Source organism: Chelon labrosus (genome assembly GCF_963514085.1).
Source record: "Chelon labrosus genome assembly, chromosome: 15".
NCBI lineage: Eukaryota > Metazoa > Chordata > Actinopteri > Mugiliformes > Mugilidae > Chelon > Chelon labrosus.
The window spans coordinates 5418894-5563072 of NC_140348.1; positions in this window are offsets into that span (position 1 = coordinate 5418894).

The window sequence follows — 144179 nt, forward strand, 5'->3', positions numbered from 1 at the left end:
TGTGTGTGCGTGCCCGTTCACTTCGGTTCTAGTCTGAGAAAAAGCAGCCATTTTGTTGACCTGGGCTGATAAATTATTTAATTCTATTACTACCATCTGTACAGATGAAGTCAGAGGACAGTGCTCGCTAAGAAAGCATTTGAGGTGTACCACCCCAGTGGAGTGCACAGTGACCTTTGACCAAGGCAGAGCAATGTGACATGACTTAATGCACTTTTTTTCCCCTGGCAATAGCTGAAATATGTGTGTGTGTGTTTATCTGTGTGTGCTGCTTGTCTAAGCCACCAGAGTACAAAAATTGTACTGGGAATTGAAGGTGGGAAGTGGGAAGGTGATGGCTGCTGTTGTAAGGGCACCAGTTTGTTTTCCACCAATGTCAGTGTTACCAGCAACACTCATGAACCCTGACAAAGTCACTGAGCGGGGCACTAGGATTAGGAAGGCCTGGAGCATAGAAAATATTCCACACAATAACCACATGTACAGTGTTCGGATATAGGAGCCCTCTCATTGATGCATAGCTACTGCCTGCTCTATTAATAATATTAGAATCCAACCCTTTTGCATTAAGTTGCTCATTTTAGGGGCAGAGAGAACCTCAGCTCCATCAATAAGTCTTTGTGCTGCAGTGGCGCCCTTGGCTCTGTGTGCCACGGAGCTATTATTTCTGGGACAGAGGTTCCTGGAGCCACAAAGAAGCCACTGAAAATGACTGTCTGCCTCTTTGAATGCACTCTAACACACAGAAAGCAGCCTCTCAAGCATTTTCACATACATTCACAGGCATTCAACGAAAGAATGAACTGAAATATCATGCAAAAAAAAAGAAGCCATTCTCATTTTATACTATACTAATAGTGACCTGCTGAGGTCATTTTTTTCTTTTCGAAAATATGAACGTGAATATACAACTTTTAAAATAACAGACTTTTTTTCAGACTGGCGACCTGTCCAGCGTTTACCCCGCCTCTTGCCCAATGACAGCTGGGATAGGCTCCAGCAAAGAGAAGATCACATGGTTTGAAGATCTATCTGAAATTCAGCATCCTGGCAAACCAATTCACTTTCACAGCAAAACATATAATTTGCTGCACCCTGACTGACTGAATAGGCCATAGACTGTAGAAAAAAATGGACGATGCATCTCCACTTCCTTCTATTGGTCAACCTGACACTAGTACCCCCGGGGACACGGGTGGTGCCATGTTGCGAGCTTGAAGCCAGAGTCTGCACAGGACCGTGCAAGAGTGGAGACACGTTATTGATGACCCACCCGGACTTCTGCTAGTCTCAAGCGCATTTGCGTTTGATTAATACTGCACTCTGCTCTACCTCCTTTAGTTACAAAGAAATGCTGGACTATATACTGTACCTATTTTTTTTTTCCTACTCTTACCTTACGGTGGGACCACTTCACTGAGCGGTTGTCATTGCAACCATTAATCATCCTGATGTCACATTCTGTTTTTATACTGTACAATACCTAACTAAAATGAAACTTCTCAGAAAAATGGACACTTGAACATGAATCAGCATTATGACTACCTGAAATGACAGAAACCAACCTTGGAAAAAATAGATTTGAGTGTAATAAATTTGGCCAAACTCCCATCCACTAACATGGAGGGGGTGGAGCTTATACTGCAGCCAGACACCAGGGGGAGCGCTACTTCCTTTGGCTTCACTTTTAGGGTCAGCGCTGGTGGATTCATTTTCAACACACCAAGTTTGTTGACCAAAGCTTTATAAAATTTTTTAACATGATGTAAAATTTGCAAACAAATTCCAAAATAGTTCTTGGTGTACTTAATGTTACGTTTAACAACTTCCACAACCACAGTCGTTTGTGGTGAAAAGTTGGTCTGGATACTCTCCATTGAGAACTGTTAATGGTCCTACAAAGATCTGGCAGGCCAATCAAATCATTTGGTAGGGCTTATACGAGGTGATGGACAGCGACATAGTCATACACGTCATCTGAGCACCATGGAGTCAGATAATTTTTCAATAAAATGGCTCTGACTGGTTGTAGGAATATCCATTTGTGGATTCCAGCAGTGGAACGCTGATGAAGTGACTAATCTCATGTGAAGATGCAGAGTGAGGACAGTAAGGACTGTCTGGCTATCAACATGGAAATCTGCAAATTAAGTCTGCTTATAAGTAGGTATGAACTTAGCAAAATCTCCATGGCGCAGCTTTTCTCAGGTCACTTTAGTGATTTGCAAGCAATGAAACACAGCTAAAACATGGCGAAGCCTGCAGAATTTTACATCTCAACTCCAATTATGCTGCTCCAATTAGCAGCATATTAAAAAAAGAGCTGTGTTCACGGTAGTCACACCCTGCACGAACAAGAAAACTGCTAAATGAGCACAGCTACAGTGGCGTGTTTTATCCTTGCAGGTGGCTCACTTGGTACATACAACATCTCTAGAAATTCATCTCCATTTGTTGAACTAAGGACCTATAAGTAATAAAAGATTCTGTGAGAACAACAGAAGCAGCTTTTTGTCTGTGCATAAGGCAGACAGAGTTCAGTTATATTTCCATACCAATAGCTTTAATGTTTTGGTGGTGAGGACCCAAACGCGGGACACGACGGGAGGAATGAGCAGGAAATAAAACAACTTCAGGAACAAAAGGTGCCGCAAGGTAGGCAGGGTAATCCAAAAAACGATACAAAAACTCTGGGAAGCAGAAATCACAAGGGGTAGTATGGAAACACGAGGATTCTTCAACGAGCAGGTAACAAAACAGAAAACACTCAACAGGATGACTTCACAGATGACCTGACAAAGGGACAGGCAAGACTATATAGGAAAACCAAACAGGACGACAACAACTGAAACTGAAAACATAAGCTCGTGACAATAACTAAATCTGAATATAACGACATCAGATCAGTTACATAAAGATTTAATACAATAGAGAGAATTTTATTCTAGGAACTCAGAGTACGAAAACCAGTGTGCACCCAGTAATATAGTTAAAGTCAATGTAATATGCATAAACGCAAATGAATCAACCATTATATGTTTCTTTTAGCTCTGACTTGGTTTCCATTAACTCCTCTTTAGCTGCTAGATGTTCCACTTTCATCTTTGTGCTGTCATGGTTCTGGCCACGCTGTCTACGGGGGGTTTATCACAGCCTGTCTGATAAAAATAGCTGCCTGCTGTTGATGCTGTCTGTTAAAGCAGAGACGCTACATGTGCTGTAAAAGCCAAATGTTCAGCCAAAAGAGGATGCAGAACTAGAAATTTTATCATATTAATTCTTCATTACTTGTGATCCCAATGATTCATTTCAAATTAATCATCTGAAAGATTGATAAGACTTAACTGTTTGTATAATTTCCTGCCGCCAGTAGCGGCGAGCGTTGGAAAGGCACACACGTTTCGTCATTTCATTCAGTTAAAGGGGAAGTACTGTTTTTTACAACCTGGACCTTGTTTCTGGCATAAAATATGGCCGTTTACTCACCTATATAACTTTTGTGTAATTCGTATTCCTTCGGGACATAATTAGATCAGCGTATATCCATGTAGTGGGAGTGACTGGGGCACCAAAACGCAGCCTCTAAATAACACATTATCTGCGGCGAAACTCATTAATTTCACCAATATTTTGTTATGATATGCTACTGCTATTCCACATTGAGTCTGGAGTTACCTGTTATCATCATCCAGGGTCTGCAGATTGACCTACAGACCCCAGATGATGTCTTCTGACCTGGATGATGTCGTCTCTGAGCTTGGTGCACACCCGCGACGGTCGGCTCGTTTACCTGTAATTTGTTAACGCTATGGTTCGTCCACAACCTAAGAATCGGAAAAATATTCAGCCATGTTGCAAAAAAACTAGCAGTAACTAGCTAACTCCGGACTCAACGGGGAATAGCACTAGTGTACGTTAACAAAATATTGGTGAAATGAACAACTTTCGCCGCAGATAAGAGGCTGCGTTTCAGTGCCCCAGTCACTCCCATCACATGGATATACGCAGATCTAAATATCTCCCGAAGGAATACGAATTACACAAAAGTTATATGGGTGAGTAAACGACCCTAATTTATGCCAGAACTAAGGTCCAGGTTATAAAAAACAGCAGTTCCCCTTTAAAGGTAGATAGCGCATGGCTCAGGTAGCAGAGGAGTGATGGGATGTCAGTCTGAAATGGACCAAAATGACCACGTCGCAGTTTAGTGAAAGCACAGCTGCTCCCTCCCCAGTGCTTTCCATCTTGTCTGGAGGGCATTTCTTATTAACAAGGGAGGGCAGCGACCTAATTTGATTTCATGCATTCGAATAAATAAATAAATTTAGTCATCAGTAAACTCTTTGACTGAGGGCTCTGGAGAAAAGAGAAAAGCTGAACAGTTACTTCAGTCATTCAACAGAAAACCAACCGTTAACACGCAGAGCTTTCGTCTGGGGCTTTTCAGATCAGATTCACTCTGTGATATGTGTGATTTTTTTTTGATTTATTTATTTGGATCAAAGACAGTAAAAACAGTAATCCAAAGGATGACATGCAAAAGTAACATACTTATTTCCAGCATGGTCCTAGGTGTTACACACAGACGTTACAGACAGGAAACAAATACACAAGACGCAGACAAACCGTAAACATCACATAAAACCAAATAAAAAGAAACATAAAAGCATGAATAATCTGTCCAATAAATCAGTGAATATTTACCTTATTCCATAAAAACTGCTTGACCTGTCTTTTAAAAATCCCTCGTGATGATAGAAGTTTGGTAGCAGTAGACAAACTATTCCATGCCTTGATACCAGTGTAAAAGAAAGAATTTTTAACTGCATTGTTAGCTCTAGGAACAATGCAGGAGCGGATGCTGACTCTGGTGTTGTGACTATGCTGCGTGTGGACCATGGTTACATTAGAGCACAAATAGTTGGGGGCATGACCATTAACAATGTTAAACATATGGTTTAGCTTAAGTTGTTCTACTCTGAGATGTACAGGTAGTAGACCAGCTCTAGTAAACTCCTCTCTACCAATATGAGTACGGGGTGGTGCATTTAACAGGTACCGAATGACATTATTTTGTAGCACTTGGAATTTGTTTTTAAGTTTCACAGTCAACCCAGAAAACCATGCAGAGCAAGCAAAATCCACATGACATTGGATCAGAGTTAGTACCAATAATTTCTTTACAGAAAAATCTAAAAACTTTGTCTTGTGATATAAAAACTACATATTGATTTCTTTGTTAAGATGATTTTTCAATAACATTTCTATTTTTTTTTCATTGAAGGCTATAGGCTAAATATTACAGACTATGAATAACTTCATTACATATATTGTAATACTTTGTATTTTAAATGTAAGGGATCCAACTGTTTATGCATTTCTTTTCACGTGATGTACACACACTCTCACCTTAGTACTACAGTTTCTTTGATTTGTGGAGCTTGGCCGACTCTTTTCCTTCCCTCAAAAACCACTGATGAAAAGCTCTCAATCAAAGCATTTATGACATTTTCGCTCCATGAAAGAGAAGAGGGCCAGACTTCCAGACGGGCTAGCACGCGTGGAAGCTGAAGATAAGACTGGTTACATTTCTTGGCAGATGATGCGGTTCAAAGGGGTCAAGAGGATGTATGAAAGAGGTGAAAAAGGGAAGGGATGAGAGGGGTGGAAAGCGGAGATGGATGATTGTCTTCAGACGAGGAGGAACACAAGAAGTGAGGCTCAGTGTGGGGTCTCAGGAAGCTGCGGCTCCCTGTCCCCCCCGGTTCCTGTAATGAAAGAGGGCAGTGTTACCAGATACAGCTGATTGTTTCCAGCCCAAAACGCACACAAAACTGGCCAAAATATTAGATCAGCATTTTGATTCAGAAATGTGACCACGCAGATTGCTGACACTAAAGTAGTCTATCGTAAAAAAAAAAATAGCAATCATCCAGCAACAAACTGCAGCAACCGACCACCACAACTACTCACAACTGGCTACTTCGAAGCCATTTGATGTCGTGTAGTACACTGATAGGCCTGTGGAGCATCTCTACTAGCAGGGCACATTCAGTGCGTTCACACATCGTCTTGGTAAGAGTAAATGCACATTTATTTTGTTTTCAAAAAGCAATTAGAGAAAGCGCTAAAATCATCCCAAACCAACCCAGATTTTTTCACCCGCCTAACTTTACTTTTAGCCACAAAACTGAGCATGACTCCACCCAATCTGGCAACACTGAAAAGAAGGATAAGGAAGCGAAGAAAATAGAGGGAGGGTGGGGTTGAGAACTGGGACAAGCAGACCCCTCATAGGTAAGAGAAGGAAATAGAATGACATAAGGTGTTGTCTTGTTCCTGAACCCTGAGTTATAAAAGCAATATTTAAATAAGAAAAATATTAGGGCTGTCAATCGATTAAAAAAAATTAATTAATCGCACAAATCTGTAATTCTGTAATTCATTTTCTACTTAAGACTGAAGCTTATAATGAATATTTATTATGTAAAATCATCAAATTAATGTAGAATAAACAAAAAAAAGCATTTTTGATATTTTTAAAATATCAAAAATGCTTTTTTTCCCTGAACTTATGTCACTCTTATGTGATCAGAAAAAAAAAAATCATCCTGACAAGTGGCCGCTTTCCAAAAAGTGCTTTTATTTTCTGAGCCCCTTGTTGCACGGTTCAAGCTCTTGTCATTCATGGCTGCATACAAGCCCACCTCAGCAGTACCTATCACCTAAACCAGCGCCTCCCACTTGTACTTATCCACAGAACAAGTGCTCCTGAGTGGTGCCTGTCAACACACCAACCACCCCACTGTACAGAGGTTACAGGCGACTAGTGCCTCGGGGGTGGCTGCTGAAAAATCCAGCCCCGCTCTGATGTATCTTTATCAAAGGGGCCGACCCCCACACAGCAGATAGCGGATAAATAAATAATAATAAAAAGTGTCCCTCAGTGGGGTGTGGACATAAATCAGTGGTCCCTAACCAGTGATTGTGACCAACAATCACTTCTCAGCTGTCCCTGTCTAAAAATTAAGTACCTCTCGGAGGAAAATAAGAGCACTTCTGGTTTTCTCTGCACAGCAAGTGGCCTTTTTTTTTGACTGATTCTATACGTCAAGTATTCCCTCAGTCATACCTGTCCAGAGATCATGGCAATATTTCACTTTAATAGAGCAGTTTCTTTTGTTTTCTCTTCTTTGTTATGGGACTCACGCCTCAGCAGGAATTCAGACACGTGACTCCTGGGATCTAACATCACATGAAACGCAAGATTTTCCTCCACGCAATGAAATACTACCAGCTTCTATTTTTTTCTGTACAGATTACGTCTCCAAGTACAAAAAGAGGACAGCTGCCACGTTTGTCAGTCTATCAGACGTGATGGAAAATAGTCACTCGAAGATATATATGTATATACAGCTCTGGAAAAAATTAAGAGACCACTCCCACAAATGTTTCTTAAATCAGCATCTCCACATCTATGGCAGCCAGTCCATTCCAGTGTTTGTTCGATTCCAACACAAGCCTCCTCATTCTACTTTAGAATTTAGAATTACCAATTAACCTAATGAGCATGTCTTTGGACGGTGGGAGGAAGCTGGAGTACCCGGAGAGAACCCACGCAGACACAGGGAGAACATGCAAACATCCACACAGAAAGGCCCAGTCGGCCCATGGATTCGAACCCGGGACCTTCTTGCTGTGAGGCATCAATGCTGAAAATACTTCTAAACAAGTAGTAAACTTAGAATGAGGTTATTTTACTTTTACCTAATCCGTTCAGGTGATCATTCTGGCACATTCTGGATGTGGTGTAATTAAGTGACAGATGTTTTCCACAGCTGTTAATCACTCTTTTAACAGCTCGTCATACTGAAAGGCTGGTGCAACTGTCCCCGCAGTGGTTGTTCAACAAGGGAGAACAAATGGTATTCAGGTGTTCCCGGCATGTAAGAAAACAAGCGCCCCTCGCCGAGTGCTTTGTAAAACAAGCGCTCAACAGTAATGCTTGTCAACAAAACAAGCACCCCTCTGCTGTTGAGGTTATAGATGACAAGTGCCCCTCAGGTGTGGCTGTCTGAAAATCAAGCGCTCCTCAGTGGTGTGCCGAGGACTGTCTGTGTCTGTAATTGCTTTGAGCCGTCAACTCAGTGGTAAACTGAAAGGACCCAATTAAATCCCACAGACTGGTGTCTGTGAGCGGCCGAGAGAGCAAGCCAGTGTGTGTGTGTGTGCAAAGAGAGAGAGAGATAGGTTGACATGGTGGAGCGTTCATATTGCTCCCAGCGGACAGTAAGCAGATTTGTAGCGGTGTCTTGTCACCATCTGAGGCCCCTGGTGTTTGTATATAAGTGTGTGTGCGTGCACTTGCGCGAGTAATAATCAGTGTTCACATGTTTTTTTACCCCGTACCTTGGCAGCAGCGGGACAGCGGCACTATTTTTCTCTCTACCTCTGTTTCTCTCATTCCCCATCACCCGCTTCTTTTCCCTTTGTGCTTTTTCATTTTTTTTTTTTTTTGTTTACCCTTCTCTAATGCAAAACAGTTTGGATTCAATGTCACACAATTTGCATCTGGATCACTTATCTGAAAAAGGGAAGATATTGATCAGGTGTAAATGCACAGAGAGTTCTGTGTAACTAAAATGTTTAAGTGCTCAGTTCTGTTCTCAGTCTGAACAGTATGGCCACAGTGTGAAGAAAAAACATCTCACCAAATAGGTGCAAGGTCACCGTGTCCTAACTCATAATGCTAAGCAAAAAAGCAACAGATGACCCCATTGTCTGCTAAGTCTGTACAGCAGCAGCACTTCCATTAACCAGGAGGTCCAGCAGTTCTTCCAAACTGAAGAAAAGTGAAGCCAAAGCAAGTCGAGCTCCCCCTGGTGTCTGTCTGCAGTATAGGTCATAAGCTCCACCCCCTCCATGTTAGTGGATGGGACTTGGACCAAACCAAAACACTAAAATACACGTCAAATAAATTTTTTGAAGGATGGTTTCAGTCATTTTAGGTAGTAAATATAATGCTGATGCATGTTCAAGTGTCCATTTCTCTGATGAGTTTCGTTTTAGTTAGTTATTTGATGCTATTGAAACAAGATGTGATATCATGATGACTACCAGTTGCCATGCCAACCACTACATAAAGCAGTCCTGCAGACCATGAGAGTTGGAATGAATAAATAAATAAATAAATAAATGAGAACAGTGTAAAATCCAACATCTTTGTAACTGGTAGAGGTAGAGCAGAGCGCAGTATTAATTAAATGAAAACACAAGTGAGTCTGGCGGAAGTGTGGGCGGGTCATCAATAACGATAGGACCGTACTGCGCAGATTCTGGCTCCAAACTCGCAAGATGGTGCCGCCCTTATCTCCGGGAAAATAGCGCCAGTTTGGCCAATGCGAGGAAGTGGGGACGCATTGTCCATATTTATATACAGTCTATGCTTGTAACATGTACATGACAAACACTATCATCCCAGAAATTGGCATCCATACAGTCAGTCATGTAGGAATGTTTCCAAGATGGCTGACCAAAATGGTACAAAGAAAGGCTGGACAACTCCAAGACATACTGTACATGCTTGCATAATGCAAATTAATGAATTAAACTACAGTACAGTTCATATACAGTAGATATGAACACAGAATACATTATATGTGTATATTACTGTGGAACCGTTGCTGCTGCAAGTAGTGGCTTGCTGATTCTATTTTTCTAATGGTGCCAAATGGAGTCGCTTACATTTAGATTCACTTTAATGAGACTTAAATTAAAATCTGTTCAGAGAAATGTGTTTATTCAACTCCCTGTTCTACAAGTCGGTTTTTTTTTCAAGAGGCAGTAAATGCATGTAAATGTACTCATATATCCTCCATCTTTCTTTGGTTCTCTCTCCCTCAGTCCCCACCATAACCATAAATTAATGTCCTGTTCCTGGATTTTAGTGAAGGTTAGCAACAATATTACAACTCACAAGAAAAACTGAATCACAAATGCAGGTTGTACTCAAGAGTTCAAATTAAAGAACGGGTTTAAAAGTCAGGCTGCAGTCTGCCTCATTTCTCAGTTTGACCTGTCGCCCTTCTCCCCTCCCATTAAACAGACAATAACAGCAGGAAAGTGACTGGGTTTGAGAGGTCACTCTAGCTTGGGGTTAATAGGGGTCAAACCTGGCTATGGCACGGAAAGAAAAGGTGGAACAGGCAGGTTAACACTGTCATAAATACAACACCTTTAAATGCCTCGAGACACACAGAGAAGACGGACAGGGCAAAAATGACAGGAAAACATATTTCTAAAGAAAGAAAGGAAGACATCAAATGTATACTAAAGGCCTCAAATAAGTCGAAGAGTGAACAACAAAGAAATTGCCAAGCAAATGAACTGAACAAGACGCAAACCCGAGTCGTAAGGGCACGCGAAACAAAAGAAACCCAAGGACAGCATCACCGCCTCGCTCGGAGAAGTAGTTTTCTGTTCCCTCCATCTTTCCACAACCTTGTTTCAGCTCAGTAAATAAACTATCCATCATCGTTAGCCATCTGGCACCTCGGCCTATCAGAAGCCTGGGAAAGCCGTTACCGGGTGGCATAGGATGTGGCGGCTTGCCGGATGGGGCCAATTGCCTCTGAAAGATTACTCCTTAAAACAAGGCCATACATGTGTATCACGTTAGCCGAGCGCGCGGTGATGGAGCAGCTGTGACACTGACGCCCGAAAGAGGGGAGGAAGGAAAAAAAAAAAAAACAACAAAAACAAACATCAGAAGCCCCCCGCCAGGAATTAAACCATGAAATCTCGTATTCAAGCCTGGATTGATATTTCATCTCCAGAGCGGCGGAAGGGTGATGTTCGGCTACAGTGTTAGTGAGGCTGTCTTGAGAGTGTTTATGTGTGTGTTTGTGTCTTAATTCTCCAGTCCCACGCCTGCTGCAAACAACAAAGATGTATTAGTTTGTTTGCGAGCGAGAGAGATATAGATCCTCATTGTGGCCGTCTTGTGTTGCATGTTGTGCTTGGACACACATACTGTATTTACGCGCATGAACTACACATAAAAATACACTGGCAACTAAATACAAATGTTACGGAACCATTATGTTACATTCTCACTGCATAACTGGGGTTCTGAAATTCTGATTATGTCATCAATACAGCCATATAAAAAGTCTGTTTTCCAGATACCATAACATCTCTCTGAGTCCGCTTTGTATTCCGTATTGATTTTAGCTGCCGTGCAAATATCCTCCCCCAGCCAAAATCCATCTTATGCTCTGTTTACATATCGCAGTGTGACTGACTTAATTCTCCAAGCTGCGGGCGCTGTGGAGGGAAAGCAAGATTGATAACTTTTGTTTGTCAGTGAGAGTGAGAGAGAGAGAGAGAGAGACGCAGGCTTCATCGAGGGCGTCACATGCTGCGCGCAATATGTGTTACATTACAGAGACTGTATGCTGATCTCCTGGCTGGGTCTAACTCGCAGAGAGAATGAGCGCCGCGACTGGAAAGAGGGCTTTCTTTTAAGACAATTCCTCTCTGCTTTTTTTAAAAAAATGCTTCTGTCAGTAGACGGTCTGCTTTCATATTTGGTCCTTTGAATCCCAGTTTTATTCAAATGATTCAGACAAGACAGAATCCGGCTGACGCAGAAAGTGCGCAAGCTGAAGGTTCAACCCCAGAAATGACTATTCTCTGGTGAATTTTTAATTGGGAGCCAGAGCGAGATGACGCTGGCATTGTTCATCAAGAGCAGCAGCAGCATGTGGCGGGGAGAAATATCAAGATGGGAGCAGCAGACAGACGTGGAGTCGTGCAAAGATGTGGCCCGCACGTCTATGCTGCAACCAGTTAAATGGTTAAAACAGCATGGAGGCTCTCACAACAGCTTGGCTAAGAAAAGACTGAGATGAACGACAGGCTTAGCGGCTAGTACATATCCGAATCATTTTGTTGAAATGTCCGCAGGATTCCTGACTCCTGGTTTGACTCGGAGTCTGTCAAATTCAATGCAAAGCAGAACCGAGGTGCTACGACTTCCAAGTAAAGTCGATAAAAACACAAATGGAAACATGCAGATTGCGCCGTGGTTGTTAGAAAAAGGAATAAAACGTCACACTGACACGTTCAGGCATCTGCGACCCTAGTTTTTGAGGCACCATTGGCACTACTTAGACCCCATATTGGTGGCTTTTTTCTCCAGCTGAGCCTCTTGAATCTGTCTTGAAACCACAGTAACAAAGTCTAGAGGACACACACAGAGAGAGGCTCTTCTCATGTGTCATCTCGTCGGAACATTTTAATATTCAAATAATTCTTGCAACGACATGACATCTGGAACATAGTCACATCCTATCAATTCGCAAAAAGGAAAACAACAAACGTGTGACTCCAGTCTTGACAAGCCCGTAGCCTACACGCTAAACTGATATCTAAGAATCAACAAAGGAAACAAAATCCAGCTGTGATGCTGCCTGTGTCTGAGCCAAAAAGTTGCACTTGAGTGCACCAGTGTCCAGCTAGCTCCTATTGCGCTGGTATGTACCTCTTTGTACCAGCAGGGGGCAGCAGTTATCTCATATTCGTCATTCAGGAAGAACTCGGGTTAGGAAGGGAAAAGACAAATTAAATAGTATAACAGGACCAAGATGAATTCTATATGTGACTTCTTGATGCGACATGAATGTGCATTATTCAGATTGTCAGGTCACAAACACCCAAAATATGGATGGACAGAGGACAGAGATATCCGTCCATCTCTACCAGCCCTTACAAACTTCATTCATCTCTGTCATATGGTATGTCCCTCATACCCTCACCTTTAACGCTGAAACATTTTGAATAATATTCAACAAGTTCCCAAACAAGACAGTGAGCGATAGTGCCAAGTCAATCTAAATTCATCCTGGGGCCTGCCGGAGCCAGCCAGCTCAATATGACGGGATGCAGCAGGGTGCTATAAAAAGGAGAGATGACTTTCATCATCTGGACATCACAACATCCTCATTGCAGCTTTCTGTCACCACAGCCGCGATAAATTCAAGCCAGAACGAGAAGGGCGCGAAGTCTAATGTATGTAATCGCACCGTGGCGACACCGGCTGAATCAAAATGACAGAATCTTGAGGCTTAATGAGCCTCATATTTTGCATTGTGGGGGACTCGTTTGCTCTGGTGGGCTCATAAACAATGAAACTTATTTTATATTCTCCTTCTCTGGAAGCGATCACAGACATCTGCAAACCAGCCTCCGCCTTTCCTCACCACCTACCACACGCACAAGAGATTAAACTGAGATTAAGTTGTTTGGAGAAGCTTTGTGCATGCTCCCACTACGTGCACTGAGACCAACTGGAAGCCCAAGGATTTCTGCTACACTACCTCTCATTAGCAAAAGAGCAGATTTGTTTTCTATGTTTATGTGAAATTGAAATTGAGTCCTCTGGTAAGCGCGATGCTAAGTGGTTTTGCTTCTGTCACATTTGGTTCTCCTGGGAGACTGTATGATTTACAAGAGCACTGACAAGTCAGCCCTCTGGGTTTCATTCGTGCATGACACTGCAGCTGCACAGCGATGGTAAATCTCAGCTGGAATCCGTGCAGACAAAGAAATAAGATATGTTTGGCAATTATTGGTCTTATCCAAGTGAGAACTGACAATAAAAACGCTCTGTACAGAATTAATCCCTGTCTGTGGCCGTTGTTTTTGTGGTGTGACCCGTAGCGTTGGCACTGGTCGGACCATTGCTGACAGCTTCTCAGCAGATTGAGGAAAGGAATCGACAGTGGAGAACATCAGTGGGAGAGATTCCACGGACTAGCTGTTCAGCTTAGAGAACCAGTGGTTGAGAAGAGAAAACGGATTTGACAAAAGTAAACAAAAGAAGGATAAACTGTACCAACTGATTTAGCATTTCTCCTGCTGGCACCACCCACATGTATGCAGTCTGGTTCCATGGTCTGGTTTTACAAGCATAAAGCCTTCATGGATTTATAATTAACTACACAAAGCGTCATAATTGACCTAATTTTATGCTTTGATGTGTCCTTATAGCTTGAAATTCTTCCTTATAATGGTGGTCTACGGCCAGACTCTTATCAGATCTTATCAGAATATGAGTCTGGATTTTATTATGGGGCGTCTTTTAACCAAGACAGAGAAAAAGATACCATTGCATTAACTGGATAGTCTTACAACCAGTCGTTTTGTTGGACTCTGTGGACACATCCATGGCCCTGTTTACACTCAGTATTATAATGTGTCTTGGGTGCTCTGAGTTTCCAGCAATGAATTAATAACAGAGACACAGGCCATTATTGAGAAAATATGCAGCACATGCCAGTACACTGTTCATTCATTCATTCATTCATTCATTCATCCATTCATTCATTCATTCATTCATCTTCTATACCCGCTCATTCCTGTTAAGGGTCACAGGACAAACTCCACACAGAAAGGCCCCAGTCGGCCTGGACTGGGGGACATGGGCCTTCTGAGGGTGTCCTGTGGTGTCTGGAAACAGAATGTTGTTAGTGGGGGCCTTTGGGTCCTATGGGTTGAGGGGAGGGGCCTCTGTGGATCATCCCACAGATACTTGATCAGTTTAGGTCTAGTGAATTTGGAGGCCAGGTCAACACCTTGTACTGTTCTTCATGTTTTTTAGTTGTTCCTAAAGCGTGTGTGTGTGTGTGTGTGTGTGTGTGTGTGTGTGTCAGGCTGCATCCTGCTGGGGATGGCTGCTGCCATCAAGGAGTGTCATTGCTGTGGGGTGGGGGTGCCTGGTCTGGTCTAGGTGGGTGCTCCAAAAGTTTCCCAGCAGAACACTGAATTGCCACAAGATGGTCAATGTTATTCACTTCTCGTCAGTGGTCATAATGTTATGCCTGATCGGTGTATATTCTTTATTTACATAGCCTTTATTTAATTCCTTGACCCTGTGCATCCGTATAGCAGTTTGTTTAGTAATGTAATGTATGCAGTAACAAGAACTGAAGTGATTTAAAATTTAAAAAGTAGGGCTTTGTCCCAACAGTTTTACAGAGTAAAAGTGTATGAGAGAGGGATCAAGAATGTTCGAAATTTCACTCTTAAAGGAGGAAAGGGAGGCTAAAGACGATCTGATTATCTTTGCCAAGTTCTAATAAGGTTCTAATCTTCAGAAAAATAGAGTTTTATTTCCATAGTTCTGAGTTCCCTCCTCAGAACTATTCTGAGTTCTCTCCTCTTCAAATTCTGTTCAGAAACTTTACACATTTCACTCGCAGCATGGGCTCCCCAAAGTGGCGACAATTTTGTTCTCAGCTTCTACAAAATTCAAGGACAAGAGAAGAAGCAACGACAAGACACAAGACTTGCTTCACTTTTTCTTTTTTTTTTTTCTTCAGTGCTTGTGGCGGATATCATCAAACAATTCACAGCTTGGCCCATTTCAGAAACGTGTAGTCTAGAAATGATTGCAAGAAAGAAGCCATTTACTCTCTAAATGTCTAAATGTGTTAAAGTGTTACTGCGTGACTTTCGGCGTCTGCTGCATTTTAACAAGGACAGATAAAAGCGAACATTGGAGAAAGGCTTGTTCTTGTGGATTTTGCAGCTCTGGTACCGTGGTACTCTGGTACTCTCAATTCGTTTAGTGTTATGCTGCAAATGTGAGTGATGCACATGTTTGCACGCCTCATTACAATGATTCACCTTCAACATTAGACTGTATAATGGCATGGGTGGTTACTAGGATGGATTATACATTGAGTGACAACAAAAACAGAAATATTAGTACAGTACAAGTGAGAGTCTTTGTCTTGTGTTTTTCATGTCAAAACAACAAGCATAAACTGAGGTAGATGAGATCATCAGATTCAGTTTCTCATTCAGCGAGAGGTGAAATAAACCTGTACGATATTCAGGTTTTGACAGCAGCGCCTCTATCCTCCGTCTCTCCTGCATATTAGAAGTCCAAATATAGAAATATGTGAGTGTTAATCAGGTTTTAGGCCCCGTTCCTTTTGTCTTAGCAGCCTTAAAAACAATATACAACTCCACCTCAGGCAACGAGTGTGAGAAGCTAATGAATCAATAAGCTCTAATGTAATAATATGGTGAGGAAGGCCAGACATGGGAGGAACAAAAACTGTCACATGTGCTAACATGTGTTTCCTGTGGATCTTTCTTTCTTTCTTTCTTTCTTTTGTTCCCTGTGTCTCCTGGCTGCTTGTTCCTTGTTCCCATTCTTTTTAGATTCATTACTAATTTGGATTATGTGCTCATCTCTGCAGCGTTTTTAGTTATCATAAGTAAGTTTTCATTAAAGTTTCTTGTTTCTCCATCCTGCCTCATTCAGTGGTTCCAGTGTATTGCATTTGAGATGCCCCTTTCACGTTCCATGAGACACCTCTGGATCCAAGTTAAATTTAGCATATTTATAAAGGCGAATGTGCACAAAATAAAACAAAACTAGTAAAAAGCGCTGTCTGGATAGCAACAAATATAGGAGCCAAATACATATTCCTTACTTAGCTTGTGGCCCCCGCGACCCAACCTCAGATAAACGGACGGAAAATGAACGAATGAATCAATATCCCGGTTATCTGAACTAAACATATGGAAAAAAATGCCACCAAATTCAAAAGGATCACAGTGCAGTTAATGCCACAGAGAGCCAGAAATGCATGAATCTAAGCTGTGGTGCAAAAGGTTCAAATAGAGCTCATACTATTTTCTCTTTGTCTTCTCTGACAGAGCAGAAAAACCAATGAAACAGCTCATCAAGAGAAATAAATGATGTACTTGGAAACACAGTTATGAAGTGATAAACATGTCAAGAGACGGTTCGCGGGTGTAACCTGAACCTCTGCTGGGGACGTCGCCTTGCAGCTTCCTGTTTTGATTCTCTCAACTACTGATATATCTGGGACTCAAAATAGATTACCAAGAGTTATGTGGAAACTCAACTGTCAAGTTTTCCCATGATGCCATTTAAAGTTTTGTTTATCTACCAAGATGAATGCATTGCTGATAATGTTTCTCTCCCTCCCTCTGTCCTTCTCCCCCCCCCCTTTTTTCCTTTTAGCTCCATAAACTCATGGTGACATTTGTTCACTAAATCATATATTCCGTCGTGTAGCGCTCGCTCACTCCTCATTTCCTTCCGTCTCTTCCTCTCTCTAATCTGAGATTAATTCACACACAGACACTTGTCTTCTCTTTCCTGTTTCCATCACTCTTTCATCCTTTGCTCCTGTCTGCCACCCTTACTTCCCCATTATTAAACTTCTGTTCACTCGTCTGTCACTTTTCCTCTCTTTACTCCCTACTAATAAAATGTTTTATCCCAATATTAACTTCATTTTTCTTTTCTCTACAGATAAGACACACCTGCTACAGTACAATGACCACTAACAAGAAAAATGCTGTTGCTTTCGCCTTCCTTTTGGCCTATAGACCCACCAAAAGTTTCCGTTTGGCTCAGTGACCTGATGCTATTACTGAAATTAGAGAAAATTAAGCATTTCACCAGAGGATCAATTAAAACATTGCACAAAATATGGAACACGCTGATTACTTATTTTGACAGGCTCAACACTCCCTGATGATTTTATCAAACCTGCATAACTTAAGTGAAACGTGAAGCACCCCATCCCAGCCTTCTTTCTTTCTCCCCCTAATTGTTTTCCTCTAATTTTTGTTTGTTTGTTTGTATATGTTCATGTATTAATAAAAATGAGAAAGAACCATTCAAGAAATGGTTCTTAAATACATCCTGTAATGTTCTTGTAATGTTCTACCTTTGTTGAAGAAAAAATAAAGAGCTACAAACCATTGTACAATGCTGGCCTCAGCTGAATCATGTTGATCAGTCGGTTTAGAGTTTATTCATTGTAAATGATCATGTTGTTGAGAAAATAGTTCAATGTTCAGAGTGAATAAAGATGAAAACAAGAAGAGCCTTCGAAGTGGGCCCCTCTGAACTATGTGTGTTTACAGATGCTCACCGATGACCTTCTTGTCATGTTTCTTGTCTGCTTGTTGTCTCATGGCCTGAATAGTGAAGGTCAGACAATCCTGTCATGTTTATTGTGGTTACTACTTATTTAAATTAAACAGCAATGATCATAGTTAAACTAAACTAACATTCACTGATCCATCCGTCAACCCCAAACTCCTCCTTACATTGATTTTGGCTCCATAACAACAGCTCCCTACAACTTTTCTCCTGATTAACAAGAATCGTGAATCCTACAGTGACTACGGAAGGCTTTGCCACTTGCACTTCAACACAAGTACTTTTTAGAAACACAACCTCTGCGCAAAACCAATTATTTTCTTTATTTGTCATCCAGAGAGACAAATGTGCGTTTTCTATGTCAACCCAACCTCCACGTGTGTCGTGACACCAATTTATTATTCATGTATATGTTTCCTAATAAGAGATTAGTTCTCCCAGCAGAAGTCCCATTACCGCTGGGTTTCAGTGATAAGATTTAAATGCATAATGCAGAGAGAGATCAGGAAAACAGGAGTGATGAGGCATTAAGACAGCAGGCAGGCACAAATCACAAGCAAACAAGAGACAAAGGGGGTAGGCTACTGTCTGGCAGGGAATCAAAAACAGCCCACAAAATCAAGAACAAAGGCTGGAAAATGGCAGCAGGCCCAAGGGAAACGGGTGAGAATGGGAAGAATATATATCATTATCAGCATTATCTGCTACGAAACTCGTTCATTTCACCAATATTTTGTTATGATACGCTAGTGCTATTCCCTGTTGAGTCTGGAGTAGCATATCATAACAAAATATTGGTGAAATGAACGAGTTTCGCGGCAGACAATGCTTTATTTAGAGGCTGCATTTCGGTGCCCCAATCACTCCCACTATATGGATACACGCAACGCTCCGCTGGATCTAAATATCTTCCGAAGGACTAAAAATGACACCAGAGTTATATGGGTGAGTAAACGATCGTATTTTATGCCAGAAATAAGGTCCAGGTTGTAAAAAACAGTAGTTCCCATTTAATGCTGCACAAATGCTTGAACCAATGAATAAATGAATGAGATAATTGCTACCTGGAGTCCTTGACAACCTTGTCAAAAAAAACAAAAAAAAAAAAACATCTATCCATCTTATACAAGGTTGGCTCACATTGGCAATTGGCTTAGCAGGAAATTTCAGTTCTTCTCGGGAGATCCTTCTGCGTTCCAGGGTCAGTCAAGATGTAATCACAACAAATGGCCCCAAAACATAAAATCAAATTAATGAATATACAGTATCTCATAACCGCCTTAATCCAAAAAAAATAGAAGGACTTTTGAAACTGATTGAGAAGGGTGGTGTAAACCTTTGATAATCATTTCAAAAGGAAAATATTAGCGCCTTTTAACCGTATAAACACTGGCTCCATTTTGGTCATTTTCTTCTACTTAATGAATACAATGTTGTCAATAAAGGTGGAATAAAAAGAACCATGTTTATCTGTTACATTTTCGGCATTCAAAGCTCAGTGCTTTGGGGCGTGTAAACACATATCTAATCAGATCATTTAAATCCATGTGAACAGTTGAGTTGATATCCCTGATCAGAATGAATTCATACCGGCTCTGTGTTGTCCATGCAAATGGAAAAAAAGAGAGAGAGATTTGTTAAGTTTTGCCTTCATTAGATATATTTTTGCATTCACATCTTGTTCTATTTAATCACCCCATAGCACTTCCATTTATATGAAATGTGCATATTGTAGCAGACTCTAGGGACATAATTCATCATAATTGGAGGTTCAGGCTACGTTTAAGGCTTTGAGGTTTTTATGTTGTACGCTGGCAGGGTGAGCAGCTGGCTGTTGGCGAGCAATTACGAAAAGTGAGAAATTGTCCGTCTCTGCTCTGGCAAACTCTACAATACATCCACAATGCAGATAACATTTTATTAGTAGTATCATTGTGTATATCCTTTGTCTGTGCGTCTCGCTGTGTTTCTTTCTGTTCTGCCGTGTATTAAAATTCAAGCCGCAGCCAAAATCAACAGCCCGGGAGTCTTATTTAACCATAATCATTACTTCTACTAATCCATCACTCTGTCTCTCCTCCTCTTGCCAACTCTTCCCTCTCGTTGCATTCCTGAACTCCAATTAAAAATCAAGTCATGATTTAGCCTCAAACAAGTGAGAAACCTTTGAGTCTTAAATTATCCTTCCATCCATTATTATCTCGACTAATGGGAAACAAACTCAGTGTTATCCCTCAGCATGATCTGTGGACATTAATTAACTTTCCCGTCTCCCCTCTCCTCCTCCTCCTCGTCCTCCTCCTCCTCATCCTCCTCTCTTAAATTAAATATCAGGTTGTGATCTTGTCGAGTTTAGTTTACTCACTTTCTATTTTTGCTTTCTCTCTTTAAATTCAGGTCAAATTCTGACCCAGACCCAAACACTTTCAGTCAGCTATGACTCTTCTCTCTTAAGAATTCACTGTCTTTCCTTTTTTATTATTTCAAAACTGTTTCCAGAGCACATATTAGATTTTGAAAAGTGCTTATCTTGACACAAAACTGCTGTCCATGTCAAAGGGGAAAAAAACACAACGACGCTGTGACACTGTGACGCTGCACAGAAATAAATGTCAGAACAAGGGCCAAATAGAGTTAAGCATAGCAAATTGATTTGAAATTTCAAATAGTTTCAGCATTAATACATACATGTCTGTAACATCTAGTTTTGAATATGTCAAATAGTATGTCAAGTATTTAGGCATAAGCGTGAATGACTCATCTAAAAACATCAAATTATGTTATCATGCATTTGTAAAAATATGATACAAATATTGCAGAAAAAAAACATGACATTTGTAAAAAAAAAAACTCATTATAAAAGAAATAAATTATAAAATAATTCATTATAAAGTCCACTTATTTGCTTTTCCCAAAGCTTCAGTCTCCAGCTCACAGCCTCCATCACCTGAGCACAATACGTTTACTTGCAAATACTGTAAACCACTCTGTACACAGTGCTTCAATTTGAAACCAAAAACACACAAAAATAAAATTTAAACGACAAATATTGACCATTTTTCCTTTAAACTGCAAAGTTCCTGTACACTTAGAAACCATACAAAGCGAGGGAAGTATAAAAGAGGGTGATTAAGCACTGAAAAGCAAGAATAGCAAAAACTAAAATATGACTCATTTCCTTCTCGGATCTATGTCCTTCACTCCCATTCATCTCCCGCTCTGTAATTTCTCATGAAACAGATGCAGTTGGAACTTGTTGTACAATCCGATAAGGCCGTCTTCCACTTCTTCTATTTCACAAGAGCAAAAACTGGATAGTTTTAACTTTAATCGCCTCTCTGTCTTCAAATGCTGTCTTCTACTCTGTCTTCTGGCGCTTTTTTTTTTTTTTTTTTAAATCAATATGCTGTAATATCTCCCGGGTGGTCGCTCCGTTATCCCTCCACATCATTATCAGACATTAACTGACTCATCCTATCTTCTTCCGCGTTCCGGGTCTTCTATCACAACTTTGATTAATTCATGCCTGCAGTGTATATGTGCTGAATCTTGGGAGAAATTTAAAACAATCCCACTGTTCAAATTTCTCCCTCGTCCTCTCTTTAGTCTTGTCACCCTCTTTGGAAGTGAGGAGAAGTTTTGGCTCGACGTGTCTGATCAATTGTGCTGGAAATATAATAAGAGATATAAAGACATTGAAGCATGAGTTGATGCTACAGATATCAGTCAGTTATGCTATGTAGCTTTGCTTGCAGTGTTGGCATTTTTTTTTTCTGGTTTACATTTCAATCATTTATGCCAACCTGTGTCAGTGCCTATATTTCATATTACTGGTCACAAATAGCTGATGGGCTGGTTTGGTCTTTTGTTTCCTGCTAAAACAGAAATAGATCAGAGAAAAATGACTTTCAGAACATCTCGATTTCTCAACTAAAGTAAAGTTCTTTTCATTGCACTTCTCACTGTTCAGAAACTCCGTCTGCTACATGGACACTAACATTCCATCAATGACCAGAAAATTGGCCCGGTCAGAATCTATGTGGGCAACAAAAATAAAAACTTGGGAACTTATTCAATTAGTCAATCAATTCAGTATTCAGAAAAAAAGGTTCAGAAAAAAGATACTACATACTGTACACCATTATGACCACCTTCCTAATATTGTGTAGGTATCCCTTGTGTCTCCAAAACAGTGGTGACTCATCAGAGAATGGACATGGGTCTTCTTAGGGTGTCCTGTGGTGTCTGGAAACAGAATGTTGTTAGTGGGGTCCTTTGGGTCCTATGGGTTGAGGGGAGGGGCCTCTGTGGATCATCCCACAGATACTTGATCAGTTTAGGATCTAGTGAAGGTCAACACCTTGTGCTGTTTTTTGAGTTGTTCCTAAACTGTTTTTGTGTGTGTGTCTGTGTCAGGCTGCATCCTGCTGGGGATGGCTGCTGCCATCAAGGAGTGTCATTGCTATGTGGTGGGGGTGCCGGGTCTGGTCTAGGTGGGTGCTACATGTCTAAGATCCACATGAATGAATGGCAGGTCCAAAAGTTTCCCAGCAGAACATTGTACTGTCATAGGACGGTCAGTGTTATTTACCCCACCTGTCAGTGGTTTAAATGTTATGGTTGATCAGTGTATATCTTATCAGATCATTTTATTTAGCATCCATGTAATCATTTGAGTTTTAATCTCTGTCAGAGGGCCATGTTGAAGAAAAATTGTCCTTGTAAACTTGTAAAATGTGCCAATAATTATTCCATCCCCAACATTTAAAAACAAACTCAGACTTCCTGTCATAGTCAGCTCAAACTGTCCTCCCGGTGTGTTTTTCTTTTAATAATAAACTGGATAAGTGGTTTGTGGCCAGCGATAATGTCCTCGATAATAATTTAAACTGTAATTTCTTTCAGATTATGTTGGAACAATGTTGCAATTAAAGGCCTCACACACTCACTTTTCATCAATACACATGTTTTCACTAAGTGTGTCTGATTGCTCCTCCTCAGAGTGGGTGTGTGCAGACTGGATGTCCTTGTTGCATGTTAGTTTTGTTGTACTTGAAGTGGGACAGGTTACACCTCATGTGCCACATATTAAATGATGTTAAGGGTTATAAAACCTCCCAAAATCGAGTGAGCACGAGACGCACTGTTACAGTGTAAAGTCCTTGCTCATATTCAGAATGAAATCATATAGATTCAGGTAAAGACGAGGAAGGACAAAATTGTAACATACATATAACAATTCAAAACACTGAGTGTGTGTGCCACTAATGCACTCATGCAAAGACACTATGGGACATCAGATGTGTGGACAATTCATTACACACAGATTTTATCCACCTTATACTCAAAAACTGAAAACAGACGTATGTGTGCAAAATGAGGAAATATTTAAGGATACCAGTATGGTTTAATTTTAAACAGCTGCTAATGTAGCATGTCTGTGAATGTTCCAGGTCATGGTTTATCCCAAAAAGCAGAAAACAAAGGCAACTGGACTTGTAAGGTTTCTCGAAGACATTTAACCACTCATCCAAACAGCCAAAACATCTGTGTTGTTACAGATCCTAGTTGGGTACGTTTCAGTGGATCACCACCCAAAGATGTTCCTCAGAAAAACTAAAACCTTACCACTAACAACGTTCTGTTACCAGACACCACAGGACACCCTCAGAAGGCCCATGTCCATTCTCTGATGAGACACAACTGTTCTGGAGGCTCAAGGGAGACCTACACAATGCTAGACAGGTGGTCATAATGTTATGTCTGGTCAGTGTAAATGCACCAAGTGATGGCTAAAAAAACATAATTTGGCTCCACTGGGAATAAAACCTTTAACCTTGACAGCGCAAAAGCCTTTTAGGCCCAGTGAGCCATGCAGGTGTTCAGCATTAAAGCTGCAACAGAGAAGAAGTCTGCGTGAAAAGACACCTTTCTTATCAAACTAAATGACGGCTGTGACACAGAGGAGTGGCCCATTTTCCTTTATTGAGATCCCGCAGATTTTCTCCTCCCGCAGAATGAAATTTCTCATCGTCGATTTCTGTTCACTGATGTGTAATTTTCACTGGAGGCACATTCCATCTCTTGCAATTTTGTAACACTATTTTTCTTCAACAAAAGCCCTAACCACAAATCATCTCAGCGTTTCTGATCTCTGGACTGCACAAATACCCAGAAAAAGCCACGGACACAGCATTTCAAACCTAAAATATAAATAACTACACTTACAGTAACACAAAACATCTCAGTTTGGGGTGATTCTTCCATAACAACCAACAAAGAGTGCAAAAGTTTCAAATAGCACGAAAAGTGTCTCAAAAGCATGACCAGGTCATGTTCCCCTACATTTACACAACTGTGTCTAATTACAGGTTTTTCAATCAATATACTTTTGAGGATTTGAGTTGTAGTGTCCCCTTGGCCCCTGAGGACTGAAATGGAGAGCTGCACTCAGCCAAGAAACATGCCTTCACTGGAGCAAGTTATGAGATTTTGGCCAGAATCGATTAGTATGATGGAAAAGGTGGATAAAACTGGGTCCAGGTTGAATAAGCGCTGAAGTTAGCTCTTCAGAGATAAGTACAAATCTGTCTCCTAAGAGGCGCTGAGTGACCTCTACGTATGGAGAAGTCTGCGCTCAAAGATAGAGGCTGAACTTTTGTTTTTTATTGAACATCCTGGTCATACTGGTGAATTTTACAGCGGCGGCCCTACTGTTTCAGCTTTTTATCCATTATTTATAATTCTGACTTCTAATCACCAGGTCATGTCAGGATTATTTGTAGCTCCGACCTGATTAATGTCGTTGTCTTGCAGATGGATTGCCAGGTCACGGGGAAGAACACAGCGATTCCCTGTTAATCACAACTGTAACACAGGATGATTGTCAGATGTTTCAGGTTAAATCCCCTCAGATATAGCTGCAGAGTTGCAGAGCCAGATGAGGTTACTGACATTACAGCAAATCATTGCCCAACATGTAATAATATCTTCCCACAATCTAATCATCACACGTGGATCATCTTTAACCTGCTGGATTATAGAACAAGTTCTCAATAATATGTTTAAAAAAAATATCCATCTGTACCTAAATCCTGCGCACTCTGTCTGCGAGGCTGTTACTAAAACTCCTCCAACTTTTGCCCTTTGTTATTTTTCATTGCAACGCGGATGAAACGAGGGATTACAATCGAATTTTTCGTGGGTCAGATGGATCGCGCCCGATGGCCACCCAGCCAATCCAGTAGCTGTCAGCGAGCTTTTAATTTTGAAAGCACCAGGTGGCTTATTATGCAAAATCTGCTATGACAAATGAAACGAGGTCAAAATTAATTTACGACTAATACCTTGACAAACTGTAACCACATTAGATGCTTACATCTTGTATTGGTCTGTCTCTGGATGAAAAATAAGAGGTCATGGCCTTGAACAGGTTTACAGGCTAAAATATAGTATTTGATCACAGTTTCCTTTATATTAGATATATTTGTACAATATATTTTTACAATGGAAAAAAATATATATATATTTCATGGACAAATTCTTTTCACATCAGGCACGATATGAAAGTCAAGGTAGATCCGTGGGCATGGTTGTTAGTGATGACATAAATCTGATGAATATTTATCTTCAAGCAACAGCACGTTTGGAATCACTGCTTTTCTGCTTTTTGCAGACACTACATAGGTGGTGACTTGCAGCATGAGACAAAATGTGTTTGCTTTATTTATATTTCACAGAAATCCTTCGCTAACCTTGACTAAAGTACCATTACAACCCAGAGGAGTCTTTGAACCAAGCTCTCCCATGTCACAGTGCAGTGTTTCATATGCTTGCCATTGACCCTAAAATCATGTACACACCAAACCAAAATCAAAGAACTACCAGCAATCAAGGCAGTGATGTTGTCTCGTCACCTATGTCTGGACCATAGACAGCTCCTCAAATGCGATCACAAGCTAAATCATGTAGAGCTCCCCCTGGTGACTGGCTGCAGTATAGGTCATAAGCTCCACCCGGACTTAGACCATACTAAGACACTAAAGTACACATCAAATACATTTTCAGGTAGTTAATATAATGTTGTTGCACATTCAAGTGTCTGAGAAGTCTCATTTTAGTTGTTTAGTTGTTTGACGCTATAAAAACAGGATGTGACATCATGATCACTGACAGTTGCCATTGACAACCGTTCCATGAAGCGGCCAGTAGGACACTACACAACAGATAGAAATCAGAATAATCTGTATTAGTCTGAAGTGTAGAGATGAATAATGACTAAGTAAAAAGAAAATGTGAATACGTAGGACAAGATTGGTGGTGTGGTCGAGACACAGAATTAAAATGAAAGTACTGAGTTTGAACAATTCTTGAAACAAATCAGGAAAGGGCAGGCAAAAAAAAACGATCATATCTGGAAAACTACACAAAGAAAGAGACGTTAGAAATGTATGAAAATGCACACATTGTACAGGTCGGACTGTATAATGCTCACAGTGAGGGAGTTCAGTGGTGTTCTTGTTGTGGGCGCATTCTGGTATGATTTAGTTCTATTTGTCTCACTAGAGAGGGATAGGTGGACTTTTCTAGTTGATCACCTTCATCCTAGTATATAAGTATATAGTAGTATCCTTGTATAAGAGTGTAAACATTGGTATATTGTTAACCTTAACAATTGGACAAAACATAGAGAAGTGGCCCTTACTATATTATAGTCGGATAAAGAATAAAAATAATTAATAATTAGAATAAGGTATGTAGAATAGAAATGTGGAATGACATGAGGCCTACACAAGAATAAATAAAGGAAAGGGTATAGTTTTAATCCCCCATCCATACAGAAACTGTTCAGATGTTGTTTCTTGTCACTGTTCACTATATAAAGATCCCTAAGATGCACAAGTTCCATTAGTACAGGGACAACAGACCTACACAATCACAGTGGAACGTAGTGAACGTCAGGACAAATAAAGACATCAGGTTACTCAACAACAGATTACTTTAAAATATATGATCAAAATGGCCAGAGAGTTAGAGAGGAGTGAGGAGGTCCATTGCAATTCTCACAATGTGTCCAAATCACACACTGTACAATTCTATAAGTATGTGGTCACTGAGAAGAGAAAATCAATGTAGGGACCAAATAATTCCCAAACACACTCAGAAAACTACAACTTACAAATCTATCTGTGACTGAAATTCAATCATCTGAGGAAATGGAGCTTAACAGCTTAATGGGAAGAAACAAAGGTGGTAATTATGGAGGGAAATTATTTGATATGCCTCTCTAACAATCATATGAGGCATATGAGAGTGGGAATCCAAAATAATTGAATTACTGAACTCAAAATTCTTTTAATGAATTAAAAAGCTCTGAGCGGAACAGGCAAAGAATAAGAACTTGGTTAATGTGGCAAAATAAAAAACTGGACAAAACTTCTGTAAAATGTATATAGCATCGATCATAATTGTTATCATCAAAGTCTTTTGCACGATTAAAGCAGAAGAGTTTCTAGTGGGGTGGAGGAGATCTGATGGTGTGTGAGCAGCTGTGTGTGAAGGAGAGAGCTCAGCAGCAGAAGGCTGCGGCCTTCATCTTAACTTATTGTGGTCATAGAGTTGAGGGACACGCTGGATACAGAGAAGCTGACTCAGAGTGTTTGCAAACTCAGTCCAAGGTTTTGAGCCTGAATCCATGTTTGCTGCTATTTTTCTCTTTCTCTGCATAGTTTTATGGCTAATAGGTGCACATTTGCTAATGTGTCTTAGATAGCTACAGTGGAGACAGGTAATATGTGGAAATAGAACAGAGGACTGAGATGAAGCATGAATTTGAATCCTTGAAGCATACAGTATGCTTACACAGTAAGCTTATGCAGTAAACAGGCAATGGGTCACCTTAAGTTATTTGACACTTTTTGTTGTGTCAGGGGATAAAATCTGATGACTCATATGATGTTAGTAGTTGGGGCTGCCATTTTAAAAATGATAAAATTCCTGGCATGTGGGTAAGACTGAAGTGAGCTTTCAAAGGTAGCCCACTTGTCATTTGTGCTTGAGGCTAGCAGCTTGAGGTTACATTAATCGCATGTCAAAAACTATTGTTGGTAGAGGTGCATTGTGGACAATGCAGTCATTTGGTTTTGAAAAGAAACAAAAATGCATGTGGTTGAAAAATGAAAATCATGTTTCTGCCAAAGTATGTGAAGCTCCCCCTGGTGACTGGCTGCAGTATAGGTCATAAGCTCCACCCCCGTCATGTTAATAGATGGGACTTGGGCCGAACTAAAACAGAATAAGTACACGTCAAATAAAATTTCAGGTAGTTAATCTAATGTTTTTGCACGTTCAAGTGTGCATTCTTCTGAAAAGTTTCATTTTAGTTAGAAAAATTTAAAATAAGTGCAGTGTATAATCCAACATTTCTTTGTAACTGCCAAAGGTAGAGCAGAGTGCAGTATTAACCAAATGCAAACAGCAATGAGTCTAGAGGAAGTATGGGTGGCTCACTGATAACACGATTCTGTCTGACTGCCAGACAGCACTGCTCAGAGTCTGGCTCCAAACTTGCACAATGCTGCCGCCCGCATCCCCGCAGAGGGACATTTTTCCTAGAGTCTATGGTCTGGACCAAAAACTTGCACTGGAACACATCACAAATACTGTAGCCAACAGCCACCTAGCGTCTGCGTGACACGTGAAGGAAATACCTCTTCATACCAGTAGGTGGCAGTTGTCTGTTTACCTCGTAATTCAGACGAGGAAATCCAGTGAGCAAGGACTAGCTAGGAACAAATACAAACTCTTGCACAGAGCTAATCTCTCCTGAATCACGGTCATGATCAGTTTGCTTTCTCTTGTCACATCTCTTTCTCCTCTTGATCACATGTTTGTTGCTTTTAAAGTTGTTGCCATTGAAAATGATCCTGACACCAATTACACTGATACCTTTTCGACAATACAAATTAGTTGTATGAAGCATGGTTGTCTGTCTCTCTGTGTTAGCCCTGTGACAGACTGGAGACCTATCCAGGGTGTACCCCACCTCGCCCAATGACAGCTGAGATAGGCTCCAGCCCCCCCCCCCCGCGACCCTCCAGGGGACAAGTGGTTGCAGAAGATGAATGAATGAATGAATGAATGAATGAATGAATGAATGAATGAAGCATGCTTGCAGTGCTAAATCAGGTATTTATAGTAGAGGACATATGTTTATTCTTGACCGTGCTTATTAATGTTACAGATTCATGGAGATTGTTCAGTTGCAACTTTGATAGAAACTCTCATGATCACAGGTGGGTCATATTCTCTATATTAAAATAATTCATAATGACAGGAGAAATTAATTTGATTATTGAGCGTGCTGCAGGACTTTTACATGAGACTCTAGGGAATTGCAGGCTTTTGCTTTTCTTTTATTGAAAAACTTACAATAATAACCAATGGCCAAAATCTTAAATTAAATTTATTGATTCCTGTTTTTGAACATCTTAAACGTATTGCCATTAAACAACCCCCCAAACAACACACACTCACAGGCTGGCCAAGAGCAACAGACTGTGAAATGTGAAGCATGAATGAGAGCAGAGGGAATGAAAAGCAGAAAAGAAAGTAGGATCCAACGGACAGGAGGAAAGTTAATGAAAAACGAAAAAGGCAGGGGAGAGCAGTAAGAGAAAGGCATGATTTGTGCTGATTCAGTGAGATGCAACATGGAGATGAAAAGAGGGAGAAATAGAGGAGTAATAGAATTACAGGATGAGAATTCAAACTGAATAGAGGTAATGGAAAAAAAGAGTAGAAGACAGCAAAGGTCAACAGAGGATTCCAAACAGTGGAGATAAGACAGAAAGAGAAGCCGAAATGAAATAAGCAAAAAGAAAGGGATTTAGTTTGACAGGGATGGAAAAGGGAGAAGGTAAGATAATGCAGGTAGGTAGAGTATTTAGCAGAGGTCCAGTCTGTCTCTGCGACTCTGACTGAGCAGCTGCTGTCTACTGAAACTTGCCTCCATCTCTCACTGTACAGCCAACCTCGCTAACAATCCTCCTTCAGAAATACTCTTTGGCTTTTCCACTGCATCCTTTCCAAACCCCAAAAATATATCAAGAATATATTCTACTTTGAGCCTCAGTGTACAGAAAGTATACGTAGAGTGTTGTATTGGTTAAAATGCATATGTAGAGTTTGGTTTTGTGACATCACAGTTCATTGTAGAGTTTTAGAAGCCAGCTAATGTACATGAAACCTCCCATCTACATGACAATAAAGTCCACGTGGAGAGGAGGTGGATGGACGGGTCAACAAAACGCAGGTCACTGAAACCATGCAGACTATTTTAATGCAAACTATATTTTTCCCCAGTGAAATATTGTCAAAGCCTTGCATCAGATAAAGGCTACAAGCACTTGGATGCGCTTGCAATTGACCACTGCATTGATTTCCGACTGATTGGAAACTTACTGGAGCATCATCATGTTTGAGATCTTCTCCAGACATGTTGGCTTTGACTAAAACTTTGTGATTGGTATAGTTTCTTCTAGTAAAAAATCAAATTACTAAAGCACATTTGCTCCAACTAACATATTAAAAACTGATACGAATAACTAACATTAGCAATTTAAAACGTTTCCATATCAGACTTGTGGAACGTGGAATGTCTGGCTTCCACTCTGGTCCTTTGTCAAAACTGTCTCTCCTGTACATGTCTCAAACTCACATACATACCTGAGTTTGGAAGGTCAAACAGTTTATAAGAAAAACTTCCCTTCTTCCTTGATCACTGATCTGTACAAAAGCTACCAAAAATAAGTAGATATTGTGATCTCTTCTACTTTGTTTTCTTTTGTAAAACTTGTAAACCCCTCTACATTCTCTCATTGTTCAGCTCTCCAATAACCAAACACAGCATGTTTTTCTTTGTCAAATGGAATTTAATTAGTTCAGGAGAAAGAAAGAAACAGCAATAGATCAGATAGGTAAGTCAGTATCGAACAGCAGGCCAGTGCATCAGTGTCAGACACTGTGGGTAGGCAGCAGTTTACCTTTGCAGCTAGGATACATTTCTCCTCTGCTGGGTTGTGCACCTAGTGAGCTATGGACAAACTCAAATGTCAAAATCTTTGCCATTGACGGGAAAATGGTTTAGTTTGTGACGAACGGTTCAATGTTGTGCCACACGTTTGCAGCGGTGTTTTGCAGCACATTAGCCTTAACAAGAAACAATGATAGTGAGGAGTAGTAGTGTAAAACCCGGATCTTTTGAGGGATTCGGATCAGTCTGAGTCACTCACTTGTATGAGCCGGGTTTTGTGAGTCACTTGAGTCACTTGACCCAAAATGGCTCGATTGCGAAAGAAGGTGTTTCCAGTACATTCACTCGAGACATAATAAAGCATAGTAAACACCTAATAAAGGATTATTGTTACCAGTTATTTCCATTTATCAGTTGTGATACATATCAAGTATATCATCATATCAGGGTCATATCAGACTACGAAAGAATATTTTATTTTCTTATGGTCTAAAATGTACGTGGAGTGGATGCAGAGTAGGATATTAATTAACTCACAACGTTAAGTTTCATTTCTCTGCCGACCGAGTGAATGGCTGTTGACTCCCTGCTCTCGGGCAGGGACTCATGAGTGGCAGATCGGACTCATGAGCGGCGGATCTGCAGCGGATTCATGAGTGGCGGATCGGACTCATGAGTGGCGGATCTGCTACATATTCGCTACTCATGAATCCCTGCTGGCTGAGTGCAGGTGGCGCTGCTAGTGGTCAAGTCGGGTAGTACATTTTGTGATCTCACTCGGCAGAGAAGCAAAATGTACGTATGTAAGATGTTTGAATGGTGCCGTTTATTGATTATATATCAATCAAATGTGGTAGGACTCAACTGAGTCGGTTCAATAGACGTCTAGATTCATGATTCTTGAGTCTTCTTTGGTGGCTGGTTCAATGAGCCGGATCCCGAATCTTTTTTCCACCGCTAGTGAGGAGGGCTGAGGATCAACTTTAATCTGTGGGTGCTTTAATCCACATTTGAAGAATGAGGACTGAACTTCTGCTTTTCGGGCGTGTCAAATGAAGTTATTATACAGTAGTTAATATTTGATAGGAGATTAATGTGCAGTATTAACACGCAAGGAAGCTCAACTTTCCACAACATTTTTGCAGCGCAATGGTCATGGGTCGCTCAGTCCAGTTGTGAACTGATTCCTGCCCTGCCCAAGATCTGCTGGAGTAATCGTATTTTTTTGGGCAGGTTTGTGCAGTGATGAACAGAAGAGTAACAGCGACATAGTCATCCACATTATCTGACCACCACCATGGAGATGAATTTGTTCATCAAAATGGCATTGATTGGTTGTAGGACTATCCAGTTTCATGTGGAGCAATTTTTTTGTCTGTATTGGTTGAAACACGCTGGCTCATATCATACCGAACTGACTACAGCAAGCTAGTGCAGCATAATTAAAGATGCACTTACTATCCTATAAGTCAGGGATTCCCAAAGTGTGGAACTCCCTCCAGGGGGTGCACAAGATGAAAAATGTAATGGCGGAGAAAAAGTTGTCTTCAAATTCTTGTAAGCAGATCTCACATTTACATACTTCTGATCTTAATTTTACAAGCGTGTTAGCTGCTACAGATGCACGTGCACTTTGGAACCTAAAATATTTCTAATTGAATCATCTACAATAATCACATTTAACATGATTTTTCTGGCGCACATGCAAAGCAAAGATCTACTGAGGATTCACGAGGAAGTGACTGAACACGTGAGGAGTGTAGTTGTGAGCGCTTGACAGCTCAGCGTCTGCCTTTCAGAAACACATATTGCATGTTATGTCAATATTCCAGAGCGAGGATGATCGTAGTGCAGCCTGAAAGACGTATTAAAAGGCTCCGTAATTCAAATGAAGATACTTGGACTGAAATCCAAAGTGCATCAGGTTGTTGTTGATGCGCACCGTTGATCGGCTAATCATCGCCGCGCCGCGCGGATCCGCCTGAAATACCCCACGCTCTGCTTCCCCTCAACTCAGCTGTTCACCTCCGAAACCAGCAGACTGACAGTGGTACCTCAATCTCATGGTTGAGAGGGTGGGAAATGTTTCATATGCCTCCACCCCTCATCTCTCCTATATCGCTCTGATTTTCATTAACGTGCTTTTCCATTTCAACCTCTCCCTACAGTACATCCATCAGTAACAGGGCATGACTCCTCATGCTTCTTCTTTTCACATCCCTAACTGCTTATTTGTCTACCTTTCTCTTTTTTTCCTCCCAAATCGTTTGCTATATTAGTATTCTAGCATGGCCCTCTCTCTGTCTCTATTGCTTACCTGTTCATTTCTTACTCTTTTCTAATCATTTAATCCTTCCTTGTAAGTCACATTATATTGTAACCTTGTTTTTGCTGTTTTCTTTCGTCTAGTTTCAGTTTGCAGCTCGAGGCCTTCTCTTCCTCTCATTTACCTTTGTATTTTTCTCCTTACTCAAGAGCTTTATCTATATTTCTGTCATTATTTTTCCCTTTTCTCTCTCTCATCTTCTGTGTGACTCTCCAAGGACTGCCAAGAAAACGTGCCACAATTCAGGCACCACCTTGAGAAGGATCCTCTGTAAGTGTTTCCTTCTGAGATCTGTTTGCATAAAAGCCATCATTTCATCTTGACCAGTTGACTTGGCTCAAACTGACATACTAATGAACTATACCTGCACCTCGTTGAGATGTGCTGTTTATAGGTCCAGACCAAAATAGAGGTACTGTGATAGCTGTGATGCCAGCACGCATGCTACTGTGACATGGAAGATGCGCAACACAACATAAAACAAAGCGGAGGTCAAGCAGAAGACAAGGCTGGATGACGTGAACAGCGATTTCAGGGAGGTTGATCTTCATTTAATTGCTCTTGTTGTATTAACAGACATGAACTCCAGCTGAGAGGGACCAGCGTGATGCTGCAGCAAGCTCAAAATGATTGTGCGCAATTTCAGTTCAGCTTGGAGGTCATGCGGGAAAGGAAAGTGGTCCTTGAAAATGAAGTGGAGCCAGTGAAGTTAAAACTCTGGGCTCAAACACAGCTGTGCGCAGTGGCTGAACGCAACCTTGAGAGGGCCACTCGCTGCCTGAAGCTTTTTGACAAAGACGCTGCAGAGTTTGTCGCAAGAGCAGGAGAGTTGGAGAAAGACCTTCCAATTGAGAGGCACGAAACTGAGAGGCTACACTGAGAAAAATGGATAAAGCATTTATAAAACACGAAAATAAAATAACTAGACTGGAAACCAGCAAGGTCACTGATGCCCTGAAAACGTTGCCGGTCGATTCCTGAATCCACCCGGGTTAATGATACGAATCTTCATACTGAATCAGGAATCACGAGTCCAAGGTCTACATTTACCCGGATCCTATGAGCACCTCAAGTGACTCAAGTGACCCAGACACTTTAAGGAGTGACTCAGTGTAACCCAAGTCCATAAAATGAGTATTAGTTAGAGGTGAGGGCAAAGTGCTAAATGTTTCATAAAAAGCCATTTGACAGGTGATGCAATCTTGACAATTCTGTATATCCAAATATACTCTAGCTAGAAGTCAGCTATCCAAAGAAGGAATCATTTGCTATGTCGCTATGGATGTAGTTTTGTTTTGATGCAAACAATCATCTTTGTGCGGTCTTTTGGTAGTTACAAAACAGCTTTGTCTTTGGTTTGCAACTTCCGCTTCTTCTACTGTGTTAATTGCAGCCATGAGTAACACAGCCTGTACTGCCACCTTCTGAATGCACCACACAACCTAGTTAATTCTATTCAAAGCAGGTAGTGGAAACATTTCTGCACTTTCCATCGAATCCACTTGAGAATTATTGACGGTCTTACGCCCAACTTGGTGGTTTTGAATATAATTTTGCAGGTAAAAATAGAGACAGGAGGTCAAACTAAATTCGGGATCATTACTTCTGCCAAAGCTCGGGTTGTCTGGCTTTCACACGAGTCCTTCTGCTTGTGCAAAGAGGAAGATGCCTATTGTATTGTCAGTGTCCTGGAATGCACATGACAAGCAGTGTTTGGCGCAGTTGAAAGATGAGAGTTTGTGCTGCTGCTATCAGTGGACTACATGGCGTAATCAAATGGATTTGTAGAAGCTAGATGTCAGTAGTGTGTGTGTTGGTTGACTGCTGGTTGGTTGCTGCATGGTTTCTATGTTTTCAAGAAGCAGTACGGGTGATTAAAGTACACTGATCTAATATCGTGGCCAGTTTTGCATGGATCTTGAAGGTTTTTGAACATCTTTTGATGCTGGAGACCATCCGCTGCATCTAGCTACACTGACTATTACCAATATTTTGACCTTAACAGCAATTAAAAGGCCAAAATAACACCAATTTAAACCTAATCCTAACTTGAACCCTCTGAATGTGTGGCTTTTAAATTTCCCTATGTCACATGTACAGAGATGTACACACACAGACACATGCAGATACAAACAGATTGAGAGACAGAAGGATGCACCAACAAACATGACACACTCTAGCAGACACACCCGTGGACACACACTGCGTTACACCAAGGCAAAAACACACACACACAAGCTGTAACAGTTGAACATGGCAGGTGTTTCAAACTAAAACAAGTGCCTGCCCTTTCTCTGACCTCATGGAGAGTACAGGAAAAGCAAAAAAAAAAAAAAAAAAGAAAGAAAAAGAGAAAAGAGGAGGCTGCATGTTGTTTGTTGCTTTATTCATTCAGACAGGCGGAGACAGTAAAAGCTGTTTAATTTGAGTCTGACTGCCCTGCTGACCATAGGTCAAAATCAGAGCGGAAAAAAATGCTGTTTTTCTTTTTGCCGTTTGCACAGAAGTTCACAGCATGTGTGTAAGCCATGGATGGGAACGTTCACAAAAAAAAAAGCATAATTACATATTTTATTGTCCTGTTAAGGGGCTTGCATGCAAACGTGTCCCAGTGTGGGCGCAACGGCCCTGTTTAAAGCAGTTTAAAGGGGGATGATGACAGCTGCTGCTGTGCACAGACCTGTTGTGTAAAAGTTTTGACTTTCCAACTGTTGAGGACACAGCACTTTTCCAGCGACGTAATGTGCCTTCTGGAAGCCACGCTGGAGGTCGAGCTTGATGTCATATCCTGTATCTATAACGTCAAATAACTAACTAAAATAAAACTTATCAGAAAAATGGAAACTTGAGTATGCATCAGTAATATTAACTTACTAAAATGAGAGAAACCATCTTTAAAAAAAAGTCCCATCCACCAACATGGAGGGGGTGGAGCTTATGACCTATGCCGCAACCAGACACCAGGGGGAGCTCTACTTGCTTTGGCTTCACTGCTGAAGAAATGTTCCGTCGTCCGTCTTTATACAGTATATGTGTTATACACTGGAAATACTAATGGCTGTTAATATTAAAAGCCTGATTATGCTAAAAACGCTCAAATAATTCCATCAGCATAAATCCGTTTTATCATTTTAATTATGTAGATGTTTCCATGTGATTAAGTCTATGTAAAATCTCAATACTGACCACAGAGGGTTGGAAACATTTGTCAGTGTGCTGCTGAAACTCAAGCATGACTCATAAGTGGCGAGGGGAACACCGCACACGTTTTACAAACAGATGGTACGGGGTGGCCTGCTCATTTTTTTGTAATGAATGCAGTCTCTCAGTGCACATACAGTGTGGGATGCGTGTGGAAATGGAGAGAGACATTTCTGTGAAGAGACAGTGTGAAGGGCATGAGTCGAAACGAGCGGTTTGACACTGCTTCAGATCAAGGTGGTCAAAAGATATTTGCTTTCATCTCGGGTTTTTGACCACTCAGCATGTAACCTCTTAGCAAAGTCTGCTATTCTGGCGAGCAGTAAAAATTCCATGTCCATTTGGAGCATTTATGAAGGCACACAGAAAAAAAAGAACACAAATTAGTTCACAAACAGCAAACTGAAGCTTTGGCTACTTGAATGAAGCTTAGACAAACGCTCAGTGAGGAAGATCTGTTCACGCATTTAGCCTTGATTCCTTCACGGTCAATTAGGGATATTCCTGCAGCTCTATTCTCCTCACACCTTCAAAATGACTTCCTTCTCAAGTTCAGCCAGCCAATCAGTGCCAAGTCTTGATTCTTTAAATTAATTCCATCATTCTCATTCATTCAGTCATTTTCCTAGGCTACCCGTGAAAGTATGTTTTCTCACAAAGTTGCTCCTTATTGTGCTGATTATTATTTGAAACCGAAATGGAACCGGAGACCTCTGTGACTTCTCCTGAACATGGTCACAGGAGTCACAGTTAATAGCTGAAACATTGCTCTAATTGGATGGAAAAAAATTGGGATATTCTCCTGTTAGGCCTAGTGTGCATGTCTTTGCTCTCTGCAGGATTTCAGGTTGTAAACATGTGTGTTTGTCTGTGTCACAGCTGCTGTGTTCTCCAACAGTCTATTAAAGAACCAGATGGCTGCTGTTCGGCCCCTACACACTCACACAGCATTGAAGCAATATAATGTGAAATCTGACAGTTTTTGTCCACTTTGTGTCTCAAGATCCTTCTATGTCTGTGTTTGCGGGTCAACAGATTATCCAGAGATGCAACAGGGAGGCCATGAGCAAATTCACAGCTTTATCAGTTTCATTTGTTTGTTTGTTTTCGAGGTCCTGAGGTCTTATCTGGCTTCTCAGCTTCTACTCACTTTACCACACATCCTATTGAAATTCCAACATCCTCTTCCAATGCATACATACACAAGCCTGCGCAGAGACACAAATCTGGGCTGGACAGGGGAAAGATTAAAACTCAGAACATGGTTTATGTATAAATTCAATAAAACTCCACCAGAGGCCAATGTCTTATTACATGTCTACAGCCACATTATCCTCATGCCCTACACACACGTTTACTTTTATAGCAGCAGAACATATATTCTGGATGATACAAACTGTGTCTGACAGAGTATTTTGTCTTGTTACCAGTGCCACCCACTGTGCAGCATCTAATTAGGGACACAGGGAATTAAAGAGACTGACAGTAATAAATAAACAAGCTTTTTCAGTTTGACAACTGCCAGACTTTTCTTTGGCATCTCTGGCATCTACAAACTAACTCACTATAACAATTTTAGGACACAACCAGACTGTAGTGAATAAAGTGATTTAGTGGCTGGCCACTTCTGTCAGATCTGCCACAACCATTGACTGTATATACTAGGTCACAACCTGGTGCAGACATCTTGGAAATGTTGTTATGGGAACACAAAATCACATGACCCACCAGGATGTTCAACTGGTGTCGCTTAGGGACTTCCTGAGTTAAAATCAAGGATAAAGCTGTATAGAGCTCCGGTAGCTGACGTCACTCTGCTCCAGCAATCACAACACCGCCATATTGGCAGGAAGTGTGCTTTTCGAATTACTATTCAGATGACAACTGCAAACTAACTAACTTGTCCTTGTACCAGTTACATCGAAAAAATGGTCAAGCGCTGTTGTGCAGAATAGTCTGGTGTCCTGGGGCCTTGTACTGGTCAATTTCTATCTGTTTAAAGTGCGCAGTAAACTCTGACGGCCCGAAATCAGCTCTGCCACCATTCATTTTTCCTCAGAGTTTTCCAGCCAGTATGGCGGTGTCAACAAAAAAAGTCACGCCCGGAGCTCTATAAGGATCTTTCCAGAACATTTAAAGGCCTGTGTCACCGTGGTTCCTTATGGGAGTGAGGTGTCACTCCGTCCAAGAGAGACTCCAGCTCTTACAAAGCATTTACGGGGGTCTGTGCTGTCAGACCAAACTGTCAAACCAGCGGTCTTTGTCCATTTTGCTGCTGGCTTTTGTTTGGAAGCCCAGAAACTTGGCTCACCTTCTTTGGCCGGAAAAACCTTGTAGTCTAAAAGCTGACAGGGCAGCTCATGCAGCTCCAAGACAGTTATATCATCATTATTCAACATGTTCAGTGAATGGGGCAGCCTTGTAGCGTTTTATACTTGGCACTTGGAGCTTCAGTACTCAAGTGGCAAACGGAGAGACATTTTTCAAATAGAACTCTAAATTGGTGGGTGCTATGAGCAACGAAAGATCAACCTTTATTTGTAGAAACACCTAGCAGCGAGTGAAATCTGAATAAAGACAGTGAAGTCTGATATAACTGAATCTGGTCATGAGGAGTTAATGAAAGTTTTAACTCGTTCAGCTTCAGGTAGGGATTGCCTGTGTTACTAATCCAATAATCTGCACTGAGGCTATAGTATTAATATTGGTAGAAGTGGCCATGTGGTGGGAATAATAAAAAGTGGATTGCATTATCGGTGGGCTTATTGAGTTGAGGCTCCATCTTTATTGGCAATCTTTTCAGACACTAACATTTAACTGTACTTGCTGGCATATTGAATTCGTCACGGCAAAGGCATTTTCAAGCCAGGAAATGATCATTATAACTTGACTTCTATATGATTTCATCTGAGGATTATGCACCTCGTTTATTAGTGCACAAATATCCTTCTCTGTGTGTGTGTGTGTTCGCATATTAGGTGGAAGAACCTGTTGTGATGAGAGCTGGTCTTTCAGTATATCTGTCAGCAGTAGCCTGGGAGCTAGACCAACTTCCTCTGACTCAGTGGTTCCCAAACTTTCTCTGCTGGGCCCCCCTTTGGTACATAAGAAAATATTCACGCCCCTAAAGTTGGGCGCACTCACCACATTGCAGCGTCATTTTTTAATGTTATCTCTGGCTCCGTCCCGCTCCCGTTGATTATTTGCTCTATCCCGTCCCTATCACGCTACCAACAGTGAAATTGACTCCCGTACCGCGGGACTCCCGCGGGAATACCATGACCCGCGGGAGTCCCGAAAAATTGTCACCCTGTAATTCCACCCGTGCCCTCCGCCCCCCCCTGCAATGGCTCTGCACCCCCCCTAGGGTGCGCGCCCCCCACTTTGGGAACCACTGCTCTGACCACACTTTTTTTTTTTTGGTGACAGAAAGTTGGTCTGGAGTCGTTGGAAACTTATTATGTCTAGCAAAGATCTGCTAATCAAATCGTTTGGGCGGGCTTTATGTGGTGATGAACAGTAACATACACATCATCTGAGCACTGTGGTACTGATTTAGTTTTCAACAAAGCTAATTGGCTGTTTTTTTTATGCCTCTGTATCAGCTGAAATATGCTCCATAATGAAATCTAAATGGCATGTTACCAGACTCACACTTTCATAAGCATATGCATAACTTCAATATTGCTGTAAATATATCCTGTTTTATTATAAAGAGGCACCAACTTCAGTGGAGCAGTAAATACGTGTTGCATAAGACAAACAACACCATTTTTATTTTTTTTTTCTGTAAAAGCAAACTGAGAAATATATTGAGGGGGAGAGAGACAGACAGAGAGAAAAACTGAGTTGTCAGAGTGTGTTATCTTCGCTTTAAGCCTGTAGACTGGACTGAACGCTCAGTTATGGATCTGGCAGATCGGGGCCTGAGTGTCTCACTGTGTGTGTGGGTTAGTATGTCCTCCACAGTTTCCTGAGCTCGGATACTGCAAGTGTCCCGAAGCTATGGAGAAAACGAGACAGGTGGACAGTATGTAGCCAGCACCGGTCCAGACCGCACATCAGCTCACACATACTGCCGAGCTGGCCCTCAACCAATCTGAGCAAAACAAGGCTGCTGAATTCCTGTCAGCAACAAACCTGCTGCTCTCGTTTGCCTGAAACGCTCTGCAATGGCAGACATGAGCTTTCATCTCCTTTCAGTGAGCAGACAACTCATTTAACACATTAAGGTGAGCACCACAAAGTGATTACAACTTAAACTCAGCAGATTCTAAGTGATTTAAGGTACTCCACTCAGGTTTTGGATGATATTTTTTTTCTCTCTCACAGATCTACCTACGATTCTGCCTCTGGTCTCAGTCACACATGATGATGATGATGATGATGATGATGATGGCTATGTTCTATTCAAGTTTCCCTATAAGCCATGGTGGTGTGGCAGTGAAAAACCAAGGCCCTAAAACTGAAGCAGCAAACAGCTGCGCAATGACAAAATGTCCTCTGTGAAATAGGGCCTTTTACTGAAATGCCTTACAGGGACAGTAATGGAACAGAGTCATGAATAATATTACGTTAGATGTTGCTTTGCCGGGCAAAATGAATGTGCAATAGGAAACGCCTGTGTAGTTCTGTTGGTAGACTGTTCTTTGGTCCGTTGTTTGCAGTCTTGTGTCTTGGAGGTAGAAGAGAAGAAGAGCATGTCCTAAATTAACCTGAATGGTATATATGGACCACATAGTCCCAAGTTTTTCAGATGAATTTCAGATAAAGTTCCTCAATAATTCGAGATGCATTATCTCCTCCCCGTTTGCCTTACAAACATCACCTGGTTGCAACCATAGACTGTATAAAGATAGACTACAGAACAGCGCCTCAAAAGTGAAGCCAAAGCAAGTAGAGCTCCCCCTGGTGTCTGGCTGCAGTGTAGGTCATAAGCTCCACCCCCTCCATGTTAGTGGATGGGACTTGGGCCAAATACATCTTTTTCAAGGACAGTTTCAGTCATTTTAGGTAGTTAATATAATACTGACGCATACCCAAGTGTTCATTCTTTGGGTAGGTTTCACTTTAGTTAGTTATTTGACGCTATACAAACAGGATGTGGCGTCATGAAGCATTGTGAAGCTTCTGTAGGGCTGTGAGAGAGTTGGAAAATTTAAAAGAAAAATAAGTACAGTTTATAATCTCCTTGTAACTGGTGGAGGTAGAGCTGAGCACATTATTAATTAAATGAAAACACAAGTGCATGTGACTCCATACTCGGGCCGTACACTGCGTAGACAGTGCTGCCCATATCCCCGGGCAAATAGCGTCAGATTGACCAACAAGAGGAAGTGGGGACAAGTTGTCCATGATATATACAGTCAATGGTTGCAACCAAGAGCTGAAATTACGTTCACTAAAAGAGATAGCTACAAGAAATGTGGGTTCTTAATTACACTGCAAGTCAAACAACTCAAATCACTGTATCGTAATTCAAAGAATACGTGTATATCCATTGCATGCCGTATTCTTTCTCAGTAGGAATGCGTTTAGACAGAACATGAAACCTGCCTGGATTATTAAATAGAGCTACAACCGGTTCTAAAGGAGACTCACAGAGGTGAGTCAAAGTAAGCGTTCAGTGTCAAGAGACGAGATGATGTAGTCATAATAAAAAACTTTGTAAAGAAAGTTTCAGATTAATTAACACTGTTTTCGGGCTCAGCTAAGCAAGGCTAATAGAACCAATTCACTCTTTCTTACTCTCCCACTCCGTTTCTTTTCTACGACTCTCTCCACCCCCTTGTCACCCTTCTCCCTCTCCTTCCCTCCTTCTTTCTTATCCGCTTCCCTTCATTTATTCCTACTCAAACATTCTCTATCTCTCCCCTTTCTGCCTTTCTTTATTCTTTCTTTCTTTGCTTCCAATCCCTCCTCTCTCTCTCTCTCTCTCTCTCTCTCTCTCTCTCTTTCTCTCTCTCCCACCTTCTTTCTTCCTTTCTCTCCCATTGGAAATATATTGGGGTGACTTGGACCATGAAATTAAAATATTAGTGAGTGACATCACTGAATATTTCCAATTCTCTGGAAAGAAAGAATAAAAAAATGATTAGGTGCTGGTATAGGGAAAGGTCAAGTAGAGGGCAGATCAAAACAATTATCAGTGAGGGAAAGAAAATATATTACAAGATCATTTACTGCGATTGGATTATGTGCAGTCATAAAAAACCTTGTATAAACAACATACATTTTATATTCCTTCAGGTTTAATTTAATTAATTCAAGATACAGTAAATTAAAATATAGAAATACAGGCTTGTGCTAACAGGTTTGTTTATCTACATCCCCATAATCCAGCTTCAGTTTCCTTATATAATTATTAAACACATACTACAGGTAATTTCCCATAGGTCACATGCAATGTTCTAGGTGTCTTTGTTTTAAAGATGTCAACAAAGGGTCTGTGTTTAGTTTTCATGAGTCACAACTGTTGAGTCTGTGAGCTCACCCACTGGATTTCTGAAGAGCAGTTAAAAATCTCAGGGTGGCACCAGCTGTTGCCATCTTTCCTGGGTACAAATCCAGTCCAGACTAAGTCACTGGTGGCGTGTTGGAGCTAGTGGAGCATACAGCTAGCAACTTGTGAGGGTCCCCAACTGCCTCTGACTCGCAAACCTTACTTAATTATGCATAACTTTATGCCTTGATACAAATTCAAGCTGAATGTAGAATTAAGCTATAGATACGAATAGCTGTTTTTGTGCCAGGCAGAGTTAGTTTATTTCTGCGCTAAAGTTGAACATTTTAACATGGAGTCCTATAGGGATTTGGGATTTGCTCGTTTTTGGAGCCAGCCCCAAGTAGCCTTTAGAGGAACTGCAGTTTCAACACTTGTCTTCAATTGTCTTCATTTTTCAGTCAGAGAGGAAGCTGGAAGTCCATGTGCATATGGAGCCTATATATTTCTGAATGTTTATATCTCCAAACAGTGACTCCATAAGCATCCCAGTAATGTTAAGTGAAAGTTTCTCCTGAGAATTTTCAAATCTTTGAGTGACTGCACCTAAAGGAAACACTGTACTGCTTTAGGTTAAAGGGCTATTTTCTTTTCTCATTTTCCTTCCCATACCTATGTGAGTACGTATATATGTGTCTGTGTGTAATTCCAGTGTGTTTGTGTCTGGTTTCTATAAAGGCAAGACTGTAAAACAGCACAGAATTTCCTACCAGTTTGTCATCCATCAATTTCCTGGCTGGACAGCCACCAAAGAAAATAAGATATAGGGGAAAAAATAATAGGGGAAAGAAAAAAGAAAGGGAGAAAAAAAAGGGAATAAATCGTGAGGAGAAGGAGTGAGATGGAGGAGATGGTGTCAGGCGTTCAAGTGGAGTCAGGAGCTGTCTTTTCTGCAGACTCCCTTGGGGGAAATTTAGGTTGAACTGGCCAACACATGGAATCAGTTTCTCTGTCTTTCTTCTATTCTCTCCTTCCCTTCCTCTGTGGTCAGCACATGTGTGAGTGACTGACAAGGAGCGCTCACTCCTGTCGATCTTCGTTTCTCCTTCTTTGTCTGAATTCCTCGCTTTCCCTCTGTCTACTTTCTCTGTTAGCTTCGGACAGACTTTACAGATTCGTCCCGTAGCCTTGTGCCTGTCTCGACTGCTTAACAACAGAAGCTCTGCTCACTGCCTCTAGAGGTTGCTAGGCTGACTGCATGCACAACAAAAATGTGTTGAATTGAAAAATTAGAATACCAAAGAGTGTTTCTAGGGCCTTGGCTGTGATAAAAATGTTTTGTTGCTGGGTTAAAACCACAAATGTTCTTTTTTATGAGTTTCCTCAGCATATTTTATGGAAGCATATCACCAAGGCAAATAATAAAAACTTTATTTTAGCCTGGGATCCTCTAATGGAATAGTAGTAGCATGCCATAGATAAGGGATGTCCCCATCAAGTTCAAGTCTACCAGGCCGTAACCTAGCTAAAATACCAGGAGGTTGTGGGGTTGGTGCAACATGGCACGGCAGGTTTGGGATGGCAAACACCATCCAAGCCATGGTCCAAAGCCTCAAGAGAGGAAAGGAAACAGCTTGTGATTATGCAAGTCAGGAGGGAGGAAGAGGAAGGCTACAAGGTCATGGCTGTCACCCAATCCCAGCAAGGCAGATGGACCACCTGGGAGGCCGTCACCGACAGGTCCATCACGTGGTCTGATCTATGGAAGTTGCCCCTAGCAAGGCTAAGTTTCTTGATCAGAGCCACTTATGACACTCTCCCAAGCCCCCAAAACCTGCACCGCTGGTACGGCACAGAGGAGCCATATGGCCACCAAAGTCCCAGCCTCCAACACATCCTTTTTGGTTTCAAGCCTGTGCTGACTCAGGGGCGCTACGGGTGGCGTCATGACAGGGTTCCGCGAAAGCTAGCTGAAGCCATCGAACTACGCAGACTCAAAGTGAACCATGCCAGCCAACCAGCATCACACCAGCCCATCCAATTCATTAGACATGGGAGAGAGGCTCTCAGTACCACAGTAAGAGAGAAGTCCTTGCTGACACCGGGAGGGGAGTGGGCCTTTAGAGATGACCTGGATCACTAGTTGAAGTTCCCTCAAGAGATTGCAATAACCTGGAACAGGGTAAATCTGGACTCATCAGACCACATGACCTTCTTCCATTGCTCCAGAGTCCAATCTTTATGCTCCCTAGCAAATTGAAGCATTTTTTCCGTTAGCCTCACTGATTAGTGGTTTTCTTAAGGCTACACAGCTGTTCAGTCCCAATCCCTTGATACCCTTCACATTGTACGTGTGGAAATGCTCTTACTTTCACTATTAAACATAGCCCTGAGTTCTACTGTTGTTTTTCTTTGATTTGATTTCACCAAACGTTTAAGTGATCGCCGATCACGATCTGTCGACAATTTTTCCTCCAAGACGATGGTTCAACACTATCCTTTCAGTTCTTAACCCAATTTTAGTAGTTTCCGCAATCTCCTTAGATGGTTTCTCTGCTTGATGCGTCTTTTCACATCTTTTCCACGATGTGATGATTTCCGGGATGTGTCTTTGGACATGGTTGTTTAAGAAATGACAAGCTACTCATTGCATCAGTTGGGGTTAAATAAGTTGTTGCCAGCTGAAAGATAATCACCCATGCAGTAATTATCCAATAGGAGGCCTGTACCTATTTGCTTAGTTTAATCCAGGTGGCGAGGTGGCCATGCAGTATCTTTATACACTGTTGCCCATAACGTTGGAATATCATACCTCATGAAATGACTGTGACAATGTGATTTATATAAATAGGAATAACGAGAGGAATGTGTCTGAAAACAAATTTATTCCAACTCAATGCCTAACAGTGTACATAAATCCACATGCATCCACAGCATTCCTGTTAGGACCATGACAATTCCAATCAAACAGTAACCAGGTCAGTAGGTGTAGAGAACCCACTCCAAAAAAAGTCAACAGTCCAGTCTAAAATATACTGTATTTTGTGTGTTTTCCTACGTGAATATGAAATGTATCTCCTGACACTGAGACCGTGACAACTGAAAAATTCAAAAGCCTCTCCGTACATAATTATTAAATTATTCCATATTCCTCTGTGTGAGTCCCCATTAAATAGCTAGCAGAGTGCTCTATGTTGAAGCATACTGTATTTGTATTTAGATCAGCTCAAATCTCCTGAGCATGCACCACCCATACACCTTTGAGTTGAAGAGTGCAGTACTGACTGTGAAGGAGTCACATTTGGGGAGGGGTATAAATATTTGGTTGTTTAATTGGATACAAAATTTGTCCATGCCCCCAAGTGCAGGATTAGTCAAAACTAATTTCAGGAGTGTCCAGGAAATTACCCAGGAAATAAGATATTGTTGGGTCAGCTAGCGTATATATATATATATATATATATATATATATATGACATATGGTGCATGACACATCATATACTACACTTACACACTGAATTTTAGTTCAGGGTTTAACAGAAACACAGTTTCCAAGCATCTGCTAACGTAACATCACTGCATCATTTTACTGTGAAACATTTAGAGAAAGTTTGTTAGGTCATCCCCGTGTCTGTTATACTGGCTTGGCACTTGGTCAAGTGTTGGACTGGTTTTTACATAATATTAGACCAACTGAGCAGGAGAGCCTGTGAATAGAAACCAAAAGACAAGACGTGGGTTGCTACAGTAGCATTAATGAGCAGAAAAGTTCTCTACTCTGCATCTCCAGAGAAAATCTTGGAAATTGTGTTGTCCAGGATCGTTACTCTTTACTTTCACTATCTTGTTAGTGGATTACAAAGCACAAAATTGCCATCTTAGCTGGTCAGGGATGAATAAAAGTGAAGAACAAAAAGTGAAAAGAACAAGCCACGTAAGTTGAGAACCCAGTGAAGTTGAAAGTGAACATTGGTTTCACACAGTGAAAGTCTATTTCATATGGGGGTAGGGCCGTGATTACTGTGGATGGTTTCACATCTGACATTTTGAAGTATGCACCTACTCAACTCTGGAGTTAACCATCTCACTCACTCTCCTCTCCACATTATTGTGCTTCCACAGAGAATGTGCTATGAAGTAGGCCCAAAGAAACCCTTGCTGAATGACCAGGGAAGCTTGCTTATGTGCAACAACCTGTTGCCAAGAAGAGCTTGGCACATTTCAATACAGTTCTGATTGAATGCAAGATACAGAAGTACAATATTAAGCAAAAAAGAATGGATTAGAGTTTTTATGTAGTTAGACATCTTGTTCACTTTGACACGTGTGTATTAGGAAGCTTTAGAGGTGCTGGGATCAGATTTTGCAACTATTATTCAGGACAAGCAGGCTGTTTGACCAGTCTGCAGTCTTAAACTGAGCTAACTCTCTGCTGGCAGGACCTTCACATTTGCCATATACACTGGAGAATTTCTATTACTGCCTTCAAATTGCGGTCCCATGAAAACTTCATATAAATGGTTGCATCCTGTGATACTTACAACATAGTGGAAGTGGAAATCTCTGGTTAGGTCCAAGTTTCATGAGTTCTGATGAATTTGCTAGCATTTTCAGAAATGGTGGTTGATGGAATGTTAATACACCACAATATTTAAACCACTGACAGGACAAGTAAATAACACTGACCATCTTGTGACAATCCAATGTTCTGCTGGGAAACTTTTGGACCTGGCATTCATGTGGATGTTACTTAGACATGCACCACCCACCTAAACCAGACCAGACACCCCCACACCACAGCAATGACACTCCTTGATGGCAGCAGCCATCCCCAGCAGGATGCAGCCTGATACAGACACACACACACAAACGCTTTAGGAACAACTAAAAAAATATGAAAAACAGCACAAGGTGTTGACCTGGCCTCCAAATTCACTAGATCCTAAATGGCTCAAGTATCTGTGGGATGATCCACAGAGGCCCCTCCCTTCAACCCATAGGACCCAAAGGCCCCCACTAACAACATTCTGTTGCCAGACACCACAGGACACCCTCAGAAGGCCCATGTCCATTCTCTGATGAGTCACATCTGTTCTGAAGGCACAAGGGAGACCTACACAATATTAGGAAGGTGGTCATAATGTTATACCTGATCAGTGTGTATTCTAATTTAATTTATATTATATTTAGTTTAGCATAGAGTTTTCTCTGTAATTCTATCATTTCTGAGGAAAATGTTACCCGGTCATTCACTTTCTAAACTGTTGTGCGGTGTAGCATGGATTATTAATGAAATTAAGCAATGCTAGGAGAAAAAAAAAACCTTTGGCGACACAAAGTGGGCGGGTAACCAGTTGATCTAACCTCAATTTGTGTATCGAGTGATACAGCTGATTGACATATAACGTAAACACAGAATTCCCCAAACACTCCTGCAAGGTAACGTCGTCCATTACTTTAACAAAAACTTAAATTCTTGTGTCATCCTTTTGCTGTAGATTGAGATGGGACTCAGACTCATAAAACCACAACGTAACACCAACTCTTTCACCTCTCTTCACGTCTCTCCACCTCCACTCTTCCTGTCCTAGATGCTATCTCTTTCTCTCATCTCTCTCCGGCGTCTCTCCCTCTTCCTCTCTCACCCTCCTCTCATTTCTTGTCCTTTTAACCCTGATGAACAGGGCATGTTGTCACGTCCAAATATGGGCAGCAGTTATCTGGCTGCCGTCCATATAGCCAATTAGAAATGCCAGATGAGTTGGAGTCTGTCCTTTGGAGACCGAGGTCACCCCGGCAACTATCGCCGCGGCAGACCTCACCGGAATGCGTGCCCAGCCAATCATCTCCTCTCACCTTCATTAGGGATTCGATTAATGTCAGAGCAGCATCTGATTGCTCTCTAATTCGGTCTGTCGTACGTACGCTCTCTCTTTTTAAGCACTCATATATATATATATATATATATATACTCTCTCAATCGCAGGATTTTGTCCCTGATGCACTCTCACAGTTGTGTGCACAGCCCCCTTCTGTCTTCTCCTTCCAATTACTTATTCCCTTTGTCCCAGCTGATGAATGAGCTCCCTTGATGCAAAACTGACCTGTATCTGCCCTCTGTGTCATCCTTTTTCCTGTGCTTACTTGTCTGTCCTTCCTCCTCCTTTTAAGCCCTCAACACTTGATCAATAGCACTACACAATATACAGTGCAGCCCACAGCCAAAATCTGTTATCACATAAACCCAGATATGATCACAAAATATGAGGACTATTAAACATTTTAAAGCAAATGGAGTGTTGACATCCAAGTCATTCATGACATTTGATGGAAGTGATGACATCCTTCCAACCAATCAGCATTTGGATGACGCTCACGTGGTTGACTGACTCATCAGATGCTCAACTGAATCAACCAGCTGCCACCTGTTATAAATATGTCTGTATCTCCGGTTTCCGGCAGAACATAGCAGACTAAGTAGCTCTGTACTAATGGGAGACATGCCATCCGAACTAAGATTGTTATTCTAAACAAAGAGAGCTTATTTCTGCATTTTTACATTAGTGATGGAAGGTCCGTCTCTTTTCAAGGATTCGACTCTTTCGGTTTGGCTCCCTTAGATGAGCCGCCTCTCACAGCTCCCAAATGACTCTTCATTTAATATCACTTGGAGCCTTCTATTTTAGACTAATTTAGTTATTATGAATGGTTTGTTCGTTGCAAAAACAGACACAGTCACTATGTGTTTACCTTTTAAACAAACCTTTAAATGAACAACCGAACACAGAACCATGGCAATCTATTATTTTAGCCAGGTCCTCATCAACACTTATCCGTTGAGCGGGAGTCATTTGTTTTGGAACAAATGTGCTTATTTTGGTTTGAGTTGCAGAAAAATATACCTACAGTTTTCGGCAATACAGTGGATGCTGCAGCAGAAGTACTTGGCTCAAGACAGGACACTTTTCTATGGTAAGTGGATTGAGGAAAGAGAGCTGGCCCTCTTCCTGTACCAGTACACGCACTGTCTTTGGAGCCTACCTTCCTTTTTTGACATAACGGTATTATCCTAGTCTGTCCTAGCAAAATAAAGTCCCATCCCTGCCTGCATGGATTCTCAGCAGAGTGGCTGAAGATTCGATTCTCCGTGACGGGAGTGGGCTCTTCTCGTTCGCTACAAAGAATCGTCTCTTAGAGCTGGCTCATTCGCAAACGCCACATCACTACATGGCTAAATGGAAAACCCCCACAGCGAGAGCAACAAGCTTTGTTCAGTGAAAGATCTACTGAGCAATCAGCTTCGTCACAGTTACAGAATTATAAATAATGAATGTAAGACTCTGACCAGCAAAAGGCAAAAAAAAAATCACTATCTCGTAATGGTGCTCAATGCCCAAGGTGGTTTACTCTCTCGGAGAAAACGGTGACTTTCACTTTTGCAACAGATTCTACTACTGATCATGCAGAGAGACTTATTATACACATCCTGCCTACAGTTTTGTAATGTTCCTTTCTTTGTGCACCCAATGTCTCACTTAAATTTAGTTTCCTCCCCTCTTCATGTTATACTGCCTGTGCTTGTTGGTGGTGGATACGTGTATTTAAGGGTGTATGTGTCACACCCTCTTAATGAATGCATACTCCTGTACATAGTGTAAGTTTGTGCATAAGGTCGTGCGCAGCAGCAGCAGCAGCAGCAGCTTTGACTTCAGTCCTGTTCTTAGCTCACAGCATGCCCACTGTGGATTACTAGTCATTAAGGCAGTTCTTTTCTGTGCCATATACTTTGAAACACTCTCTCAAATGAAATGAAACTCACGAAACATAAGAATGTGACAGCAACCTTTCATTGTCTAACAGTAAACATCTAAGATATTGAGAAAATAGCTGATTTATATTCAGACTGGCACCCATCTGTGTTATGCACAGTGCATTATTAATGGGTGTGTCAGTTCCATGGTCTATGTGTAGGCGGTAATATTAGCAACAAAAAAGATTCCATTCAAGATGCAACGCGCATTTTTTTTCTGTAAAGAAACTGAACACGCAGTGTTACTGTGAAGATGTTTTTGAACACATCCATAAAAGGTTACACACAAATTCTTATGGACATAAAACATAAAAATAAATGGGCAACAAAACAATACCAGCATTTTTGTATCCATTTTTGACAGGAGAAGTAAATAACATTGACCATCTTGTGACAATACAATGTTCTGCTGGGAAACTTCTGGACCTGGCATTCATGTGGATGTTACTTAGACATGTAGCACCCACCTAGACCAGACCAGGCACCCCCACCCCATAGCAATGACACTCCTTGATGGCAGCAGCCATCCCCAGCAGGATGCAGCCTGACACAGACACACACACAAAAACACTTTAGGAACAACTAAAAAAAACATGAAGAACAGCACAAGGTGTTGACCTGGCCTCCAAATTCACAAGATCCCAAACTGATCAAGTATCTGTGGGATGATCCACAGAGGCCCCTCCCCTCAACCCATAGGACCCAAAGGCCCCCACTAACAACATTCTGTTGCCAAACACCACAGGACACCCTCAGAAGGCCCATGTCCATTCTCTGATGAGACACAACTGTTTTGGAGGCACAAGGGAGACCTACACAATATTAGGAAGGTGGTCATAATGTTATGCCTGATCCATGTAGTATATTTTGTGCAATACAGTTTGTGCCAAACGGATTATGCAGACAGCTACTACACATTGTAGGACACTGCTGTAACATGATGCTGGGTGTTAACATTGGTATGCCTATGTTTGCAGTAAAGTAAAATTACACAGGAAGACACATTTAGTTTTTCTTTAAGTCAGTGAAATCAATCAGTTTTCCCCCTTGATACAAAACTGAAAAAAACACTGGGCACCCTTTTGTCCCTTTGTACCATGAAGCAGTCCTGCAAATTCCCTTCTAATTCAGCTCTGTAAGGCTCTATTAAATAGGTGCTGTCAAAGGCTGCCAATATTTTAATTCAGGGTCTCATTTGTCTTTGGTAATTACACTAATATGTCAAAGTTAATGTGATAATGATTAATTATTGTTAAGGTGCTGGAGGAACAATCTTCCAGTTTGGCTTGAATCCCGGCTCAACCTCAAGCTTCGCTTTGCTCCGTCTTGCTCCCAGAAAATCCCAATCAGTCCGTCCACTTCTCACGTTAAAGCGGGTTTAGCCAGCCTCACTGTCCAATGTGTGTGTCTTATGTTTTATGCCTTTTGTCTTTCTTCTTATTTTGTGTGGTTACTCGTCCTCCGACCCCGCTGGATGCTTTATGTCAGCTCAAATTGGCTCCTGAGAAAAGCTGACAACTAAAGTAGACAGTTATTTTTCTCCTTAGCGAGTTCATTAGTTTTCAGCGCCCATTTTTGGCTCTCTATCTGTCTCTTTTCCTCACTGTTCATCTCCTCCTCAGATAACTCTATCAGTAATAGGTTCCAGTGGAGGTGGCCTCCTGCTGAGTAACTGATTTACTACACAAACTGAAAGCAGGGAAACATTTTCCTCCACTCCTCTGCTCTGCCTTCTGCTTGCTCCCGGGCTTTTCTGATTTCTTTATTGTATTCCTTGTCTTTTCTGCTTCCTTACTCTTTTAGTGCCTGCTTGCTGATTTCTCGGTCCTTTGGTTTTTCTCTTATCTTTATCTGTCTCACTCCCCTTTTCCACCTCCCCACGCCTCCATCTCTCTTTTTTTTTTTTTTCGATACACTCTGGGAGCCATCACTCAGCGTGCAATGTTTTACTTTCCACAGTCATCAGCACTGCTTACCTGCGTACAGTGCATCAGGAGAACGGGAAGCATGATTGAGCGAGGTAAAGAAAATGAGAAAAGGAAATAAACACCAAGATACTGCTACAATATCATATATTATTGTCAAAGCGCTACAGGAGGTGAGATAAACAAGTGTCTATGCATACCTGTGTTGGCTAATGTTTAGGTATTTTATTCAGATCTTATTTTCTTTGATTGATTCCTAGTTCAGGATCTAGAGTATGTGAGCATCAAAACACACATTTCTTTTCATCCAGTCTGTTCTCCACAGACATAAATCATTATGTAGTCCTTTCATTATTCACCATTCATATCCCAACCATACACCAAGGTATTTCAGTCTGCTCCAACTGGGTTTGAAATGAGTGTGTTTACAGTCATCCTTTATGGCCACGAATGAAGGCTAAGCACGGTGTCGAGCTGCTTTTCAGCATTTGAGCTGGGAGAAGTGGATGTGAATGTCATTGTGCCGTTTCTGGAAAGTCTCTGATTATCAGGGTGCCACGGACACTTTATCTAACAGGGGAAAGGAGTGTTAGAGTAGGACTTTAAAAATGATCAGGTTGTTAGTGGGGGCCTTTGGGTCCCACAGATACTTGATCAGTTTGGGATCTAGTGAATTTGGAGGCCAGGTCAACACCTTGTGCTGTTCTTCATGTTTTTGTAGTCATTCCTAAACCGTTTGTGTGTGTGTGTCTGTGTCAGGCTGCATCCTGCTGGGGATGGCTGCTGCCATCAAGGAGTGTCATTGCTATGGGGTGGGGGTGCCTGGTCTGGTCTAGGTGGGTGCTACATGTCTAAGTAACATCCACATGAATGCCAGGTCCAAATGTTTCCCTGCAGAACATTGTACTATCAGAAGACGGTCAGTGTTATTTACTTATTTACTCCTGTCAGTGGTTTTAATGTTGTGGCTGATCAGTGTACATATAGTGTATCTCATTAGATCATTTGATTTCAAGTTGGACTTGGAACTTCAATCTGGAGAACTGGCTTGTTTCCTCTTCATCAATGCAGAAGCTGAAAATATATCCCCTCTTCTTATCAGGGCCCCCCGAGTGGCACATTCCTGATGCTACTTCATAGTAATGACCGTTTCTAGGTGTTGACCACTGTGAGGTTTTTATTGTGAAGTAGCTTCAACTTCTAGTAGCCTTAGTCGCTGACACCAGGAACAGGGAAGTAGACATGTGGCGTACAGTACAATACAGTAATCTACAAGAAGCAGAATCCTTGTTCATGAGTGCACTGACATGTTTGCAGCTGTGTGTATGTCAGGGCAACTAAAGCAGCTGATATCAAGCATCAGCAGGATTTATGCATACAAACTGAGATGGTGACACACACATACACACACACACTGCTTAACAAAAAGACTACCCCCTTTAATCAATATTTAGTCTTTCCGCAATTTACATGAAATACATCATGTTAATTTTGTTAGTATGCAAATCGAGGCGGAGCTGTGAGCACTCAGCAATATCATTTTCTCTTTGACCTCATAAAGCTGGGATCATATTTATTAAATTAGTTATGTTTTAGGATCATGATGATTTATGATTATCCATGCAATTTTAAAATGATAATTTTACAAAGCCCCACGATATGGCCTGAAACTCGCTTTCACACTTTCCCTTTCGTCCTCTTTAATCAGCACTTTTAACCGTGGAGACTTTCGCTGTAAGGGGACTCATTTGTTGTGAATGAACTCTTGGAAGGCCAATGATAGTGAAGCTTTAAGATAAAGTAGAAATTCATCACCAACTCAATGAAAGGCCATTTCAGCTACGGCCTTAAAACAGCATGCTTAAAGGGGAACTGCTGTTTTTCTACAACCTGGACCTCATTTCTGGCATAAAATACGATCGTTTACTCACCCATATAACTTTGGTGTCATTTGGAGTCGTCCGGCCGATATTTAGATCCGCGTATATCCATAGTGACCGGGGCACTGAAACGCAGCCTCCAAATAACACATTATCTGCCATGATCACCAATATTTTGTTATGATACGCTAGTGCTATTCCCTGTTGAGTCCGGACTTACCTGTTATCATCATCCGGGGTCTGTAGATTGACCTACCCACTTCTGACCTGGATGATGTCACCAGTCGGCTTGTTTACCTGTAATTTGCTACTGCTAGTTTTTTGCAACATGGCTGAATATTTTTCTGATTCTGAGGTTGTGGACGACGACTTTGTTTACGATGTTCATCCTTAAGGAGGATGCAGAGGCAGAGAGAGGAACAGCTGGCCAAAGAACAATAAACCGCTGCACGTCCGCGAATAGACAACAGGTAACGCCGGACTCAGCGGGGAATAGCACTAGCGTATCATAACAAAATATTGGTAAAATGAACGAGTTTTGCGGCAGATAATGCGTTATTTAGAGGCTGCGTTTCGGTGCCCCAGTCACTCCCACTATATGGATATACACTGATATAAATATCGTCTGAATGACTCCAAATGACGCCAAAGTTATATGGGTGAGTAAACGATCGTATTCTATGCCAGAAATAAGGTCCAGGTTGTAAAAAAACAGTAGTTTCCCTTTAATATTGTGTAGGTCGCATTCTTGCCACCAGAACATCTCTTGACAAGAGACCTCCGGGGATGTCTGGAACTGGCACATTGGCAATCCTTTAGGGAACTGTGTGTTGCAAGGAGGGGCCTCCAAGGTTCGAGCTTGTTCCCGGGCATTCTGCAGATGCTTGATCGAATTGGGATGTAGGGAGTTTGGAGCTCTGGTCAATGCCTTGGGCTCAATGTCATGTTTTTTAAGGCGTTCATGAACAGTTTTTTTGTGGTGCTGTGGGATGCATTCTCCTGTTGAGAGAGGCCACGCACTGTCCAGCAATGTTTCAAATCTCACCAGTTAACTTGGGTTGTTACAGTTTATATCAGTTTTATTGGAAATTAAAAGTACTGATGTGGTCCAAAGCTAAACTCCATCCTCCGTCCTAGTGGTTATGGCAGAAAACAAAGACTGTGCTTGGAGGAGTTCTGTGCACATTTGGTGGAACAAAATATCCAGCTAAAATGAAAAGGATTAAGGATACAAAATGGAGGCTTTGTGTGTATTCAAAGTATTAGGCGTGCGCATGTTTGTTTGCACGTAAACAGTAATTCTGCAGATGCCGTTAGTCAGCAAATGTTTGTGCGGCCGCATGCGCCTCTTGTGTATCCATGTCGAAACGTGTGCTTGTGCGCGCTCCGAATAGTGCATTGTTTCACATTGTGTGTGCCCACTGCGTAGAACGGAGACGCTATTAGCCAGGAAACAGCTCCCACAAGACCCTTTTTAATCAACCGGCCCAATCATTGTTGTGGAAATAATTATAAAAGAGAGCGCGAGAGGGAGGGAGAAAAGGCAACGAGAAAATAAAGAGTGGAGAGACGGGAGGAGGGAGAAAAAGGCAGATAACTATACAGGTTCTCTCAACAGATGCTGCCTGGAGTCGATATGATGTGTGGATGGAAAGTCACACGCATAAAGTCGCACACAGAATTAATGCGCGCAGGCTGTTTGTTTGTGAGGAGGGTATGCTGTTATGTGTTTGCACGTGTGTGTGTGTTTGTGTGAAAGTGAGAGTCACAGTGGGAGCGGCTGAAATGTGCAAGCGCCGCAGCCATTTCAGAGGAATGACGTAAGTGTTTAACTCAAAAGTGGGCCACAACACAGCTGTATCCGTGTGTGTTTGAATAACTTGTGCATGTGTGCAGGATTAAGGTTACCTGGAAGGTCGGTGACTGCGACGATACAGCGCATCTACTTCATCCGAATTCAAGCATTCATGGTTAGTGTCATCTGGAAGCGCACGTGTGAGACTTCCTGTTTGTCTGAGTGCAGTCTATAGAGACAAACATGCATGCAGACAATAATTATGTCATATTTTGACACATCCGTTCTTTATGTAATTGACAACGTGGGTCTGAAACAGCTAAATGATCAATTTGCACTTTTCAACACTGGCATCGCAGAAAGCGTCGGAAATGTGTCCGCGTGGGTGTGTGTTTGTGAGTTCACAGCTATATAATATAACTACACACATCAACCTTCCACTGTAGCAGCAGACAGACTTTGCGTCAGGAAAATTATGCCCTGAAGCTAAAACTGTCACAGTCACCTTCAGCCATGCAAACCGGCTTTTTTTTTTCTCCCCACTGTCGGTACACACAAACAAAAAAACAAAGAGATCTGTGATTTTTGTACGCCGCTGTGTGCAGAGCCCACTTCTGAATATTAACGCCTTTCAGCACCTTAATAGTTGTTTTATTTTATGATTTACTGGTGTGTGTGTGTGTGCGTGTGCATCATCAAGCCTTCGCAGATATCTTTTTTTTTAGAGCTGTCACAAGGTGGAGCACTAAACAGCATCATGTGTGTTTCAGAGATGCATGCAGAGATGCAGCATTCCAGCATTAGATTAAAAATAAATAAAAGCAATTATAAAGTGACTTATTTTTTCTGAATTAATTGAATTAATAAAACTGAAACAAGCAGCAGCTGATTTGTTTCTGTTACTGTGATTACCTGTCCATCAGACCATAAACCCTGTGGTTTGTGTGACTTTATGGTGCCTCATTCACTGAGCTTCTCAAAGCAAAGCCTGCAATCCAGTTAGAAAATCTCAAATTCTCAGTTTTTTATTGTTATATCCAGACTTAAAGGATAGACTCACCGTCTCACCAGGTGCACATCTGAACGCTGAAAGCAGATTTCTTACAGTAACCATTCTTCATGTTTATTCTGGCCACGAAATGAGACCTTTGAGCATGCCTACTGCGAAATGCAGCATGCAGGAGAAGGGGAGACAGGAAAAAAAAAAAAAAAGGAAGAGTTTGGCCACCCTCAGAGCATTTTGTTAACACTTCACTGACCGCTAAAGAAACTCATCTTTTTTTTCCCCCTTGTTGAACTATCCACACCTTTTGTGCTCCCCTCTCTTCCTTTTTTGCACCTGCAAGCACTGCCTTTTCTTGTTCGCCCTGAAATCCCTTTTAAGAACAGATTTTTTTTTTTTTTTTTTTTTTTTTTTTTTTCCAGATAGGTCAGGAAATAAAAGTTAAAAAAGAGGCAGAATCTGGACTTGTTAAAGCACACGAGGCACCTACATAAATAATCATTTGACTGGGCCCAGGCAGGTGTGAGAAGCTATAGTACATCACCTCTTTTCCTTTCCCTTCCATAAAACCAAACCTCCAGCTAACCAAAACCACATTTCAGCCTTGTTGCCTGGTTCCATATGCTTTCTCCCTTTTCCCTCACATAAAATGACCTTTGTCTCTCCCAGCCGAGGTGCCTTCCATGTGATACTGATGCATTTGAAGTGAACTGAGCCATACGCACCAGCACAAACAACCTGCATTTTCCATTTCCCCCTTTTTGTTCTCTTCCCTCTCTGTAGCTTTTACTTCCTCTCAAGTCTGCGAATGTGGAGGCAGGCAGACAGTCAAACAGTCAGAATGCTTCCTTTGCGATAGCCTGGAGGCACATTTCTCTGTCTAAACAATATTCCAGAGTTTGTTTCCTATATAGTGCATTATCATTACCCTGCAAGAAGCGCGTGTGTCAGTGAAGTCAGTATTTTGTGCAATTGAAGAAGTTAGTTAAGTTTTGCATTAATATTTATGAACTCGATTATATGTTGTGGAGACATGATCTGCAATTTCAGTAGCTCAGCCAAAAAAATAATGTCGGGTGTTAGAAACAGTGTGAACTTCACATGCAGCCACGTAGGATTTTAAACCTGTTCACATTAATGGACTTAAGGCCAGTACACACACCAAACCGACAACAGCAACAAAGACTGACACTGACCTCACCTCACAACCGCTATATCTGGACCACAAAATCTGCACTTGAACTCATTACAAAGACTACAGCCACCGGTCAACTGGCTCATATGTCCTGCATCTGGGAGAAAGGAAATAACTCTTCATACCAGTAGGTGGCAGTAGTGTGTATTTTTCATTTAAAAGTGGAATCTGCAAGAGCTATTGTTAGCTGAGAGGCAAGGTATGAATAGCTGTCGCAGAAAGCAGGCCTCCCCTGAATCATGGTTAAGTTTATTAATTCTAGAGGATCATGCGTCATCTATCAGATAAGATGAATAACCTAGTAGAGCAAGTAGAGCTCCCCCTGGTGTCTGGCTGCAGTATAGGTCATAAGCTCCACCCCCTCCATGTTAGTGGATGGGACTTAGGCCAAACTAAAACACAATAAGTACACGTCAAATAATTTTTTTTCAATTTAGTTAGCTAATATAATACTGATGCATACTCAAGTGTCCATTTTTCTTCCGTTTGAGTTAGTTATTTGACGCTATAGAAACAGGATGTGACAACGTGATGACTACTAGTTGCCATGCCAACCACTCCGTGTTGAGAGTTGGGAAAATAAAAATTATTAAAGTAATCCCACATTTCTTTGTAACAGGCAGAGGTAGAGCAGAGCGCAGTATTAATTAAACAAAAATGCAAGTGAGTCTGGTGGAAGTGAGAGCGGGTCATCGATAACGCATGGCTTCTGCTTGGCTCCACTCTTGCACTGTACTGTGCAGACTCTGGCTTCAAACTCGCAAGCTGGCACCTCCCATATCCCCGGGAAAATAGCCTCAGTTTAGCCAGTGCAAGGAAGTGGGGACGCGTCGTCCATATTTATATACAGTCAGCTGGCCCTTGGCCGACCATCGGCTTTGTGTGTCACCTTTAATGTACTTTCTATATGTTGTACTAACCTCAACTGACAGGGGGGACTTGGACAGTGAGACAGCACTGTCAATATATATGCAACTCATGACTGGATGACGTTGATGCTGCTCCCACAGCAAACACTTTGCAGCGCTGTTCGGTACTGACATTTCGCAACTCTGCTAATACCACCACAAATGCTTCTTCATTTTCTTTGGTTTTACCCTAACTTAACCAGGAAGGTGTCATCAAGATTTAACTATATTTTCAACATAACAGAAATCAGTACAATTACTTTGCAAATTTTAGGTATTTTAGGTTTATTTTTTAAGCCACATTAAACCATATGCCATATGTGAATCAAATCATTTTAGTTCACGTTGGGATTAAATGGTTTGGTTCTGGTTTGTTTTTCCCCAGTGTATACAACAACTTAGTACTTAAAAGTCCAGCATGAATGAACTTCAGACTCATTTCTGCAATTAGCATTGTCTAACTGGGACACAGCTTTGACATTATACTCTATTCCAGTAGCCTGGCTGGGACCCAGCGCCATTAAATGCTTTCATAGTCGCTGCTATAATGTCAAAAACAAACAGCACATTTTCTGCGGGGCACTGATAACATGTAAGTCAATTAAAAACCCCATCATGTCGGCGGCTTGCTCACACTTGCAGGAGGCAGCTGAGCAGTGAGAGCGACTGCTCTGTAAACAAAAGGTCACCAGCTTGCGCGCATTAACAGTCATGTATCCTGCCTCTATTTAAAAGGGCAAGAATCACAGCAAAGTGCAGTGTCAGCCAAATTTGTCCAGTGTTGAATTATGTAAATGAAAATTACCTGTCACAACACACGCAGCAGCACAAGCAAATATTTACTCTAGAAAGGCTTGTTTATTGTGCTAACAGTATCAGTTTATAATCTGTAATGCCACAGTAATTTAATATATCGCACGTCATATACCTCATGTTGGAAAGGGCGGAGACCCACGCAGCACGACGCTGTTTCACCTGTTATTGATGTGAGCAAAAATAAATCATGTCGACGAGGCTTTTTCTCGGTACAGGTGATGGATACAGCCCGAGGGAGGGCGCGCACACACAAACGCGCACTAATGTCCTGCTTTCACTCCCAGCACTTCACTGTCCTGTTTCATCCGTCCCTTCCTCCGTGATGAAGTACACCGAGGAACACGCCCAGTATGTTCCCTTTTTGCCCCCTCCTGCTCGTGTTTCCTCTGTACATCCTTCACTTCCTGCTAAGTGCTCTCTGCGTCACCCACTCAAAGGCAGCAGAGGCCTCCACATGAGAAGAGCTGACCCAACATTGAGGGAAACAAAGAATGCTCTCCACTTAGGTGACATGGAGTGCGGACAGGAAATAACTCCACATCATCAGGTCCTCCTGCTCGGAGAAGAAGTAGAGTAAAACTTCAAAAGAATCACCTGGTGGGATCAATAAATGGCTTCACTAAACTATTCAAATCATTAGGGTTTGAGTAATGAGAAGGCTTCATGGACGTCACAAAGATTAGCATAGCTGTTCTACCTCACCCTCTTGCATTTGTTACGTCTGCATGGACAATAGACAATCTGTGTACCCCAAGCAAGTAAATGAGGGGGTAACTAAACGGGGTGGCTAGATGTGTCCACAAAACATTGGCGTTTGAAATGTGAAACTGCAGTTTGTTTGTGTTACTTTTACCCAGTATACTTATTAATGTAACCATGTTAACAAAGGGCCTCTAAACTCTGACAGTGACGTAACAGATTTTGCACGCAAAGCTGAAAAACATCTGTTCTATTCTGTTCATTGATTCGGTTTGTTGGTTGTTTCCTAAAATTGCCAATTGAAATAAAAAAAAAAGTTTGTAACAAATGTTGTTTACACGCCTGTGGTTTAACTGATGTAAAACAACATGGCATCTCTCCTCTCTGGCAACCGCTGACTCCTTTGACCGCATGTCTTTCAAACTTTTCTCCTCCCTCTCCATAGGCTAGGTCATATGCTCTTTTTCCCTCCAACTGCCTCCTGAGCTCATTTCTCCCTCCCTTCCTTCCTTCCTTCCTTCCTTCCTCCCATCCATCCATCTTTTCCCAGCTGTATTCCCTATGTGACCTTGCCACGGTGCACAACCCGTCAGCTTTACACTGACCTCTCTCTTTTACACACAGATGTCTTATACACACCATGAAAAAAGAGAGAGAGAGAGAGAGAAAAACACTCAAATGCACACTAACTGAGACAGCGAAGCATCACTGATACCATGCAAGCAGGCACAGCAAAGGACCTTTTGGACAGCGACACAGAATCACCCACTTTCACATGTACGGTACTCTCTCCACCACATCCCGTGCACCTCACACACTGACCTGATCCTCTGTCCCACAGGGATACAGAGTGCTCCTTTTTGTCCTTTTGCTAGCTCTTTCGAAACAGGAGATTGAGAGAGTGAAGGTGGGAGGTGTTGTTGGTTCAGAGACGGAAAATTGTATTTTTCCTCAAATTGCGTAACAAAGCGTAGGTTATTCTAATTTAGATCCAGAACCGGAGTGGGCTATATATAGTGTGTTCCCCCAATTGTGATGTTGAAGTCCTGGAAAGGCTTTAAAGCATAATGCCTTGTTTTGAATACCAGTCTTTGTTTCATCTTTTTATTCAATATGTAGCCTGGAAGCCAGACGCACTTCCCCACCCACTGATTTCTTGTGGCGGAGCATTGATCTGGAACCCCTCAGCAATGTCCTCATACAAATCAAGTGCGTGTTGTAGGACTATCCAGTTACATGCATAGGTATTTTCTTTCTTTGTATAGATTGAAACATGCCGTGTTACCACATGGCTACGCCAAACTAGTCCAATATGGTGAATCTCCTGCATATGTTTATCTCACATTCCTAACTGTTACTGGTATAATTTTAGTTTACAGTGTGCAGTGCCCTTGCACACGGTTGACACAGTAGTGTTCACACTCAGGGCAGTGGGTGGACACTTGTGCAGCATGCAGGGAGCAGTTTTGGGTTAGGTGTTTGCTCAAGACCCCTCAGCGATGGACAAGGATGGATGGATAGATACATGTGTCCCTGTGACCCTTCAGTTTCTCTTACCACTACCCCACAGCTCCCCACCAAAGATTTTCTTTTTAAATAATCGCATCCTGGCAGTTTATTCCAAATATGTTTACAATCCACAGCAGAAGTGTAATTAAAAACTTCACAATGAATTTAAAGCTTTTGCTTTTACCTGTTCCAGGGCCTAGGACTGTGCAGGATGGCCCAGGGTTATGACATGCTGGCACTCTGAGACCTTGTCAGTGTAGCTGTTTGCACCTGTTCTTTTCATGATAATGACAAGGAAAACAGTTTGCCCTGAAAAACTAAACTCCCCTAGAAACCTCAAACTTAAAATATATTGTCGAGGAAAGAAAAAATGAAAACTCAGTGGACATAAATGTACAACACAATGAACCGACAAAAACAGCTTTGTTTGCTGACAAGGAAAATGAAACATCCCTGACTCTGTTGATTCTGATCATAAAGCAGACCTCTCTTGTATCTGCAGAGATAAACTCTGGCCTTTATGTAGAGAAGGTTTTAAGCAAAATTAACATGTGTTAGTGATTTGACCTTCACATAGACATGTACTGGACCAATTAACATTTATCATTTATTGTTGGTATGCAAAGATCCAACTAAAAATCAATTTGTTCTTCAAGTTTTCATTTAATTGCGAAGTCTCCCCCCCCCCCCCCCATTTTACATTGTTCCATATTCAGTTTTAAAAGATTTTATTTCTTCTGTGTCATAAAAATGATGGACCTGCTAATAACTGTTCCCTATTCTAGTTTGCCGTTTGTGTCTGACATGCTTTAAACTTTTAATTATACAAAATTTAAATTAAATGACCTTGCGCCAAAGCCCCTTGGAGGTTGTATGTAGTAATAAATCCAAAATCAACGTACTGCTGCTTAACAGAAAGTCTAGTAATGAGGCAACCTGTGTGAAACCTTGCAACAAAGCAGTAACCCCGCTTCAATCATCAGTCGTCTAACCTGGGGCGATGCCTTTCAACTTCCTCTGAGGTGAATTCTTACACAATCTTCCTTCCAGCAGAATCCAGCAGACCTCATTATGGTCACAGTAAGCCGGGGGAAAGAGAGAAAAACTGGATCATTTGTTGATCAGCAGTCGCACGTTCTTGCGAAATGACAGTACACATGCTGGATGCTGTGTAGGAAATGTTACTCTTCAGCTTTGCGGTAGTGCATCATTTTGATGTGCTGAGCAGCATTTTGTGGCATGCTTTTAAGGACGGAAAACAAAACAAAACAGAATTACTGATAACCTCATAATGTTAATGAGTGCACGCTATATAACGCCATATGGTGCAAAGCATATGAAAACCTAACTTAAGCAAACTGTTGTGCTGTGTGTGACTTAAGATTAAGTGTAGTTGACTGCAAATAAAACTAAATTGTTAGTGTGGTCTGTGGTGACTTTACCATACGATGGCTGTGTCCATCACACCATGACCTGGCTAGCTACCTTTTTCAACCTCATCCATCATGTTAATGTGGGACTGGTTTTGCTTGGAATTTCATTCAGGCATGAATCCTTAAGTTTTCAGTGACTTCTTTCAACAGGACAAATTGACACATACTAAATATACTGATCAGCCACAACATTAACACCACTGACAAGAGAAGTAAATAACATTGACCATCTTGTGACAATCCAATGTTCTGCTGGGAAACTTTTGGACCTGGCATTCATGTGGATGTTACTTAGACATGTACCACCCACCTAGACCAGACCAGACACCCCCACCCCATAGCAATGACACTCCTTGATGGCAGCAGCCATCCCCAGCAGGATGCAGCCTGACACACACACACACACAAAAACGCTTTAGGAACAACTCAAAAAACATGAAGAACAGGACAAGGTGTTGACCTGGCCTCCAAATTCACAAGATCCCAAACTGATCAAGTATCTGTGGAATGATCCACAGAGGCCCCTCCCCTTAACCCAAAGGACCCAAAGGCCCCCACTAACAACATCCTGTTGCCAGACACCACAGGACACCCTCAGAAGGCCCATGTCCATTCTCTTATGCGTCACAACTGTCTTAGAGGCACATGGGAGACCTACACAATATTAGGAAGGTGGTCATAATGTTACGCCTGATCTCTGTATCTTTATGTTGGCGTCGTGTTTTGTGAGCATGTATGTAGCTCAGAGCCTTGTGGTGCTGTGTGGCCTCAAAGAACTTATCTTTCCAAAGATTTATAAACTGATCAGCCTTTGAATTGTTCAGTATACACTAATTAAACATATTGAGTGTGGTTTCTATTTACTCGTTCAGAGAGCAGCACAACATTAGTTTAACTCACTAAAGAGACAAGAAGTGGAATAAATTTACTATCTACAGTAGCAGGAGCAAATTCTAATACCTATATTACACTTCATATACAAATACTAGCAATAAAAATTACTCGAAGTGATTGAAACTGCCTGTAACTATAAATAACTGTTCCAACTGGCACATGGAAAATGTAGACTTGTGAAAATAAATAACACACTGAAAAACCCCAGTCATTGATTTCAGAAATATTAACTGCACCTCTTATTTAATTGTCATACACTCAGTGTAGGATAATAGGACATCATAGTGTACAGTAACAGGTAGCTGATCCACTGTGGTTCTAAACAGGCATTAGACGAGATAAGAAGCTTCAATTAAACTGTAGAATAACAATCTATCAGCTCCCTCTTTGGTTATATTCTGGCTCTGTGTCCATTGCCCTGGATCAACCACTGCTTTGTGAGCATGTTCTCAACCCGTCTATGTGAGCAGCTGGTGCTCTTGCAGGACGATAGTGCCCCCCCAAGCAGCTCTGTGCTCCGCAGTGTCACTTTTTCAAGATGTTTTTCACATGTTCAGCACACCCACTGTGCTCCTCCCAGTGTCCTTGAATTTAAAAAAAAAAAGATGCTTCTAAAATTTCTATTTTCATGCCTGGCTACCCGTCAAGTCATTAGCGGGCTACCAAACACGTGAAATATCATTTCCATTTCCTGATTGTGGCACGCGTCCGCTCGGAAAACAAAAAGCCCAGTGTATTCGCTGTTGTTTAATCAAAACAAATCATCTGTGAGCATGTGTTCACATAGCTTTGAAGATACAAGGCTTTCATCTTGCACTAACAGATTCTCTCTCTGAGGGCTTAGAGCATTACCAGCATGGAGCAGAACTCTCTTCCACACAGAGGCCTGCAGAGGGTCGCATGTTCAGCCCAACAGCAGCCAAGCACAAGCTGCCTCTAATGTCAGCCAGTAAAGCTGCCGGTAGTGTTGCCATAGGCTGAAATGACAGGACAGTCACCCCTTATCAAAACACACAGGTGGCCACAGTTTGTCATGAATTCAATTTTTGTAGTTTAATGCCTGCAAGTCTGTTTGCCTGTTCATTTGAATCCTTTTTTTTTTAATGGAACAAAGAAATACATGCACTAAACATGTAAACACAGTCCACAGTGTGTGATGTCTTGCACATGCAAACTTTCTGAAGCTCTATTAACTGAATATTGGCCACAGAGTGACATAAAAACAAAACAATAACCGTTCAGACGCGGAGTCTTAATTACTACAGTGTTCCCAAACCACTAGCCAAATCACACTGATCGTGTTTTAATTTAGGGAGGAGGCTGTTGGCTGTTTGATTTCAAATGATTTGAAGAGTTTTACGCGTTGCCTGTTCCCACCGGGTCCAGGGTCTCCAATCTTATTTCCCCCGAGAGCTAATTTTGGTAAAATAAAAGCTACTCATCTCCTACATCACCAGTTAAATGTTCAAGGATTCAAAATCAAACCAGCTGAACATTTTTGAGTAAACAGAATAATTTCCCAGAAAAGGAATGCATTTCCACGGAAAAAAAGGCATAAAAATATGGCATTGATATAACTACACCCTTGCCACTTCATTATGCATGTTTTTTATGAATGTACAAAAGAGTTCTTGCCTCTACCTCCACCCACCTCTGTGCTTTTCACTTCGTCTCTGCTCCAACACTGCAGAACTGCAAGCTGTAATACTGGAATAATTTTGTCACAAATACTTGACGTTTGCTGCCGCGAAAGCCCTGTGGCGCCTGTGTGGACATTGTCGAGGATTATAATATCAGGGAGTGCGCGCTGACAATAAACCGGACTGGTCGAAGAACATGGAGGCACTCTACAGGAAGGGCTAGAGTCGACTAATATCTGAGGAGACTGAGGTTCTTCAGCATCTGCCGGACAATGTTGAGGATGTTTTATAAGTCGGTCGTGGCCAATGCCCTCCTGTACGCGTACGTTGCATGATGGGGCAGCAGCCTGAGCGTGGCAGATGCTAGCATGCTCAACAAACTGCACTGCAAGGCCAGTGCTGGTGTAGGGGTGGAGCTGGAGGTCATTCCTGCCTGTGGCCATCAAACTTCGTCCCGTTGAGTGTGTGAGTCTCTTAACACACACGCTTTGTGAAATATTTATATCAGACGGGCCAATCAAATATTTTGCCATGCATGTCATATGAACACAGTGGAGCTGATTTGTTTACAACTAAATGGCTCTGTTTCGGTTGAAACACACCCCATAAAGAAATCCAAATGGCCTGCTACCAGATTGGTATACGTCAGGCTAGCTAAGGTACTGTGTTGACTGTTTATTTCGTCTATGTCATGTCTTCCAGCCATGTCTTTACTGCTTCTGTTATTCTGACACTTTTTTCAAATATTTGAATAATGAAAGGTGAGGGTGAGAAAGATAACACTGCAACTGGAAAAGAGAGGAAAGTGCAACACAAAACTGAAACAAATTGAGACCTTGCAGCAGCACAGGGTTTGACTTTTCCAACTTCTTCATAGCCAAGAATAGTGGTGTGACCTTGTTAAGATGAAGTTAATAATTAGATTTCACTGCCTCATGCTCTCTCGGTAAAAACCTCAAGACACACTCACAGGATCCTCTGAGGTCGGTTTTATTTAAACTCCCAAGGCATTAGAGAAGCCACCAACAGAGAAGCATCAGAAATATTCTCGTAGGCTCCGTGGGTACAGTGCCAACCTTGAACATGTGAATCTCGCTTTTTGCCGTGAACCATTTCCTCTTTCTCTTCGCTTTGGTCTCATTTATAGTGTGCGGGTCCTTTTGTCAACTTGGTCTTACTTTTTCCTCCCTCTGTACCCATTTTATGCAGACATGAGAACATCACATCCTGATAGTTTAAGTAACACGTTGAAGTGTTATCAAATGATTTTCACAGATTTAAGAACACTCTCTGAGATTTCCAGAAGGCACCAGAAACCGACATGTCACACTCACACACTCTTTGCAGGTCTAGTTGAGGAACTTCCTGTCCTTATCCACTTTGCGACACTTTAATTAATTAAAGCACACACTTGAAGTATGTATGATGGGTTGCCTGCTTTCCTGCCTTAACTGCTCCTTGAAAAACCACTCGTTTCCAGCCATTATTTAACCACACAGAGAGTTTTTCTTTCCCGGATCTGAAACACTTGCGTAAGCCTGGATAGTGATATTTCTTAGAAAACATCTTTAGTGTTCTTTAAAAAGAAGAGAAGCTCTTTGCAATAATGGAGTGATGAAGTCAACAAAGTGAAGGACTCTGAAGCACTGATTCACAGAAGCAGCGACAGAAAAAGTCAGTTACTACATTAAAGGTGAGTACACACAGGAAGAGACTTGCAGCGATTGAGTTGTGGCGATAATAGGCTGAACAATCTTTAGTGACATGTTACGTGCAGGGACACCTGGTTGTGTATGTGTCTGGGTTTTGGATGGGAGAGTCAGGTGGAGCGGTGGCAACGCTCAAAGCGACGATCGAATCACTTTATACTGTATAAGGGTGTGGTTTGCCTTTCATTCTATTACAGCAGGCTGTTTACCGCTAGGTACTCAAACAGGGCCATCAAGGACAATGACATGTCTAACATGTAGATACAAATGATGAAAACATTAAAGGGGTCCTAGAATCAAAACCACATTTACGTTGTTCCTGTTGAATTTAGGCTCCGAGTGGTGTCTAAGGACCACACCAAAAACTTCACCGCCTTCTCCAGCCTGCTTTCGTATGCAAATTCAAAATTAGAAACGGCCGTGTTGAAATGGGCAAATCTGAACAGAGCTCCGATATTACGTAATAGGCGCCCAGCCCTTTTGGATACACCCTCTCTCATTTGCATGTTCCAGCCCACTGTAAGGGCGGAGGCGTTAGCTAGCTAGCCCCAGCGACAGCTAACCGCAGTTTCTGTCAAGAGGGATACGGTATGTCGGACTATGCGTGTAATGTTCCAGGATGTTTGGGGCAGGTCAAGACTCTACACAGACTTCCCCAAGAACTCAACTGTCAGCGGGAATGGTTGATGTTCATTTACAACCGCGTTCCACAGAGCTTCAACCCGAGGTTGGTAGTTTGTTCTGCCCACTTCACCCCGGAGTGTTTCTCCAAGCTCGGACAGTATCAAGGCAGCTGTGTCGCCGGGATAGCTCAGTGGGTAGAGCTGGCGACCCATGTGCCGAGGATGAGTCCTTGTTGCAGCAGCCTAGGGTTCGAGTCCGACCTGTGGCTTTTTGCTGCGTGTTATCCCCTCTCTCTCTGCCCCCTTTCCTGTCTATCTTCAGCTATCTCTATAATAAAGGCAACAAAAAGCCCCCAAAAAATATATTTAAAAAAAAATAAAAGTATCAAGCCGGCTTTGACTCTAGCTTCAGCCCGGTGGATTAGGCCAATCAGCTTTCAGGATATGTGGGCCAATCAGCCTTTGGGTAAACTGGCCAATCAGCACGCAGCTCATTTCATTATTCATGAACTTGCTGAGTGGGCGGGAAAAACAAACTGTTTCATTGCAGGGCTTATTTATGACCTTGTATTAGGCTCTCTAGCAGTGCTCCTGGGGCGTTTTCAGCCCCACAAATTTACATATGCCATTATTTAGGCTCAAAGATCAATTCCTAATGGTCAAAAAATGTGTTCTAGGACCCCTTTAAGGAAAAAACAAATGAAAAAAAAAATAATATTAATCAATATTACATATCTGCAAGTTGCAAATTCAAGAGCACTTATAGATTACAACTTCATTTCAAGGCCAAGTGTCGCTCTTGTTCGGACGTGGTTCCAGTCTCATGTAATGAGACTCAGTCATCAGTAAGAAATCTGAACAAACGTCTAATAAACTGAAACACACTAAACTAAACTAGGTTCTAAAATGGATTTTATTGTACACATATTTTTGAAGAATCTTGTATTAAAGAATGCGGCTGATATAAACACTAGGCTCGAGAACAGGCCACCTTGTATAAGGATGTACAAGGCTTTCCCAGAGTGACAGTGTTTCAACAGTTGGCTCCATATGTACTTACAAGCCAGTGTTTTAAGGTGCTCTTACTTCACCTTCCCAGACAGCTGACAGCTTCAGAAGCATCGGATGGAGAGGCCATAACCTCTGGAACGCTCTCCAGCTGAGCTGCGCTCTGACCTTGGTCACTTTTAGACGCTAATTAATTAAACCACATGATTCCTGACTCTCGGCTCGGGCTCCTACCAGAGTTTGTGTGTGTGTTTGTGTGTGTTTGTTTCAGGACAAAGAGGCAGAATGCTACTGTTTGAGCTCGTGCGTGTGTCTGAGAAAGACCGCGTGAGTCATATCAGACTGAGTGATATATGAGGATGTCGGAGAACAGCAGGGCATCATCCCACTACTAGCCCCCCCTACACACACACACAGATGCTCAAAGAGAGCCAGGTCAGCAGCGAGGGGCCTCTGAGCCAGCAGTTGGTTAAAGTCTTAATGACGGACATTTCTCTCTGGAAACTTCTTTCCATATGTTACACAGAGACTCCCTCGAATCATCATTTTTCACCTTGTTAGAGGAGCTCTTTTGGATTTAGACAGCAAGTAACAGATAAGGGAGAGGAGAACGAGGGGTAGACAGCAGAGGAGACAACAGAAGAGGTAAACAGAGCTGGCTTTTTTGGGCTTTCTGCCCAGGTGTTCCTTTAGTTTGTCCTCCTTATGGATAAGAAGGAAACAGCAAAGACACTGAAGGAGAGCTGAAGTGACAAGAAGAAGAAGAAAAGTTGGAAGATTTTACATAATTCACAGAAAGACATATTTTCTTGATCCCCGCCGGATTACAGGGAGGTGTGAAAATCTGAGACGAGAGAAATAAAGAAGGGGAAAACAAAAGAGGTGAGGTAGGAGGAGGCAGGAAACAACTGTTCTCGGTGTTTTAATCCATATTTTAAGCTGTGTTTCTGTTTCGTGTAGCTCCAGAGCAATTGTACATGTCCCTGTTCCTCAGACAGGATTATTGTGATGGATGACGCATCAGAGCAGAACACCTGTCACAGACAACAGCTCATCTGACAAAAAGCTCATGTGTGCCCCGGGAGAAAGAGCACAGAGACGGGAACTAACCTGCTACGGGCTGATCTGCCACACACGAGAAACACGTGAAAAACAGCTCTGAACTTTATGCGTGTCTGTATTAGTATGCACACAATTTCAGTTGTCAATAGTCACTGTGTCTGGTAGAGGGAGGATTTGTTCAGCCCCAGGATCCTGTGCTCGGTGATGCAAGCGAGGTCAAAATGTGGCAAGAAAGACTCTGCCCCGAGACGTATAATCGGTCTCTTTACCAATGGCTTTGAAGCGACTTGAAACTTTACTGTTTGCTTCTTCTTTGTCTAAGATGCCAACTGATATATGGGATGGATTTATTTGTAGCACCTCAGTCAACCCAGCTGGTAGCAGATAGATCAATAGATCATTCTTTGCCACTGTTGCCTCAGTGCTTGCGCTGGGGGTTTCAGGCTGGGTTCTGCAAAGCGTCTCGAGACAATTTCTGTTGTTACTGATGCTATACTAATAAAGCTGAATTGAATTAAACAGAATGGAGTAATACCTGAGAGGTGCCACTGTAGATTGTTTGTTTTTTTTTCACCATTGAGCCAAGAGCTTGATCTTTCCATGAAAAACAAAATAATTGTTTCAACAGCTACATGAATAATTTCAAATCCTCTGAGTCTGGCCCAAAGTTAATACACGCAACGATGAACACACCGCTCACATGTGGGTTCCTTTTCAATTAGCATGTATTTGTGGTAGTAAAGTAGTAGCCAACCTGTAAGTGTACAGGTTGCAAGAACAAAATGCAAACAAGCTCTGCACTTTTCACTGATGCAATGCAAGAGATTGACAATAGAGACACTATTGACTACTGTGGCCGACCAAAATATTACCCATACTGGTCACATTCTCTTTATTTTTGAGTTTTTATCCAAGACTAATTATCCAGACACTTTTTTTCTGAGCTGCTGTTGTAAATTTGCATCATATTAGGTATGCAGGATAGGACTCAGCTTCGTTATTATGGAGGAGACTGGGAAGGGACAGGAAATAAGTTAATGGGATCAGGAATTGTAATAACAAAAGGTCTGTTTTTCTACATAGACATACAGCTCCAGTGTGAATAAACACTATTTTCTTTAGTCTGAATATGAATATAATTCAGTTCTCTCCTGTCTGCTCTCTGATGCTCAAATTTGAAATTTAAATGTCAAATAAAAAATCTGATTCAAAACAGCATTCTATCACAGATTAGGGAAGAATAAACTATGCTTTGCACAAATAGAGTGAAGAGTGACTACAGAGCCCACCTAAAAAGCCAGGGGAACGAGACTGGGACAGGACAGGAGCATTGTTTTATGGGACAGGAGTGAAAATCCATCCACACAGAGTGTAATCCTTCACACAGCTGAGTGTCTGGTCCTGCCAGATTCAGTCTTTTCTTCACATCAGATTTTGGGCAGGGGAAGAAAGCCGTTAGGATGGCGCCGAAAGGCGCCGCAAATTCATTCGTTGCAGTTGCACAGCGGGAATCACACTTATCTGTAGTAGACGCATTTGTTTTCAGGCATCAACAGGTCCCATCCCCAAGCAGGACAGCAGTAACTGTGGGAACACCACCAGTTTTCCAGACAAGAGGCTGCTTTTTCCTGTCTGCCTTAGCCTCCGAGCTACTGTGTAGTCCAGTTCCAACAAATTTGGTCCTTCGTCACATTAGGTTGACTTTTTCTTATTAGGCAGTCAGATTTGCAGTGAAACTCACTCACGCAAACAAAATACTTTGATGAACATGCAAATACCTTGTGTAGCTTTACCTAAGGCCAAACTCAGTGACAAAGGTATGAAATAATTCATGTACAAATGTTATACTTATGGAACCATGCAGGAGGATCACTGACTACCAGAGGCTAAGTTCAACCAATCATCTCAACCAACTCATGTGGCAGGAGAGAGCTTTCTACTAGCTACTGACCAGCAGCAGCTGCTAGCTAGCTATGTAATTAGCATGTCCAAATGAACCATTTCTTGCTCCACAGACTGTCACAACAACTAAAACATGCCAGTAGCTGCCAGTATTTCTATTAAGGACTGATCCAGGGAAGTCTGTGGTGTTTGCTTGGTTGTTTTGCACAAATTCTTGTTTTCCTGTTTCTACAGAAAGAACGTGGGAGGCCAAGTGTTCCATTGAGCCACGGCAGCCAGGCTTCCGTAAACCAGAATTATTTTTTTAATTAACAAAACTTCTCACCGACTTTCAAAACCTATAAGCGATTGCACTAGTACGTACTCTGGGTACTTTTCACAGGAAAGGTTTGATGCAACAGAAGACTGAGGCAGGCTGTCAATCAAGTCCAGTCTGTGTACACCCACGCATAGGAGGACTAATTGGGTAGCTGAAGTGAAAACATCTGTGTGGGTGAACTGTGGCTGTGGAGTGGTGCTGAAAATCAATCATCCAAATAAGTCAAAGGAAACACATTGTCCTTGTTTTTGAAAGTTTGCATGCGACGTGTTCCTTTTACCACCGAAGAATAAATTATGCCATTGCAGGTAGTGAAATCTTCTTCTTTTTTTTTGTATGGCCTACACCTCACAGTAATGCCACAGTGGAGGATTCTGTTCAGTGATCTAGAAGCGCAAGTAACAAGTATTATTCATTAATTTATTCATGAAACTATCCAATGCAAGTAGTAGCTGCAGGTGCAAAATGAAGATAATCTTTCCTCTAATTACAAAGACTCAAGTAAAAAAGTGTATCAATTGTATATGAAGGGGCGGCACAGTGGAGTGGTGGTTAGCACTGATGCCTCACAGCCAGAAGGTTCTGGGTTCAAATCCATGGGCCGACTGGGCCTTTCTGTGTGGAGTTTGCATGTTCTTCCTGTGTCTGCATGGGTTCTCTCCGGGTACTCCAGCTTCCTCCCACTGTCCAAAGACATGCTAGTTATGTTAACTCTGTGTTAGCCCTGCAATAGACTGGAGACATGTCCAGGGTGTACCCTGCCTCTCGCCTGATGACATCTGGGATAGGCTCCAGCCCCCTGCGACCCTTCACAGGACAAGCGGTTACAGAAGATGACTGAATGAATGAATGTATATGAAGGTTTGACACTGTTGCTCAATAAAAACTTTTAAATCTGTGCACTTTTGCAAAGCAATGGCCTTGAACTTGACTTACATTCTGGAAACAATGTCTTTCTCAGTTACATCAAAGAGTATTAGGGGGGGAAAAATAGTTGTTTCTATGTAATGCAAATGTTTGAAAGTGAACAAAACAGAGCAAGAGTGTGTGACTGAGAATGGGCAGGTAGGAAACCTGCAGAGCCAAACAGAAACTTAGAAGAGGTTTCTTTCACACAGTCCTCTTGCAGGCCGGCACCTTCTTAAGGTCATAATCCTGTGATAACCCACCAAAGGAACAGATTAGAGGTACACACAGGCAGACAGGAAGAGAATAGAAAAGGGGTGAGCGGTAAAGAGTAAAAAATATATCTACAAATCATTCTCTGGCTTTTCTGCGAGCTCTGAGTCAGAGAGAGATTGAAAGTTTGGTTGGGGGCGAGTAAACTGTTTTGACGAATTGCCAGTGTTTAATTCCAGAGAGCCCCGCCCGCCCTTTAGTCTGCAAGATTTCTGATATGTACGGCCTGGACACGGTGAAACATAAATAACAAGACGTCAGATTGTGTCTGTGTGTGTTTTGAATAATAGCAGCGATATGATCGTTCTCTGATTTAGTTTGTCTCCCAGTCTGCCTCTACCACCTTGCTCGGAGGGGTACTTTTTTTTTTTTTATCAAATATTTTTTTTCATGCCATTCAATCTGACAATCTTCTCTCTGTCTCTGCGGCAACACGTTATCCCAGTATCCTCTATTTCTCCTTTTTACTTTATCTAAACTTTCTCCCAGTGTTGTTTTTCTAAACATTCACATAATGTTGGTCTTCAAATGAAAATGCTCATTAGTCGTAGTCACATTTGAGTCATTTTTATCTTTCATAGTTTTAGTCAACGAAAAGTCTTTGCATTTTTGTCAACTTTTAATTAGAACATTTAGTCAAACTGCAACTGTTTTATATGTTGTCTTTAGACAAAGTAGTAATCACAATTTTTCCCACTTTCTCACATTAGACCAGTCTAATTAAGCTAACGTAACAGAAACATGAATCCAAGTAACAGGCTGTATGGACACTGCACTCTTAGCACTTTTACATTTCTCCGTATCCCTTTCTGGAGTTGGATATCAGCCTGCTGCGTTGTCCTGGCTAATTTATAAGGCTGGATCATACATTACAGAGAGATAAAAGAGGTAGCGCACGCCAGAAGGATTTATTCCAGGAACTTGATTTACGGATGGCTTGCTAAATGCTAATCCATTATACACTCTACTGTACAGTGTTTCTATGAGTGTCAGTAAAACGTCAGCGTCAGAGGGCAATAACTTCATGTAGTGCAAAACAGCAACTTGAAAAGCACTTAGATGAGACTTATTTCAATTTATAGTTAGATTACTTACATGGATGGAGGCTGTATAAATAGCAGGGTGATGCGCTTTGAAAGCCACAGGGCTTGTGACAGTTTGCTAGTTTTGGTTTGGCTACCGTCAACTGCCTGAGATTAGATCGGTAAACGCCTCTTATCCAATCCAACGACAGGGACGCACATATTTAAATGAGGAGCCTGTATGAGGATTTCATGTGTTTTGAATGTCCGATACTGAAATAACATCTAGTCTTGTCTCGTTAACAGACTAAAGCGCACATTTCGTCGTAGTCTCCAATCAGGTATTAGTTTTAACCCGTTGACGTCTCATTTTAGTCCCAGAAAACAAGGTTGTTGACGAATATTTTTCGCCTTCGTTAGGGAAATTAACACTGCTCTGAACCCGCCTCCTCTTACGACACAAGCATCATTCAAAACATTACGAGCACCATATTGTGTGACCCAGCAAACAATTTCCATAGATCTCAGATGAATAGGAGCAATAAACACCACTTGAGGAAGAAAAATATCTTGATTGAACAGTGAATAGAGTTTGATTGGATTATATGCTAATTAAGAAAAAGAAAGCAGAGAAAGACAAGTGATTTATAATTCAAAGCTCTGTCAGGTGTCCTGTTGATTGATTTCACCGGCTGGATATTTATTTGTTTGAGTCCTGATCAGGGTTCGGTTGTCCCTCACTGCTTGCATGCTACAGAGCTGAAACAAAAAGCGTGTTGCGCTTGTACAACGTGTGCTCTGCAGTGACAGTAAAGACAGTTTCACTTATTCACAACGGTCGTCAGGAAACCCCGTCTGCAAGAAATCCTGGTTCTATGCAACTAAACTTGTGCTGTGACTGGATTGCACCTGTTTAGCAGGTCTGTCTAGATATAATTCTTCAAATCTGGTCTCTGGTGTGAGAAGGCGGTGCTTGGTCCACCCCTTCATCCACCCCAACCACCTCCTACCAAGCCAAATGCATGTAAATGTAAAACTCGTTCCCACAGTTAGGTTCCTTCTGGACATTAATTTAGTCACTATGTTAAAAAATCTAAGATACTGACATATTTGTCTTCTTGTAAGACTCATGGACAGTGCTACTGTACGACTACGGATTGCTCCAGACTCGTGACTACAGTTCCGTGCTCCACTAACACAGTGAACAGGTAAATCACCTGAGACTACCAATGAATCCAACATGGTATACGATATGATGCCACACCATTTTGAAAATCACAACTAACTGTAGCCACGCCATAGTCTGCAAGCATCCACTATATGTCATGAAAATGGTGCCAAAGTATTGTAAGAATCTGCCGAGTCACTTTCTGGCGTTTCTCGGCACACAAAGGAAAAGAATTAGGAAAAATGTCTAAGCCGTCCTTGCAGGTCAGCTGCCCACCAACAGTTGTGGAAATAAGTCTTTTCAGATGATGGCTTGCTGTAGCTTTATTGCACAAGAGGGATTTTTGTGGTTTTAACACACAGCTAAATGGTTCTTGAGCTCTTTCTTGTACGCCGTGGGGCAGAAAATCCCCTTTAACCTCTGGAACCTCCTGGCTCATCTTCTCCTAGGCCAGCTCTCCACTCATCCCTTCTCCTCCTCTCCTCTTACTTCTTCCCTCAGCGTTCTCCCGACTGATCCGTTGATCTCTATTTGTCTAATCAGAGCAACCGTATACAACCGTATACATATTCACGGTCTGGTGTCCGGCAATGGTACACACTTACTGTGTGTGTGCAACATCTTGACAGCTGTATTTGCATATAAAAGTGAGGCTTTTATTGTTCTTATATGAATGTCTTGTGCCTACACATGCCCTCGCACATACACACTTTTGTGTCTCCCAAGCTATAAACACGGCTACTGGTTACGTTGCAACGATCTGTGCAGTCACACGCTTTAATATGCAAAGACACACCTATGCTCAGACATCCAATTTAATCTGTGTACCAACACAGCCAGTCAGGCATCTGCAATTTATTTAAATTTATGACAGCAAGTTTTTGCTTTGTTTACATGTTCCATCTGCCTCTTCCTCTTGCTCTTTATCTGCAATAAAATTAAATAAATAAATAAAAAAAAACTCACAACAAAAGTGGCTTTTACATTTGCAGCAAGGACATAAATGTCTAGGAGGTAGAAGTTTGCAGGTTATGCTTCTTTCATGAGTAGATCATGAGTAGATCTACACTACACCGGCTTTGTAACTATATAAAGCAAAATGTATACCCCAGGAGAAACGTGTGCTTGACATAATCTCCCAAAGTCCTTCCAAATAAACCCCTGTGATCTTCCAGAAAAGTCAAAAATGCTTGCATGCACTCATGCAAAATCCAGTATGAATCTCTTCTGGGAAGTTTCATTAAGAAATTCCATAGATTGCGCACCTCTGTTACGGATATTTTCATACGCAAAGAAGTCATATCTCTTTATTAAAAATGCCAAGGAAAATGGGAACTGTACATGTGAGCTTTAGTCCTCAGAGCTCTGCTTTGGCAGGCTTATCAGCACTGGTGAAAATAATAAATGTCTTCTCCCTGGCTTATAATGAATTATGTAAATCCCTGTCTTTTGTGCACATAATGATACTATCAGCAACGGTGCTCTTGTGGGGTTATTATCTGTAATCTCAAGCTCCAGTTGTAGAGCTATGTTCAGGCTGAAGTGTCCATTTCACAGACCAACGTCCAGACACGAGGTCAGCCTTCAGCTACAATGGGTTGTTCCGACGAGTCGATTCTACTCCTGTGCCTTGACGCTTTAAGCAGGAAGTCGACCAGTCACTGATCACGTGACAGTAACAACACGGACACCTCGGAGAAGACAGGTGAGGAGCCCAGTGGGTCATTGCAGCAAACTATTAAACTATCATTAAAGATGAAGCCCATTCTGCTGTGACATGCTAAATATTTAAGTCAATCCTGAAATACAACAAAAGTACTACTGCAATGCACACTCATCTGAAAAGACATCCGCTAACGCTAACAGGGGAGCGGTCCAAATCCTCTCAGCAGCAGTCAATTAACGACTTCACTAAACGCCCTGCGGCAACAGAGAGAAGGGGTCAGCAAATCAACAATGTGCTAGAGAATTTCATTGTCTGAAGTTATTAGACCTTTAGCTGCTATACTTGGAAAAGGCTGCGGAGATATACTGCTTTTTTCTTTTATCCCGGCTACATTATGCTATTTTAGAGAATGTATAAACCAGGCTGGGATTAATTAAGCAAAACATAGAATTAATTAAGTAGGATTTTTGCATTATGCACGTATAATTCTTAAATAATCTGCTGATATCTCCCAGGAATATTGACAGCGTCTGATGTTGCACGCATCTTTGGTTCTGGCTCTTAGTACTCACAGAAAGTAGGACTTCACCGCCCTTTCTCGGTCGAGTCATGTCTTTGCGACCACTTAACAGCTGCTGTAACAGTGCATTTGGCACATGTGGCCAGTGCCGACCTGCTGGGAAAGCGTGTACTGGACATAATCTCCCGAAGTCATTCCAGCAGACACTCCTGTGATGGTCCACAACTGTTCAGATGTTGGCTTAGCTGTTCAAAGGCAGTTAGGCCAAGTGGGAGATAACGGTATCTAAAATGATAGGGTAGGATAAATGGTGGCAAAGTAGAAGGAAGCTTCAGTTACTAACCCAGGATGCATTAACCAAATAGCAGAATCAGTCAAACACACAGCTGAAACATATTATTCTAAATCCGGGTCTAAGAGCTTTAAATTCAGTCTCAAATATCAAACAAACATTAGCAATAATGGGGGGAAACAATTATTCTGTCACTTAGGCATCTCAGGAAGCTGTATCTACGCATTTTAAAACTAAAGGTCTCTAATTGCAGAGGAAAAGTGGTAGTTTGTCATCTTCACTCTTTATTCACCACTTCCATTTAGTGCTTCAGACCTTTGCAAAGTTGACAGCATCCCTGCTTTTCATCTGGTTTGATTAAATCCACCTTCTTGTTGGGAGAAATGCAAATGTGAGTGTAGGGATTAATTCAGCAGCCCACTGATTTGTGTATTTGTGATGAATGCGAGCAGTGAACAGTTTACTTTACTTGGCATCCTCCGTCTTTATTTCTCTATATTTTCCACTGGAGGTGGCACGGTGGCGTGGTGGTTAGCACTGATGCCTCACAGCAAGCAGGTTCCAGGTTTAAATCCATGGGCCGACTGCGTCCTTTCTGTGTGGAGTTTGCATGTTCTCCCTGTGTCTGCGTGGGTTCTCTAGCCTGGATGACAGACCAACCTCTCTGTCCACAAATATAGTGTAGGGGAAAGTTTGTCTGGAACCACTCTGTTGGGAAATGATTATGCATGGAAGAGTAGCCGCATGGTAGTCATACTCGACAGCTGAGCACCTTGGAGTTGAATTTGTTTAAAACAAAATGGCTCAGATTGGTTGTAGGACTATTCAGTTGTGGGCCGCCTTTTTTTTTTTTTTTCTCTGTATTTGCTGAGCCACGCCCCATCATACTGATATTGTGATAGGAACTGAGTCTGGCTACAGCCTCTTGAAGATGTTTAACCACCACAAATGGCTTCTTCAGTTCTCCAGTCTGCAGTTAAACTAAAAAAGCCGCTTGTTTGAGTTTTCTTCTTCAGGAAAAGTCAAACCAGCTAAAACCAGGTCCAGTTGCCTTGGTTTTAACTCTGTTGTTAAATACCTTAGCGTGACGGTGACCTCTGACCACTAAATCGGTCCATCTAATCGTCCATTGAGTCCAAATGGATGTTTGGACTGAATTAGAGCAAATTCCTTCAAGCCGTTCTTGAGATTTCACATGCAAATGAAGGCAACTTGAAAACATAATGTCTCTGGTCACAGCTGTCATCTGCCTGGAGTAATAACAAACTGCCAGATCCTGATGACATTTGAAGCCTTCCCCTGGTAAATCAGGGCAAGAATTATTGCACTGATACGCAGCTAGAACTGACTCATAGGGAAATATGACAAGTAAATACATTTTTCTCTTGGAAATTCTGAATCTCCCTTCCCTCGCCTGAAGCTTTGCAGACCTCATGACTAAGTAAAATTCACCTCTTAGTTACAGAAACAGGAAAAAAATTATTTATGTGCAACGACAGAGACCTGAATGCCTGAAAAGCAAAAATTTGCAATTTGGCCCTCATGCAGACCGCAGTCCATTTAATCAAACTTCTAATTACATCTATTTCATCTCATACAAGCTGTTATCAGGCAGCTTTAGTCTTAACCTTAGCTTGATGCTAGTTATTGTAGGTCAGTGTGGGGACAGGTGTGTGCGTGCGCTTAAGTGGGAGTTGGCAGACTGTCAGAGCAGGAAAACCTGGCAAGACAAATGAGGGGATCGTGGGTTCGAGCCCTGGGCAGCGCCCAAGCCTGATAGATGGGTGAAGACTGACTTAAAACGTCTGGGTTATTGATGGTTGCCCGGCGGCGTTAAAAATACATTGGAGCGCTGACTTGAACACACACACAAATACACACATGTGGACCTCTCTTCCGAGCTGTTTCTTTCTGTCTTGCTTCACAAACTGAACTCTAAATGCCTTGAACCTGATCAAGAGAGTCCAGTTCCAGTACTCTCCTGATACAGTTGAGTCATTGTTAATACATAAGTCCTTAAACTTGTGAATTCGGGATTAAGGCTGCTTTCTGAGCAGAGTAACACTGTTGACTTGATGTCTTCTTTATTCTTAAACAAAACAATAAAACACGATAAGCTTACAGATTGTTTGTGCACTAAATCGATCTGCAAGACAGGGTAGCTGAATGACATCTGCCGCCTCCATGGCCAGTATTCCTGTAACTTTTATTAAAACACAGTCATGGTTACCACCAGAACCACAGCTAATGCCTAATCAGTTGGGACTGAAGTCTGGCCTCTTACGGATTGCAACTGTAATGTTTAAGAAAAAACAGAAAAACAGGGCACATGAGCAAATTCAGAAAATGTAGTTACAGGTTTTAGCTATACATTGAAATGAAACTAAAGGGAAAGACTTCTGATTGTACAATTACAGACACCAAAGTTGAAGTTATTTTTAGTGAAAAACTAAAAGGACGTCAACAGAAATGGCACCAAAAAGCTTTTCGGCACTGTTAACCTGAAGATGCCACACAATTAAATATTTTTGAGGAAAGCTGCATCTGACCTTCTATGGGGGATTTTAACCTGACAGCACTGCACAAACTAAAAGACAGAAAAGAAATGATGTATAGATGAAGCATAAAATAGACAAAGAACAAAGTAAAAAAAATATAATAAAAATGCAGATAAAAACAGCAGAAGGGCAAATACGGATTGTGGGATATCTGAAAAGTTGAATTCAGTTCGCTTTGTGGCATGAAGAATTGCTGAGAAAAAAAATAACATTAAAAAAGTAAAGAGAAAAAAGCGTCTACTGTCACATCATCAAGTACATCTGGTTGTGGGAGCAGTTTGCGTAGTAGAGAGTGAGAGCAGTGGTGGTCAAGTGAGTTGATAGAGACTGTTTCCTCATTATGTTGATATTCGGTCACAACCGCTTTTTGTCCAAAACGCGCGTACAGTTGCAGTCTAGTTATATTTAAACAAAACTTCTCAAAGACAGGGTTGCTGAGTTCATTCACACAAAAAAACTCTGAACTTAACCCTGGCAGCAATTACATCAGCGCAGTATAATTAGGAGAGAAATGTGGCACTATAGTACATAAAGGTCCTTTCTAGGACTGCCCTCAATAACTCCTTGAGGAAGTAGCTTTTTTTTTTTTTTTTAATTAGGCAAACACTTTAACCTTGGCTGACACACATACACACAAACATGCAAGCAAAGTTAACTGTGACCCACGGTTACATGCCCATGAGCAACACGATTTATGCATACGAACACACGCGTATAATACGCAGCGTCTCTGCATTTCAACAAACTCAGTGTGTATATCCTGTACACTGTATATGTAGGAGAATGAGCTATTTTCCGAGGATGCACACGCAGAACAGACTCATTTACACAGAAATGCGCATAAGCTCAAATACTCTCAGTGCCACAGAGCACAGGTTAGCTGCTGACGTGTAGAAAGGTTCATTGAACTCTGACTCTTAATAACAAGAGTCTACGTCAGATTTCATTTCCTGTGTGACTTTGTGCCCTTGCTCTGTCTTTCTTTCCACTTTCCCCCTCTGCTATTTTCTCCTTTGTCGCCACGCTACGTCTGCTCTGGAGTAGAGCCTTCGTCTGCTGTCATGTTTATCTAATGTCTGATTTCCATTTAGTTGTTGGATGGATAAATAAAAACTTGTATATTTTTCACTTTCTTAAGTTAAAAAAAAATATGAAGTCATTAAAAAAAGTCCTTAAATGTTTTGAGTATTCACTAATGACAACATCGATGATTTGTCCTTGTATAACAGTTGTAATCACTTGCTTCACTTCATCCCTGACATCCCTATTCATGCCTTTCTAAGCTTTTAAAAGAGAGGACATGAACTCTTAAATAAAAGAAGAAATAAAAATGTCATATCATGAATTAATGGCAATTATTGACAGACTATTTAAAAAAAAAAATAAAGAAAGAAAGAAAGCCACCTGCTCCTAAGAAAATAAAAATAAATCCTGTATCGTGAATGGAAGCAAACTTACACCCACACCCGCCTATTAATGGTATCTTTTCAGCGTCACAAGATAGATGTTATTTTTCTAATTTCTCCATCTGACTCCGTTCCTTATTAAGTTATTGATAGTAAAGTGGGTCGAAGTGTCATGGCAGAGAAAGCCAATTAGCTCCTCCAGTCCTCTGAGACCTGTCTTTAATTATCAACTTTTTATAACTCGGGTCTTAATGATATAGCCGTCGGTGTTTGCGTCTCCGTATCGCTCTGGTCTCTCTTGTCTGGATTTTGTACATCTGTGGTTTGATAACTCTGTTTCATGACACAGCCCGCGGGATGTGTCTCTGAGTCTGACACTCTAACCCTATTTTAACATCCTATTTCACCATGTATCTGCGCTCAAAGAAATGGGTTCTTATGCTCTAAAAAGTGCAGATTATCTTTAGAACACATTTAAAGGAAAGCGTTATTTTTATAGATTGGAGACCTGTCCAGGGTGTACCCCGCCTCTCGCCCGATGACGGCTGGGATAGGCTCCAGCCCCTCCACGGTACCTACACAGCACAGAATGAAGTATTTTTATTTGAGGGTCAGAAGGAGAAACAACTCTGACTGAAATGTTACCTCCAGAGGGAAGGAAATATTTGATTTTGATGGAAATAATTGACATTGTGCAGTTACATTTCTAAGGAGGTGCATGTCGTGGCCTAGGTCTGACACAGAACCAGAAATATGGCTTCATGTAAGCAAGGGGCAAGAAAATCTAAGGATCACAAGAAACACATGAAGAAATCAATCACTATATGTGTGTGCTTCAATGAACTGAGACATGGCTACAAAATGCAACAACAATCAATGATACGAGCAAAGTTAACATTGAGCAGAAACAATTTTTTGATCATTTGTCTGTCATTTTAATCACTCTCAACGTCTCACATGAGAGATGACTAGAATTGGACTTTGCGAGCCAGACAGCAGACGGATTCATATCTTGCCAACGAGAGCACTGAATGACCCAAACACGCACAAAGCGTGAACAGATGCAGTGATGATTATTCAGAGCTCCATACAGATTGGAAACAATCAGCCCTAGAAATGACCAGTAGTTACAAAGATTGAGAAGGTTTGAGGGGTTAACGGGCAGTACAGCAATTCAGGCTCTTAACAACAGTTTTGCACAGACGTTAAGGCATATTAAGGCATATTTACGCACTACCAGAAGCCAAACTAGGACATTTGGAAAGGCATTTATTTAATTCAAATTAAAGACTGTGGTTAATAAAAGAAAAAGTCCATTGGGTTTGTCACTAAGACAGCTAGAGACACCTTAGAAGCAGATACTTTATTTTTTATTCATGGATCTCTGGACATCTTAGACATCTGGACCATGAGCAACCACAAGAGGCAACGCAACGAGAAGAGTCACTTAGCCAGTCGTCATTATCCTGATCAGCTTGTGATTCACAGTGACGTTCCCTGCAGTGCAAATTCACTTTCACAGTAGGTTCTTGAGAATTGTTTGATTTGTTCGACCTGTCCAGTGGTGTACCCCGCCTCTCGCCCAATGGCAGCTGGGATAGGCTCCAGCCTCCCTGCGACCCTCCAGAGGACAAGCGGTTACAGAAGATGAATGAATGAATGAGTGAATGAATGTTCTGGCTGCGCAAAACACGTTCTGCAGCCATGGATTTCTGCAGAAGAGGTGGAGACTGTTGACAGTGACAACAGCACATATCAAGCAAGAGGTGAGTAGTGCAAATCTGCTCAAAGGCCACACCCTGTAAAAGTAATGGGGGAAAAAAACTAAATACTCCAATGCACTGCAGTAATGCAATTAATGAAAATCCTTTATGTTAATGAGACTGAATAGGTTTCCTAAATGCCAGGCCAAAAAGTAACTAACTAACTAAATGCTGCTCATTGCTCTACATGACTATGTGTCTGCTCATACTTGGTTATTTGAATGTGTTCTCCATGATCCAGTCATCCAATCATTTATGATAACAGCTGTGTTTTTTCTATGAAGGAATGAGGCAGAACGTGAGAGCACCCCTACTGAAAGGCAGTCTTTAATGTGTCCTAGGACTCAATGTACTCACACTACCAAAGGAATGTGGAGATCAGATCACTTAAATGCGCCCTACTGTGTCCTGTGTGTTCACACCGTACTTTAAACTGGTCACTTGTCACTGGTTTGAACAGAGTGAGTTAAATAAATACAAAATTAGAGAGAGGGTCAAAGCACAACTGGTGCAGTAATGCAATCAGTGGAAGAACTGTTTGTCAATCAATTATGAAGCCGGCTTAAATGTTTAATTACTTCAAGATTTAGCATTAGCTGAAGCAATGCTGGTCTGATGGTTTCAATCCTTCACACAGTTAAGTTTCATATTCACGGGTGGATGCTGTCCACTAAAACCAGTCAGACCAGTTGGAAGCTGAACACCTCCTCTGAAATCAGCTAACCCTGTCCATCTCAATAATAGTACTGAGGGAGTAGGAAGCTGGACATGAGATGAGTCCACAGATAAAAAAACAAAACAAAAAAAAAGTGACATTTCAGTCTATTCAGACCTCTGCTCCCTTATATAACTTAATAAGGTTAAATAAATACATGCAGCAGTTTTACAGCATGTTTTCTCCAAATTCCAGGATGCAATGAGAATTTGGGGGCAATTTGGCTTCACTTTTCTGCACACGTCATTCCCTGCTCAATACTGTCTAAAGCAGTGGTGTCAAACTCAATCATTTTATTTAACCTTTATTTAACCAGATAAAAGCCCATTGAGATCAAGATCTCTTTCACAAGGGTGACCTGGCCAAAAAGGTCAGCAGCACGAGGCACAACAGCAGCACATGTCAACACAGACCACAAAGAGCAACAGACAGAACAAAACATGCAATCCTAGAGATGCAACAGCAGTCCCAGTCAGAGACGTGGGAGCACAGTTAAGAACTGACTCCAAATCACAGCCCGACCAGAATGGATATTTATTTAAAATGAGGCACAATATGTCTTTTCAGATGTGTTATCAGAAATCATTCATACAGAAATATGAATGTAACTTTTTCCAAGCCATAATAACCAATTTAGAATAAAACTTGTTCCAAACTTTTTCCTGGACCAACCAGGCCAATAAGACGCTATTTTCTCAGTCCACGGTATGGTTTCCTGACGTTATCTGTATGTTGTATGAATTCGCTGTTATCGAAACTTTGAATTGATGCCAGAATTAAACAAAACTAACAGGGCTAACATGGTGGTTACTATACGGTGGAGAGCGCAGCTAACCACGCGGCTAAGTTAGCATGCTAATGCCATGTTAAACATGCTGCTGTTATTAGGCTGACGGAAACTTTTAGTCTGTCTCTATGTTAGTGTATGTTAACCGACTGGTGTTTAGCTGTAGTGGTGTTATATATTTTAGTAAGTCTATTTAAGTCTGTTTGCCGTGTGTACCGTGGAACAGCAGGCTAACCGATTTAGCCTGTTATCTGCTAACTGGTACAGCATTACTACGTCTTTGTGTGAGAACCTCTGTTAACATATTTCAGTATGTAGTGCTCTAATGCTTGTAGCTTGAGCATTTATGGGTCAACCATATGGAATGATGTAGCATCAGAGCACTGCGCTGCCGTACGCTACCGATACGGTGAATGGTTGCAGAGGCAACCATGAGACTATGATGAGTTTGTCAGTAAAGTTGGGATTTGGAGATGATTGACGTACCTGCCTGATCTGATACCAAAAGTTCAGCTATTGCAATGCAGTATCAATGGTGTACACGCAAAACACCTGCGGGCCAATTCTGATTATCTTGCGGGCCGGATACAATTGTCCCCTTGCCTTGTTTAGTTTGACATGTCTGGTCTAAAGGCATCCAGCCCCCATTCAAGTTGCCACCCATGCAGTCACAGACACTCAGACACCCTTGAAGAAGCTGTTTGGCCCTGCTGTCTGGCATTACATGATGATACGTCTTAGTTTCTATGCAGCTCCGACTGTCTCTCCTGCTCCTTAACATTGTCCTATAGAAGGAAAAGACTGAGAGATTATTCATTGCAGGGTAATGACAGTACAGCAGCACAAGTGCCAATGGCTCTTGACAGACTGCCAGGCAGAACAGTCTGCATCTGTGTGTGTGTGTGTATTGATGATAGTTTGCCAGGCAGAATGACTGTCTGAAAGAGTTGGAAGTGTTTCTGGCTGCACTTGAACATAATTTGGAGCTCATTCAGACTCAATTTGCTTCAGAGCATGAGGAATAGTGCGAGACAGAAAGAAAGACAAAATGTCAGATGATAAGCAAGAGAGAAGACAAGGTAGACTGAAAAAAAAAAACAGGGAGGGGGGACTGGTTAAATAGAAGAATTTGCTTATCACAAACAAGTGTCACTCTTTTCAAGGACACGTTGAAATAACATCGACCTGCCTTTGCTGTCCTCTCTTGCCACCTGCTCTTTCTTCTCCCTGTGGATACTCTTGAGATGTTATAACTGAACAATGAGGTGCTCTTTTCCATTTTGCCATCCTACAGCGCTGCATACATTGACAGTGCAAAGAAAGAGACACATAACACTTGTGCAGTTACTTTTCTAACTGCACAAGTGTTATAAACCATTGGATTTAGTGCAAGAGAGAATGAATTGCATACTATAGCCTGACAGTTATTCTAAAGCACAGTAGCAACTGACACCATAACTAACTACTCCTCTGTCCTTTTTACCTAGCCTTTTCACTAATGAAGACAGTATAGACAACTATAGTTTAAACCTCAAAGATATCAGTTCTTTTGAACCAATAAAATTGAAATTGATAACTCTCAGCTAGAACGACACAATCATTATCTAAGCTGAAAAAGGTTAAAATAACTATTTATATTACTGCATTATGACGAAATTCACTGACCCATCCATCGGCCCTGACCCCCTCACTCATTGGCTCCCACCAGATAAGAGTCATAATTCCTATATGTCATTTTAGGACATAACCTGTGTTTGTGATTGGGCAGAGAAGGAATAGTCATGATATTCAAAAATACACATTTTTTAATCATGAAGATGTTAGCGGATGGCAGTGGTCAGGTCTCTATCTTTTTCTGTCTCTACCTGGCCGGCCTCAAGCAGATGGGGACATTTTCCTTGCCACTGTCACATTCATGCTTGCTCTGGGGCTTTCAGTTTAGGTTTGAAAGGGTCCAGGTTTTGTAAAGCGGCTTGAGACAATTTGTATTGTTACTGACACTATATAACAACAGGTGTTGTGATATGACAGGTTAGTTACTCAACTCTGGGTTCACAAGAACACGTTTTCTGAATTGCAGTTAAGTGTTTCTATCAATGCTGAAGTGTCACAGGACACATCTTATAGAGGTTAATGTATGTGGATATGAAATTTGGACCCCAACCTGGTGGAACATCTCATACAATGTTTGAGGAATATGCACCCATCAGGCATAAATATACTATTATGACCACCTTCCATGACTAGTTGGGGCCTTTGGGTTCTATGGGTTGAGGGGAGGGGCCTCTGTGGATCATCCCACAGATACTTGATCAGTTTGAGTTGTTCTTAAAGCGTTTTTGTGTGTGTTTCTGTGTCAGGCTGCATCCTGCTGGGGATGGCTGCTGCCATCAAGGAGTGTCATTGCTATGGGGTGGGGGTGTCTGGTCTGGTCTAGGTGGGTGGTACATGTCTCAGTAACATCCACATGAATGCCAGGTCCAAAAGTTTTCCAGCAGAACAATGAATTGTCACAAGATGGTCAGTGTTATTAACTTCTCCTGTCAGTGGTTTTAATGTTAAGCCTGATTTGTGTATGCGCTAACAATCAGGTAAGAACACTCACACGGGTGTGAAGACATCGACCTGGTGTTAACATCTCACTTCATTTGCACAATGTTGGGCTATAACCTTAATGTAAAACAAATTATAACTTTAACTCTAAAAATACGTTCTAAACAAGATATTCTCATTTTGTAACCATCACATGTTAAGATGTGTGACAACACACACACAAACACAGCGTCCTTGTGGGGAAGGTTAAGACAACCACCCTGCTGAGTGTATGAAAAGTATAAATAATAAAGAGGGGATAATGTATGGTAAACAAAACATCTGACTGGACTAACAGCAGCTCCTCCACCTTCTCTTTCATTTCTTCCTTTTTCTTTATCTCTCCATGCCTTTGTCTACGCTTCAGTCTCTACATCTTTCTGCTTCCTTTCAAATTCTTTCTTCATCCTCTCACCTTTATCTTTATCTGTTTTCCCCTCCCATCCTCGTGCTGTGAGGGTAGAGAGCAGATGTAGTGACATCACCTTCCTCAACCCTTAAGCAACCCCATGTTGCCTGCTTATCTTTTCATACAACACACATTGCATTATTCATTGTACTACACACACAAAGAGATCATACACCCATATACCGTAGATAAAAAAGAATGATGCAGTTGAGAAATCAACAAAGCAGCAGATGGGAAGAGGAGAAAGGGAAGAAAATGAAGAAAAGGCTTCTGTCCAAACGTGAAGTGTTCCCCTCTGCCGTCTCTTTATTATGTGCTGCTATGTACGTCAGCTGTCCTTCAGCATGCATAAATCAGAGTGCACTCTCCACGGTGCAGTGCATGCATTTAAAATGAAGCATGAAGAAAAAGTAAAGGAGGAACGCTGTGTCCCTGATTTACTATTGCGGCTTTCGTCACATCACATGCATTAAAAGGTCATAGTCATTCATAACCACACAAGGCTGGGAGGTTTAGTGTTTTACATTGAGATGCTAAAAACCACTGAGGGATAATATGTCAGACAAAGGCAGACAAATGCAACTTTTAAATAAAATAAAATAACCACTGCCCTTCCAATTGTGCTGTTTAAGATCGTAGTAGTTTAGAAGGAAGTATTTGTGTGGAAGAAATAGGTTTAGCTAGTGGTGGCAGGTCTTTAAGCCCCTTTGAACTTGAAAGTTCACTGTTCTTATATGTGTTGCAGGAAGCACCCTCTTGTCCATGTATCTTTGAAAGTCAGCCAGAAGGGTCTTTTTTAGCTCATATTTAAAGGTAAAGAGGTGCCTTGCGTGACATGATTGTATGTTGATTGGCCAAAACACAAACTTTAGATGAATATTGCACACTGCCTAATGCACCGAGAGTGCAAATTTGATTTTGTGACATTTAAATTGCACAGTCCATGTTGTTTGCCGCTTCTCATTTTGAATGTTCAGCATCTGATATTTGGCTGCCTTCAAACAATAGAACATTTTCTTCTCCACTTTTTATTTTTTTCATCTAAGACTTCACCTTCGCCACACTTCGCCTTCTTTCCTTAAGAAAGAATGTGGAAGTTCTGCTGAAGCACCCTGAAGATTAACTCCACGTTCAGGTTCTGAACAGACCTTGTGGTGAGACTGTTTTTCACAACTGGTGTGGTTTTTTTATTTTATTTTATTTTATTGACTCATACAAATGGCTTTGCGACATTTTCCAGCAGCCTCTTGTAACATGTCTATAGGCTGTGAATTAATGCTGAGTGATTCAAAAACAACAAAGCCCAAAGAAACCCTGGGAAAAAAATCATTTTATATGTCTGAAAGTGTTTTTTTCTTCTTATATCCTGCCATGTCCATCACCCTTACATCTTCTTTCATTTATCTCGCACTGCCCTTGGGAGGAACAGCTCAAGTGGAGTTCATACTTACGTCATGCAGCTAGTTATAAGAAATACATTCAAGCAGAGGTTATGTCAGGCGACCACAAGTTCACAAGGCCCTCTATCTACTGATCTATAAGTTTGATTCCACTTAGAGAGGCCGGAGGTAATGTGCGATCAATACTTAATATGGCCCCTTTGAGTAAACTCACTTCTAAATGAAAATACTCCCACCTCCGCGTTTGAATGGGATCCTTTTCAAGTGGCCGATCAGATAAGTGATTGCATGTTAGCAGAGGGTGTGTGGTCGTATCTGAGCGGAGGAGCCGCCGTTGACTGTTAAGTGTCCGTGTGAAGGAAAGTGACCACTGGTTACATCAGAGCCCATATTATTCAGCGTTAAACCGGATAACACGGCGATAAATTGGATAATGTGGTCGAGGCTGTATTCACTTGAGGTCACCGCAGGATGTGGAGTCTAACATGACCTCCAAGGTGCTTGTAAGATGATTGGGAGATGGTTAATCAGATGTTCATTCCCATTGTTTGTTGAATAAAATGATCCAGATTAATCTTGTGGTCCAGTGCTGGTGAGTTGATATTTTATATATCACTGGTACATACAATGACACATCAAACCATCGTAGTCTGGTAGTCAATACCAATAATAATGTAGTCCAGGTGAACTGAATCTCTCTGATGACTGCTTGTCAGTTATTTTATATAAAATCAACAAATTAGAATTGGTGATGTACACAAATACACAACATAACAATGCGAATGAAAAGGTGTTGTCTTAACAGGTGCAGAGTGAGGAAGATACCAAGCAAGCCTGGGCAGCTAATTTGTCAAAAACTGTGAAAACCTCTTTGTAGGTGAATCATCTTTGTGTATAGGCTCTGAACTTAGTGATGGATTCTGAAGGAATCACACCAGAAAGGTTTATCTCTCTGGCCTGGAACACTCTGTGGATAACTACAGCAAATGGCAGGACACTCATATAGTTTGATACATGAAAAAGAATGAGCCAAGATTCACATCTCCCTGAATTTAGGTGCTATAGAACTATAAAACTAAGACTGGAAGCCCTAGTCATCAGCATAAAAAGATCATTTCTCTTCCCAAAAAGAGAAATAAGAAATACTTTTACAAATCTGTGCAGAGGGGATGAAACAGCAGCAACAGCATGAACATTAACATAAATCTGCAAGCATTTTACCTTCAAGTTACAAAATATATGGTGAATCTCACCATCCTCCCCCTTCTTGGTCAAGTTCCCTGTCACTCACCTTGATGAGAGAAACGAGCCTGAGGCTTGTTAATCTTCCATGAAATGGGCTAAATGATGTTTTTCTAAACATACATCTGCAGTACAGCTAAAAGATTAGCTGTACTGCAACCTAACATTTCTATAACACCTTTGAATGTGACTTCTAAAACTACGTTCAGCCCTAGCCAACTAAACAGCATGAGCAGACAAACAACTCAAACGCAAGTTGGTGAATAAAAGCACCGGCATACCCGGACACAGCGTTGCTCATACGAGAGATTATGCCAGTGTTTATGATTTTAAAGCCAAAAGTTACACAATTTCAACTTTAAATGTCTGTTTGGGTGACAGTCTGAGAGTGACGCCGATGACATTTTAAAAGGCCAGTACTTAAAAGTCAGACAGATTCATTTTTAATGGATATGCTCCGTGACAGCTTGTATTAGAGCTGTGAGGCTACAGATATGAACTCAGACGGAAAGCATGTAGTGTTCACACTGATTAGAATTTGTGTGTACATGACTGTGACGCTTGGAATATAAGTGCTTGTATTTAGGTGCCAACTTAAATACTTGCCATACTTAATTTTGCACGTAGGTTTGAAGACACTGCCTTAAATTCCACAACTAGAGCTGATTTCTAAAATGTGGAAATCCTTCAGCAGCATATCTCTATGCAGATCCTGACCTTTGGATGTTTCATCTGCTGCTAGATGCAGCACGCATTTGCACTGCTGCACAACCGGAGCGACAGCCTCACCATGTCTTAAGGAAGCTGCATCGCCCTGTGTGTGTGTTTTAATAAGCCGCATAAAGCGGGAGGCCAGACTGTCTGCATGTGTGCTTTAACGTGTGCAATTCCGTGTGTTCCGGTTAATGACATAGCAGCAGGCCGTTCAACTTAAAGTGTCTTCAATGTCAAACCGCAACAAACCCAAGCCGGAGCAACAAGACCCAATTGTGTATGAGTGTGTGTGTGTGTGTTTGTCTGCTGTGTGTTAAGTGACGATGAAACATGGGAAGTGTGCTGTAGTGGGCTGCACCTGCCTTTCAAAGACTCAAAAAACCCCACTGTGTTCATGACAAGCGGCGCATACACACACACGCATGCACCCACACACACACACACATACAGCTATCCTAATTGCAGTCTCTCTCCTGCAGGGTGAGAAAACAGGCTACCTGAAGGCATCTCTCACCCACTCGTTTCCTCCCACCTCTTCTGCCGCTGCTTTTCCTCCCTCTTCTTCCTGTCTCCTCCTTGACTGGCTTGCGTCTCATTCCTTGCCTCCCTTCCTCTTGCCTCATCTCCCTTGCTCTTCCTTGGACTCATTGCATTCAAGTTTTTTTTTTTTTTTCTCCTGCTCTATCGTTCTTTCTTCCCCATCATTACCACATGTCTACTGGGGAAGGCGTCAAAATAATAAAAGGAGACAAAGGAAGGACACTGGACTCAAGGACAAATGATCTCACTTGCGGTCATGTATGGCAAAATTGCCCCATAAACTGCAAGTCAAAGAAATCGGCTGTCACTTGCTCCTTGTATTTACACGGACACTAGAATTCCACAAAAATTCTTAACGTTTGGTCAATTTAAAATAAAAATGTTTCATGCAACTACCTCAGTAGACACGGTGTAGCAGAATGTGGCGGAACTGTTAATTGGAGCGGTGGTGTGAACCGTTGACACAAAAATACTAGCACCTAATAGCTACTGATAGGTTTGATCTGATTATTTCTCCCTTGGTCATCTCTTTGAATAAAAGTGAGAAAAGCCTGTCTTCGCCTACATTTGGAAGTAAAGCCTTTCTATCCGCCACCTGAGTTCTGAACCGAGCATTTGAGTCCCCCTCTAACCAGTTCCCCTTTACAAGTCATGCATGAGCCTCCAGTGTCACCAGGGAAAGAAGGATGTAAAGAAGGAAAGTGAAATATTCTTGATGTCAGGATATTATGAGAATTTTCCCTGATTAGGTTTTCATTGCCATTTAGAAGACTAGCAGAAACCGATAGCTCTTTCGAGATGAGTTTACCACCCACTGAATCTCTACAGGGTGATGAAGTGTGAGAAAACTAAACACAGATGTAGAATCGACATCAGTGTTCCCTCACACATTGTTAAGTTGATTAAGGAGTTAATTTTGGTAATTAGTGCCATTCATTAGGGATAAAAGCGTTTCACATCAACTTGCCTCCTCTGCAGCACACCCTTATATCGAAATAAAATCTTCAGTACACTACATTTGTTTATCTTTTCTATGACCCTCTGGTGCGATGGGAACATTGTCAGACCACGTTGGTGGATTTTGGCACAATATCAATTAAGTTAGGAATCTAATGACTGAAAAGCTAATTCTCCAGATCATGCTACATCAACCTATTTCCTGCTACTAATCCAGGCCTGTGTTGTGTTAAAAACTGTGATTTAAGTTGTCTGGTCTTAACACCTTGATACTGCACAAATCTGATGGCATACTAATCCACCTACCATTGTCAGGGTTCATTTTACACTGGCTTCAGGCTACATGGTGTTTGAGAGTGTGTCAGATTAGGCTGTCATAACATCTGGCCATGACTTTGCTGAGACACATAACAGACTAGATGTTGGATGCCAACCATAGCTTTTTGGGTTTTCTGGGAAGTAGGTGCCAGGGGATTCATGAATTCATGGATAACAGGGACACTATGCATGATCAATCCATTAACCCCTTTTGTCTTGTATGTGCGTTGTGGTTGTCTACTGGACAATGTCATCAAGTACATTCAAGAAGTGTGACTAAAATAAGTTCTGTCATGCTAGTTTAACCAAATAGCCGTAAGTTTTTCAAAATGTTCCCTTCCACAAGACTGGAACTTCTTCACCTGTGGCAACAAATCACTCCCAATGTTTGTAAAATGTGCATGTTGCAAAGTTATTATCTTGCAAAGCAGGCACCTTGTTAGGCTATAAGATCATTTCATCTTTTATGCAGAAATTGTTCAAACAATGACAGCAAGAACTGTATACAATCAGCATGATCTATAGCTACTATAGCTATTAACTGTTCAGGGTCCAGACAGAGATATTCCAAAATGGAATCTGAAAGAAGGAAACATCCTCAAACAATGATTGATATGGCTGAGACAGTCCCGCACAATTAACATAGAGCTCTGTTTAGCCCATGACAGACGGTCATGAAACGGATGGTATGTTCAATTCCTTTGAATGTGACTGAACAATCTATGTGTTCCTTTTCTAAAACAGTTTCCAAGGACAACTTAGACGATTCTGTCCATCAAACCACGTGGTGCGTGAGGTTAGCAAACTCACTGAAACTTATCTAAATCTGAAACAACAAAAGGCGATCCAGTCTTCCTCCATCACAGGGTTTTCCTCAGGATTTGAGGTGATTTTTTAATTGAGAGATGTGGACAATTAAGCAATGAAAGGCACTCTTCTCTTGTTTTTACCATCAAATCTTTGACTACTTATAGTGAACATGTTTGCATACAAGCATCTACTCTGAGCCCCCCCTGCCCTAGTTTGTAGCTTAGTCTCTGTTTATTGCCGGTTTGGTTTACACAAACTTATTTTCAGATTGCGTGAACCCTAAAACGCAGATAAGACTCAACTGCCATTGCTGATTATAATTACAATAATCATAACTGCTACCCTGCCAACAATTAACCACCTCCTCAGGATGATTGCGGTAAATCCGGTGTGCAGCCATGTTAGCTTTTCTCTCCGCTTTATATTCCGCTCACACTGGCTGTAAACTCAGTGTATCGCTTTCTCTCCTGTCCCACCCTGCTCTACATTCTTTTTGTGCTCCGTGAGAGAAAGAGAAAGGGAAGCTAGAGGGTTCAGAGGGCTGCCCTCAGGCGTACACACACAACACACGCATGCGTGTGCGCCGACGCACACAGGTTATCCCGACTCCCATGCTGGTTCATTTGCTTTATTCACACATCCTGCCATAGTGCTTGACTGATGCAACAAGTCTGGAGGAAAAGGGAAAGGAAAAGTCAATTTTCAAAGCTTTCTTTAACTGTACCACAAAAAAATAATAACAATATGGATGCTTTTTAAAGGGGACATTCAATGCAGTTCTCCACTTTGGAGCTTTTTCTATATTTAGTTGGATGTGTGGCATGTCTGCCAGTTCAGAAAAGCTGATAAAAAGCCATGCAGTCAGTTTGTTATGTGAAAATCTGTCCTTCAGCAAGCGGTTTCAAATTTGACTCATTTGTGACGTAGATCATTTGTTCTGAATATAAGACCCGCCTCTGAGCCCTGTACATGGGCTTCAGACCGCCCCTCCTACACCTGTACACAGGTTACAATGACGCTAGCGACACCATATTTAGTTTCAGCAAGCATTGATACACATCGAGAATGAAGTGGTCCTGGATTGCAAGCTGCCCTGTGCTCAGCTGTAAAGGCTCACAGGTATCTTTACATCAAATCCCAGCTTCAGGAGAAACTAGAGCAAAGTGGTGTTACTTAGCGTACAATCTGCTTATCAAGACCGTTAACTGTACCACAGACATGTAGCATAGCCGTCAATAAACTGTACTAAAGTAAACATCATGTTCATTTCATCCTCAAGTTAGCCGTTGTAAGCTAGCTTGCCAGGTACGTAGCAATAAAGTAGCTTTAAGTTCACCAAACTTTCAGAGACGTCTCGTTCAAACCTTAATTTGAGGGGGTCTCCTGTTGTTCTGGGTTCAACTTCAGTACAAACAGATGGACAGTATACCGATAGACTGAATGGTTGTCAAGGCAACCTATTAGAGGGACGGAGTAACAGGAGCTCATTCTCAGGAAGGAGCGGGATTGCACAGTTGTGAAAAGGACACAATCACTGGGAGTTTTAAACCGAAGCATGTGACAGAGATTCCATAAAGTCATGAAAGAAACATATCAACTTATCAATGCTGGTGTCCCCTTTAAAGGTTTCCACATGTTGAGATTAAAGACGGATCCTCTGAGACAGCCAAATGGAACAAAATCATCTGTTTCCAAGGAAGCTTATATTTAATTTTCAATAGGCAAGATGTAACTTTTTAGCTGGTCCTCCTTTGTACCAAAACCACTAAGAAAAATTGTAGCATTGTTTGTGCATGATACAAATGAATAGGTTTAAGGTTTAGATTTAAAGATGATCAGTGATAACCTTGAAACAGTTTGGTTTCTCAGCAGCCTTGTGGCCACTGCAAAACATTCTAGTTTCACTACTCGAATACTTTTGCAGCTGCAAAGTAAAGGGCCACTGGTCTCATTCACAATCTGCCCAGCATAATTTCTAGTTGCATATAGCTGTTTAACTTTTCAGGCTCATGACAGAGTGGAATCTGTCCCAAAATGCAATCAGAAAGAAGGAAACTCTTTCAAAACGTCACAAAAATCTATGATATGACTGAAACATTCCAACTATTGATGTGGAATATCGAGTCGATCCACTTGAATTGTCCACCAACTCCTCCTTCAAATTCACAGGTAGCCAAATCTAATTGGGTGGAGATGACTTTCCAGCACTAGGACACCAACACTGGCCGGTTAACTGACTCAGACCCATGAATGGCTGCCACATTTGACACACTTTTGGAGGACGAACAAACATCCAAACAGTCTGAGCATAACTTTAATGCATTTCCAAACACACACAGTGTTTTTTTTTTCCTTGTGTCTCATGTAATTACAAATGTGCCTTATTTAATTAACCAAAGTGGCTGTAGTTAGTTTTAGTACAGATGCACACGTACAGATATAAAACCAATTAAGTTTAAATATTAACAGTCACAGTCACACTCTGAGGCAAACAAAAAAAAAAAAAAAGAAAGAAAAAAAGAACATGGCTTATTAACAAGAACAAAGGATGACTTACAAGAATGATTTGTTAACAATTCTGGATAGCTTCATAAGTTGGTTTCAAAGTCTTCTAACTGTAGTTTAACATCGTACCAAACACGAGTGCCTGATTTGCGGAAAAGCTCAGATTTGTAGATATTGTTGGACGATTCCGTTTATTTGTATGAGAGAGAGAAAAAGGTCAATATTCAATGAGCTGATTTATTTATACCAGCAGGGATCCCCAATCACAGGGTGCCAGTGGTGAATCCATATAGCTTAACAGGAATAAACCTACAGTAGGATTACTGTTAGCAGCTGAGCAGCTCTGTCTAAAATATGACCAGAATATAAAATACATAAAATATGAAAGGCTGAGACATGTAGACGTGCAGGGACGTCTCTGCACGCCACAGTTCACTTCAAACCTTGTCAAAATGCATTACACATACACATTCCCACGCAGATTTTACACTAAATGTGAGGGAAAAGCAGTAAATCCTTCAGAGGAGGAGAAGGAGTGGGAGGGTGGAAAGGAGAAGAGGAGGAAGAGCAAGGCGGAGTGCAGGGGAGGAAAAAAGATGAAGAATGACTCAATGCGCTCATTCTATGACTCATCACACGGGATGGCAGATCCTGCTGTGGGATCCAATCAAAGGCTGCAAAACCAAAATAAGCACAGTTGTCACAGAAAAACAGGATTTTGCCACATCAGAGCTCCATGACAGCTGTCAATATCACGAAAGAGGAAGAGGAGGAAGAGAGAAAGTGTAGGATTTGGTGATGGGAGGGAAGGACAGATGGTTGGGGACTGTTCCATCACTGATGCTATGGGACAGCTGTCAATAATAAAGCGAAAGCAAAGAAGAAATGGGGATGACTGTGGGGAAGGAAGCCGGGGAGAGCGCTAAGGTGACGAAGACAAAGTGTCAGTTACCGAGAGGCAGGAGAGAAAGTGGTGAAAGACAAACAGGGAAGGAGAAAGAAAATGACAAAGTCAGTGAAACATTGTGATGTTTTTGTCACTGTCAGCGAGAGGGAAGTGAGGAAGACAGGGAGGGAGTGACAGATTTGTCAGACGCTGCCAGTTTTCTGCTCTAACTGCGGCAAACACACTCGTTCTCCTCCACAAACAGGCAATAACAGGAGGAAAGTGCGCTCCAACAAAGTGGAGTTTTATGCTTTCCTAACTCGTTTGCCCTCTAACTTTTAACACTTTCTGACAACTGGGCATTTCTGTTTACTTTTTTGATACATTTATTTGAGAAGACTGAACAACTGCCCTTGTGTCACAAATGATTCAGAGGCTTTTCAGGTTCAGCATTTAGAAACACTCAAAACGTCCCTGTGTGTAGATGGCTGGCTGGCAGTTACCAGGAATATGAAAAGAGTTTTAGCTTGCTGTGGCCAGACTCGGCTCTTTTCAGAAGGTGAGTCTGGTAACTTCACATTTGGATTTTTATTATGGGTCGTGTTTCAACCAATTCAGAGAAAAAAATACCTAGACACACAGTCCTACAACCTAATCAGGTCCATTTTGTTGGAAACAAATACAACTCCACGTTGTTCACACGACGTGTATGACTACGTTGCTTCTACTCTTCTGTCCATTACCGCACAAAGCCCACTAAAACCATTTGATTGGCCTGGCAGATCTTTCAGTTCAGTGGAGCCTCCAGATCAGCTTTTCCCTACAAACACTTTGTGATCAGGGAAAGTTCAGGTTGGCTTCCAGGCTAACATAGTTACGGTAAGATGTCTAAATAAGGAAACAAATTTGACATAAAGGGAACCCAAAAACTCAGAAGTTGATGGTTTGAGGATATTTGGTTTTAGTTTATCACTTTGGCTTCTTTCTCAATACACATAGTAGTTATTTAAGCTCTTTCAGTTTCTACAGTCCTTTTGATGCATTAGTCGCCCACTGCTGGTGCATGCCCTTTGCTGCATACATTCGAATCATCATGTCTTTGTCTGCAAACAGCTCGAAACCCGACCGATGCTAGATGACATACAATTATTAACCGTCTCGCTGTTTTTCTGTCATAATGGTCATAACGACAGGCAGAGGTGGGTAGAGTAGCCAAAAATTGTACTCAAGTAAGAGTACTGTTACTTTAGAATAATATGACTCAAGTAAAAGTAAAAAGTATTGTCACCCTGTGTTACTTGAGTAAGAGTAAAAAGTAATGGGTGAAAAAACTACTCAAGTACAGAGTAACTGTCGAGTAACCTCTTTTATTTATCAGGTAAAATAATGTCAAATAATGCACATGATGCATGCACAAAAATATATTATGGCAATGATAATTTTCAGAGCCGGATAATTCCCTTAGACAACTGAAACAGTTTATAATAAACAATAATAAATAAATAATATAATAACTTAAATCTTTACACAGTAACATAAATTTTAAAATAAAATACATTAAAATAAAAATAAATTAATAACAAAACAATGGGCTCAATAGTAGAGGTACAGTTGAGGTTACAAAGAACAAGTTTCTAAAAACCGTGCATGTTCACTCCATAAAGTGACCGTTAATCTTCAACAACAGCTGGTTCTCAAGATTTTCACTCTGAAGCTATGACCTTTTAGCTGTGTACAGGAGGCCTGCATGACTAAACAGCCTCTCACAGGCGGCAGACGCTGGGAGGGCTGTATTCAACTTTAGTGAGAGCCTCTTCACTTCAGGAAAAGGTTTGCCGCGGGGAGTGTGTGTGCGGTCATGTGATGGCTCGGCTCTGCCTGATTGGTGAAACGGAGTTAGACGTCGCTAGTGGCTACATTTGATTGGTGAGATGCAGTCATGTGATAGTCACAGAGCCTCTGGGAAGTCCCGACCTTAAATCATTGCTCTCCCCATATAAACAAAACAGACCATGCGGCAGACGGATCGATAAAAAAAAAAAAAAAAAAAAAAAGTAGCGAGCAGAATCAGCCCAATGTAACGGAGTAAAAGTACCGCTCCTTCTTCACAAATGTACTCAAGTAAAAGTAAAAAGTATGCTGCTTTGAAACTACTCATAGAAGTACATTTTTTCCAAAAAGCTACTCAAGTAAATGTAACGGAGTAAATGTAGCGCGTTACTACCCACCTCTGACGACAGGTTTTGGGCGTTGCAGTTAACCCAGTAATGCAGTCATGTGATGCATGCAATGAATGCAGATAAATGCTTTTAACTTGATGGCGATGACTCGCGATGGTTTGGACAAATTACTCAGTGATAGATATTTACATTTAAATCCATCAGATACAGTGTTTGATTTAAAGTATTGCTATATGCTAAGCAAGTTATTGATTATTGCTCAGATAGAGATGTTCTCTAGATACTGATTGCCTTAAGTGATCATTGAGCTCCTGGATGATGAATTATCAATGCAAATCATTTTTTTTAATTTATTTGTAATTGATTTACATACAAGCTAATAGTAGGAAAAAAAAGTGAATTCCCAAATGTGTTTGTTTCCATGATTAATTTTTGTGCTAACGACCCAGTGTTTTTACCGAATCCAGACTCATAGCTGCTTTTCTAGAAACACAGAAACGCACAAAAGCACGACATTCACAGTTCTCACATTGAGATGCAACAGTTTAATCCCACTGGCAGATATGAGGTTCTCAGAAACCACTCGAAGACAAAAACAAACTGACTGAAACAAAGCGGCTGAACGCGAAGGGTCCTCTCAATCAAGACAAATCAATCACTTTGAACTCTGAATGCATTGAACCAGCGCTTTCTCTCAAGGGCACTGTAAAGTAGATTGAGTTTCTCACATAACATACTACTATGCGGTGCTGTGCAAACCACCTCGACCCCCTCGTTCCCCAGTCACACACTCCCTGCATCCTCCAGCCCCCATAATAATAAAAATAAAAAAAAAACATTGCAGCATAGGTTTTAGTGGGTGCACAGAGGGAGAGAGAATAGCTGTAGTGAAGTTGGGATAAAACTGCAGAAAATGGGTGACTTCCCATTACCGTTTTTTTATATTTCCAAGCATGCATGCACAAATAAATATATATACACAGGAAAATATATTTATGTAGAGTTTATTTATGTCATTATTATCAACACTCAAAATATGAGACTGCAAACTCTCACAGAACATAACAAGGAACAGGAATCAAAGTCCAGCCTTCAGTGGCTTAGGTAATAACAGTCCACTGAAGCATGTTTGTGTTTATACAGAGGAATCATCGAATGTATTTCTTTCTGTGCATACTGTGCTATAACAATGTCAACGGTCTACTAAAGTATTGCGTCCAATTATACTAACTGCAACGTAATCACCACATCACATGTAGGCTTGATCACAATTCCCAATTGAGCAATTTTAGTCAACACACGCAAACTTTGTTAACAGAAATGGCACTTTAGTTGCACAGTTTGTGTCAGCTGATTGCATTGTTAGTCACACTGTGTACATCTTCTATTTAGTGAAAGTGGCTCCGACTTGCAGAGGAGATTGATTGCAGGTAACAACATCCAAACACTAAAGAGCACCTGTTGCCTGCAGTAAATACGTGGGCTGAATTGGGTAATGTCACCAAGCGCAAGGATATTATAAAGTTTGGTCACCGACTTAAGAGAGGCTAAATCAAGAGGTCACCTTTATATGATTGCAGCCTCGCTGATAATATTGCACCAGATGTTGTTACAATCTTATGTTCAATAGGGAGAGAACTTAAACTGCAAACGAAGGAGGCGGACGGTAAACAATAGAGGATCTTTATTTAACATTAAGCTGAGCCGAAACAACAAATAAAGAAGGTAATGAAGCTAAGGAAGAAGGATGAAGCGAATTCCAAAAGGAAAACCAACCATTACAGAAGGTAAGAACACAATAAGAATTTCACAGATGAGCTGAGAGGTCCTTTGAGTCACTGAGAAACTAAATGTAGAAACTATAGGACTGAGAAAATCGAATGGCTAGTAAAACATGAAGAAAAAGTGTCCTTAAAATGCCCTTATTAAAATCTGAATAATAATTTAATTAGCAAATTCATTGTTTTAGTGTCTTTTTTTGAAATGACCTTATTTACTTATGAACGGATTTTAAATGATTCACTTAACGGTTATTTGTTGGTTTTAATTTATACATTAATAGGTATATTTGTAATTAGATTAAGTAATGCCTGTTTATATTGTACAATTAATGATTGTTTTGTAAAATGTTTTAATTTCACTTGTGGTCCTCCATACAGATACATATGTTTACCATAATGTCCTGTAATCACCAGTCATTGGGCTCATACCATAGTGTCTTACTCCGTGTGTGTGTATTTGTGTCAAAGGTCATCCACAGGTGTTCACTCACTGGCTTTGATGACTCACCAAAGTCAGAATTCCTTTGTTCATCTCTCGTTCTTAGCTCCTTCATTCTTCATCTTGTTTTATTTCAATAAATTGTTCCATTGTGATGATTCTGAATTGTCGTGTGATTGTGATTAGTAATTTGTCTTCCTCTGTCCCTGATGACTAGGTGTCTGTCAAAATAGTCGTTAGTTGGAGCCCTACTACTGAATACATACACATGGAAGGTAATGAAAACAGATGAGAACAATCAGGACGGAGCATGAAAGCAGGGAAAACAGACAAACCCAGGAAGCAAAACGAACATAGACACACAAGGAATTTATTTTTTTGTCCTTCAAATTAAAATAGGAAACTACACAGACAACCCAAACTGAATCAAAATCAGCCATAAGAGCAGGACAGATTCATGACAAAACCCACTGACAGTTTCAGTCTATATGAAACCATGTAATTGCAAATAAACACAAGGCCTCTTGTAGCAAATTCAATGCGTCACAATGGCACATTTGAACTTTTTTGAGATGCTCAGGGTTAAGGACAGGGTAGGCAGTCCTATCAAAAGCACGGAATGTGCACTAATATCATGCGACATGACTGTTGAGTACAAGAAACATGCCTTTATGGAGACCACTTCAATAGATGAATCTTTATAAAAAAAAAAAAAGAAAAAGAAAAATGAGGCAGACGGTGTCTGTGTTCAGGGGCGGCCAGGGATTACAATACAACCACAAGAGACCGTGCACTTGTTTTCAGCCTGATTTCCACTTTTTATTAAACAAGCTGTGTTGAGTGCACACTGTGTGTAGCTGCACGTGTGTTTTTACACAGAAAGAGAAATTATGTGTGCATGTGAGAGGCACAACACTGTTGGATAGAAATAGCACAATATACCCTGAGAGCTCTTTCATCCTCAGGCATTTGTCTAGTTAGGGCAATTCCTCTTCTGATTGACTCTGGAGGTGGTGTGTGTGTTTGTGTGTGTGTGGCATCTGCTAAAGTATTTATTTCAGCCTTCTTCAGTTGACTCCTTAGGTGATGGCTCATGCTGTGAGTGCGACTATCACTCTGTGTAAGTGTGACCTATTTTTTCCAACCATTTCCTGTTTCTGAGTGTTTTGTCAGTTGGCACAGCAGCGATATAAAGTGGCTTAATAGCTGCTGCTAAAACGACAGCCGCTTTTCTACCGTTGGGTGTCTCTCTTTCCCTCTCAGCCTGTGCTTCTTTTTACCTTAACTGTCCTTCACCATCTGCCTTCCTCTGCTTCTCCATTTTACAGTGTATCAATCTTTTCTTCTTCACTTTCTGGCTTTTAATTTCTTTTCAAATCGAAAGATCAATGCTATAACTTTAGATTCTCAGTCATCCAGGTTGTCTTGAAGATGTTTTTACCACTCATCCAAGTTGCTCAGTTTCAAATTTCCACAGTTAGTTATTTAAGTGATATACATGTGAGAAGGACACACCTAAATCTCTACATGAATACTATCATCTCCAAAATAAATTTGAGTAAAAATATTATTTTGTCAGTTTAAGGTATAAAGGAATTATTTAGTATATGAGGTTTGCTAACCAGTCCTCAGTCCATTTGGCTGTTACTTAAACATTCCTCTACTTATCCTCCATTGGATTTATAATTTATTTAGAAGTAGACCTGCCATCATCAATAACAACGGAACCCCTCTGGCAAGCAGCAACCTCCAGGGCTAAAGAGTAAATCAGTACCGTGATTAGCCACTTGGGGCTAGCCACTATAGACCTCCATGGTAAAAAGCTCACCTTCAAGGACTAATCTTATGCATACTCAGGGGTGTGGCAGCTTTGTGTAAGAGAGGGGTGCCGTTACAGGAGGCCAGATGTCTGCCGAAGAGTCAGCCACCTGCCTCAGCCTCTCTCACGCTCCACCTGTTTGCTCATTTTTGGATTAGCCACGAGTTTGTCGGAGTCTTGCACAAGATCGTGACGGCCACCACGCCGGGCTTCAGAATTGCTTTTCACAAATCCCATGGGTGATGTCACGGAGGGTTTGTCCGTCTTTATATACGTTCTTTGTCCTCAGACCCTTCCTGTTGACGTTATACACAAATAACTGCATCAGTACCTCACCGCATACTACAAGTACTCCGATTACACAGCTATACTGAAACAGCGGCAGCCTACCAACGCTCATTAGTGTTACTTCACGCACACTTGACAACTACCTTCTTGGGTAACAGCGCCATCACACATGCTGGAAAAGTAAAAATTTAATTATACTGAATCCACTTTTCACAATGCTCCTGTCAGGTCACAGATATAAACTTAATGGAATCTATCTATTTATCTATCTATCTATCTGGTTTAGGTTGGGAAGTGTGTAATGGATATAAGAATAGGAGGACTAACAAGCTTCCTTTTATAGCTACTAGAATGCCCGTGTTGCCCTGGACAGCTCCCAGGTGTGAATATGCACCTTAAGTATGTGAAGCAGCTTGTTTCTGAACATGCATGTTCAGCAAATACTCCCCACGTGAATAAGGGTTAAAAGAAGCCCTGACATTCTGGTTACATTAAAGTAGGTTACAAACTCGAAATGTCCTGGGCTGGCACAAATAGGGCCAACAACAAATTCATTTGAGCTGAATCCCGTGAGGTAATTGTGTCCTCTGCCACTCATTTCTCATGTGTGACGTCTTTTACTTATAAATGAGTAAACAAGGCTCCTATTTGGGGCAATAATTATTAGTTTCCGCACATCGTCTGTGGTTGCAAAGATGTCGTGTTGCCCTCTGGAAATTCTAAATAGGTTTTAGAACAGCCGTCAGCTAGACGGAGGTGAAAAATGTGTCCAGACAAGAGCTAAATGAGCTAATCTAATTTGGTGTGTGTGCATGTGCTTGCATGTGTGCGCCTTGGCTGTGTGCTTTTGCCACTGTGTATATTTGCCCGCGTGTCAGCCATTGTGTGCTTGTGATTTGGTGTATAGCCGTGCCTGCACCCTGTGTGTTATAATTGAACCATTGCTTAGCGGATGTTGCTTGAGCACACAACAGCTTTCTTGCTAGCTAAACAGACGCTATAATTGAAATTAAAAGGTAACCACATTCATCATGCTGAGCCTCGGCTTAATTGAAATGTATGTTTGTTTGTGTGTGTGTGTGTGGATCTGAGAGAAGGGGGTGGAGGTTGGGTGTGGACTGAGAACAAAAGCGATCGAGTGAACGATGGAAGGAGACAAAGTTTGCGTCTGTGTGTACAGAAATGTGTGCGGTTGTGTTTGAGAAGGAGAGTGAACGTGTAATGAGGCTGGAAAGCCAAGACTCCATATCTGTACCTGTCTTGGTGATAAATAACATGGTCGAGGGAAGGTATCCATAAACACTTCTTCAGTCTCTTCCACCCCATTTTCACATTTCACTCAAACAAACCCTTTAGCTTCAAACTTTTTTGAGTCTACTCTTTAACATTTCCACTCTATAGCATAGTCCAACAATTTGGATACTTGGCTTATTTATGTCCCAAAGTCAGGGAAAAAGGGCTCAGTCATAAAGCACAGTTCATACCTCTGCAATGTGAGTGGTGACATTGTTCTGTAATCACGGCACCAAAACGCTAGTCAGAGGTGGGATTTCTATGCCGCTGTGTTTTGTCAATTAAAGTTGGAGGTACTAAATACAGAAAAGATGCCAGTGTACATGATATACAACAACGATGGAACTGACTGGGATGGAAGGAGGGTCATGTAGTTAGAATTGAGCTAAGTAAGCCTATCAATGCAGCTAAAGCTGCTTTATTTGCATGATGTATCTTGTTTAACATGTTCTAGTTAAGTCAGCAGGTCAATTTGAACCTGAGCAGAAGAGGTTTTCACAAATTATATAAATTTTTTAAAAATGTGAAATGAAAAAAATCAAAAAATCAATATGAAGTAAAATTATTGTATTTTTTTATGTAGGTCTTTCCAATGTACATAAAAAAAAGACAACGAGTTGCTAGATCTACAGTATGTCTAGACAAACACATTACACTCTTGCACTGCTGCTTTACATGTGTCTGAAAGAAAATCAGAGGAAGCTTCTGTAGTCTCTAAACGTCCAGGTGCTGTTAAGTTTGCAGTAGCTGACTAGCTAACAAATCAGCAGCTTAACACTAGGCATTTATCAATATGCAATCTTGCCTGTGCTTGTGTTCTTGTGTGACATCATCAGTTGCTGTCCAAGCACTGTTCCAGTACAAATCTGACCAAGTGCACTCCAAATGCCCGGATGTGTTCCATCCCCGCTTGTTTTATCGAGGATACGACGAGAAGTATCTTGTGTAACCATCCACGTATCCTAGAATGCATTTTGTAGGCATCACCAAGAACGCTGCTGTCACTGCCAAAAGACTGTCGCATCCTTCCGTCGTTGAGAGTTTATACTTCAGAGTCAAACTTGTCAGCAAGTATGAAGCTTAAGCTTGATCAGACCAGAGAAAGAAGGGATGTAAGAAGAAAGCTGATGCGGGTCAAACAGGGTCATTACTGCTTTAGATAATTCTTTTAACTTCTGCAACACGGAGCCAAATGATCCACAGTATGCCCTTATTACTCTGAGGTCAGATTCCAATTGCAAAATGAGACCAGTGTAACATGATGCTACGACCCCCGATGCACACGTAAGCAGGATTTAATCATAGCTCCAGGCTAATACCAATACCTTATTTATTTCCTGCTAGATACAGTCAAATAAATTAAGGTCAGCAGGGTGAGGAGGTGAGATGGTACCCGACAAAAGTTCAGCTCATGCATAAACAACTAAAAATAGTTTGACATTTATGTAGACACACAGAACTGATTTCAATTGAAACTGCTCTGTGGATTATTAACAGTCATCCTGAATTTTTAAATGTATTTTTAGGATATGCGGTTTACAAGGGTAAGAAAAAGAAGTTTAAAAATATAAATAAATTATGATTAATTTTCTGAAACGAGAAGCTAAAAGTTCACTTTTATAAAACTCTGTGATACAGCATCTAATATATCAGGCTAGTTGAGAGTTAAGTGTGTCACATGAGTCACATTCGACTCTTAGAACTTGAACATTTCAAAGTACAGACGACAAGGTGCTTCTGAGTACTATATAGTGATGCTGAATTTATCACTCACTGTCACAGCGCTGTCCCGGCTCAGGGCTGCCGGTGCTCTTTGACAGGACGTTATTCCAAACTTCATTGACCTTACTTCTACCCTCCAAGGCCCCAGCTTATGTCAGCTGTCATTTAATTTACTGCTTTTTTCTTTTCAGAACCTTGCTTTTATATAACCATAAGGGCTTTTGTATGGAAAGAATATTTTGCCATGAAGTACTGCGGACATCTCACACGCTAGCTGCGTATCATTCACCGAGGCTGACACTGTAAGTGGGACAATGTTTCATATCAAAGCCAATTTCTTAGGACTGAGGAGTGCTACTGAGTCAGTGAAAACTGTAATGTCTTCAGTGCCTGCTTTGTCAAAGCTGAGAAGACATCAGTAATGGTGGAAAGGGGGTAAGCCCATGTTACAAACAAGATGTGTGGGGTTTTAAAGGTGACTTCGGATGCCCATTTCCACAAGTTTGTATGTTTCTTTAATGACTTGATGGGATCTCTGTTACATGCTTTGGTTAAAAATTCTCAGAGACAGGCCCCTGTTAACCAGGTGAAAAAGAGCCCTTTCACAACAAGCCATTTTGGCTCACTCCCGAAAATACCCAATACGCCCTCACAGGACCCAGACGGACATGAGTTGTGTTGCCTCTTCAACTGTTCAGCGCATCGGTAGAGTAAGGCCATACAGTTGGCCCGTAAAAGCTCAAGCCACAAACATTAGAGCATTAAATACTAAAACACGTTAACATAGATTCTTACACAAAGACGTAGAAACACTGTACCAGTTAGCAGATAACAGGCTAAATCGGTTAGCCTGCTGTTCCACAGTAGCACACACGGCAAACAGAAAACTTGCTAAAATATAAATGATAACACCACTACAGCTAAACACCAGTCAGTTAACATACGTACTAACATACACACTAAAAGCGTCCGTTAACCACAGTCTTAGCATGCTAATTTAACCCCATAGCTAGCTCCGCTCTCCACCGTATCTCCATAGTGACCACCATGTTAGCCCTGCTAGTCTTGTTTTATTCTGGCATCAATTCAAAGTGTAACAACAAATTCATACAGCATACAAACAACGTTAGGAAACTACACTGCGAACTGTTAATCTCACAATGTCTTATGAAAAATCACATTAGCACACATTGACTGTAAGCTATTTCACTTCATGTATGAATATTAGCATTCCAGTTATAGGCTACCACCTCAGATGGTGTTTGCTCGAGTTAACTAAAAGAAACACAAAACCAGATTTATTTTAAATAATACATCTGTGTGATGAAATGATAGCTCAGCTCCATCCTTTAAAAGCAACTTGGATGCAAGTCCAGCGTCGTATTGGCCCCCGTTGGTAAAACAATCTGTGTCAGCGTTTACAATGCACCTGCAAGTTTTTGCTTGTGAACCTCTACAGTCAAGCAGAGAGCAGCTTACATGGGAGAACCCCTTCATTGTTGATGTGTATCCGATGCATGCTGACACAAAATGTGCCTTCGATTCGCTTCGTAGTTACCTGTGAACACGGACGTAGGAGGCTATCTGAAGCCGTGTAGGGACAACAAACGGCTCTCTTAAGGACACATTTTCACTCTCAGACCACTCACAACAAACTGTCTGCATGTCTTTTTATCAGCTTTTCTGAGCTGGCAGACATGTCACACACCCTACTAAATGTAGAAAAAGCTCAAAAAGGGAGATTTCCATCCTGTAAGTCACTGGTGAGTTGCATTATGGGGAATGTATTGTAGGTTTTTTTGTACATTTATATCTTGAATTCTTCAGCATTACTTTTAACAAATGTTTTTTCCTTATATTTGTATGGAGTATAATCAGTAGCTTTGTAAAATTTCTTCCAGCACAGAAAAGCAAGTGGCATAACCAAAGCTCCTAACAAGACACTAATTAAAAACACAGCTGACAGTTTGCAGTGCTCCAGCAGGACACCCATAATCAACTGAACCTAATCTAGAGACATTTTGACAGAAATTATACCATGTTTTTACAACTGACGAGAAAACAGAACACACACTTAAATTTTACGATCGATCCACCGGCAAACCCTGTAAAATACAAAATAATCTACAAGTTTTAAGTTCCCAGCAGAAGACAGATTGCAGATTGCATTTCCAAGGAAGTAAATGTGCTTACATTTCCGTTTCCATCTCTGCTGTTTTGTCATCTGCTTTCTAATCTCTCAGTAAACTGCTGGCTCGTAGTGAAAAACAGGAGGGAACGAAATAGTTTAAATGAAATTATGTTCATTCTAGAAACCATCCTAAGCCTTCATTTACAGCCTCATGAACAGTGATGATAAACAAAGCCATCAAGCGAAACGATATGAGAACAACTGTACTTCTGTCAGTTCTTCACACTCTGTAAAATTAGAAACGCAACATCAACACTGACATTTGTCTTTGCATTTTTTTATGTTCAGCCTGTTGTTACTTTGTAAATAACAACAGGCTGAAAGCAGAACTTATTTCAACTTTAAAACAATGCAATTAAACTGATACAGATGATTGACATCTACACACATACATACAACGTTAACTTCAAGGAAACACCGTCCACAATTTAGTTTCCTGCCGCTAAATTCACCATGCCGTCAGGTTAACCCAGATGGAGCGACAGCAGCCTTCTGCTATTTTCTGCTTGTTTCCCTCACAAACATGTGTGGTGGGAAATATACAGGAGGGTTACCACGGTAACCAGAGCCATATATTTCACATACGTGGCTATGTAGGTTGCAAGGCATGTTAATGGAATACTCCACTAGAGGAAACACGTTATGACTTCTGTATTATGCACTTGCCACATTATTTCATGGAAAATTGAACTCAGTGGACCATTGACTAACAAAATTGCATAGCCAACTCAGGTGCCTGACGACTAGTGGACAAAACACGCCATCGGCACAGACATAACAGTCTCAGTTCTGACTTCATTTCTTTTGTGCATATTTACACACTGATTCTCTCTGCGGCTACTCTGTGGATGTAGCGTTTTGCATACACGTAGCACAGGAAGCGTACCTATCTGACTTGGGATGTTTGTCAAATGCAGCTGGACAGCGTTGACAGTAAGGAAAGCATCAAACATTCTCCAGTAAACTGAGTAACACGCAAAAATCAAAGAAAACCTTCTTCTCGCCGATCCCTTTGGAATTAAATGAATGTAAACATTGTGGCAGGGAAAAAAAAAAAAAAAAAAAGATAAAATACCTATGTCTAGCATTACAGCGATGCTATTAAACAAAGTGAAATCCAATGCTGACCTATACTTAAAAGTGTATGCCGCGGGTATCTCCGTTCCTTCAAGTATAAATCCAACTTTATGCTCCACCTTTGTGCAGAGCCCAGAACAAAGGACGGCTTTCTTATTTATGGTTTTACTTTTTTTTCCCGCCTTAAGCTGGGAGCACATGAGAGCCCACTGAAATGGGAGGAAAAGAGGAGAAAGGTGTGACGGGTCACACAGATAGGCGGCAGGCTCTCAGATGTCTCAAGAACAGCTTTTCAGTGCAGCTCCAGAAAAAGCCAAACTGAGAAAAAGAAAAAAAATAAATGTTGATGCCGCTGATATCTTTTACCAAGATGACATTTTGATATCAAACATTTTTTGAAGATGTGTATGATTGGGGATGTGTCTCTACACTGGCCTCTGAAAAAGCTGCAAAACTAAAGTATTTTTCTTTTATTTAACAAAAGAAAGTGCTGTTAAAGTTTAATTTATACAATTATTTCTAACAGTAAAATTGCCAATCTTTTTTTATATATATGTTCAGAATATAGCTTTCATTCTGTAAAACTCTGGGCCAAGGTGGTCCTCGAAATGAACAAATGGAGCAATAGAGGACATGCCTTACACTGAAATTCAGTACCATGACTGACTGATATTCCACATGTTTGACTGCTCAAATGCTACTATTTTATTAAATCCAGTGAGTTAGTAAGTAATTACTAATGTCTTTGTGGGTTTGATAATGGTCAGTGTTTTGTTGCAGCACATTTACATGGATGATATTTATTCGGCCCAGATGAAATCATTCCGATTCCAACTAAACTGCTTAAATGGACACTATGTGTATAATGATCTGATATGTTATTACAGGCGCCCAAAACATCAATCAGAACAGAGCCGACATGTGACAAGTGGTTCTGCAAGAATTTTATTCCAACACAAATTCATTCAATAAGAAGAAGAAGACTGAGATGGACCCATGTTTTTGAGGTTGCCGCCTGATTTATTCCAGCTACAGAGAAAACCATCAAATTACGAGTTTACGTGGTTATTAGAATTTAATATATTCCCATTTAACGGATTATCAGAGGTTTACACCACCTCTCTTAATTCAGTGGATTATTCCTTCTGATCAGGCCAGTCTGTTCTGGTTGAGGCGGCTGCACGTGGCATGTTTATTCTGACTATTAGTGGAATGAATACTAGTGTCAACAGTTGTTCTGAGAAGATGAGGTATATTTCATCCTGCTAAACGTCTCAAATTGAAAATGTCATTTTCCCTTTAATAGAAGGCAGACATTGTATAGATTGTGGCAGCTGGGCTTCAGGCAAATGAAATCCATCACTCTTTCGGTGTGATTGTTTTCTTTTTAACTCAGAACCACGTGTTTCTCCGTGTTCTCCCCTTGGGATATTGTTGAGAGACACACATATACAAACAGATATGAAAAAAAACAACTCGTGTTAGGATCTACTGGCACACAAAACAAATGTACACACGCACACAAGGTGCTGTCTGAAGAGACATTAACTTGCACTTGCCTCCCTGGGCTCAGTGAGACATGGAGCAGCAACAGAAGGATGGAATTCAATAAGGAATAAAAGCAATGCTGACAGCTAAAGCCCCCACTCCACCTCACAGCCATTTGTCAATAAAGAAGCAATTACTAAAATGTAGCAGTCATTTGTATTCTGCCCGGGGAGGGGGAGCGTGGCGGGTCTCTATAGATTTGTTGTTCTTGTCAAAATGAAAACGCACAAATTCACATAAATGCACATCAAAGAACGAAAACACATTTATATGCACGGATATACAAAAAAAAAACGAAACAAAGCAGGCACATTATACTTAAACAGTGTTAACATAACACTAGGAATCAATTTAACAAATGAAACCAGTCAGGACTGATCAATGCACAGCTGGGCCATTGAGCAATGAGCGCTGGTAATGCGTCCACATTTGCATAAAAAAGAGGAAACCCTGCAACCTTCAGTCATGTTCCTAAAAAGCCCTTCTGACTAATGAACTCTAAATAGATTTTCCATTGCAACCTGATTTTTTTCTCACATTTAATAATTAAAAGAGAACAATAACAGGTTTGCTACCAAGAACATGCTGTCAGGAGACTTTCTCAGCATGTGTGCGCGCGTGTTCTCATGTGTCTGTTTTAACAGTGTGATGCCGTCATGCACACAGAAACAAACAGGTTGCCCATCCAACAAAGCAATTCCCAGCCAATTATAAGAGTCAAGCAGAAATCAAAACTCATTTGGACTCAGTGTTGTACAGGCCTGTTATTTGCCTGTCTGTTGTGCCATTCTTTCCCCTGTTTACTGGATTGTGCTGACACCTAAGGTGTTTTTTTTTTTCCTTCTCTTTTTGTTTTTTCACATTATCCTCATTAAACCCACACACCGTTCTGCGTGAATGACTCAGGACAGAAGTTATTTAAGAGAACCTGGAAATGACACAACTGCCACTGCAGCTCAAGTTGAGACTTCGTTGTTTTTTTTGGCCCCTCACCCTTCTTGTTAACCCCTTATAGCATTAATATTAGCTAAATTTCATGATGACTTTTTTTCTTGTTTTGTACAGCACATCATGGCCACTTGAGTCAGGAAAACAGCTCTTTTCCAGGTTGCAGTGCAGGGCTGCACAGAGTAATAACCCACTCCCTCAGTGCTAGTTTGGTGACCTGGGACGTGTAAAAGACCAAGAGGCTCACTGTTATGGAGAATATACATAGACTATTAAGCTGTACAAGGTTTCTTTGTGATTTGACTGAGAGTAACAGCACACTTGGTTGTAATGGGTTCTAGTCCTTTTGACAAACCAGCATATAAATAAGAAATAGACTGATCAGGCATAACATTATGACCACTGACAGGAGAAGTAAATACCATCAACCATCTTGTGACAATTCAACGTTCTCCTGGGAAACTTTTGGACCTGGCATTCATGTGGATGTTACTTAGATAGTACCACCCACCTAGACCAGACCATCGACCATCCCCAGCAGGATGCAGCCTGACACAGACACACACACAAAAACAGTTTAGGAACAGCTAAAAAAACATGAAGAACAGCACAAGGTGTTGACCTGGCCTCCAAATTCACGAGATCCCAAACTGATCAAGTATCTGTGGGATGATCCACAGAGGCCCCTCCCCTCAACCCATAGGACCCAAATGTCATAATGTTATGCCTGATTGGTGTATTTCAAGCAAAAAGAGGTATAAAACGTCAATATTCCTTACTGGGAGAAGACGATACTTAACCCCTAAGCCTGACAATCTCACGTTACTTTACAGTGTTAAGTGAAGCTTAGATTGAGCTGCCATGACATTCAAAAGCTTTGGCGTGCAATTGCATGAGGTAGCATCAGTTACGGAGGAGGAGGAAGATGAGGGAGGGGCGAGAAACACAGCTGAAACAAACCTACTGGACTGTTTTTGAAAACATTTCGCCACTAATCCGAGTTGCTCCTTCAGGTGTAACTGACTGGTGGGAGTTGAGTGTTTTTTTTTTTTTTAGGAACACCTGTGGGTGGTGACCTTCTGAAACTCACGTGACTAGGGTCTGTAACAGCCACAAACTTACCTGTCATTGGAGGAATTTGTTCTGATCCTGTTTTCCTCTCCAAATGAATGTTTTTTTTTTATCTCCACTGTCTATCTCGTTTATCCTTCGACAGTCACGTGGGGCTAGAGCCTATCCCAGCTGACATTGGGCAAGAGACAGGATACACCCTAGACAGGTTGCCAGTCTATCACAGGGCTACACAGGATGACAATCAACCATTCATGCGCACCTATGGATAATTTCAAATCACCAGTTAGCCTACCCTATGATACTCTAGTGAAATCAGAGGGTTAACGGCCAGAGACTTCATTCTCAAGATGTAAACAGAGGTAAAACTGTTTGGGAAGTGAGCTAGTGACTACGTCCCACAGACCAAAAATAATACGAGGCTTATGTAATGGGTTGGCTAGTGTCCTCATTTGACATTATTTATAAACCCTAAACTTCAAGAATATGTTTGGGTTGTACCAAGATAACTGGCAAGTCCAGCACCACGTAACACAAGCCCAGATAGATAAAAATTAGCAAATGTTTGGCACGTGTGTAACTAAAACTAGTTTGATTGCAATATTGCATGTTTATAAGAGTGCAAATGAAGGATGCCCTGTAAGTGGAAATGTTGACATTTGAAAGTGAGCATAATAATGAAGGTGAACACGTGTCACCTCCGTTATCTGCATCTGTTTGTCAGTGGCATTGAATAAAAATAAAAGCATTATTATTATTAATAAAACAGGAACAAAGAGGATTCAGCACCGCATTCTTTGTCAGTTTCTTTTAGCTGAAGTGCAGTATTGAATAAATTTAAAATACACTGATAAAGAACCGTTTCAGCCCCGATTTATCAAGCTCTGGCAGGAAAACTGTGAATTTGAAACAACAAAAAGGGCTCAGCTGATCGAGTTGTGATGGACAAATTCAAAAATAACTTTCACAGAGAGGTTCACGAAAGGCTTTCAGCCCCAGGAGTTCAAGTGGTGCATTCCTGCGAGAAGCAATCGGGAAAAAAATATTCTTCCCCTGAGTGACAGAAGTCGTTTGTGTGTGTCTGTGTGCGTACGTGCTGGTGGATTGATGTGTGTGTGTTTACTGATTGATGCCTCATTGACAGCATTTATGGGGACTCTGGCTGTTGACTGATTGGACGCAATCAGACACACAACCCACACACACAAGCGCACAGTCACATCTGTGTCCATGGGGGTTCTCCGGATGATTAGAGACAAAGACAGCCTCCACTGATTGCTCCTTTTTTGATGATTACCCCCCTCAGACACCTTCTGCAGAAGCAGGGACACACACAAAAATAGGTAAACATTAAAGCGACGGTACGTGTTGTTCAAAGTTGAACTGTGGCATGGACTTTTGGCGTTGGTTCTCGTGTCTATCCATTTTATTGGGCCTCATTGATAATCGCTTAACATAAATGATGAGGCATGTTTGTTTGTTCAGTGCTTGAAGGTTGTCAACAATTTGGCACGTCTCGTTTTGCAATGCGTTAAAAACTAGCAACAGGTTTCAGGCTCCATGCCAAACTCCACCAGCCGCCACGTCACAGGACATTAGCCACATTAAAATGACATTCCACGAGAACGCGACGTCAGCTCACACACACCGATGCTGTACCATATATTATTTGGAATATAACACACGCACACACAACATCCCACAGACAAATACCTCATGCTCGCTGGTAAGAAGTTGCCAGGTTATGAGGCGCAGTAAACATGTCAGGCTCACCAGATGGTCATATAAAACTGTTTTACAGCTGCTTTGTTAGCGAGCATTGATGTGTTTACTTCTCTGGGAGTTTGTAGGTGTATATTTATCAGATGCCATTTCATAAACCCAAAGTTCTCCTCAGGTGTCTGTTGTGCATGCAGGCGTGAAGATGTATGCTCCCTGACCTCCACTAAATTAATAGTACGATGTGCAGAAAAGTTGGAACAAGTTTTCGAATCCTCGCTTGTTTAAAAATGTGACCTTCTCGCCAGGGCAGCTGCGAACCTCTACCTTAATGATTTCAGCTTTGTTTAAAACGGAGTCAAAAGCAGTCGAGTCGTCTCAAGAAACTTTACAGAACCCAGACAAAGCATGAGACCCCCAGAGCAAGCACTGAGGCGAAGGTGGTCCTTTAAACAAGTAAAAAACCTTGAGCAGAATCCAGGTCGTATGGGAGGACCTGTCTGCTCGAGGGCATTTGGTAAGAGACAGAATAACAGAGACAAGGGAAGCAGCAGGAACAAGGAGATAAATTCAGACATTTGACTATAGAATACGTGCAGCATACAAACATGATACAGACAAGAGTATGAGATATAGATGAAGGATGTTATGAGAGACAGTTAATGAATAAAAAAGACTGGCTAGAGCTAACATTCAAAATATTGATTGCAGAGAGGTTTAGTGGGTGTACAGAGGGCTCATAAAGTTGCTTTTATAGGTTCAAACAAGAGCACAGGGGTATAAAACTGTCAGTGGCAATAGTAGCTCTATTACAGGTGAGTTAGCTGCTGTAATGTATGAATATAAGAGGTGTCATAAGCAGGTTGGAGATAGTGATGGTATATTTTCAATGATTCGACTCTTTTGGCTCGGCTCCTTTAGAAGAGTTGGTTCTTATGGCTTCCAAACAGCTCCCAAACTTCATTTAGTTTCACTCTATTCTTCGATTTTGTCCTAATTTAGTGATTGTGAATGGCCTGTTTTCATTAAAGCCTTATTTTTATGCATTTTTTGGTTACAAAAAAAACACATTTACTATTGTTTAACATTTTAATCAAAGCAGATTAAAGCGTTAAATGCACAACTGAACTACGGCAAACAAATTAAATAAATCCATGCCAAAGTCTTAACATTTTTTTTTCACTTCACTTTTTCCCAACGCCCTTGCATTTAAAACCGGCTCTCCTGTCGCTGTGTGTGTACCTGGCCTGTACCACTACACTCCCTTTCTTTGGAGCGTCTGGCATCCGTCATGGATTCATAGGAGCCACTGAAGCTTCGGCTCTCCTCTACAGGAACTGGCTCCTCTCGTTCGCTACAAAGAATCGTCTCTAAAAGCCGGCTCGTTAGTGAACAGCACATCACTATTTGAAGAACTATGCATCCCATTCAGGTATAGATGGGTAAGCGATGAACACTGGATAGGTTGACGGGACCAGGACCAAAGATGAGTAGTATGCAGTACCACAGATGAGAAACACTGAGCTCCAGACCGCAGGCACTCACAAGACGGTGGGGGGAGGAGAGTGGAGATGGAGAAGGGGACACAGAACTAATAACATCCTACAACAGTGGCAGCACACAAATGCATGGACAGTAAAAGAGAAGGTATTAGAGCATAGGTGCTCAGCACGAGAGGATGATGTCAAGTACAGTATCCAGTACATATAGTTAGGCCTAATTCTGTGAAATCTAACGAATTTAAAACCTAAAATAGCAACAAGGAAAATGGAATTGAATATGTTACTACTATTTATGAACCAGTCCTTTTCTTTTCCACTGCATATATCTACCTGTTACACAAGGAATGTCTAAATCTTGTATCATAACATTCCTATATGTGCGGTACTTTTTTTTTAGGTTTATACAGTTGTATATCCTTTTTTTACTTGCCTAACTGGATTTAGCAAATTACATGCATCATCTTCATTAATTTGCCTAATCTCCCATGTGAAATAAGTAATCTATATTTTTGCAATTCAGTGAGACTAATTCAGAGTCAGATGGAAAATCCCCTTACCACCTTAAACTGTTCTTCAGCGTTTGATCTTCGAAGGACTCATGTCTGTGACGTGAGACGGAGCCAAATTATGGTAAATTACACGCACGGCACATCTGTAATGACTGAATGAATGATGTTATTATGATCCTGAGACAATCTCCAAGCAGGCAGGAAACCAGGGAAAAAGAGAAGAGAGCCGGGGCTGGGAGAAAATAATCGGTATTACCAGGTAAAAGTCTGAACCAGATTAAAATCTCTTTTTAGAAAGAGCCGGCCAAGACGCGAGCACAGAAACAATATTACAACAATAAATAAAATACAGGCCATAAAATCAAGCTGAGAAAACCGTTACACTACACAGACCGCAAGAACGAAAAAAACATTTGGCTAACCTCCTGTTTTCCTTCAATTTTAAAGTGGCCGTTCCACGCACACATACATGTACCGAGTCTTAAGAGCTGAGCTTTGTTTGTGGTCATATTTTTCCTTAAGTGCTTCCCTCTCCAGTCCCGGGAAAATGAGAGCCAGGCGCTGTGGGTGTTCAATGAACATACTAAAACTCCCAAATTAGTCTTTCACAGGGGCGGGAGGAAAGAGGAGAAAATGCTGATGGAATGAGAGAGCTGGAGAAAGAGAAAGTTCAGGCAGAAGGGGAGCAAGGGAGAATAACAACGGCAGAGTAAAATGACGGCAGATTGGGAAGATAGAGGACGAGAGGAAAAAATGGGAGGGGGGATGTAGGGGAGAAAAAAAACAGGGATGGTGTGATAGAGGGAGAGAACTTGTGCATGGAAAGCTGATTTTCTTCAAATCAATCTTGAAGCCTAATTCCCTGACTAATGGAGATATAAGTCTAAGACTATCAGAGAAGAGGAGGAGGAGTAGGCGGCGAAAATGAAGGCAAGAGAACGTGAGAAAGAGGAGGCAGGGATCAAGGGGGAAAACTGATAAGAAAAGGAGAGGGAGGAAAGGAGAGCAGAAACGAAACAAGGTGATAATTGGAAGCCGGCGCTGGCACTCTGACAAATCCAGCTCCTCCAACCTCACACACGGAGGAGAGAGGGATGAGAGAGAGCGAGGATGAAGAGGGATGGAGGGAGAGGCCGCCGCAGGAGGGAGAGAGGAGGAGGAGGACGAGGGATAATGACGTGATGAAAACATGAGGAAGAAGTGCTAATAAACGGCTTTCACTTACCAACAAATGAGTCGCAGGCAGCAACAAGATTACATCTAACTGATTGACTAAGTACATCAGCGGGAGTACAAACTGTCCCATTGATTTTGTCCTAATCAATATCACTGAAAGACACGGGATGAGCGAGAGCAGTCTGTGTTATGTTCCTCTTACACAAAGCAAGCCCTTAATTCACCTAAAGTAATACATTTCTAATTCATTTAAGTGATAAACGTTTCATTTTGGTTAATTGAGCCGCTCTGACAGGACTGACAGGCCCCCATTAAAGCGGTATCATTTTAATTAGAATTTGGTCTAATTTTAATTGTGGTGTTTTGGGGCGAACGAGGGGACGCTCATCCAAACAGCCTCAATGAGCGCTGATAGGGTGAGAAATGGCATTGATTAAAGACAATGGGTGATAAAATGCGGTGGAAATGATGTGTTCAAGAGACTTTGATTAAATGTGAATACGGGAGCGCAGACCCGAGGAGCATATAAAGACCTTTACTGTCACGCGGCTCGCCGGTACACAAATGACACCCTGGCCACCGCGGACGCACTCCCAACTTTTCATCCATCGCCGAGCCACGTTAATAGTCGCCGTGTAATTAAGACGGCTGCGGCAAAACTTTTGATAGTTTGAAATGATGGTGGAAATTGTTTAGCCGCGCAGCCCATCAAACGCTAATGCTCAGTGGAAAAGAAAAAATTACGCCTTGATTAATATCGGAACAACTATGAATTCTAAATGGATGCTATAAATGAGATACAGGGAAAAAAGATCACCAAAGTTTTATCATAGTGTATAATTATACCAGGAACAGTCAAGACTAATTTCACCATGAAGGTTTGTCTAAATGGCCAACAAAAAAGATGATTTTTCTACGTGAAAAATATATTAAAATCTACCACGGAAACTGTAGGTTATGATTCCCAAGAGCCTTGTTTTTTAATTGAAATGTCCTTTTTCATTTCTTTTAATTATCCAGTGGACGTCTTTTTAGAGCCAGCATAACAACTAATAATGTAAAGGGTTTAAAAGAGGAATACTTCCAGCAGTCGGTGATTATTTATGCTGGGGCCTGGTCATGAAGAAAAAAGGAGTTCACTCTCAAACATTTTGCACTTTTTTTCAGCTTTTGGTTAAAACATGGTTCAAGTAACATCAGCTGTAAGTCTTGAGATAAGCACTGCTAGTCAACTACTGGCGTCTACTGTATAAAGTCACAGAGGCTAGCAGCGTAGCAAGCTAATAAGTGATTTGCCCTGGTTTCAGTCCTTTTTTTGGAGTTATCTGTTAAACATTCATGTGGATGTTACTTAGACATGTAGCACCCACCTAGACCAGACCAGGCACCCCCACCCCATAGCAATGACACTCCTTGATGGCAGCAGCCATCCCCAGCAGGATGCAGCCTGACACAGACACACACAAAAAAACGCTTTAGGAACAACTCCAAAAAACATGAAGAACAGCACAAGGTGTTGACCTGGCCTCCAAATTCACTAGATCCCAAACTGATCAAGTATCAGTGGGATGATCCACAGAGGCCCCTCCCCTCAACCCATAGGACCCAAAGGCCCCCACTAACAACATTCTGTTACCAGACACCACAGGACACCCTCAGAAGACCCATGTCCATTCTCTGATGAGTCACAACTGTTTTGGAGACACAAGGGAGGCCTACACAATAGTAGGAAGGTGGTCATAATGTTATGCCTGAGTGCCATTTCTGAACATGTCTAAACTTGTGAACTTGCGCCTCAGTAAAGATTTCCACTTTATAGGTTGTGAATACCTCACTGAATGCGCTAAACTCGACCATATTTGAAGGCTGCATGTCAACTCGTCTTCCTCCTTGCTACACCTTATTAGAAATCTTATCAACAACAAGTGGAAAAACCCACGTATGTCTTTTAATATCTGTCACTGAAACATTCCTTTTTTTTTTATTTAAATCTATTTTCTTTATAAAGGTGAACTTGCGAGACTACAACAGCGCATTGCCACATGCTTGGTCCCCACCTCGTCACACAGTAGAATGGACGAGCGGGCGACAGAAACACACTTCAAGCACACAATCACCTATCGAGTTATCGAGCAGCCGACAAACTCACTGACACAGCGTGTGCCTTATCAATGCTGAGGCAGCAAATTCATTTTTGTCTTTTTGTCGACCCTCTATAGGAAATCAATTTTTCTCTTTTCGGACACAGGCATGATCAAAGGGTGTTAATAAGGGCTTTGTTCAGTCCAATACAGACTGATCAATGAAATGCTTGTTTGTCCCTGTAACAGTAACTTTGTGAGCACTCTGTACACCCACTAAACCTTTATATGATTAGTATTCGAAATGTAGCATGCATCAGGTTTATCTTTTACTCTTGTTTGTATCATGTTGACGCTCCTGCTGCTCTCTTCTCCTGTCCTCTCCTCTCTTCAACGTATTTCCCTGTCTTCATCCGATCGGCCTCAAGCAGATGTTAAGAGGTCACCGTTTAACACTAAGACGTGCCACTATCGGCAGTTTTGCAGCATTTGTTGCAGCAATTCAAAGGTCTACTTGGTTGGAGGACTATCCAATTGCATGGCAGCCATTTAGCTGCACTGAGAATCATTGTGCCATGCAGTGAAATTAAAATGCTGCATCACAAAAATACAGACTGTAAATCGTTATTAGAAGACACATTGATTTCCTGCCCAAAGTCAAATATTCACCTCTCCTTTTATATCTGAGTTTGTCGTCCACCACTTCTTAAAAGAAAAAGTTTTATAACTGCTTCTTTTGCAAAGAAATATCTGTTTAATGCTGTCAGAAATAATGATCCAAAAGGACCCAAATTGCTCTGTGCATGTTGCGTTAAAAGCGCCACCTTTTTGCGTCGCACATAGTAATTTGATTCTCTGTCAAATAAATGAAATATTGATTAGTGCGGCCTAAAATGAAATCTGATTAATGTAGTTATTTCCAGTGGGATCACTCAAGAAAGGGGGCCTTTTAAAAAAAATGATATTACTTCTTATTATTTTTTTTGATAGATTAATACATTTTCTCTTTACCTACACTTCTATCTCCATCTGTCTTGATTTTGTTTGCATGCGTATGGTGGAACAAATGGATTAAAAAAAAAAAAACATCAACAGTAGCAACATTAAGCACTTTTTCCTCCCTCCCCTTCTTGTTCTTACTCCCTCACTTGTAGGAGAACCTCTCATTCTCCTACATCCAAACTCTTTTCTCTCTTCTTCCAATCCATTGAAAGAGGGATGTTTGCAGAGATGACGAGAAAAAGAGGTACGTGTTTCGTCTGGTAGCAAATTTCACCTTCGTTTCTCCCTCCCAGCAGCAAGGGCTAATGGATTAGTTCAATGTGCTGATTTCTGCAAAAAAAAAAAAAAAAAAAGTCAGATTGTGTGTGTTTTGGTGTGTGTGTGTGCGTGCGTGTGTGTGATATGGTGAATGTAGATACATTTGCAAAGATTCCTTTTTTACATGAGTGCATCACTTGTCGGAGCCTTTTGCTTTTTAGTGTGTGTGTATGTGTGATTCGGCCTTGTCCTTACAGCCGGTCTTGACGCGCCCATGAGTGACAAAGATCTAGATATAGCACCGTGACAGAGACAACACTTTTCTACTTTGTTCCATTATGGCAGAAACACACACAGCCTTTCAATAATACATAAGAGTTGCCGTCACCTCTCACATTCTTTCAGATGGACGGAAATGACAAATGACAAAACAGGGATGAAAGGGTCGAAAGAGGAAGAAGCGCCGTTGGGCCACTCAGAGAAAACTGCTGACACTTCAGATTGGCAGATGGACTAAGAGTGGGCCTTTTAAAACCCTTTTTGTGTCCTGATTTAGAACGAGGTTTCTTCCTGCCCTCCATGCGAGATCGGTCCATTTTCTTCAAAATACATGACACATGCACACGAGTGGAGTTGTCCATTAAATCTGTTTTACAAACTTGCTACCAGTCTACCAATATGATGTGGATGCAGTTTTCTGTGGCACTAACCCATTAACGTACAACGATCAGGCATAACATTATGACCACCTTCCTAATATTGTGTAGGTCTCCCTTGTGTCTCCAAAACAGTTGTGACTCATCAGAGAATGGACATGGGCCTTCTGAGGGTGTCCTGTGGTGTCTGGCAACAGAATGTTGTTAGTGGGGGCCTTTGAGGGGAGGGGTCTCTGTGGATCATCCCACAGATACTTGATCAGTTTAGGATCTAGTGAATTTGGAGGCCAGGTCAACACCTTGTGCTGTTCTTCATGTTTTTTAAGTTGTTCCTAAAGCGTTTTTGTGTGTGTGTCAGGCTGCATCCTGCTGGGGATGGCTGCTGCCATCAAGGAGTGTCATTGCTATGGGATGGGTTAGGGTGCCTGGTCTGGTCTAGGTGGGTGGTACATGTCTAAGTAACATCCACATGAATGCCAGGTCCAGAAGTTTCCCAGTAGAACATTGGATTGTCACAAGACGGTCAATGTTATTTACTTCTCCTGTCAGTGGTTTTAATGTTGTGGCCGATCAGTATATGTTGAATTGTAGTGTTTGGCTCTTGTTTCATAACTCATAAGACTTTGATACAGTAATTACAAATGTCCCAGTGCCATTCAAAGAAAAAGAACTACAGCACTACAAATTGAACTGTAGTGTTGGAAACAGGTAGATTTACGTCTACCAAATGGCTCATTGTTTAGATCAAGTTTTCAGAAAATACAGTTTTAGGCCTGTATTCCCATAGAGTATCCTTCTGCCCCTCCTTCCTAGGTAAACAGCACACACACACCTCCAGACACCCACATGACACACACACACACACACACACAAAAAAAATCAAACAATAAACATGATTCATCAGACCAGGCCACCTTCTTCCATTGCTCTGTGGTCCAGCTCTGACACTCTGTCCATTGCAGTTCCCATACTGGTTCCCATATACAATAAACTAGGACACACTGTGTGTTCTGACACCTCCCTATAAGAACCAGCATCAACCTTTTCAGCAGTCTGAGCTACAGTAGCTCATCCGTGAGGTCAGCCCACACGAGCCAGCCTCCACTCCCCATGCCAGTCAGGGAGCTTTGGGCAGCCAAGACCCAGTCACAAGGTCACTGGACGTCCTTCCTACCTTTTAGTCTGCATACAAGGAACACCCCACAGGAGACACCAGAACTGGCTGTCCTGCTTCCAAGAAATCAACTTCAAGAACTGGAACCTTATTCGGCCATCACCCTGACAGATGCCAGATAATCTATTCACTTCTCCTGTCAGTTTATGTCTGTGTTCCAAACTCAAACAGAAGTTGGAACATACCATTAACTTACACTGTTTTAGAGAAATAAAATAAACATTACAACTCTGGAGAAAGAGCTTCTGGGATGAGGAAGATATTTTCCTTTACAGTAAACTATAAAAATGGTCTTAGCTTCCAAGCATTTCTCCTCCAGTTTTTCTTTAAATGTGCCATATGAAAGCAGCACGTTCTGTGCTCGAGCTCGTCCGTTACCTGGACGCCTCAGCTTCCTTCCCGTTGTGCTCTTCTGTCCTGCAAATGCAGATAAACCTCTTCCTGTGGACTTATCCTCTCGGGGAATTACTGTGCCACATATGCTTTCTGTTTTCAGTTCAAAAACGCCCCAGCTGCATCCGACTCAAGGTCCACATGAGAGAGATAGATAGATAACAGCTTCCTCACTTCATCTAATGTTATTTACACGTTGCAAGCTAATGTAACTGTAACTGTCACAGAGACTAATTCATCAACAACAAAGAAAAGAACACATGAATTTGACGATTTGAACATCGTAATAAAAAGTTTCCCATTTGCACACATGCATATGGCACATTCCTATTAAAATAATTATAAAAAAAGGACAGAATGTGAAAAAAAGCCATTGTTAATACATTCTCTTGTTCCCCTCTCTCTGCAGAGACAACAAAGGTAAGGCTCAATCACGCAGCAAAGTGTTCTCCACGCAGCCATTTCAGAGCGCCTGTTCAAGTCCATTAAGGGAGATAGTTTAAGCATCCAGAGATTCATGAATTCGCCCCTGTCCAATGATGCGCACTTGTAGCTAAAACACTTCATGAGTCAAAACAAGCCCATGTAATCCCTGGCACTTAGAGAAGACAGACATAATTCCCCCCTGTAATGGATAGATAGCAGTTTGCATTCACGGCTCCTAGAGGGAACGGACATCTATATTTCATCCTACAGCGATGCACGTCTGACACACTGAAAGAAGCGGGAGCAAAGACAGGGGTACATGCATTCATATTTCATCAGAGAGACATTTGGCTAAAACAACAGGTAAGTAGTAAAAAGAAAGGGACAGAAAGGGAAAGGACATGCATTCATATTTCATCACACAGAAACACACGAAAGTTAATGAAACAGGAAACCGCTAGAGGAAGGGGACTGCTATACTACCTGATAACTCTGGGGACATCAATAAATAGGCATGAGGGACACTTTGAGAGAGGAAGGAGGAGCGAAACAGCGACGCATGCATCCATATTTTATCAAAGAGAGGCGACTGAAATGGCCGGTAACAGGTGGGTATCAATATAGACGCATCAGGACCACTTCCGACAGACCGAGAGAAAGGCAGAGAGTGCTTCGGCGAGGCAGAAGCACATCTAAAAGCTGATAACTGCCTCTATGAATATAGACACATCCACGGTGACATTTATAGACAGCCATTAGACTTCAGGCTGTAACTTTGTTGGAGGTTTAAGACACCCATTTACTCAAGTCCCTGCCGTTGTTTTGGCTCTGCACGGCTTTAAACGTGCCGGATGGGTGACAGCGAGATGCGGCTGAAGTTTTATCTGTGACAAAGTGGAACACAAAGTCAGCAGTGTCAAAACAGAAAAGCTGGAAACGTGAGATCTGTTTATTGCCTTATTGCCTTATATTCTGTATTAACTTTAAATTATTCATTGAATTTCTTTTAACATTTATCGATTCAAACTTTTTCCCTTGTGACAGCCTTTGTTGTACTGATTTCTGTGGAATTTTAATGCGCTGCATGCTGGGAAATAGAGCTGTATGCAAATAAGATCAGTGTTAAGTGAACAATTCATTACTTTAACTTCTGAAAGTAATAATTAGGTTGTTTAAATTTGAAAGAAACAGAAGTCAACTAATTAGAAGAACAAAAAGTGTATGATATTTAATTCAATTTAAGATAAAGTAAACTGACTAAAAAAAAATGAAACTAAAATAAGTTAAGGGAATGTTTTCACTTTGAGATGAAACAGATTTGTTGCAACTTTGCTGATAATTTTTCTAGGTTTTAAAAACTTGTAACTGTTATTGATGCTAAAACTGAATATGTTAATTTATGGGATTGTGAGGTTTCCTCTACTGTTTGGTAGGTGTGTTTTTGTCTGCTCAATTTAAAATTCATATTTAAAGTACAAGTTTGCTTTTATTACAATTTTATCCAACATTTAACAAACCTCATTCTAGCCAGAATTATTTGGAACCTAAAAAACAAATGTGCCGGTATCTGGCAATTACCACTAACTCCACCCACTACAAACACCAACATTCAAATAATATTGTTTAAACAGTCAGTTTTTACTGGTTTTGCACTACTAACCATCGTAACATTGCATTTCTTTTTCTTTTTTTTTTTAATGTTACACCCTTCTGCAACAGTACAGCTAGGTCATGTTACTTCAGCCTTTATGACAGACTGGCATACATTACTGAGATCACTTATTTGTTAAGATAACTGATTTTGAGTTTTTGAAAGAGGGCATGGTTGCCATTTAATTGAAGACAGGGTTATTTTATTGTGGTGAAAGTTTCCAGCAACACTTCATAATAACTGCACACCATGAGGCATTAGTAAATGCTTAGTGCATATTGTTAATCATTTATAAAGTGCCGCTCCTACGTTAATAGAAATGATGTTAGTAAGCAGTTTATAAATGCACTTATTATTCTTAATTAATTTCTGTAAGGGGTATAATAATGGTATTTTCATACTTTACTAATCATCAGCTTATATCATTTATAAATCGAATACCAGGATTTACAACTAGTTATTAAGGCGTTTTCAGGGATTTATACGATCATTTAGGCAGTGTAAGTAAATCATTAATAAACTATTTAAATGTACATTTATACATCTTATTACATGTATAATTCACACATGTACTAATAGTTACTAATGATAACAAATGGTTTATAAAGATGTACTCTTACTGTACATTTATTGATTGTTACTAAACTATTTTGTGAGCTCATCTATAGTGAGGACTATACATGTAAAGCATTTACAAAGGAGATGAAAAGACTCTCCGCAGATTCATTTATTTCAACTGTACACTTATTATAAAAAACAAACATCTGCAATCTGATATAGTACAATTTTCTGTAGACTTCCAGAAAACATAACTGTAGTAAAATTACACTAAACCTCCACAATCTGCAATAAAAGTAAATTTTATTCAAAATGTTGTACCTATATTAATAATGTAAGAATACATGCTTATAAACCATTTATTAACTGTTAATGCATGTGTAAATAAAACAATTTTTAAATGTACATTTATAAAGTTTATTAATCGTTAACTTACACTTTATAAAAATGATGAATTAGTTTGTAATCCATCACAGTGTGCAGTTACAATAAAGTGTTACCAAATTTTCTGTTGCCAGTCCTTCCATTTTAAAATGTGGCTTCACTCCGAACAGAAAGTCACTTAGGGAGTATCCTTCCTCTTCACAAACCTTCATGTGTCCGAGTCTCCCACACTCTCAACATTTTGACAGTCAACACTCAGAGTCGTTCTGCCACCTGAAGAAGCACCTCTGCTTTCAGCTGAACAGACAGTCCTCTCGGCCCAGCGTTCGCAGCTGGTTCACTTGACTTGACTCTCGGCTGAGTCGATTTCTAGACAAACACTCGGCCTTCCACTCAGCTCCCAGGGTGCTAATGTATGGCCATTAACCATGGTCCACCACACACGCACAATTATTATTATTTTTTTTTTCTGATGAACACAAATTTAAAAAGATATTTTTGGGCAAACACACACACACACGTGCTCAAAAAGTATGTGAGTCATAAACACTCTATATCTTTCTTCAAGAAATAAGCGAATAAAACAAAGGCACACACACATATTCCCCTGGAACCTGAGATTGCCTGCTCCACTCCAGTGCATTGTGGGTACAGGGTTGACTAATTGTTATGTCACAAGTACACCATGCTGCCTCTCTCAACACCAATGTAATGGCTCAGTGTTTATGTGTGTGTCTGTGTGCGTTTGGTTTCACAGACCTAGAAAGCAGCAAACTCTCATTGTCCAAGTGTAATGTCCCTGATTGTGTTGTGTGTCTCTGTGTTCATTTATACGTGTGCATCACATGTGTGTGTTGTGTGTATCATTCAGGGGAAATGAGGGCTCCTTATTTGGCCTGACAGGGCAATGAGCCACTGAGACGAGATGAGTCTTATTTATCGGGCTGTGGGCCGGTGAGTGTGTGTGTGTGTGCGCGCGTGTGTGTCCCTCCCTTCTGTGCCCCTCAGACTAAAATGATCACAGTGGTGCAGTAGTGCACTCTCGTCACTCTGTGTGCTGACAACATAATTGGTTGGCCTGGCATTTCAATTCACCACTGCTAGATTGCTGTGGGCTACTCCATTCTCTGCTCTGTTAGCCACTGCTGCTAATAATCCGAGAGAGAGCGAGACGGAGGCCGTGGAAGCATTCTCACCATCGTCTAGACACACTGCTGAGGCTAATTTAATGTGAAGGGTATGAAATTTACATCTAATGCAGTTTTCAACCCAGAAACTTTGTGTCTCTGTTTCAGATTCTTTTATCTTGTTGTCATTTTTAGTTCATTTTGCCTGTTCAAGGACCATTGAACACAGAAATCAAACTCATCCAAATGTAAATGTTCTCTCTTAACAAGACTGTCATCACCAGGGAAACAGCAGTATCAGCTGTTTGTTCAACTCCTACAAATGAGCAAGTTTTCCTGACAAGCGGCCTCTCGTGCAACAAATACTTTCTGTTTGCATATGTTACTTTAACCGCAGTGACAGCACTTACACAAGTCATTAGAACCGTTAACGTGGACGCTAGTTAACACCATCTGATTAGATATGTGTGTTTATGTGCCCCGAAGCTTTTTCAGCAAAGCGGTTCTGTCTTCTGTGGAGCGTAGAATCTGCTCAAAATATGACGGAAAAGACCCGCGGTTTGTACGTTGGTTCCCGCGTGGGTTCGGGCTTTGTTCATCTTTTTAAACAGCTGTTTGAACCGCTGGCTGTTCTGCTACCTCCATGTCTCTGTCCTTCCTGGAAACTCGTCGCCTGATGTTTACCCCAGAAGGCGCAAACATTGTGAGAAAGAATGGAAGTAATCCAACCAGAGAGAAATTAGCAGGAATAAAAAGAGGAATGTGTCTGAAAAACAAAATTATTCTAACTTTATGGACATCAGTGTAGTTGCACTAGTTAACAGAATATGTGTTGTCGTGGCTGTTTTTTTTTTTTCATGTGTTTGTGGTTATCGTCTTCTTTTTCAGTCATTAAAGTTTTGCAGTTTAATTAGTTTGATTTACTTGTCTGTTCGCTAATCCATTCATGGCCCTGGCAACAAACCTTATTCAACAGACCTCGTTAATATTTTTGAAATTTTAATTTCAAGAAAATATTCTTTTAGGCTGCATTTCATGAATAGTTTGTTAAGACAAACGTGTGTTGTTGTTTTCTTGTCATGTAAAAGGAGAATATTTAGACTTTTTTCCCGTTTTTTCCTCATCGTTCTGTAATCTCTCAGTCTTCTACGATCTCGTGCTTTCAACATCTGAAAACCTACCAGCTTTGAAATGGCTGACACACACAGTCCAGAGAGAAAGACAGAAATGGAAGGACTGCCCAAGTAGTGAGAGAGAATAAAGGAGGAGCGCTGACAACACTGCTGCTGAGCTGAAGGAAAGTGCTGTGGGCTGTTATAACACACACACTCTTACTCACTCTTACAGCACTCTCTCCCACATATTCACTCAACACATGCACCAAACTCCCAGCCACACTGAGCTGAGCTGTGATTGTTTTTTAACAGCAGCTCCATCACTTTCTTGACCCCAGAGGACCACAACAACGGTCTGTCTCTTCTCTTTCGTTCTCAGACGCCATAAATACATACAGCATGTCTTTTCAGAGGGTTTCCCACAGACCAGCTACGCTTTCACTGATGAGCAAAGACTACTGTTGTGGCCCATTTCTTCAAGTGACATAAAAGCAGCTTTACATATAAAAATAAAACTGCAGATACTGAAAAGAAAGGAATAAAAGTTTAAAAAGTTTAAATCAGAGCCCAAAAAAGGTAAGTACAGATGGTAAAAGAAACGTATGACGGTAAAGACCAAATGTGAGATATTAAAGTTATAAATACCACTCAAAAAAATACCAAAAAATGTGTAATAAATGCTATTATCTGACGTAGGATTTCAGCATAAAATATATGTTTGATCAGAGCATCTGTACGTCTTGTTTCTTGTTTAGTAACGTTCTTCAGACTCGCTGGGCTGTGGCTGACATGCGGGTTGCAGTTTCTAGTTTAGCTGTCCTCTGTAATAAACAACAACTTTATTTTATCTTCTCAGTAGCTTGAGGACAGGGGCACTGTTACACCCCACAGTGAAATATGACAGGTGCGAGGAACCAAAATTATTCTCAGACTAGGCGGTCATAAATAAGCTCCCAGAATGTTATGCACATAAATAATTTCCAGTAGCTGAATAAAGAATTATATATGAAACACAGTCATGCAGTGGCCTTAAAAATGATATTAAACAACTTAATACAAAACATATGATAGTGTCTATGATCATACTGCAACTCCTGAATTAAAATAAGATTGATGTCGTCCACTAGTGACAACCACGAGGGGGAGCCAAAACTGGACATTTTCAAACCCTATAGTTGCTGTAGTTAAATAAACATGGAAATAAATATAAAATATAATTTTTAAAAAGGAGATACTAACGTGGAATTCGCTGGTTAATCATAATTTGTAGAACTTTTAACTACTGCACTTATAACCCAGTGTCTTCGGTACTTGTATTTGTTTGTCTACTATTCTAGCATCTACTAGTGCATCAATGCGTCAAAAAACTAAAACAAAACTTCTCAGAAAAATGGATACTTGAGTATGCATCCGCATTACATTAATTACCTAAAATGACTGAAACCACACTTGGGGAAAAAATTATTTGATGTGTACTTTCGTGTTTTAATTTGGCCCAAGACCCATCCACGAACATGGAGGGGGTTCGTGACCAGTTCGTGGAGCTCATGACCAATACTGCAGCCAGTCACTAGGGGGAGCTCTGCATGCTTTTGAGGGAGGAGCAGTTCCACTCCCTCTTATGGCTTAAATTTGGAAAATAAGTCAACAAACTACTGTTGTGTCCCAATTTTATGTTGTGGCTCTTGAGGTGGATCGTAACATAAATGGGACCAGAAAAGAGGAGTTCAAAAAGAAAGGCTTATTCCGATTAATTACATTTTTAAAGCAGATATAGGTCACACGTGAGAAGCAGTGAGTCATGGTGCCTTCTGCAACTGAAGAGTGGTGTCCTCTTCGGCTGTTCTTTTCATTCACACCTTCTCAGGTGTATCCGATTCGGGTTATCGACCCTTTGTTGACCCATGTCAATTAAAACTCAAAACTGATTCTGCAAAAATGTGAAAAACGTACAGTCATCAAGTATTGGTACACAGGTGGAAATATGGCTTTTGTTTGTGTAGCCAAGTACCCATCTGGTTGGTGGTACCAATCAGAAGGCCAACGAAGGGTTGTTAAGCCCATGCCCCAGCCAAAGACACTTGCCACTGCCACTTCAAGATGGGGTGTGGTTCCAGAGTGGCCAAGCGGTGCCAGCCACAGCCTCAGCGCCACAGAAATGTTACTCATGTGCTTATTGACACTGTTATCTCTTCATCTGCCTAAAAATGAACTGGCTAGGCAAACACGCATGAATGGCCGAGAGCCTGAAACCAGCTGAACTTGGATTCGCAGAGCGTCACGTCCGTCACGCAACAACATCTTTTGTCGCCAGTGGCACGAACACAGCATGAGTCAGCGCTGCATATCCGAACTCAGCTGAACAATATCTGCAAAATAATTCATGAATTCCAGCACTACAAACAGTTCCCAGTTAACTGTCCTCATCAGCAAGCATCATCCACGTCTATGTCAGCGCTGTCCTGCATTATTCCCACCAACACCGCTGCTTATCTAAGTCTTAGAGATATACTAGAGAGGGTTTAACATTTGGTTCTTTGTTATCTGGTTTGTTATGTGACAGAGTCTACTGGCAACACTGTATATTTTCATTGCTCACCCCTCAACACCTAAGCCTGACACCATCATAAAGTGAACTGGGCAATATCTCCAGCTACTCCGGTTATCCGCAGCTGACAGTGTATCTCTGTGTCCTTCACAAAGAGCCTCTGATTCTGTGTAAATTATCTTAATGGCTTTCCATCACTCTGCACATGTATATCGGGATGTTTTGCATTTGAAAGCAGTTGTTAAGGTTAATGTACAGCTGCTCAATATCCTGAGGTTACATTTACAGAGAAAAGGTGAGGAAGAAAGTTGTTACTTTAGAGTCACGCAACATAGTCAACATTCCTCGACTGCTGCTGCGCAACCTTCATTATAAACAAGTATTTAAATGACAATTGTAAGAGGAAATAAGCATAATGTTTGTCCTCTAAGAATAACATGCGAGGAGGAAAAACACACACACACACACAGCTGGAGACATAATGTGACTGATTAAGTCAACAAGAGAGTGCAAGAGCTAACTGGAGTGAACAGAGAAACAGACTGACAGGTGAATAAATAGGTGACATGAAGAAGAAGAATAAATGAGGAGAGCAGAGAGAGGGAAGGAGGTGAATTAGAGGCAGAACTAGGGCGGCCGGAGTCAACGTTCCCTGGGCAGCCATGCGTGTCTGTGTGTATGCTGTAAAACACAGCAAAGCGCTGCAAAGTGTTGTAAAATTCATCAGGGCGGTGTTTGCGAACATCGCGGCTCTTAACTCTGCGGCGCTGCCTTTGCCTCTCAATTATGTACAACTGGAATTAGGCATGAATATAGGATGACCTGCAACTAAATGTAGATGTCACAAACGCACACATGTACACGCGGATGAGTTTACCCACAAAGGGGCTAAAAACAAAGGTAGGTTCACACATCTGTGTAGTTCTATAAGTATATTTAAAACTGAGAGGCATGCGTAGGAGGGAAGTAGATGATTTATTTATGTGCTCAACAAGAACATAACATTACAGCTTAAAAACAGCAAACACACGACTACAGGTGGCGACACCTTCATTGAGCTCATTACTTGTTCTTTCCCTCTCAAGTAAAGCAACTTGTATGCAAATGTGCCACAGTCTTAACTTGCATTTTCCAAACAGCTCCGGGCAAACCAATTCCACCCGTGAGACCTTTATTTGACTGCACACTATTATTAAAATACATTTTAATGTGGCACTGAACCCTGTAGAACTGTTTGCATTACGATGCCTTAAAATAAAACTATATATATATATATATATATATATATATATCAACCAACAACACACAAGTCATTGTATAATAACCTCACAAATATTCACTGTGTAGGCTGGAAACAGAATGTATGTGTAGGCTTGTGACATTGGCAAAAGAGTCAGGAGTTAGCAAACCAAAATGAGCAATCCAAACAATTAAACCAGCCTGGCAGTGTGGCTTAGAGCTCTGATGTTGCACGTGCTTAGATATACAGTGATCAAGAACAGTTGATTTGCATGATGCTGCAAGCCCATAAGTAGTGATTTCAAACAGATTAGATATTTGTCAGTCCATAGTTAGACAAGCAACTAAAGAAAACTTTGGAGTTGGCTAACATACGAGGCAATTTTGAAATAGCTATACGCTCATTGTAAATGAAACGGAGCTGAAATAGATCCAGCCTGCAATATGCCAGTAATTGGTGTGGAAGCCGCGTTCTGCAAAAGAAAAAATAAATCACTCTGTGCCTGAAGTTTGCCAAAGAGCCCCATGATTATCAGCAACACTGCTGAGAAAATGTTGTGTGGACAGATGAAATGAAGGCTGAGCTCTTTAGGAAAAACATGTGGCGGAAAAAGGACACTGCATACCAATGTGAAAACATCCCAAAGGAGACGTATGGTGGAGGGAGCTTTGTGATTTGTGGCTACTCTGCTGCTCCTGGGCCTGAGAGTGACTCTCTTGGCGGTTGCCCTCCACAAGCCGAAGTGTCCTTGGGCAAAACACACTGAACCCTAAATTGCTCCCGATGGCAGGCTGGCGCCTTGCATGGCATCTTTGCCGCCATTAGTGTGTTTTTGTGTTGTGTTTTGGAAGCACTTTGTACTGCTAAGAGGGGAGATATAAGTACAGACCGTTTACCGTCTTACAGGGTAATGTCAGGGTGGCTGCGTGACAGAAGAAACTCAGTGGAAGGTGAGTAATGCAGAAGGACAAGCATGCTAAACATGGAAATAAATCCCCCAAATGGTTCTATCTCCGTCTTTTGGAGTCAGGATCCAGACCTTAAACCAACTGAAATACTATGGAATAACTTCACACAACACATCCAACTGAGACAGATCTTTACAAGCTGCAACATACCAAACCAGCCATCAGTTGTTTGTCAGTGTTGTCGGCAATCGTGGGGCGTTAGTGACACTAGTATTTGCAGCGTGTCCTGCATCATCTGACTCCTGACCCTGCCCACAGCTTTTCAGTGTCAATTCAGCATGCTGAATCATTTCCTGGTCAGTTTAGGAAGAGAAGAGAAACGGATGCAATAAAAGAAAGCAAACAACAAATTTAAGAGGCCGCGCACCGACAGCTCTTTTTGTTTTTTGATCTAATCTGTTACCCTTTACCAATCCCACGTTTCTTCCGTCCCTGCGTTCACTCACGTTTTGTTTACTTCAAGGGGATTTGAACAAGTGACACTACTTTCCAAGTGTGCTTCTATAACCACATGATCATCTAGAACGAATGAACTGTAGACCAACGGATCAGTACTTCTGTATGACGATTTGTCGGTCCTCCTATCCTCGTAGCCTGCTGGCTAACCAAAGCTCTTCCAGTTTCCCTTTGGAATAGTGAATATAGACTACTGCCACCTGCTGGTATGGAGATTTATAACACTACAATGCTGTAAAAGCTATAGGAGTATTTCTCGAGTATATTCTCTCTCAGTTATCTACCAGGGGCTAGCTGCTTCTCTTCCACATCTTTCCTCATCCCTATCATACATCTGTTGTATAGAGTACATGTTTTTGCCTTGATGGAGTTGTTCTTCCTTGTCCTGTGAGTGCTTTCTGTGAGTATCATCTAATTTCAACTATAAAAACTAGGACTATAGATCCGTAATGGGATACATATAGGATGTTTTTGTTTTTTTTGTTTTTTTGCCAGTCCCCTTTTTCATGACAAAATAGCAAGCATATAAAAATCTGGAGTCACACCAAAAACAACCACTCATTTATTTGCCCAAAGTGCAACTTTCTACCAAATTTTATTAAAATCTGTTACCAGGTTTTTCAAGCAATGCCCTTAGGAACAAGTTGGCAGAGCTAACAGCGCTAATTTGGTGTAAATACACACAAATACAGACTGGAATGATTTGTTCTCTCAGTTCACTTTTGACAGGAAACAAACTCCCACAATCACAAGATGAAGTCTTAAATGACGGTATAAATAACTACATTTGGATCCTAACTCGGTGCCATCTCATCGCCCTGATTCCTTTCCACTTTCTGTTTGTTTGTTTGTTTGTGTGTGTGCGTTTGTGTGTGTGCGCATAAAATGGATAGCCGTTGTCAGCCCAGACTAATATCAACTCCCACATGAACTGTTAATGCCAGACCAAGGACGGCATTCGCACGCGCGCACACAAAGTCACCGGCATCATCTCACACACAATATGAAGCCAGCAGATCATTAATCCACTCTGCAGTCTATTTGGAGGCCACTCTGGATGGAAAGAGGGAGAGACGGGGTGAGGCAGAGGGAGGGGGAAAGATGGAGACGGAGGGAAACAAAGAATGAATGAGAAAGAAAGAGAGAGGGCCAGTTATGAAATACTGAGTGCAGCCGGTTCTCATGTACATGCCTGTTTTCTCAGTGTAAGCACCACTGTTAGACGAAGAGGAGGACTGGGGAGATCAAGAGAGGAAGGGGGATTTACTAGATCCCAAACTGATCAAGAATCTGTGGGATGATCAGGATTCAGGATCCCCAGCCCTGTATTGAACGGATTATCAAACGTTTACAGCACGCCTCTTAATCTGATATAAAACTCCCCCTGGTCAGGCCAATCTGTTCTGAGGTGGTTACAGGTGGCGTTTTAGTTCTGATTAGACTCTTATTCAGATTACTAGCAGAATCCTAGTGTCATGTTAAAACATCCGTCAGTTTCTACATAGCTTGGCTTGTTAAATGATGTCAAAATAAGCAGATTTTACTGAATATAAAACAGCATTTTTTAGTTATTTACTAACTATTGTCATTTTAGCATGGTTCATAAACTGTAGATTTTCATTCTGTATGTTCAGTAAACCTGGAAGAGTCCATCTTTCTGACTATGATGCATTATGATCATACATGGATCTTAATTAGAAGATTATTTTTGGATGTCTGAACCAAAAAGTTGAATGAGGCTTTCCGTTTTGTGTGAGTCAGTATTTTAAAGTTCTACAGCTGTACCAACATCAGGCTCACGTGGTTACACACAGCTACATAAATCCTGGCTATAACAAATCTTTACACACGCACTCAAAACAAATAATAAATAAAAAAAAAAAATAATTCCATTTTCTCAAGCAAAGAGGCTTTGTAAACCAAACACTCTTGCATGCCACTCGTTCAGATGTTTGATGCGCTGCCAGGGATTTTACCAATTGGATTTTATTTTGAGTGTTTTGTTTATAGTGCAGTTAGTCTGTGTGGTATTATTTTAAGGTTTTATAGTTTATAGTCATCGTGCACCATTCACAGCAGAACTATTGATTCATCACAGTGAAACCACAGGTGTTACTAAGAGCATATACTGCAACTGCGTTCCAGTTCGCGTCTGCAAGCCGGCAAGCGCGGTTGCGGGGCACTAAAAAGAGAAATTCAAGATGCAATTCAGCCATTTCTAACTGTGTTATTTGCTTTTCCTGCTATGACATGTTTTCCTTTCGGCATGTCGAGGCTCAAACCAGCGCCGTGCTGATTTCAATGGCTGTTTTCAGTCTGTGACAACTTTGCATATATTAATTACTACGGCATCACATCGGCTTTCAGGGAAAAGTGCGGGGGAGGACTGAAGCAACCTTACTTTGACCTGAGCAGAAGTTTAATCAACGTGACTTAAAACACCCGAGTGGGTGTGCTCTCCGGCCCTTTAATGCAACAGTCAGAGTGGATTTTACTCCCTGTTCATGTCTGCGGGGAATGAGGAGACACACACTTTGCTTATGACCTCAACTGTCTCCATTTGCAAGTTTAATCTGGTTAAATTCTTATAGGTGAAATAAGGCTTTCCGATGTCCGGTCAGTTTATGGGGGTGGGAGCTGGATTAGGAGCTTTGCATGGGAGAAGGATGCAGGATGCCGGTTCGATGTGGGGGAGGTTAAAAACTGTAAAGTGTTTCATTCACTAGCATGGCGAAGCTTTGGGTCTGACTGCAGTTTGATAAATCACGTGTAAATCAAAGTGCGAGCCGCGTGCAAATTCATCCTGTGAAGTTCTCACCCAGTCACAAGCATCTGATCACACATTAGACGTCAAAAAGATATAGAATTTGTTAATTATTCAAAACACAAATTGGTGTCACAGGATTCAATACCTGCAGTTGTGTCTTGATTTCTTCAGTTCTTCAGGCTTGCAACTGGTTTCACTTACTCTCAACATTCAACTTGTTGCAGGCACTTAAAGACACTTCTTCCATCCTACTTATGTTTGCTGTTATGTTAAAGGGGAACTACTGTATTTTCCAACCTGGACTTTATTGCTGGCATATAATACGATCATTTACTCACCCATATAACTTTGGTGTCATTTTCAGTCCTTCGGAAGACATTTAGCTCCAGCGGAGCGCCGTGTATATCCATAGAGTGATCAGGGCACCGCAACACAGCCTCTAAATAACGCATTATCTGCCGCGGAACAATATTTTGTTATGATACGCTAGTGCTATTCCCTGTTGAGTCCACAGTTACCTGTTGTCATCATAACCCGGGGTCTGTAGATTGACCTACTAACCTATTATATGCCAGAAATAAGGTCCAAGTTGTAAAAAACGGCAGTTCCCCTTTAAATTCCTAGTCTCATTCTCTCCTTTGCACGGCAAACAGCTTGAAGACACATGATTTATATTATACATCTAATGACAGCCAAACAAAATGTGGAGAACGAGTGAATCACACATTACTGCTCCCCTTTGTTGTACCATTTATTTGTTCGCTCTCAGCCTTGAGAAATGTGGTAAACACAAGTGTCTGCAAATTAGAGAGAGGGTTAGGAGCGGGTTAGGGGATGTATAAATGCAACAAGCGCACTGACGTAAAAAGACACACTTTCTGTTTGTTTGCTCTTATTCTATGTTTTTTTTTTTTTAACAAGGAATTAGAGTTTTCAAATTAGTTTACCAGCACTTTTTCCTGCTATTGGAGAGCCGAGGCGACAGACTGAAGAGGACAAAGCGGTGCAAGTGAAAATTATTGTTCCATTTCTATTAGTGCAGAGTCACGTCGCAAAAACAAATTCGCAGCACTTTTACGCTCTAATGGCGCCGTCAATTCTTCGAGATCAAGAAATTACCAACTTTTTTTTTTTCCTCAGCACATTTTCTCTCTGAGCCAATGAGTAATCACATATTTATGTTTTTTTTTTTTTTCTCTGACACATTTAATTCCACGGTGAGTCATTAACTTCAGTAACTAAGTGAAGGCAGGGAAGCATGAAGAAGTTCACGTGCCTGTGAACGGAAGTACACACTTTCACTTCTTTGTGTGTGAAGACCTTGTTGACAAGATGTATTCTAAAGAGAATGGGTAAAACCTTGCTAAACATGTTCACAGAATACTGAGCTAATTACTGCCAGACAAATATTTGTGTATGCTGCAGTAGTATCTGTTTTAAATCTGGTGTCAAGGGTGATATTTCCACACTATTCCGCCAAAAAGGTTTGTCATAGGCAACACACACAGATCCTATTCAAACCCCAACTCTCCACCTCTTCTTTGAGGGTGTTTTATAAGTGTTTTATTTAAGTGTTGTGTTATCTATAAATGTGCCTCTTAAGCCGGGAGTCTCTGCAAAATTTCGTTATGTCCTCATGATGACAATAAAGACTCTTGATTCTTGACTTGGATGAAACGTCTTCGAGAAACTATTTGCCCACTTTTTTGGATATACCATGACTTGGATGGCTGAGATCCTTCACAGCTAAAGACGTTTTTGATGTTCCAGATTAAAAGGAAGATTTAGTGTTTGGTGGTTTTTCCTTATTGGACAGCACTGAAGACTGAGGGACCGTAGACGTACCTCATATGCAGGCGTCAACAGTATTCGTGTGAATCCTCTCTTTACACACCTTTAGAATTATATCTTGAATAGACTGTCTGAAGTTTGGTCTTCTAGAAAGTAGGACCAGATTACATAAATACAATATGCATGCACCCAGAAGCTAATTTGAACCAGTGTTGCTCTTTTGATTTGCATGAACACCCACACATCACCAGAAACTGATTCCTCCTCATACCCGATCAGCTCATACCTGGCTGGCTCCTCCTGTGTTTAAGTGTGACAATGAATAAAGCAGTTGTTTCATTCAAAAGGCCGAGCCTCTGTGTTTATTCCTCAGGTTATTGCAATTCCATGCACATAGATTTGTTTTTAACTGCGCTGCCTTAGTGTGTGATTTTAACATGGGGGTCTATGGGGATTTGCTACCTTTTGGAGCCAGCCTCAAACAGTCACTCAATGAACTGGAGTATTTTGCAATTCCTCAGGTTGCCACTCAGTCATGACCTAGGTAGCATGTGACATCATGACATCAGTAGAATGTGACATCAAGAGGTTTCCCTCGACGAGAGGCGGGGTACACCCTGGACAAGTCACCAGTCTATCACAAGGCTAACACAGGGAGACAGACAACCAAGAATCCTTTCAGCAAGTTTCCCAATGAAATGTTCAAGGGACAAAGCCTTCTCACGGCTTTATTTTATTTAGATTTATGGATCAAAGGCATACCCTGACTTGCACCTCCCCGGAAACGTAACCACACGTTGTAATTGCAACAACTGTGATTGGTCAAAAGTGCACTTCCTTTTTCTTTTACTTATCAAATCTCTTAGCGAAATTCTCCCTCCTTCTGCCGCCCACACACCAACTATTCAAACATCACTTCTCTTTTCTGCGTTGCAGTGATTTTAGTCGAAGAAACTGACATTCAACATGTATTACTCCAGCACGAGTCGCTCAGTTTCAAGCGCCATTGTGTGAAGTACCCAACACAGCTGGCTCGCCGGCAACTGACCTAATTACACCACAATACCGACACACCACCGCCACCCAAGTATAAATGCTCACAGCCATTCACTTAGGTCAGGATGTAGGCTCTATGTAGATCTGTTGTAGGAGTATAGATTTCTGAATTGAGTTCTTCAAGCCCACACAAGGAAATGACGCAAATCTAATTATCTGCGGCGAAACTCGTTCATTTCACCAATCCTATTCAAACCCCAACTCTCCACCAGTCTTTTAGAACTGAAGAAGCTACTTTTCCCCTGTAGCAAAACACCACATCCCATCCCCCCACAGAACCCTCACACATGCACCCTCCCCCCTCCGGCCACACACTCTCATCTTCTCACACACACTCACCTTCTAACATGACAAACAAACAGACCACCAGTATATGATGTATAGAGTAACCAAGTTACTCTATACATCATCATTAGATGCCTCATCTCATTATCAGATGTTACCAGTGATAGTCTGTTTTACAAGATCAAGAATGAACTGTCAGCACCATATTTTAAGTGGAAGCCATAAAACTCCAACTCAATCCCCCAACAATTAATGTTTTTAAAGCCCTCTTGTGTATGCATTTAATATTTGTGTTTTTGAAGACTATCAAGTGTTAGCATCAAAAAAGACTGGTTCAGAAAGTATATAGCACCAGTTATCTCTTTGATTTTGTCTTGTACCCAGAAAGAAAATATACATTTTGTGCTCAAAAGTGTTTCCAATCGAACATATGATCTTGTTTTTTGAGGATTTCCTGTGTCATGCGGGGCTAAACGGCTGTTGAGAAGCCCGTCCTCTCCACCACTGACCGTTTGGAAGAGGCGTCCTGATCTACCTAACGGAAGTCGATGAGAACTTTCCAACTCCCCGGTGAGCCTTTGAAGTGATAATAGCCACTGTCCAAACTCTCTCTCTCTCGCTCTCTCTCTCTCTCTCTCTCTCTCTCTCTCTCCAACACTTCCTGCCACAGTTATATGAACTCTGTGGCAGGTCATTTGTGATCAAAATTGCTCTCACATCTCCTTTTTCTCTTCCTCCTCTTTCTTTTCTTTTTACCTTTCCTCCCCTCTAACATTTTCTCTCCTCCTCCTCCTCCTGTCTCACTGCCCTCTCAGCTTCCTCCTCCACCTGTCTTTGTTGTTAGTCACAGGGGGGTATGGCTTTGTGTCAGGTCATGTGTTATCGACCACACACAGGCCTACACACACACATCCATACACTACACCAGAAATCTAATGCAGTACAACTGCAGAAAATCTTTTTTTTTTTTCTTTTTTTACCAAGTTTACACCATGACCTCTCAGTATTTCTCATTCTCTTTCTCTCTCTGAACCTAATTACTGTACAACCGTGGCCAAATATCTTTTAATATTCCTTTTTATTCCTAACAAGGTTGAATATTCAGTTGCTTAAAATACCTCTCTCTGCTTCTGCAGGTGCCCGCTCACTCCTACAAATTGTCTTTGGTTCCATCTCCCCACTTTTACATTGTGGATAGATGGCCCTCCTTGACTTCGTGTCCTGAATCAGAAGTGGAACTTTTTGCCGTGAATGTTTGTATCATTGATGAGCAGCCTTTCACGTTCCTTGTATTCAATGTCATCTGTAATGGATTAAACTCGGCCTTGATGGAACACAGAATCTGAATAACTTCATGATGCAACTTAGAGATATTGTTAGCTGATTTTAGAACCTATACATTTATTCATTCCTTCATGGGGGGGGGGCTGGGACCCTGGACAGGTCTCCAGTCTATTACAGGGCTAGAACCAATATTACAAGGACTAAAATCTTTAACATGAAGTCCTTTTCAGTCCTGTGCTCTATTTTAAACCTGTTTCTTAATTATTTATATCCTGTCCCTTTACATTTATTTCTTATTGATCTTTAGATGCTGCAAAAAATCTCACTGTGGACATTCTCCCACCTCAGTGGTGGCTGAGGTTCAGACTCCCCCCCAGACCTCTGTCTCTTTTTCTCTCATCCCACTATTTCTAACCCTTCTTCCCTTCCCTTCCGTAATACTTCACCTCTTCTCAACACACACGCACACACACTCAGAGTGTGGGCAGTGTCAGGCTGAGCACCTTTGAAGTCCTGTGTGTGTGTCTCCTGTGGTCTGAGCCATCAAAGTTTCCATTTATTGGTTGCTGTGTGACAGGCTTCTACCTCTGACACACTGTCCTCCCCTCTCTCTCTAACACACACACACACACACACACACACACACTTTCCAGACACATTCCCGGCCATGTGAATTACAGTACAACCAAGACACAGAGCCACTTTGACCTTCAACACTTGCAACCCTCAGTGCGCCATAACTCAGAACAAAGTTTACTGACAGAGAGAAACTTTTGGATTCATTTCCACTGCAGGGCTCAGCAATAAGCTTGCTCCTCTGGGACAAACTGACACTTTTAATCCCACAAATGGATATTGTCTCCATTTGTTTGTTATTGTATATAACTTAGCAATAGCTGCTGACTCATTGTTGATAGCAAAGGACCTCCCGATGACTGTGTGAGGTGAATTCGGCATTTGGCCTCATAGTGACTCCTTACTGTGAAGTATTAAAGGGATGAAAACACTGGTCTTGGTTGGATTACAAAAGTTTTGAGGTTCTGTGATTAATGCTGTGACAGCAATACAGTGGATGAGGGTGGAATATTGTTTGTGGTGCTCACAGCCTCCAGAAATT